The following is a 144,179-nucleotide window of genomic DNA, read 5'->3' as shown; positions in this document are numbered from 1 at the left end:
TTCAAGCTGCCAACTGTTTAATTTTTGGTCCTCCGTTCTCCACAATATTCCTGCACTCGTGATCAGCTCAGTCACTCCCTGTCCTCCATTTTTGATGCCCCTATCCCCAGTAAAATCTTTACTCTCTCCCATCCTGTTCAGCCCCCCTGGTATGGCCTCACTCTTCATTTGCTCATGTCCAAGAGGCACCAGACCTGAGCATATCTGGCTCACAACTGGCTTAGCCATCCATCGACACATGGCTGGACAACATCGGAAATGGGAAAAAATTGACATCTTTTTCTTAAAGCTACTAACCATCATGCTCTGCAGGCTGTGCTGCGTATTTTGCTGAGTGTGCGGCTATTTTGCTGAATTGTAAACTGTTAACCTTTGACTAGTAATTGACCCTTGTCACCCTCCTTGCTAGATGGAGCAGCTATATGATAAAAGAGGAACAATGACCCAAAAAGCAGAGCAATAACATAAGAGCATAAGAACATAAGAAATAGGAGCAGGAGTAGGCCATACGGCCCCTTGAGCCTGCTTTGCCATTCAATCAGATCATGACTGACCTTCAACCTCAACTCCACGATAATCCAAAGATAGCAATAAGACCAGGACCATGGCTAGATAGCTAGACAGTGCTACCTTGAGAAGGAGCTTGTGGTTAAATGAGTAATGTTAAAACAAATGGACCCTCTTGAATTCTTCGAAAAACAACCTTGCAAATGGGTATCGAGGTTAAATGAGTAATGGTAAAACAAGCTGACCATCTGAAATTCTTTGAAAAACAACTTTGTTAACCTATGAGTGTTGTTCCATATATGGGTTTCCTGTCTTTTGAGCTAAAAGCAGAGGGATCAGCGAAGACCACCAGCTGTTGAAAGAACACCTAGCTCTCCTAAGATGACACCATAGTTAGAAGAACACCTGACTAGCAGAAGACCACCTCACTTGAGAAAACTTGAAACGACTACGTCGCCAACTTAATTACAACCTCTACTCAGAGATCAAATGGGATAATATTGTTTTGATCTTTGTTGTCTAAATATTTGATACCTTTACATGTTTGATATTAATAAATGAAACATTGATTACCAATTGATGTCACCTCCGAATCTGTTGGAACATCAAGCACTATTGGGTCTTGCTCTCCTCTGCTAATAACACTCACAACCCGAGAATCATCTCGGACAGCGAAGATAACCCCCCAGCTTCTTTTTTCCACTGTCTCCTTAAACTCTTACCCCCTGTCCCCTCCATTCACTTCCAACAACATGTGGGAGAATCTCATGAACTTCTTTGTCACTAAGATTGAAACCATCCATTCAGCTACCACAGCTGCTTCCCCCCTTCCCCATGCCCACCAAGCCTATTCTCCCACCTTAACCCTGAACCTGTATCTTTCTCTGCTTTGTTTCCTATCTCACATGCTCTCCAAGCTCCTCTTGTCCATGTAACCCATTTCCTTCTCACTTGACCCCATTCCACTAAAATGCTGTTCTTATTTTTATATTTCCATTAGAAATTGGGAGGTCTAGCCTGATTGTAGAATTTCAGCATGAATTACGAATCAATACCGCATCAAGACAGTTCTATAACATAAAGATTCTGAGGTAAATTATTTTTAAATGAACGTAAGATTTGTAGGAGCTGCCTCGTTCAGTATGGTTCCATTGCCTTTCATTTGGTTTCACATTTGTATACTATATTAATGCTAATCTAATGCAGACATACTTTGTTTTCTGATTCAGTAACTACATCGCTCCATTCAGTAGTGTCGGTACTGATGAATGGTCTTTATTCTTTTCTTCCCTTGCTAATTTTGTTCCCTTCACCTGAAGGCATTGAACTCTTACTGGATCAGTTCCATAGGCTCTCTGATATCTTGCCTAAATGGCATCACTCATAAGCGAGCACTGACAGCCAATGTTAGTAGTTATCACAGCCGAGCGTAATTCTGTTCGCATCTGATGCTCATACATGCACACTTCCAGCAACGGTCATTGGATAACGATGAGGAACAGGAAACCTCCCTAAGTCAGCGGTACTGAGGCCAATTGTAGTATCCTTACCACACTGGCTGAGATCAGTTAAATCAGCACAGATCAAGGATTGATCCCGGAACTTTCCTGGCCTGTGTGGCTCGGCCACTCACTGGATTAACTAATGGAGCCACTGATGATCCCATCTAGTGTTCATTCTAAAATGTTAAGATTAAAATAAGCTATTTTGAAGTGTAAAGTGGGGAGAAATTTGATTAAAGAAAAGGGGAAAACATTTAGAGATGAAACATTTCACGAAAACTCAAGAGGAAAACAGACGCCTAGAATTTCCTCGGTGGTTCTTCTGACCTCCTGCCCTAACTGGCAGAAGCCCCGGAAAAACGGCATAAACAACTGACTGGGAATTGTGTCGATCTTCCACTGAAATTACGGCTAGAGATCAGGAAATGCCCGCTGAAAATCTAGCCCAGAGTCGTTAAACCGAAGCAGGGATTAACACTGGGTGGATTCGGTGATGTATTACCTTAAAACCACGAGAGTAGATTCTCAACTCGGCATCCTGGCGTAAAACTGGCGTTGGGGTTTAGCCACCTGTCATAGAAACCATTGATTTCAATGGAAATGAAAAACAGGCAGATTCTGCAATGGCCAGTTATATGCCTGGGCGACAAGTTGAAAATCTACCCCAGTGTATCTTTTTCTGGGGATGTACTGACCTGTTCAAATCATTCGCAAAGTGATACAACTGCATCTAATGGCTCGCAGGGTCATATTGGGCCTCTAACCGCATCTTTGCTCTTCTTCCTGTTTTCTCCTTGTAACCAGGGCCACAGATCTGCAGTCAAATTCCACTTTTATTGTGTAAGATTCCAGAATTTTCTGGTCATTTTACCATTGTTTTTAGGGATCGTGTTCTACAAAATCCATCCATTTTTCCCAGTGGCCAGGTATTCTTAAGAGCAATATCTTAGAGAACTATAGCAAGAGCGACAAGAATTTTTTTTAAAAACATGTTTTTAATACATAATTTGCTATTAGAAATTCATCTGAGTTTAAAATTTGACACATTCGTGTCGGACTATCTCTAATCTGTTCATTTCTTCAGTTCGGTTGTGAAAGTGAATAATGTAGGGCTCGTCACTCGGGATAATCGGACTGCTTCTTTCCTCCAAAGGCTGTTCTGGGATCGTTTCATAAGCCGGAATCTGCAAATCAGAGGGTCTGTTTTCAGAATTGCGGGTAACAAATAGGTTCTACAAATCTATTTCTTCTGTTAAATTCAACATTAAATTTTAATCAAAAAGTAAATATTATACAACAGGACAAATCTACATTTTACAAAGTACCTGTGCAATTCAGTACAGAAAACAATAGAGTCATAGAGTCATAGAGTTATACAGCACGGATAGAGGCCCTTCGGCCCATCGTGTCCGCGCCGGCCATCAGCCCTGTCTACTCTAATCCCATATTCCAGCATTTGGTCCGTAGCCTTGTATGCTATGGCATTTCAAGTGCTCATCCAAATGCTTCTTGAATGTTGTGAGGGTTCCTGCCTCACCAACCCTTTCAGGCAGTGAGTTCCAGACTCCAACCACCCTCTGGGTGAAAAAGTTCTTTCTCAAATCCCCTCTAAACCTCCCGCCTTTTACCTTGAATCTATGTCCCCTTGTTATAGTACCCTCAACGAAGGGAAAAAGCTCCTTAGTATCCATCCTATCTGTGCCCCTCATAATTTTGTACACCTCAATCATGTCCCCCCTCAGCCTCCTCTGCTCCAAGGAAAACAAACCCAATCTTCCCAGTCTCTCTTCATAGCTGAAGCGCTCCAGCCCTGGAAACATCCTGGTGAATCTCCTCTGCACCCTCTCCAAAGCGATCACATCCTTCCTGTAGTGTGGCGACCAGAACTGCACACAGTACTCCAGCTGTGGCCTAACCAGTGTTTTATACAGCTCCATCATAACCTCCTTGCTCTTATATTCGATGCCTCGGCTAATAAAGGCAAGTATCCCATATGCCTTCTTTACCACCTTATCTACCTGTTCCGCCCCTTCAGGGATCTGTGAACTTGCACACCAAGATCCCTCTGACCCTCTGTCTTGCCTAGGGTCCTCCCATTCATTGTGTATTCCCTTGCCTTGTTAGTCCCTCCAAAGTGCATCACCTCACACTTTTCCGGGTTAAATTCCATTTGCCACTGTTCCGCCCATCTGACCAACCCATCTATATCGTCCTGCAGACTGAGGCTATCCTCCTCGCTATTTACCACCCTACCAATTTTTGTATCATCAGCGAACTTACTGATCATACCTTTTACATTCATATCCAAGTCATTAATGTAGACCACAAACAGCAAGAGACCCAGCACCAATCCCTGTGGTACCCCACTGGCCACAGGCTTCCAGTCACAAAAACAACCTTCGACCATCACCCTCTGCCTTCTGCCACTAAGCCAGTTTTGTATCCAAAGTGCCAAGGCACCCTGGATTCCATGGGCTCGTACCTTCTTGACCAGTCTCCTGTGCGGGACTTTATCGAAGGCCTTACTGAAATCCATGTATACCACATCCACTGCGTTACCCTCATCCACACGCCTAGTCACCCCCTCAAAAAATTCAATCAAATTAGTCAGACATGATCTTCCCTTGACAAAGCCATGTTGACTATCCCTGATTAATCCTTGCTTCTCCAAGTGGAGACTAATTTTGTCCTTCAGAATTTTTTCCAATAATTTTCCTACCACTGATGTTAGGCTCACTGGCCTGTAGTTCCCCGGTTTTTCCCTACTCCCCTTCTTGAATAATGGTATTACATTAGCGGTTCTCCAGTCCTCTGGCACATCCCCTGTGGCCAGAGAGGTTCTGAATATATGTGTCAGAGCCCCCGCAATCTCCTCCTTTGCCTCACACAGTAGCCTGGGATACATTTCGTCCGGGCCTGGGGATTTATCCATTTTTAGGCCTGCTAAAACCGCCAATACCTCCTCCCGCTCGATGTTAATATGTTCGAGTATATCACAGTCCCCCTGCCGTATTTCTATGTCTACATCGTCCTTCTCCATAGTGAAAACAGATGCAAAAAATTCATTCAGAACCCCTCCTACATCTGCCGGCTCCACACACAGATTGCCATTTTTGTCCCTAATGGGCCCTATTTTTTCCCTAGTCATCCTCTTACCCTTAATATACTTATAAAGAAAGTAGCTTTCCATACATTTTTCTACTATTACTTACGAGTTTCCACTTAATTCTGCTAGTTACATCAGTGCAATCCGAGCAGAATCGGCCGAACTAGTGCAACAGACCGGGGAATTTTAAACGGGTGTTACGGCCAAAACCACTAACCCACGTGTTTTTCTGTGATCCTTTACGCTGGTTCAAGATTCAATTTGCCCGAATCAGGCTCCGCCCACAAAACCGGCCAGGCTCCCAGGTCGAAATAGTGAGATTCCACCGATTGTGCTAGTTCAGGAAGGCTCTTCAAATTGCGTTCATTTTCTTAGGCCCACAGGGACTACGAGGCACGTTTAAACATTTTCATATCAAAAAATATTTAATTTATTAAGAAACTGACTATCGTACACCAATGAAACTATTAAGTGGTTCAGTACAGTTTTTTAAAGTCATTTTCAGTGATTTTAAATCAGGACACCATTATTAAAAATGCTTATTTTTTGGTGATAAATCCGTTTTCAGCTGTAAAACCGCACCAGGTTACCACTCTTAAATACATCAAGGAATATTTTTTAATGGAAAGAAAAGAAAAAGAAACAACTATGTTCTATTACGCTGCCCAATTGCTCTGGTTCATGGAAGACTTTACGTTTGCATATTAATTTGAACAGAAACTTGAAGTGTAATATAACCCGCGCAATTTTGAGTGCATTTTGGGTGCAATTTCCTGATTATGCCCAAAACTGAAATTTTACCCCATGATGTCTGATAAATATACATGGTCATAATTTGCACATTCTCCCTCAGTTCTACTTGGTGCTTCTTTCAGGAGTGTGTCTAAATCGGGCCATATGAGAGCAGAGGAGGACTCATTGGCAAAACCATACCTCTGGACTGTCCATGTTGTTACCCAATTTTCCTTCCTCCCAATTGAGTCCAAAATGGAAACTCTACCTCCTCCATGTCTAAACACACTCTCGCCCTTTTAAAATCTGTTTGCGAGGTGAGTAGGGAGCCTATCCCTGAGACCTTCTCCATTCTCCCTCAGTTTGTACCACACAGCGCTTGGAGCTGACCCATAAATTGCTTCAGCCCTCCGAGTTTCTTGAGATTTGGGGAGCTGCCATCCTCTTGCACTCAGTGTTGTTTTAAAGTTCTTTTTTCCCCACCAACTCTCTGGTCTCTACTCTCCAGTGTTTAAGCTACCTGACTCTCCATTCTTCAGATCTCTGTACTGCCCAAGCAATCCTACTCTCCAGACCACGCAGAGCTGATTTGTCTGCTTATAACATCCATCAGAGATATCAGACAAACGAGATATCTACAGATAAATCATTTGTAAGTGATTACTTTGTATAATCAATTTATTTTTTGAGGGAGAATAAACTAGTTGGGGGTGATGGCATTATCCACCTGCCTTTGCATTTTGCTTGGGGAAAGTCATCACAGTAGTGACTGAAACATGTCTGAAATATATTACTGGTACTGATGTATGATATATTAGATGCTCAAGGAGGGACTGGACAGTCATTTATTCCATGAATGAGAATGATCCGGAATAAATCAAAAAATGACTATTATGACAATTTATGAATAATGAGGACAAACAAATTGGTGGTTGTTTAATAACAGATGGGAGCTGCCTCTTCTTTCAAGACACCATTGCCTTCATCAATTTTCACTTAACACCGATGAAGATTTAATTAGGTTGTCACTGACCCATGTAAATTGAAACTTTAGAACCTTGAATTTATTTTTAATTTGAAGATCAGAGTTCAGCCACGACTATGGGAATTATTCTGCAAGATAATCACTAATACATAAAATGACAATACTGGGTTCTAATTCTCAATTGGGGCCAATAGTGATCATTACAAAAAAGAAATGAATATAATTTTTTTCCTGAATCGTGTAGTGTCAAGGGACCTACTTTGTGGTGAGGACTTCATTCATAAAATATGGAGATTTGCAGTGAAATCCCAGTAATAGTCAATTGCAAGAACAAGACAGTGATGCCTATCATACCAACCCTTGCTCCAAGACACCTGAAATCAACTATTTCAGATCCCAAAAGGGATTAAACATGCATAACGATATCTTTGTCAGATTTATGGGTATGTTTTCCAGTATTTGCACTTTTTTTTCTTTTTAGGAGGGCTTCTGTGAACTTTAGAAATCTTTGTTCTCTTCTGCTAAATGAAACAGCACTTTTTATTTGGAGACCATTCAGACAAGTACCCGATTTAGCTTTAGTCTGCGATACACATTGATTTTACAGCGTGCACACAGCTAGCTGTACAGCCGCAGAAATACATCCCTTTCTAAACGTGCTGATTCAAACACGGACTCCCTCACACTCACTGCTGAAGATCGCCTCTTTAGCCGGGGGGCATCTCGGATCTTTATTAGCTTCTTTTCTCGATTCGGAGGGGATCGGTCGTTAAGACGTAAAACTTTCTCTACAGTGATGTTGGGCGCACGTCCCATTAACTCATTGGACGTGAACGGGTTGGCCGTCTTCAGTAAGTGCTGCATGAAGAGGCTTCGTTTCTGCAACTTTCCCAAATGTAAAATGAGCACTTTGTTCGCCTGATGTAACAATCGTTGGTTCTGTGACTCCCACGTTCGAACATCTCGTGTAACAGAACCGTCGTTCCAACAACTAGACTTTGCCAAATGGCATGGTGGTTTTGCCAACATGCACTAATACAGGGTGTTACAGTGAAAAGAACTTGCATTTATATACCCCGTCAAACCTAATATACATGACTGAAGTTACACTTAATATAATCCAAAGACATTTGTCTATTAATCTAGCTGTCTATATATAGAAAGAGCCCCTTTAAAAATGCAAAACCGAGTGCATCTATCTACCCTGCTATAAACCATACAAAACCATTTTTTATAAACGATTCCATCTATGTGCAGATTAATCTGTGCGATTATTTGCGACGAAAAACGACAATCAAACGTTCCCATTCAAAATCAAACTTAAAACGACCATTTGTCTAGCTACCAGTAACTGTATTTAACTATATTTTTCGGTATTTGTAATTTAGTTTTTTCGCAAATGGATGTTTCTAGGAGGTCCGGCCAGAGAATTTAGAATTTTTATATTAAAAATTGAGTATTCTGGTTAATTTTAGAACATAGTTGATAGACTTTTAATTTGGGGGAAAATATTTTTTTCAATTTATATGAGGTTGATTACTATCTACCTTTAAAGCAATCATTCGGCGTTATAAGGACGGAGATCTTTTTTGTCAATTTGCCAGAAATGAGCAGGAACATAACTTATTGTAGTCATAAAATAATCAATATAAAATCAAGTACTAAGTTTATTGCACATTTTTTTTAAAAATTACTAAGAAACTAAAAACTATAAATGATTTAACCATGCACCAAAAAGAAAACAAACAATAAAATTAAGACTTTGAGAACACCACAAAACTATTACTTAAGAGAATTGCTACCTATTCCTTATCAAACCTTAACTTAAGTAATAGGGCTGGATTTTCCACCCATTGACTAGGTTGTGTTCCTCAGTCCCACCATTCTCACTACTCTATGTTCTGTTTCTATTTTTAAACCATTTTTTATCTAGTCACATCAACAACAACAACTTGCATTTATATAATGCCTTTAATGTAGTAAAATGTCCCAAGGTGCTTCACAGGAGTGTTATCAAACAAAATTTGACACCGACTTACATAAGGAGATATTAGAACAGGCTTAGTCAAAGATGTAGGTTTAAGGAGCGTCTTAAAGGAGGAGAGAGAGGAAGAGTGGTGGAGAGGATTTGGAGGGAAATTTCAGAGCCTAGGCAGATGAAGGCAGGGCTGCCAAATGAAAATCATTTCGATAGAAGAAATAAACCACACCAAGGGTCAGAGTCTCTTAAAATCTGATGACTGTCAAGTTCCCTCTCTCAATGAATACACAACAGAGCTAGACCAGTCAGCCAGTCTTCACTCATAGAGTTCCTTTGTATTTCTGTCTTGAAACTTGCACAGGGGAATAGGTCAACCTTGCAGGTATCCTAGAGTTAAAACCAATTCATCACTTTGGAAAAGATAGACTTTATTTGGAGTGAGGTTCTGAGCAAGATTACTGGAACAGCATTCCATTAGTTGGTCCAAATACCACATGGTTCAAAATAGGATGAGGACCGATTTTCCAGTAGGATTCTCCTGGGTTAGCTGGAGTGATGTTGCTGTGACGCATTTGTCTTCTAAATGCTCCTGGCACAGATTTATTTTTTGATGACTGTTGAATCTGTCTGTGGTGATACTTCTGCATATATTGTAGCCAGTCTTGCACTAGGATCCTCTGTTAGGCTTTTGAGAGCTTGGATAATAACTGATGCTTCAGACAACTGAATCAGGTCAACATGATGTCAGAGTTTCGTCATCGTTTCTGCAGCTCGGAAACACTTTTTTTTGCCATTCTGTCTGTATAGACCTGAACTTGCTTCTCATTGAAAACCTCCAGGATACTTTCACCCTCTGTCTCCCTGACCCCCTTCCTGAGGGCTTCTCAAGAGCAGGTATGGCATTCTCTATGGGTATTCTCATGGAGGAGGAGGAGGAGGAGCAGCACAGGTCAGGCAGCATTTATGAAGGATGGACCCCTTCAAATATTACCCTCCCCCCAATTGAATATACAGGCAACACAGGTGATATGAGGGCCTCACTAAGGAGATGTGTATATGAGTGTACTTCACTAAAGAGGCAATAGGGCAGCTCTGCATGTTACCTGCTGCAGGAGGACCTTCAGCAATGCTCATCTGCCCCCATTGCTTTCTCTGTGGCTTTGAAGGTGACCACCGCATTCAACTTTTATAGCGCTGTCTATTTTCAGGTAGACACAGGAAATATCTCTGTAATATCAGCCAGGCTGCAGCATAGGCATGCACTTTACAGAGGAGCTGCAAATTCATCACCTTTGACATTGCAGCAAGGGAGATTTTACGGTCCAATGTTACGGTCTTGTTGGCTTTCTCGAAGTCCAGGGTGCAATCAATAGCCTGCAGTGAGAAGGAAGACCATGTTATTTTGCATGTTCCCACAGAACACCCCCTCAACAGAAAGGGCTCCCACTCCCCCAGTGTACAGACTGTGTGTGACAACATGCAGTGGGTTCTACACATCAATGCCAGGTATGCTGGCCCTCCCTAAACTCTGCAGGGAAGAAATTCACATCAACGGACAGCTTTTGGGTGACGAAGCTTACCCGCTGCTCCCATGGATAATGGGGGGTGATTTTAACCCTACCGTGTCACTTTTGCCCTGGTGGCATGCGTGACATTCACAGAATGTTTTCAGTCACACACACCCTGGTGTCTCCTGGTGTCAATTTGCTCGAGGGGGGCTTGCAAGTCTGAGTCTGTGAAATTATGGGATCTTTTGTGCCTGAGTACCATCCTTGTTTGGCTGTGTATGCCAGCTGCTCCTGTGGTGGGCATTATTGGAAAGTATCAGAAAAAGATTGATGAGGCATACAGTGAAGATAAGTCGGAGTCAACTGAGCGGGCCAAGCACCCCTTCCTTCCCTAGTCTTTCCTCAGTCTACTGCTGCAGTGTTCAGTCCAAACTGGCTTTTTAAAGTATGTGTGCGAATTTCCAGCTACCCCAGCAGATTACACCCGTTTTACACAGGATTTACACCAATGATGCCTCTATTGGATTTGCAAATAAGCCAAGAAACCCAAGAAACGTATATAAATACCTGTCCAGTCTAAATGTTTTCCATTGGCGTAAAATCAGTGCAAATCACAAAGGAAATTCACCACCCGCAGTGTAAATCCACAGGCAGGCCTTCATGCGACTGCAGACCAAGTCGAGTGAGACTCAATGGAGGGGGAAGTTGCTTCTCATGGGCACTGCTATTGTAGTGCAAATGCGTCCTAAATGTGCCCTTGAGGGCCCTTTTTAAAAAAGTTTCAGCAATGCTTTTTTTTCCGCAGTAAATCCCTTGCCTTCTAAAGCGCACCGTGTCAGCTGCTCGCAGGAGTAACCGCCAGTAACCCTTCGCTTTAGTGCTGCTCGCATTGTGCCAACAGTGAATGGAGTCTAGAGCTCAGTGACCGATAGTTACCCCGCTTTAGAAACTCTGAAGCGAAAGAGTTCCGAAGTTCCAGGTAATCCTCGCAGTCCTGCTTTTATATAAATGTTGTAAACACCTTGCAATTTTAACAAATTGCTAATTTATCTCGAAAACTTTTAAGAAATGTGTCTTTAGAAAATGCTTGTCTGAAAAATTCTAATACCGGATGCAACACTTCACAGTGAAATTAGGAGAGAGAGAGACATCGGCCTGCTCTTCACAATGTGCAGAATTCTGCGACTTTTCAAAAAATGGGCTGTTCAGATTATTTGACATTAAAAAATCCAGTGAACTGTAGATCATTCGAAAAAAAAAACAACCCCTTAATGATAGAGAGAACAACGAAATCAAAGCGATCTTCAACACAAACAGCCTTTAGACAAAATAATAGGACTATTTTAATATGATGGAAAAATCTGAATATTAATTTGGAACGGATACATTACTACCTCTGTATATTTTTTCCTGGCATTATATAAAAGGATTGATTAGCTTTCAAGTAAGAATAAAAGGTAGCCTATCGTTCCTCTTCTGTACAGCATGTGTGACTTTCAAACTATTTCTTTTTGTCGGCTGCATTGGTGATTAGCATACTCTCCATCAGGAGGGTTAGGAGCTTGCTCGGGAATTAGGTCAGATTCACTCTGCCTTGAAAAGTCGATACTGCATTCGATTTGTCTCCCTGTGGGAGGGTACAACATCGCCTGTTCCCTCGTATGATTTTACATCAGTTGTGTTTGTCCTTTCATCACTGTGGGACATTCAGGTTTACGGATCTTTCCTATAGGCTGTTAACCAAAACAAAGGGAACCGGGGGGAAGTCAGTGGAATGGCTAAGCACATTTCTCAGAGACTCAGACCTTTTTACTGAAGGAGAACTTTGTTTTCACTTTTCACAAGGAGTTTGGCACCGGCTGTATTTGTTAAACGAATAACATTGGGGGGAAAAAAAGCTTTTAGACTTGCGGACTGAAATGATTAAGATGAAATGTTTAGAAATAACTTACTAATGAAATTATTCGTATATTTTTGGAACTTTAGAAATGAATAACTGAAAACTTAACAGGTAATGGAATCACTTTGCACAGATCTTACCACAAACGTGTCTATTTTCACAAGTCTGTACCCAATTACCTATAAATGTTCAATAGTAACAACATAAGTAAGGCAATATAAAGTTGAAAAAAAATCTGGAATAAGAAAAAAACTAGTATCAGTAATGGTGGCCATGAAACTACTGGATTGTGGTAAAAACCCATCTGGTTCACTAATGTCCTTTAGGGAAGGAAACCTGCCGTCCTTACCCGGTCTGGCCTATATGTGACTCCAGACCCACAGCAATGTGGTTGATTCTTAATTGCCCTCTGAAATGGCCTAGCAAGCCACTCAGTTGTTCAAGAAGGCGGCTCACCACCACCTTCTCAAGGGCAATTAAGGATGGGCAATAAATGCTGGCCCTGCCAGCGACGCCCACATCCCATGAACGAATAAAAAAAAATAATGTTTAAAGCAGTTAAACAGTAAAGCACTGGTAAGCTCGTATCAATAGCACAGAAGAGGTTCTGAAGATAAAGGCAGCTTTATGAAAGTGACCTGGTGACACACAGTTGAAGGGTTCATCTAGACTGCGAATTTAACATCCAATAGAAGGGAAAATCACTTTGCAGCAAAGTTAAAGTTGAGTTGGAATCCTGAGATGGAGTTCGAGATTCTAGAAAGAAAGACTTGCATTTACATGGCGCCTTTCACAATCTCAGGTCATCCCAAAGTGCTTTGCAGCCAATGAAATACTGTGAAGTCACTGTTGTAATGTAGGAAATGTGGCACAGCAAGGTCCCACAAACAGCAATGTGATAATAAGCAGATAATCTGTTTTAGGTGATGTTGGTTGAGGGATAAATATTGTCCAGGATACCGGGGAGAATTCCACCGCTCTTCTTCAAAATAGTGCCATGGGATCTTTTACGTTCACCCGAGAGGGCAGACAGGGCCTTGGTTTAGCGTCTCATCTGAAAAAAAGGAGGAAAGCCCTGTGAGACTTTTTTGCAAGAGCAAGTTTCACATCTTGTGACATTGCATGGAGCACTGACTGGCTGCATGGCTGGAGACAGTATTATGGTTACCAGTCTCAGACCAGTAGAAGCAGCATAAATGCACCAGAAGTGTGGTGTGACTCCCTTCACCATATGATGAGTTCCTAAACTGGGCCAAGGACGTCACATATTCCCAGAGCCAGGATAAATCAGCTTGTTTAGAGGCACCAGAACACTGACTCTGAGTGGCACTGGAAGAATCCTGGGTGTAGATTGCATTGTACACATCCTTTGGGTATGGCGCATGGCTGAGAGCAAGGGTATAGGCAGACACAGCCACTGTACACAAATATACACGTTTCATCCCCAAAGGCAGCAATGGGTGAACCCACAATGCACCCACGGGATCTGAGTGGAAAACTCCTGCCACTCTGCTGCTTGATGATCTTCTCGCTGCTGATTTATTGTAGGACCAGACTTGCTGCAGGCTTCAAGTGGAAATTACTGGCCTCATTAAACATCAGGAATTTCCACCCACAGCACAGAGAGTGCACTTCTGCAGCAAAGCAGTGGTGTCAAGTAAGAGCTGCAGCTGGGACCAGCAGTGTGAAAGCCATCAAAGATAGAAAATGAAATGGGAGGAGTGTGCTGGAGAGGGAAAGTGGCTGTGTGAGCTGGGGATGAAAAGTGCCTTTGTGAATGGGGGAGAGGGAGGTTGTTAAAGACTTGCACTTAAATAGCACCATTCCATCCTCAGGTATCCCAAAGCACTTCACAGCCAATGAGACCTCCCTGCTCTTGTTTAAAGAAGTGCCACGGGAATCTTTTATACCCAGTTGAACAGGAAGAAAAGACCTTGGTTTAGCAAGTCACCTGAAAGGGAGCATCAGTGCTGCACTGAAGCATCAACTGAGATTATATGAAGTGGGGGTTGCCTCAGTGAAGGGGAGTCACTGTTCGGCTAGCTTTGGTGGAAGTGATAGCCTGGCTGGTTTGTCGAATATGGATAATTCTAAATGTCACTTATCTAACTTTTTTTTTAAGAGCACAAACCTATCAACTGTCAAATACAAAAACTTATCCCCGGAGGCAGCAATGGGTGAACTCACAATACACCCATGGGATCTGACTTTAAAACCCCTCCATTGCTTGATGATCTTCTCACTGCTTAACCAAATGGAGCATTTTAATGTAAAAACTCAAAATTTTCCAGAGCAGTTTGGAGTTTCGCAGACTCTATACTGCCTGATATGCATGCCATGTTTTTGTTTCTCAGGTTTGATAGTAAACTGAGTCAAATACATAATTATACTAATTCACAAAGAAAATACATAAGCGTGACAGTAAATGTGATGTAATTAGATTACTAAAAGCTCAATAGATTTCATGTCATTTTGTCAAATCCAAATAAAGTCCAGCTTCTTACAAGACTTTAAGCAGATACCAAACAGTGCTATTCATTTTAGTGCGTTTAATTTTAAACAAAAATCGGTTTTACAGGTTTGAATGCGAACTAAGCCACTTTTGTTCCCACGACAGCACATTCTCTCGAATGCATCTTTTCCTGGAAAAACAAAAAAAAAGAAATCAGAAACCAAGTGAAAATCCACCGCTGAAAAAGGGGGGAGGCTTGATAAATCCCAGAGGAAGTTGAAGCTGATCGGTCCTTAAACATCATCCGATCGCTGAACGCCAAGGAAATCACTCCATATCCACTCCTCCCTTCCACCAACAAAAAAAAATCCTGTTACTTGGCGAGTTTAAAAGGGGTTCTCCGAGGTAACTCGCGGTCAGAATTGCCTTAGCAGATGGAGCATCAGCTTGCAGCCACCCTTTAAACACAGCGGCCAGCGCTGTCAGTTTGCTAGTGGTGCTGAAAGTGACTTGCAGCGATGTGGTCGCTCATCTTCGTGCTGCTGTCGTCCTTAGCTAAAAACTTTGGCCACTGCGACCTGGGCGTTTGGGAGGGGAGGGAAACTGATGTTATTTACTATGTGATGAACGGCACATATTGTGCGAAGAGGGCTGGCGTGCTGGCCGGTGCAAAGCAACCGATTATTGACCAGATTTCCGACGGCGTCGAGATGGTTAAATCCATGTTGCAGCACAATGGCAAAGTGCTGGAGTGCTCGCTCACCAGCGATCGCATCGCGGTCCAGTCCTTCGTGCACTCTTGCAGGCTCAGGTCGAGCCATCAGCCCGGCAGAGGCGTCTTGCAAGGGGGCGCGTCGACTCGCCTTCGAGACTGGTGGGAGACGGCAAGAGCCGAGTGCCAGTCGTTCCTGCGCCGAAAAGAGACGGCGACCCAAGGAAACGTCGCTGCCGGCCGGCCGTCTCCGAGCACCGGTCCGGGGGATCGATCAGACGGAGGGTCGATTCTTCGCAGGAGCAAGAGGGGCTTCACCTACCCCGGGACCCTGTGGTGCGGGGTTGGGAACAACGCCGACAGCTACGAGCATCTGGGTAACTGGACATAAGAGACTTTTTAATAACTGTGCTGCTTCATTCACACGTTTTAATCCAGAACGGTACTAAAAGTAGTTTGATAGCAAAACAGATTCTAAAGGGTTAAACTCTCATCTTTTAAAACGACAGTTTGCAACTATATAAGCGTTACAGCGAAAACCCACTGTCAATCTGAAGTCTCCAGCGTGAAATAATTATGAGCGCAACTCACACTTAAAATTCCGCGATCTCTTGCGCTCATTTGAGTTGATTCCGTCCAGATTAAGCTTTATCCGGGCGGGAAACTCCTATGTTTAAAACTGTTTTCAGAAAGTGTTGTTTGCAGATCTCACAGTAATGCTGGTACCATTCGCCCATCGTGCCTTGTCTCTTAATCACTTGTGTTGAGCTGCAGTGAATTTTAACAACGTGGAATTGTATTTCCCCCCCCCCTCCCCAGGCGAGTTTTCAGAAACAGACAAATGCTGTCGGGAGCACGACCATTGTCTTCATGTGATCCACCCTTTCGCGTATTCCTACGGCCACAGGAACTTCAGGCTGCACACACTGAGCCACTGTGACTGCGATAACGAGTAGGTAGCGGCCCCTTCTGTTCATTGGGGAATTCCAACAGTGTGTCTTTGGGAGGGGGTTTAAGTAGAGGAATAAGTGAATGTGATCCCAGGAAAGGAAGTGCTACCCTTTGACAAGGAACTGGTGAAAAAAATGCAAGGGCAATCGCTAGGGTCTCTAGGGTCTTATAGTTTGGGGGTAAGAGGTGGGGTACGGGATGAAACGTTGGAGGAAATAATTGGAGCTTGAAAAAATAATAAAAGAAAATATAATCAAGGAGTAAGTTAAAAAGGGAAATAAACAGCAGAAGCTAAAACTCGAGGCAACAGGTCAAGTGACATTTTGACATTTTGATTTCCCTCCTCTTTCTGTGCTCTCTCTCACTCTCTCCCCCCCCCCCCCCCCCCCTTCTCCTTGCAGGTTAAAGCAGTGCTTAAGAAAAGTCAATGACACGGCTTCCCGGGTTGTCGGACAAGCATTCTTCAATGTGTTAGAAGTGCCCTGCTTTGACTTGGTCTATGAGGAACAGTGTGTTGAACGCTATTGGTACGGCTGGTGAGTTCACATTTGACTGTAACAATGTTGTAAATGAAGCAGACCGAGTCAGTGAACAGTCTACACACTGGAAATAGCTGGTACTTGGCTCTCATTTCACATGACCCATGGAGTCGACTTCACAGAGACGGGTCGTCAATTTAAAGAATGGCTGTATTCAGTGCGACAGACAGAAACGTATCTCACAAAACTCTTGGTTTTGCAAACGGCCTTTAATCTATAAAGGGTAATAGAGTGTGAGGCAAGATTTCCTCTGTACTATATGTGTGACAAAATTGAAACCCTATTCTTTATAAACAAGTTTAAGATTTTGTTCTGCATTGGCACAGAAGAATTCTGCCCATATCATAAATGCAAATTTGTTCATTTATTCTAAATTAAGGTATAATCCTTAAGAGTACGCTTTTCTGTGCAACACGATTCATAATTAGACATCTTGTATAACATAAACCATAGCACATATTAACATAGAATCAGACTTTGAGCATTTGGTTGCATGAAAGGAATGAAAGCCCCATATTGTAGACAATTATACTTTCACATTTACCACGCTCAGAGAAGATAGATAGCCCATACCGAAGCATTTATTGGTTATTATGGGAAGAGTTTTGGTAGGACTTCATTTTGAAATTCCACTCGCTACCAACCAAACAATAACTTAAGATCTGGTTCATTCAGACCACAGCCAGTTAATATGGCACTTTATTAATTCAAGATTCAATTGGATTGTCAATACTGGTTTGTGGCTGTAAAAGGGGTTTTGCTAATTTATACCCCAACAAATTAATTTTTCAACTAACGATTTTCATGTGTCTGCAGGTCAGATACTGATTGAACTATACAGATGGTGGGGGGATGCTGTGGAAGATTACTGTGTAGTGAATAAAATCATTTGGTGTATAAAAGGTTTCAATTATTTTCTGATCATATTTGAAAGGTGCAAGAAGTACGATCGTGTTCTCGTTGCTGTACCCAGATATTCCATGCTCTATGATTATGGAGGAGATTTGATCGATGAGACAGCATTGGGGCTTAATCCTGAATCAGACACCCCAACAACCTTGTCTCAGATAAGCGGCACCCCATCATTTACAGCCACCCCAGGAACCCCCAAACCAGAGGCAACAAGTCAACAGTCGACGCTTGGCCAAGTGCTTAATGCAGCAGAAGACCTCCTTAAAGTCATGGCAACTGTCACTCAGAGCTCTGCCCATGGCAATGTGCCTGGCACTGCAAGCAGCACTGCGAACGAGAAGACCGGCATTTCATCGGACAAAGCCAAGAAGAAGAAAAAGAAAGGAAGGAAAGGCAAAAAGAGAAGGAAGGGGAAAGGAAAGAAGAAAAATCACAAAACTAAACTCAGTTCCAAGAACAGCAAGGCAACTAATATATTACCAATCCTTGAAAAGAAAATTCATAACAAGGAGGACTATTTCACTGAGATTGAGAAGACGGGAAATAATAATGAATTTAGCCAACGTTTCTTTGACAATTCTTTGGATTTAGTAATAAACAGAGATATATTTAATGATGTGATGAATGATGAATCTTACAGAGTGGACACCTTCACTCAGCTTCATCAGATGTTTTCCGAGGCTGTGACCAAACCCAATCGCAGATTTCAACGTTACAGAGCTGAAGGCTTTACACCCCTAGCAGTTACACAGATCCCTAAATCTGAATTTTATAGAGAATATCTGACTGCCAAATCGCTGCGCAAGCCAGATGATGCACATCAGTCATGCAGAGAAGAAACATTCACTCTACCACCTACGAAGCAAAGTCCCAATTTTCGCTCCAACAAAGAAGAAACTTCTGTTTTAACAGTGGTTATGTCTGGACAATACAGAGAGGAGGCATCTACTCCCTCAATTATCCATAAAAAGCTTAATGAAGTGGCGATAAACGCTAAGCTGAAAGCAAACCAACCAGTCCCTACATCAGATAGAAAGAACAAGAAACAAAGGCGTAAAAGAAGGGGCAGAAGGAGGCAGCGACAAAAACCTCAACAAGAAAGCAAGCAGATTTTACAGACAGCTCCTAGCAAGATTGTTCACAGTGTATTCGTTAACTAGCATTACAATTTAATCTCCGTGTGCCTGCATATTAAAGTATGTACGTGCCAAATGCATATATGTGCCAAATCACGAATTATACTGTAATTCATAAAGACTTTGTGATTGGTGAAAGAATGCATGACGTTACAACTGTATCATGGAGATCGGTGAGCTTCCTGAAATAGACTCAAAGTATGAAGTATACACTGAGGTTTCTTACTCTTGATTTTTGATTCATTTGTTGGTTCATGATTTGTATAGAATGGACCCAACTACACCATAGAAAGGAGCCATTATAAAGTCTAATAAATATAATACATTTTAGCCACATTAAACTCTTTGTTGCTGAGTGCATTTTCTCTAGTCGAAGCACATTTTAATATATTCAGCTGCCGAATCCTATTAAACTGGATTCGCACTCTTTCTTGTCACGATTCACCTCTTTCCCTAAAAAATTAATTTCAACAAATGACAAAGTATGGGGCACTGCCTTACACGAAAGAAAAAGAAAAAAACTGAAGCTTGTAACTAAATGCCATTCGGGGCTCCTATCTTGCAGTAAATAAAGACAATATCAACTCCAAACTTTGGCAGAGATCTTACTTTCTATCCCGGTAACAATTGTGACTACACTTCAAAAGTAATCCATTAGCTTTGAAGGTTTTTGCGTCGTCCTAAAAATGTGATAAGACGTTTTAAGCGCTTTCTCAGTTGGTAAGTAGCACAGCGTAACATTTTTTGTACTCAAGACGTGAAGCCACGTTTTTATTTCAGTTATGACTTTGATAGATTCCTCACAATGGACATCTTTTCGGAATAGGTACTGAGGCAACCACAGTGAATACGCACGCTTTCCAAAAATTTATGTGAGAAGTTTGGTGACCCAGCTAGATATACCAGAATCATTTCAAGAAACCAAACAATAAAATACCAGTTTGTTACCAATTTTGATGGATATTTTCTGGCAGAAAGCATCTACCTCGTTTTTGCGGCTGAAGTTCGTCTGGGAGCTTTCTGATTGGTGTTATGCAGATTTATATTTCTAATCAGCTGATCAGCTCCATTAGACGTTATCACAGTCTCCCTCCTCCAGCCCAGTAGAAAAGGAAAAAAAAGTAAGTTATACCTTACCTCCATAAACCCTGCCAGCAAATTCTCCACTTCAACCTCATCTGTCCCATTCCCTGGGTGTCCTGATCTTTCACAAGCCTCAGCTCTTGGTTACCATTGGCTCCCCTCCCTTGGACCTTCCCTCCTTGACCTTCACTTCCTGACAAATTCTTGGCCTTTTTCTGCCACTTGTTAATCACCCTGCTTCAGATCCATCCTCCTACTTATGAGCCACCTCTGTCCCCCCACAAGACTTGCCCTTGCCTATCATTCATTTCCTGTTCTGCCTCTCAGCCATCCTCCCCAGGCTTTCACCCCACTGCCTGGGAGAAATGTCATGGGTGATGTACATGTAAAAAACTGTGTCCATTAATCTATTGCTAAAGCCTCCCTCAAGCCTTTTTTCTGAGATCTGATTCATCTGTGCTAACCATATGCCTACTAATCTCTTTGGTCCCTAGTGTTTTTCAAATTGATTGGTCTCATTGTAAAAAACCCAGAGATTTTTGCCTTCATTTCATGTTTTTTTTAAATAGGCAAGGTCAAAGTGCAAGGTACATTTCAAAATGGAGGACGGGAAGCAGTTGGTATCGTAATAGGGCAATGACTTGTGATTACAAATCAACTAAGATAATGTTACTGTAATGGGTATTATGGCTTGTTTGAAATGTCATTGTATGCAGAGCAACAGAATTGTAGTTTCTTGCCATGATCAGCTCTGAAGCCTAGTATTGGAGATTGTGCAAGGGAAGCCTGCAATTTCCTGCTGCAACCACTTTTTCTTTCAAGGTGTAAAAACTGTGAACATTTTGATTGTCTGATTGTTGCAAAGAAGTTGTTTGATCGTCAAAGGAAAAGATACCCTTATAGTCCAGAGAGCTTCTCACGATCTTCAGCCTTCTATTCACCATTTTTATGATCAGTCTGGAATAGAAATTATGTGATTCTGATGTTTCCATGTATATCAGAGTGTTATGCACATTCATTTCATTAATGTGTTCTGAAATACATTCAAAACATTATGACTGAAATCTTATTGACTTGATAAATCCTATAAAATATAGTGCAAATTTCTTAGAATTTGTAATGCCAGGCCAATTTCAGGGGTGCTACAGTTAGCTTCAGTACCCCTGGGTTAGGGAGGGAAAAATTAGGTGAGGGATCCCACTTTAGATCTCAATCTAATAATTTATGAGGGAAGTGTATGTGTATGAATGTCAGGTGAAGATAGGATCAGACTAATTTGTGATGCTCCCACAGTCAAGTATACTGACACGACTTAGCGCCATATAAGGAGTGGCCACTTGGTTGAGATTACAGAGAGTGACTGGTCCTTATGGAAATACATCCCAGAAAGGTGTCAACACTTTAGGAGAGGAGAAAAAAGGAAAAAAATTGTTTTTAAAAAAAAAAGAGAAAAAAGTTCCTTATGAAAAAAGGAGGGAAGAAGCACCAAAATGTGATTTAACACTGAGACAAAGGATGGTCAACGGGCATTTATGAGTCGCATGTGGGTCTTCTGGAGCTAAGTGTAACTCTTTGTTTGAACAGTTCATTTCGCTGCCCAGCCCACAAATTCAGTCCTGATGTGAGAGGTACAAATAACAGAGAGACACAACAAAACAGCTAGCCTTCCATTCATTCTGATCCAGCTAACCCATATATTTTGAATAATTAACAATTCACTATTTAATGCTGGGTGTGCTGTCCTCAGCTGTGTTGCACCACACGGTGTCTTTTTCTAAAAATTAAAGCTTACTTACTTACCCCTATGCAATTTTTTAAAAGCACACTGGTTAACAGATTGGGTTAAGCAGATTAATGAATGTGCTAAAGGAGCACAGACAGGAATTTAATCTGAACATTTTAATGTGCGCTAAAGTAGCATACAGGGAAGATTCAATTGCTTTATGGTTTAACAACAGCTTCTAACATAAAGTAACTAATATTAATGAAGTTGAAGAACATTAACAGTGAAGTGGTTAAATAATGCTTATTATAGCTCGACAAAGTATAATAGCTTTCTCATGCTCTTTTACAGAAAAATTCCATCGTTACAAGCAAGAAATTACTAAATGACATTGTGATATTCTGAAGGCCTGAGTGACTCATGAATATCTTGCTGATTTGCAATTGAGCAATGATTTAGTTTAGCCTAAGGCAGAATCAATCAAAAGGAAAGTTGTCTGAAGAAAAAGTTGAAAAGTCAATTGTCACTATAAACTGGAAGAGTTGATAAATGCTAAAAAGCTGTCACAGATTTTTTGAATCATAGAATCTACATAGTGAGGTGAAATGGTGCTTAAAATGGTGGATTTTGCAGTTAGATCCCAATAGCTAGATAGGGTTTTACAGAGAGATCAATAATCTTAACTCCAATCTTGAGTATTTATCCTCAAGAATCTCTCTATTATAATAGACCTGTGAGGTGTAGGCATAAACCTTATAGTTCTATTAAGTGAGGAAAAAATCTAAAATGTTATCTTAAAGCAGTAGTAAGATTCTCCAACAGGCCTTATGAACTTTTTATAATTAATTTATTGCACAAGGTAAAGATATGAATTATTAATAAAACAGATTGAATTTTTATTTACATCATGGAAAGTCCATCCCTCACCCAGTGACTCTACATAGAGCGCATTCTTCCAAACATAAATTATTATAGTTTAAAATGTAGTGTGGATACCTGTCTTTCATTCACTTACTTTTTGTTTCTTTGCCAAATTTCTCCCCTCTCTTTCCCCCCTCTCCTGAAAACATTAACATAAGAGTCAATTGCACCTCAGTACTTCACCCAAATGGCCAATATTCATGTATAAGCCTTGATGAGTTACTAGACTATTTCTTCACTGTGGGGCATCACAGTTGAGCCATAATCCTGTCCTCACCTGACATCCACACATGTGCTTCTAGCAGGGTTGTCTGGATAACTTTGGCTGATATTTTTCCCTCTCTAATTCAGGTGTGCTGAGGCCATTTGTAGTTTTTCTACTTTTGCCTCAATTGAGATAATTTAACTCAACACAAACCAGGTATTACCCGGATTCTTCCCTTAATGTATATATAGCCCAGTTCTTACTGACTTGAGTGGCCGAGCCATTGGTGGGGGGAGCACCTTGCATTTAGAATGAGTCTGAAGCAATATCCCTATGCAGGTAATGGACCCGGTTCTCAGGAATGAGGATTTGCAAAGAAATGCTGTGCTTTGATTTGAATATTGAAATGCTGTGCTTTGATTTGAATATTGAAATGCTGTGCTTGAATGGCCTCTATGTTTATCTAATCTCAACTGTATCCTTTTGTGGATGAGGCAAAGGGGAGTGAATGTTCAAGTGGGCAAGTGACAGCTACATTTATTCTGTGAATTTTGCCACCAAATGAGGCAGTAAGGAAAAAAATCTGGTTAAACAAGACTGCGAAACACACACTGACATCCCAACAGTATTGGAATGTCAGCAGTTATGCTCATTCTTTACAGGCACTTAAAGTGAACAATCAGTTATTGTTAATTTTTAATTCCCATTATATTCCAAACAACATTTTGAAATATGTCGGCATAAATGTTGCAGTAATTTGTTTAATCCACCCCCTAGAAAATTATGACTTTAACCCTTCCTGTGCTACTGTGAGGCAGGCAGTGTGTTCAGTAGTCTGGCTGAGAAATGATAGAACTCATCACATAAAGGAATCAAGTTTCATCCAAAGCCAACATTTCTTTTCCTACCATGAACAAACCAAATTAGGATGCTGTTTAACAAAATCCACCTCAGGAACTGATTTGCCCCAGTGCCTATTTGATCCTTGCTGGTGAGAAGAGGCATAAAATGACTGAAGAACAGGGTCTTCAACTGGTTATGCATATAGAACACAGTATGCTTAATAATAACTGGTAACAATGACACATATCAGCAACTGCAACAGCACTTTACCTTCCATCCATCTATTCATCTTCATCTATTGCTCCACAGGTTTTGTCTTGTTTACCCAACTTACCCCTTCTCTTCCCACAGCCCAGTCCCACTAATATTAGATTCTTTGGGGCTGATCGCCGGTTCTATTTAAATAAGGCCTGGGCATCAATATGGCTCCGGCCTCTTCGCTGCTGGAATGGGTGGGCAGCCTGTGCGCTTGGTTAATACACCGTTTAAAAAGTTAAAATCTACATGGGACTATGAATTTGATAGATTGTCAGGTTGCCCAGATCATTTTCATGCACCTATAAGTATGGTGATTTCCATAAGTAGCACTCTAGCCTTGGAGTCAGAAGGTTGTGGATGCAAATCCCACTCGAGAGACTTGAGCACATAATCTAGGTTGACACTTCAGTGCAGTACTGAGGGAGTGCTGCACCATTGGAGGTGCCGTCTTTTGGATGAGATGCTAAATCAGATATCTGACCTCTCTGGTGGATGTAAAAGATCCCATGGCACTATTTGAAAAAGAGCAGGAGAGACCAATTTCCTGGCCAATATTTATCCCTCAACCGTTATCACTAGAACAGGCTATTTGGTCATTATCTTGTTGCTGTTTGTGGGTCCTTGCTGTCTGCAAATTGGCTGCCGCATTTCCTACATTACATCAGTAGCTACACTTCAAAAAGTACTTAATTGGCTGTGAAGCACTTTGGGATGTCCTGAGGTTGTGAAAGGCGCTATATAAACGTTTCTTACTTTTTATAAGTAAAATTCTGTCCACCAGTAAACAAGAGAAAGCAAAGCTGTCATTTAAACTCTGATAGAGCTAGGGTATTAACTCTCCATGCCAGTCCTACAAATAAAACATACAATGTAACATATAGTTGGGTTCAGATTGTTTTCCCGACACCAATAATGTGAAATTCCTCCACTTATGATAATACAGTTTGAGTTATGAAAAGTTAGGCAAGTTGTGGTAATTCAGGTGGTGAACTTATCAATTGCAGTTCTGCCTCAGGCTAATGCTGGTTATCAGACTTTTGGTTTGTGAGAATTCTACTCTTTATCAAATAGGGAAAGAGTTTTGAGTTTCCAGGAGTGACAATTGATCTGAAAGGTGTCAGGTAATTTCTTCCTCTTAGTCTTTGCAATTAAATTGGCGAAACATGGGCAATGACATAAGCATAAAGGAGGGATATCTGTTGTGTATTACAGCCCTGCATTCGCAATTAATTCCAGCGATTTCTTACTATACAGGGTGGGTGGGGAAAAAAACTTATCATCTATTGACGATCATGGAAACTTATCACTTATAGACAGCCCTTTGTGTAACTGGATTCAACTACTGCTGAGGAGATCCATTCTCCAAACTTCTCAGCTGCAAATGACCTTGAATGTTTTGCACCAATATTCTCTTTCTAAGGTATCACACATAAATTCTTGGACCATGTACCTCTTTGGAGTTTAAAACCTGTTCATAATATACCATGGTTTATGCACAACTCACTGAAATGATTAAGAGCGCTCAACTCAAACTTCAATTTAATATACTGAACATTTCCCCGCTAACTGCTTTAGAGAAATCATTATTTAGCAGTTTTTTGTCATCAGAGGTCATGTTTGCTAAAACAAGAAATTATAAATGCCAGTACAATATGATGCAATTAAAGTTGATTTTAAAATTCCTTTCCCCTCCCTGCTCCTTCTCCTTTTCTGATGGCATTGACTCCTTGCTCTGTTGTAGTTGCACAGGTGCAGGCTATTCTCTACTTAGAGTCATAGAGTCATACAGCACGGATAGAGGCCCTTCGGCCCATCGTGTCCGCGCCGGCCATGGTTACTTGAGTCATGTATGGTTACTTGACTCAAGTAACCATACATGACACTTAACATGGCAGCTAGCTATTCAACTACAGAGCACATTACAGCGAAACTCAATCCTGTCCTTATCCAATGTCTACATGTGCATTTCCAGTAGAAGTAGAAATCAGGAGTGGGAAGACCAGGTACTCCCCACCCCCACCCACCCATCCAGGGGCACTGAGGCCAACTGTAGTGCTTAGATCAGCAAACTCAGTGCACTCAAACTTGGCACCTTCCTGCTGTATATGGCTGAGTTTCTCACTAGATAAGCAGTTTTGATGTTGATTAATTATGTGGATTAATGTAATTTATCACTCTGTTGTGAAACAAAATACTCCACTACATCAAATTTTAAGTGAAATCACTGGGTGGGGGAAATGGGAATGATTAGCACATAGTATTTTGACAAAAAATATTAAAAATTAGTCATCCAATGACTCAGGAAGTTTATCCAGTGACCAGGAAGATCCCAGCTTGATGTTAGGCGCCCAGCCAGGCTATAGCATTGGTTTCTACTCCCTCAGGTTAGGAAGGAGAAATCAGCTGAGTTCACACTCCTGAACATTACTGACTAACCTCCCTGAAAGTCTGATTGTGGGGATAGAGCAGGATTGGATTGAATTGAACTGGGACATTGGCAGGATATTTAACAAATAGCCTGCTGACACTCCAAGATTCACATGAATAATGGCCACTTGGGTGACATATTGAAGAGCACCTATAGAACTGTACCCCAGCAAGGAATTGACATTATGAAGATGGGACAAAATTGGAGAGGAAAAGAGAGAGCACAGGCCATATTGAATAGTGAATCATTTTGCTTCTCATTTAGGATCCAGGAATTAATCCTACGACCTATCGCTGGGATGGCCCATGCACATCCTGAATTAGCTCCCATTTGCACAAAAGTAATTACTTCAGCTGATCTGGATACTGATGCAGGTGCCTGAGTGAGGAAAAACCATTACCACGATTTCAGCTGAGGTGGCAATTTAAAAAAAAAATGGGTGTAAGAATTATTTAAGTGAAGGATAACTCCAAGCTTAGAAGTACATTATGTGTCAGCAGTGGCTCAGTGGGTAGCACACTCGCCTCGGAGTCATGAAGGTTGTGGGTACAAGCCCCACGCCAGAGACTTGAGCACATAATCCAGGCTGACACTCCAGTGCTGAAGGAGTGCCAGTGTCTGAGGTGCCATCTGAGACATTAAACCGAGGCACCATTTGCCCTCTCAGGTGGATGTAAAAGATCCCATGGCACTATTCGAAGAAGAGCAGGGGTGTTCTCCTGGAGTCCTGGCCAACATTTATCTCTCAATCAACATTAAAATAGATTATCTGGTCAATATTGCATTGTTGTTTGTGGGACCTTGCTGTGTGCAAATTGGCTGTCGTGTTTCCTACAAGTGACTACACTTCAAAAGTCCTTCATTGGCTGTAAAGCGCTGTGGGATGTCTTGAGGTCGTGAAAAGCACTGTATAAATGCAAGTCTTTCTTTTACATAAACTTTTCAAACTATATGTGGGGGGAGTACAGAGTAGTTAAAGTACTCCTTATTCATTTTCCTTTGAGCATACAAGATCCAGATTTGGGGAGTAAAAAGCTGGTCACCTTGAGAGATGTTCTGAACAAGTGAAAAACATTCACTTTTATATTTTTTAAAAACCATATAAAATGAAAGTGATTTTGTACTTGGAATCACCACAGTAGCGTTCTGTAAATTAAAAAAAGCTTGGAACCCGCAACTTTGAATGGTACAACATATAATTAAATGCATGTTGGCTTTCATGCTGTACTCAAACATTTAATTTTGAAGTTCTGTGAACTGAGATCACTGTCAACCTTAGAACTTCTTTGGGAATTCACTCATTAAAATATTGAAACATGAATGTCTTGTTGTATTTGCTTTATTCATGGAAAGATGCAATGGACATCAAGAATGGCAAGCATGATAATATGGTTTAAATTTCCTTGTATTGCAAATACAACTTAATGCACATTTATGAAACCATAAAACTTTAAATTATTGAAATAATATTGAGTGCAAGGAGAACACCATTATTTTCCATGTAATATGTTTCCCACCATATGTAGTCAGTGGGAAGAGGCAGTTTTACCAATAAAAATAACTAGTAACAACGAGATTTAAGATACTAGTAGTTATATAGGTTTGAACAGGTTTTTCTTCAGTGTAAAATGGAATAGAATTACATATTTCAAAGCATAATACAGTCCCCAGTGTGCATAAAACTGGCTTCAATGCACAGCCCAAGCTTGCTCACATTCAACCTAATTACAACTCTTTAAATTCAGATGCTTTTGCGGTTAGGTTAACCATGCCATAGCGGATTTACTCAAATTGCATACTGCTACATTTGTGCCTGCTTGTTGCTAGTTTCAATAAGCAAGATTTGAATTAACAGTACTTTTATTTGTAACAAGAGCTTTAGATATTTTAGTTAACTAGGTGAAGATTGTACTGAAAATGTCAACTCTCCTCTTCAAGGTGACATAATTCAAGATTGTGTAAAATTATTCCGCAATGCAAAACGATTAAATACAAAATGAAGTTCTTAAGGATCAATCATTTTGGATAGAGCATATTCTTCCTACCTGATTGCAATCACTCCCTTGTCACCCTATCTAACTCCAATAATTTCAATGCCTTTAGATAAGACAAACTCAGTTTCAGAGGCTTAGGCAAATCTAACCTATTTTAGTGTTTGGGCTACTGTAAATTCGAATGATTAGAAAAGTTTTGTTTACAGTTATTTGGGTAAATACTTAAGACATTGCATTTGATTAAATGCTTATTAATGTACCACAAGCACACCCTAAGTATGTCTCATGAGTAAATCATAACTGTAAATTACCACTTTCAAATTGAAAACTTAACTTCTGGCTGTGGAAGTAACTTCCTTGACTAGCTTTTTAACTAATAACAACGCAAGGATTCAACCAGATGTTTGGACAATGCACCAGTTCTAAACTTTTGTGTTACTCCATTTTGAAACTTTATGGTGTGGACTCAGTATTTCCAATCCAGGTATGGTGCAGATTCAAAGAAAAAGTCCAATTTCAGGAATAAAATACAGGTAATATAAGAAAGACTACAGTAACTTCCACTAATGTTTTGCCATGAGCAACACAAACATTTAATACAAACTGGTTACAATCTCCATTAAATTTAATATCTTGGAAAATACAGTACCGTAAATACTCAAGAATTTATTTCTTGAAGGCCAATTATTTCAGAGGCATATGTTTCTAATAGGGTTTTAAATTGCATTATTGACGTAGATGTGACATGAGGGAGTAATTTAATATACACAAGGTTTGCTATTTTGCAGTAACACAATGAAAAATATAGAGCACACAAGATGGAGTCTGTTATAAGGGAACAATATATGAAGGCATTCAGGTTTCAAGAATGGTATATCTATGCCATTTTAACTGCATCATTCCTCACAAGTGGAGTGTGTGGGGTGGTTTTCTGCTAGTAGCAGAAGCCACAGGATAGCCACTCTTGATTGGGTTAGATGAGTTGAGCTGAAACGCTATCGTACCATGTGATTTGGATCACAGCAGCATTAAATTTCATTTCACTACGTGTTTTAGTGAATCAGCAGACCCTGTATAAATTACTACAACAAACTGTTGCAGATCAAATGACATCGTACAATGGCACTGCAGCTCAGATAACTTGGTACAATCACTTCCATCTGTCAAAGCACCTGCTGCTGCCATCAAGAAAAAATGAAAATGGAATAAACCCACCCTTATATATATTAACATATGTTATCAGAGTTCAGATATTGATAAACTGACCCAACTTCTTAGTCCTTGAGATTATGCAAATCTCTCATTGTATTACCACTTTATGCTATCCTTTACATACTGAATGGCATCGAAATACAAATACAGAAGTACAGCTATTTACGTTTGAATCATTTAGTACTTCAAGTACTTATTAGATAACTGAAATATATCATTCTGATTTGATAAATTACAAAATAACCAGAATGTGAGAAGGTGTCTTGAAAAGTAAATGCTTTTTTATTTAAAGGGGAAAAAGATCTTATTAAATCAAATACAATTTAAACTGACTTTTCCCACCAGAACATATAAGCACCACATGCTGGTGACTGTTTTGTTGTTTGTCAAGTTTCACCATAAGCATAAAAAAAAAGTTTGCATATACCTACTTATGTACACCATTATAGTATATGAAACATTTGTATTTGTCAAGCACGTAGGGTAACCAGTATGCTTTACAGGATTATCCATTACTTAACAGTTACAAATGTTCTGAAATTCCAGCTTAGAAATTAAAATTAGGCCGTCTGTAAACTGCCATTTTTTGCACATGTGCAAGTCTCAATCGGGTATGGATATGCGCTCACTGTTTCAGCCATTTGGCATAGTACACACGCCCACTGGCCTATTCATTCCAACATTCCAGTGATTTCCCTTAGGCTCCTGAAAGTATCAAACTTCCTGTTGTATGGGCAATACTGAGTGTCACGGACATTCTGAAAATAGCCAATACATAGCTAAGAAAAAAAAAAATCCCTAGCCAATCTGTAGCTGTTTGGTATAGGGAAACACTGAAATTAGCAGACCCAGCTAAGGTGGGATCAAAGTTCAAACGCTGTTCATTTTGTCGTCCTCTACCGATCCATTTCATCTAGCAAAGGGGTGGCATCACCAGCGATGGACATTGGGGTGCCTTCAATCATGGGACTTGGTGAAGGCCGAGGAGTCATTTTTGCTTTCTGCTTTCGTCTCTCCTGTTCTTTTTCCTGTAGCCACTGTTCGGCTATTTTGCCCCAGTCAACTGCAGTATGAGCAGTTGAAGTCCTGAGTCAAAGGGTGAGAAACAACGTTAGTGTTCTTGAATCCATGCTTTTGCCATATTAAATTTTGCTTACAACTGTATACCATCCAAAAATACATCAATATTCCAATCACGACAAGAACACCTCCCGGATTGGATGCCTGAGATTGGGACATCACTGCATGGGATTGGCAGGCGCAAACCTGTATCTTATCCATTCTGCCTGGGCTTCAGGCATCACTTTTGATAATTATCTGCCATTTTAAGATTGTTACTGTAACTGGTTAAAATGTTTTATTTCCCATTTTGATACTCAAGACAATTCAAATTTGTTAAGGTACATGGGGCATATTTTCATCTTGGTGCTCCCAGCGCAAAGCTTGGTACGCCAGGAGTACATATTGGAAGTCCAGCGCACACCTTCCCTCATGAGTTTCCATCCTTTAAATGCGGTCTCATTAAACAAATTCCTGATACATGCTCCTAGTGCACAAAGTTTTGCGATGGGATTGCTGAAAACGAAAATGTACCTCTCAATTTTAAACCATTCTTTCAAGCTATATCAAATCCTTTTAACATTTTGAACACTTTGATCAGATTACCTCTCAATCTTCTATACTCAAAGCAATACATGCCCTCTAAGTCCCAATATCATTTTGGTGAATCTGTGCTGCACCCCCAAGGCCAATATATCCTTCCTGAGGTGCAGTGCCCAAAACTGAACGCAGTGTTCCAGATGGGGTCTGACCAAGGCTGTACAAAACTGAAGCATAGCTTCCTCCACTTTGTATTCCAGTCCCTTGAGATAAAGGCCAACATTCCATTAGCCTTTTTGGTGGCTTTTTGTACCTGTCTACTAGCTTTTAATGATTTGTCCATTTGGATACCCAAATCTCTTTGTTCCTCTACAGTTCCTAGTTTCTCATCATTTAGAAATTACTGTGATTTATCTTTCTTGGGGTCAAAGTGGATGACCTCACACATGCCAATAATGAACCGCATTTGCCCACTCACTTAATCTTTCCATGTCACTTTGCAACTTCCTGCTCCCATCTGCATTACTTACTGTCCCTCCTAACTTAGTGTTAATCAACACTCCAAAGATACTCACTTTGGCTGTGACCTTTGACGGGTTGTAGTCGGTGGTGCGACAGAAGCTTGGGGTGTCGCATTTCCATGATACTGAGGTGTTGTAATTGGTTGCTGACTGGGTGTTGTGTACGAATAGCTTGGAGTCATCAACGGCGTTGCTACTGGCTGCTGTGCAGGAGTTGCAAAAACCTGGAAAAGAATAAAGGCTGCTAAATCAGCTTCAACTAAAAGCAGAAAATAGGCAGCTAATTTAAAAGAGATTACAGGGATTACACTATTCTTGTTATATTTTAACCATGGAAAGGTACCTGCTGCTCCAACACTTAGTACTACAGGAATATAAAAAGCTTAGACAGCCACAGGCTTAATTTTCTGCATTTCTTTTTAGGATCTCTTTGTCCCTTAAAGAGTTGGGTTAAAATTAAACCACAGAAAACATTACATAATCATTTAAGATTTTAATGTAATTTGTCCTTCGAATGGATTAAAATATTGTAATACAACAAAGTAGGGAACAATCCAATGAGTATTTGAATAGGTTATGGTATGAGGATATAGACATGTTTCCAATTGAGTATATCAGCATTTTGGAGGTAATGCTAGAGTTGGATGTAGCAAATTATTTCTTGTGGGCTGAGCTGGTATTTGCTGGCTAACATCCGATAGAAAATCCATTGTCCCATATGTAGCAGTTGACCAAGTTCCGTGATGCCTCATTCACCTCATTCATGTAAAGACTTGAATTTGCTTGAGGTTTTGTCTTCTGGGAAGTTGCTACTTTGTTAGATAGGGGATTGGGTAGGCAAACTCTGGGGTATCTTCAGTGAACTGCAAACTTCTCTCTACTTTATGAACCAGCCGAGAGGAATGTGATAGATGGGCATGTTTAGATCTCCAAAGTGCCATGCTGGTATGTGGATGCACAGCATCTAGTACAAATAGAGGCAATGCGGCAGTATATTCAATTTTACTGAGACTATTCTCCTAAGCAGTGATATGACAGATTATTTACCTGTCCAAAGATGCCAAGGAGCAGGGGGAAAAGTTAATCTTGTGCATAGTTGAGAGTTTGGCTGTTAATTATTGGTAGGTATTTCCAACCTGTCATAGATCACGTGAAGAGGGAAGTTTCCCATTTGTGTGGTGGGTGTTTTGGATAATGGACATACTCGGTCTAAGGAGTAGTTAAGTTGTATTTGGGACATGAAGGCAACATTTTGGACATGAAAAATGCTTAGAAATAAGCACCATTGTGCTAGGGTTTAAAAAGTTGACATTAGAAATCTTAAGGGAGACAGCAACGAACGTACGTGATAGGCACTGCTTCCTCCATAGCCATACTGACTGGATCCCCACTGTGCTGGCGTAGCATTTGGATTCTGACCCTGTCCGGTTACAGCTGCTATGGCATTGAACATTTGCGTTGTCATGTTCTGTGGGAGAGCATTAACTGCTCGCGTAAGATCTAGCACAGAAGGAAAAATGATTACTTTGTAAACTACTGCACATGCCAATTAAATATTGATTAAGAGAAAATCCCATTTCATTAGAAGCACACCTGAATCATAAAATAACACAGACACAGTTCTATTTTAACTGCACTGAAAGCTTGCCAGATTGAAGGCAGATTTACTATGCAATATACCATGGCTCCGTTAATATTAATTACTGGAAATGTAATTCATGTACATTACAACAGGATGAATGAAAAGCACAATATGTAACCACATTCTTTCCACAGATATACATGTCAGAACAAATCAAGCCCTACCATAAAACATTCGGGATTGGGGACATTTTTCGGTTTGGTCTATTTTAATATCCTAATATCTCACTTTACCTCCTTTGGGTGCAAGTTTGGGGTTCAAGGCTACCAAGATTATAAATCTCTACAAAAACAAACCCATACAATTCATTCCGTCCCTCAGGAAAAGTGTTTATCAGCTGAACATTATACAGGATTAACAAGATGGTCTTGGGAATGACAGACCATCACTCTGGAGTATGGGAAGCTAGGAAGATACGAAATGATGTCCAACCTAATCATCCCCCATCACCCCAGTACTTGTTTACTAAAACCACATTAGTTAAAACTGAAAAATCCTAAACAAAGGTTCTGCTCCTGCTGGCTACTGAACTACTCCACTGAATTGTTAACTAGGAAATATAAGAGGCCAAGTGATAACAATGTTAAAGGAGCTAGGAGCGAGCGAAGGGCACCAAAAGTCAGACTTAGAATCACAAAAGTTGCACAATGAATAAAAATTTTCACTGTAACTATCTGCTTTAGTACATTATAATTTCTCATTTCCTTTCATTAACATCTCCATGATGAGTCATGATGTGGAGATGCCGGTGATGGACTGGGGTGGACAAATGTAAGGAATCTTACAACACCAGGTTATAGTCCAACAATTTTATTTTAAAATCACAAGCTTTCGGAGATTATCCCCTTCGTCAGGTGAGTGAGTGAATAAGAGGTTCTCAAATCGCATATCTTATATTAGGCTGAGACACCATCACACCAATCAAAAGGTGTCGTTGGTGTTCAGACAGGTTAGCCACGGAAAACAGTATGCTGAATACACATTGTGTCAAATTACACAGACAGAGAGAAAGAGACCCAAAAGGCAGAGAGAGAGAGAGAGAATATTAAAAACAGATAACTTTTCTTCCCCCCCTTGCTGGTGGGGTTACGTGTAGCGTGACATGAACCCAAGATCCCGGTTGAGGCCGTTCTCATGGGTGCGGAACTTGGCTATCAATTTCTGCTCGATGATTTTGCGTTGTCGTGCGTCTCGAAGGCCGCCTTGGAGAACGCTTACCCGAAGATCGGTGGCTGAATGTCCTTGACTGCTAAAGTGTTCCCCGACTGGGAGGGAACCCTCCTGTCTGGCGATTGTTGCGCGGTGTCCGTTCATCCGTTGTCGCAGTGTCTGCATGGTCTCGCCAATGTACCATGCTCCGGGGCATCCTTTCCTGCAACGTATGAGGTAGACAACATTGGCCGAGTCACAGGAGTATGAACCATGAACTCCTGTGACTCAGCCAACGTTGCCTACCTCATACGTTGCAGGAAAGGATGCCCCGGAGCATGATACATTGGCGAGGCCATGCAGACACTGCGACAACGGATGAACGGACACCGCGCAACAATCGCCAGACAGGAGGGTTCCCTCCCAGTCGGGGAACACTTTAGCAGTCAAGGACATTCAGCCACCGATCTTCGGGTAAACGTTTTCCAAGGCGGCCTTCGAGACGCACGACAACGCAAAATCGTCGAGCAGAAATTGATAGCCAAGTTCCGCACCCATGAGGACGGCCTCAACCGGGATCTTGGGTTCATGTCACGCTACACGTAACCCCACCAGCAAGGGGGGGGGAAAAGTTATCTGTTTTTAATATTCTCTCTCTGCCTTTTGGGTCTCTTTCTCTCTGTCTGTGTAATTTGACACAATGTGTATTCAGCATACTGGGACCTACTGTTTTCCGTGGCTAACCAGTCTGAACACCAACGACACCTTTTAATTGGTGTGATGGTGTCCCAGCCTAATATAAGATATGCGATTTGAGAACCTCTTATTCACTCACTCACCTGACGAAAGGGATAATCTCCGAAAGCTTGTGATTTTAAAATAAAATTGTTGGACTATAACCTGGTGTTGTAAGATTCCTTACATTTGTCCATGATGAGTGCCATCTAGTTTTATTTAAGTGTTAATAAGAGTATAGCACTGTATTTTATAAATCAGGGACAGAAGGTAACTGATATTTTTAACGCAGGAAAAATGAGCATTTCCATATATGTACCTGCCAAATTAATATTAGCTGGTGTTGCATCCATAGAGGCTGGTGTTCTGCTGGATCTGCTTGTACTTGAAGGCGTGATACCTGGAAACAGTAATCTGTATTCATTTGGATATTCATAGTGTAAGTTTGTTTGCACAATCTCCAACACAGAAAAAAGCATAAATACCAGTGTATATTTTGTGGCAAAATGTATTCTATCCAAGAGTTGATTCGAATTATTAAAAGTCAACTACACCTGCATTTTTCTTACCAATTCATTTCAGCCTATTATAGAGCAGGCAGGCGTTCTGTATCTGTTATCTTCACTGGCATCCATAGTTAGACTAGTCTTACCTGGCACAGGATCCTGGAAGTGATCTTTAAACCATCTAAATAGTCCATTCACAGTTGGGAAAACTTGCCCTCTGTAGCGGTATCCTTCTGGTGTCACTGTAACAAACTCAACCCTGTAAGACAACATGGTATTTAGAGTGTAGACAGAAAACACTGTAGTCGGCACATGAAATTATTTTGTTAAACTATTTTTACAGTTGCCAAATGAACTTCCAGGTTTTTAACCCACTACTATTGCAGGCGCCCTTTGATAACATTTCTTCTCCACAAATGTATCTCTACAGTAGATTTTCTACCTTTCCTGAAAGAACTGCAGATTAATTCCTCAAATCCTAACCCTCAAGCACAAAGAACCCAATTTTCAACAGCAGCTGAGTTGCAGTTTTAAATTTATTTCAAAGTCTCACAACTCTCGTAAATTCACATCTTAGGTCTCCAGGCTTTAATTAACCAACTTTGAAAGAAATAAAGATTTTCTAAAAAAAAGAATATTTTCCTGACCTAAAATTAACCATTTACATCACATATTAAATTAAAACACCCAAATGAATCGTGGCAAACCCTTTCTAATCGCCTATTGTGAGCACAGTACCAGAATACTGCCGGTTTCAGTTAAGGACTGCAAATACAAACCTGAGTCTGTACCTTAGGAGGAAATAAAAGAATGCAACATGTAATTCACAGTAATGAGTCACATGCTTTGTTAGCTCAAGGCTTCCAGAAATGCTGCTGTCCCCACTGCAACCCCACGAGGGTGAGACCACTGGCTTTACTTATCTTCCGTTATTCAATCATGAATATCACAATTATATCCATAATAAATACTCAACAGGGACCAGGGAGAGGAGAGACCTTTCAACAAGAACTACACTGGGCTTACTAAGAATGTTAGCTGTATATATCTGGATTAACCAGAAGCAGGGTTATAATTAGAGGTTTCTGGAACAGTTTATCTATAGAAAATAGAGTAACATTCTGGTGATACTAACCTAGGTTTAACACGAGGTTGGTAGCCTAACAAAAATTTTCCTGGCAGTTCCTTTGATGCTGAAACAAAATAGGGAATAAAAGAGGGCTTATCCCGTTTGGATTTTGATAGGAGCTCTTCCATTTTCTAGAAAGAAAAACAATTAATACCACATTTAATATTTTCATATAGTCACACAGAACATGAAGGTACAGTATAAGCCAAAAAAGTAATGACCATTTAAAAGGAATTTTTTTAAAAAAAAGATTAATTTGACAGTTTAATAGGGAAAAAAAAACTGTGTTTATGCAATAAAAAGTTACACCCAAAACATTAACAGGACTTCTGCCTTTAAGATGCTAGCTGACCTGCTGCATATGTACAGCGTTTAGCTTTTTTTTTGACTGATGGCATTTAGGCATAATTCTTAGCCACTGGCACCATTGATCTATTATTATTGTAGTACCGTGGAACCTCAAATATTTGCTACAATAGAAGGGACCTTCTCCTGGTGGCTAATTAAAATTAACAGATAATCAAGATTGCTGGCTTTACCTCCTTCAATGACACTAAATGCAGGCAGTTTGACTCCCATTGGTTTTCTATCTGACTTGATCTGAAATTGCTGCTCAGTTCAGTTACTTTAAGAAATAACTCTTATCAAACGTTTGACATAAAGTGGAACCTTCCACATCAATCACCCTGCCAACTCAACCACTTTAACAAGTGCTCTTCAAAATCCAGGTAAACAGCTAACTTACATTGAACCACTGCTTTAGTTGAATCCCAGACGCCCATTATTTCACAAGCAACCCACTGATGATCAGTTTTGGCTTAACTCCATTATAAACACTACTGCATTAAAATTTACACTTGAATTTTAAAAAAATTATTTGTAGCCACAACAGAAGATGACTGTCCAACAGAACAATTATCTTATACATTTGCTCATCAGCAGCAACCTAGGAAGGCTCATCTGATCATCCCAGTGCGCTGCCGTTGATACCCAGATTTCTCCTGCTATCACATCTTGATCCAAAGCCATAACTTTCTCGGATCTGGTTTCCGGATAATGAGAACTGTACTGCACATTAAAAGCACTAATCAAGTTAAACTTGCGTGCATGTTACATCCGTCATATCGGTGAGCCAAACAGCACTGGTCCATTTGTATATGAGCATGAGTAGGGAACAAAGATATAGCAGGCACTCACACTGTGAGGAGGAGGTGACAGCTCAAGGCACAAGCACCCACACACATACATACAAAGAGCGGGATTTAGTGGCTTCCACTTCTGCCAGTGCTTGTGTCTGAATTTAGATGATAAAACAATCGGTGAATTTAAATTGCAAGAAGAATGCAAAGCAATATAGGAAGCCACCTAAAGCATTTTATAAAAATTGAAAATTGTGTTATGCAGACTGCAGATGCAAATAACAAAATGACCACCTATGGCTGAGGATGGATTATTATGGACAAAACTGTGGCAGATGGAGTTCAATGTGGGGAAGTCCACTTTAGATCAAAAAGACAAATCGTAATATTTTCTTTATAGCGCAAGACTAGAAACTGTGGAGCAGCGAAGGGATTTTGGTATCCAGGTACAAAAATGAGTAAAAGCAAGGGATCAGTTACAAAAAGTATTAATCAAAAAGGCTAGTGGAAATCCACTGAGTTCCTCCCTTCGACTTATTTTTAGGTTCCCTTGTATTGCTGATATTTTGTCCTCTTCTTTTACTGTGAAAATGGGTATAAAGTACTCATTTAATGTTGGTCTTTATCTCAAGGGGGCTGGAATACAAAGGGAAAGAAGTTATGCTTCAGTTGTACAGAACCTTGGTCAGACCCTATCTGAAGTACTGCATTGAGTTTTGGGCATCGTACCTCAGGAAGGATATATTGGTCCCGAGGGGGTACAGTGTAGATTCATTACAACGATATCAGGGATTAAAGGGTTAAATTATGAGAACAGGTTGCGTAAACTTGGCTTGTATTCCCAGCCATTTGGAAGGTTGAGGGGTGATCTAAAAGAGGTATTTAAAGTAATGAGAGTAGATACAGAAAAAATTCCTCTGGTAGGTGAATTTAGACAAGGACGTGCAATTTAAAATTAGAGCTAGGCCATTCAGTTCATGAGGGTTGTGGAAATCTGGAATTCTCTCCCCCAAAAGGATGTAGATGCTGGGTCAAATGAAATTTGCAAGACCGAGATCTATTTTTTAAAATATTAGGTAAGGTTATCAAGGGAAATGGATCAAAAGGTGGATAAATGGAGTTGTGGTACAGATAAGCCATGATCTAATTGAAAGGCAGAATAGGCTTGAGGGGCTGAATGGCCGACTCCTGTTCGTATAAGCGTGACTTTGTGTAGAGCTTGAAAAAACTCCATTGTGTAACAGCAGAAATCTTGACCTCTTGCTTCTCATCTAATACATTATCTGCAGTTACAATTAAATTAATGGCAATTACAAGGCGAGGCTCAGCGCATCATTTCTCTTCCCCTTCCTCTAATGTTTCTTCCTGTTTTATACCATTTATTCCCAGGCTACAGCCAATGCCCGTTATGAATGCAAGTCTGCAATCGATACCTTCCTGGGTTCAGTGGTGTCAGTCACTCCTGTAAATAATGTGTATATCTTATTTTTTTGGGAGTTGACACTCACTGTCACATATCTGCTTGTATAACAGCATAACCCAACATGTAACAATAGCATCCCTGTGCAATCTGGATTGTTTGTGTCTTTTGTACACATATCTCTTCAATTTCTCTGATGGCAGATTAAGATAATACTGGAAGAAGTGAAGTTTCATTGAATTTGTAAACTGATTTATTCCAAATTGATATACATACACAGTTGCAGGTATGATTAGAATCACTTAATTCAAATTGGTACAATGTATATCCATGTAATGATATGAAATAAAGGACAGGCAACGCTACCCCCAATTCAGTGGGTCATCTCACTTGACAGAATTACTCCTTTGCATTCTGCCGTACCACCCAAGGCAAAACTTCTTTCCCTGCAGTCTCCTATCCATTTAAAAAAAACGATCACTTTGCTGCCTGAATTTTTGGTGTGTGTTTCTTGTTTAACCCCTTTAAAACAATCTTTAAGTTAAAAGCACATTTTAAAGTAACTCATATTCTAGATCGTTCCCATGAAATACGGTCAACCCCACCCCCCCCCAGTAACGTGACAACTTCCTGTAACCAACCACCAGGAGGTGCCGATGACTGTCCGGGCCTCTCCACGAGTCTCCCATCCCGATGGCAGAAACCAGTCTTGTTGTAGCATACTTCTTTGATGGGCATTAGAATAATTTAGTGTAAAATGTTCAGATTATTGAGACATAACACAAACTGGTTGAGTAAAGGTTAAAATTAACAGTTAAAAAGCAAAATTGTGTTTCTATTCTCTCACTCAAGTCCGTATTAATAAACTCATTAGAATTGTTCACAGTGAAACCATTATTGAGTTAGCCAAGTTCACATGCTGTGCACGTACCTTGCGGTCTCCACCATTACATTCGTGGTAGTATTTGTGGTATAGCAGGTCACGTGCAAAAGATGCCATTGGTTGCACATAGCGAGCAGTTATTTCATCAAGGTCTTCAAATTCCTGGATAATGAAATTGCAGACTAAAACTAAGAAACTGGTAATGCATTTTTTAGTAAGATACAGAAAAAAAAATACAATGTACATATCTTTACATACCGATCACTATAAATCACAAGCATTTGCAGAACCACTTTAAAGAAAAACTGTAACATACATTGTATGCAAAGGTGTTTCATGCTCTGCATTGTTGAAGTATGCATCAAATAGCATCTCAACCCAAGTGCAAAATTTGTCTACGAGAAAAACAGAATCTTGAAAGTGCATGTGAAATACATTATTTCACATTCGTGAAAATTCATAGTAAATTATCGCTAAACAGTAATCAGTGTCAAATCTATACTTTAATTGTAGATAAACGTAGAAACAAAGAAAATAGGAGCAAGAGTAGGCCATTTGGCCCTTCGAGTCTGCTCCGCCATTCAAAATGATCATGGCTGATCGTCTAACTCAGTACCCTGTTCCCGCTTTTTCCCCATACCCCTTGATCCCTTTACATTAAGAAATATATCTATCTCCTTCTTGAATACATCTAAACAGGTACAATTTTCATTGCAGAGAAAAATAATAAAAAACTGCAGTTACTTTGAGGACACCATGTGATGCCTATTCTGAGTAGCAGAGGGCTACATGATCTAAGTTACGAGCGACAGAACTTCCACATATTTCACTAGATACAAATTCACTGTATCTTCCTAAAATGTATACTTACAATGAAGTACATTAACCCTACCTCGTTGTTGATCCAAAGAGACTGTCCCAAACTGAAGGCATTTTCTTTGCCTTCTTCTCTCACATCTATATGTTGATAGATCCCATCTGTCACTTTCCAAGTTACAGTGAGGTGATTTGCTCCTTTGCTGCTGGGTCTGATGATAACATCTCCTTGGTCCATGGTTTCCATCATCTTCTCAGCCTGCTTGAAGTTGATATTATGGAATGACGGGTGCACTATTACTCGCTTGATGTACGCTATGGAAGAGTTATCAAGTAAATAAATAATAAAACATGATCCATTTTTTGAAAAATGCAAGCATTTCAGTTTTTCTACACTACCATCAACTTATATCTGCAATTTCATAACAGTTTGTAAAACTAGAAAGTTTTCTCAAGTTGAATGATTTCTTAAGATGTTACTCAATTGATAGACTTATTTGAAGGCTGTTTTTATTTCTAAGGTCTTTCTTGGAGATTTTGTTACATTTCAAAAGGCAAGATAACTAGCCTGGAGAGTTGAAGCTTACAGCAAATTAACTGATCAACTGAAAACTGAGCTCAAAAGGTTTTCAATATAAAGAATTCAAATTTTAGTCTGCGAATGTTAGAAAGAGTGACTTACTAGTGCGCTGCTGTTTCTTCTTCGCTTCATCTTCTAGTTTTTGGTCTGCTGACTCAGAATCAAAGTCATAATATGTGTCCTTGGGCAACTTCCATTCGTTGTTCTTGTCCATTAGATCGGACGTTCGACACGTGAGGTCCACACTAAATTTTTCAATGTCTATCTTCATTATTCTGCAGTGCACAGTCATACCAATCTACAAGGGAACATCAGTGGTCAATTACATATCCAGTCAGATATCTACCAACATTGGAAACGGTTTGTAATAAAACAATCTCTACCTTGACTCTTTCTTCGGGGTGTTTAACATTTTTGTCACTGAGGAATTTTGTTGGAATGAAACCTGTAACGTTGTTGTCTAGCCTTGTTTTCACTCCTATGGCCTGGCCAGGACAGGCACCACTGTCAAAATGATTCCAAACCTGTGGGGAGGGGAAAATACCAGCTTTTAAGAGTTACTTCAATTATTTACTAATTTTGAGTTTTTCTGCTTAAAGAATGTGAGGGACAATGATGTGGAAGAAAGTAACATTTGCCATGCTCACATCCATTTGTACTACTATGCACTCCTTCAAAGTAACACAGACATGAGGTGAGGAGAAAAATTATCTTTTTCTTTTGAACCTTACTCTGTAAATAGATCTCTTTGGTGATAAAGCTGCTTTACAAAAACAATACAATGAATTTAGTCAATTTTGTATTAGATTCAACATGTAAATGCTAAAATAAAATGCTGAATTATAAAACATCATTTTTATATAAAAATATGCTTTAGAATTCAGCATTTTATCTTAGCATGTGTATATGCATCCCAAATTTTAAAACAGTGCAATACCTCACTAAGTTCTGGAAAGTTGTCTTGTTGGCAGAAAGGACACTGCCAGAGACCAGTTTCATCATTCCTGATAGCTTGATCATAACTTTCACCCTGAGGCCGCCTGTGAGCAATTCCTGTCACATTGCACGTAATCAATTTACCTAAACAGAAAAAAAAAATAGAAGTTAAAATCACAGGAAATGCAGCAAACTTGCAGAATTAAAAAATGTTTAATGTTATTTTTCTAATTCTATGTATTAGGGACCAGTGAGAAAAACCGTACCAATGTAAAAGGTCTCCGGAGTTTCTTTCGTTAGCATGTTGAAAACCTCCTCTGAGTTTGGTGCACGGCACGGTACACGTAAATCTTTATACCTGCAGCTCAGCTCAGCTCGAATATCATACAGTGTGATACCTTTGTTACCATAGCCCTGTTAATGATAAGTTAGAATACATCAATCAAGTGCAAACTAGACACTGAAAATTATTTGTTCTATTAGTTGATTAGTAGTTGCTGAAAGCAATGTCCATAACAATTCACAAAAAATTAAAACTTCTGCTGAATTTTAATCATCTGTGACAAATATGCACATTTGTGAGTACAGACTGCATCCTTGAACTGACACACACTTTGAATTATTCACAGGACAATTCACAGAAGGTTCCTTTTCTAACATGTTAGCTTATTAATAATTTTTGCAAAGTCAGCGTGTGCTTTTGACTACAGTATTCTGAGACGCAGGTGTAAAATCACAAAATGTTAAATGGGACTTACAAAGTGAGATTCGGAGAAAAATACCTCAAAATACATGTTTCTTGAAGAAGAATGGAGTTACTTTATAAAGTAGCTCCCACAAATAATTTTACGTAGTCTGAGCAGCCTCGTTATTTAAACTTTTTTTAAATTCATGGCAAGGCCAGCATTTATTGCCGATCCCTTATTGCCCTGGAGAAGGTGGTGGTGAGCTGCCTTCTTGAACCGCTGCAGTCCATGTGGTGAAGGTTCTCCCACAGTGTTGTTAGGTAGGGAGTTCCAGGATTTTGACACAGCGACGATATATTTCCAAGTCGGGATGGTGTGTGACTTGGAGGGGAACGTGCAGGGGCTGTTGTTTCCATGTGCCTGCTGCTCTTGTCCTCTAGGTGGTAGAGGTCGCAGGTTTGGGAGGTGCTGTCGAAGAAGCCTTGGCGAGTTGCTGCAGTGCATCCTGTGGATGGTATACACACTGCAGCCACAGTGCGCCGGTGGTGAAGGGAGTGAATGTTTAGGGTGCCAATCAAGCGGGCTGCTTTGTCCTGGATGGTATCGAGCTTCTTGAGTGTTGTTGGAGCTGCACTCATCCAGGCAAGTGGAGAGTATTCCATCACACTCCTGACTTGTGCCTTGTAGATGGTGGAAAGGCTTTGGGGAGTCAGGTGGTGAGTCACTCGCTGCAGAATATCCAGCTTCTGACCTGCTCTTGCAGCCACAGTATTTATATGGCTGGTCCAGTTAAGTTTCTGGTCAATGGTGACCCCCAGGATGTTGATGGTAGGGGATTTGGCGATGGTAATGCCGTTGAATGTCAAGGGGAGATGGTTAGACTCTCTCTTGTTGGAGATGGTCATTGCCTGGCACTTGTCTGGCGCGTATGTTACTTGCCACTCATCAGCCCAAGCGTGGATGTTGTCCAGGTCTTGCTGCATGCGGGCTCGGACTGCTTCATTATTTGAGGGGTTGCGAATGGAACTGAACACTGTGCAATGATCAGCGAACATCCCCATTTCTGACTTTATGATGGAGGGAAGGTCATTGATGAAGCAGCTGAAGATGGTTGGGCCTAGGACACTGCCCTGAGGAACGCCTGCAGCAATGCCCTGGGGCTGAGATGATTGGCCTCCAACAACCACTACCATCTTCCTTTGTGCTAGGTATGACTCCAGCCACTGGAGAGTTTTCCCCCTGATTCCCATTGACTTCAATTTTACTAGGGCTCCTTGGTGCCACACTCGGTCAAATGCTGCCTTGATGTCAAGGGCAGTCACTCTCACCTCACCTCTGGAATTCAGCTCTTTTGTCCATGTTTGGACCAAGGCTGTAATGAGGTCTGGAGCCGAGTGGTCCTGGCGGAACCCAAACCGAGCATCGGTGAGCAGGTTATTGGTGAGTAAGTGCCGCTTGATAGCACTGTCGACGACACCTTCCATCATTTTGCTGATGATTGAGAGTAGACTGATGGGGCGGTAATTGGCCGGACTGGATCTGTCCTGCTTTTTGTGGACAGGACATACCTGGGCAATTTTCCACATTGTCGGGAAGGTGCAAGTGTTGTAGCTGCACTGAAACAGTTTGGCTGGAGGCACGGCTAGTTCTGGAGTACAAGTTTTCAGCACTATAGCCGGGATGTTGTTGGCGCCTATGGCCTTTGCTGTATCCAGTGCACTCAGCTATTTCTTGATATCACGTGGAGTGAATCGAATTGGCTGAAGACTGGCTTCTGTGATGGCGGGGATATTGGGAGGAGGCCGAGATCGATCATCCACTCGGCACTTCTGGCTGAAGAAGGTTGCAAATGCTTCAGCCATGTCTTTTCCCCCACATGCTGGACTCCGCCATCATTGAGGATGGGGATGTTTCCAGAGCCTCCAAACTAATGGTATTAGTGGGTATATGCTATACAAAGCAATAGGTTCATAATTTGATCCTGGCTTGATCATCTGATCTGATCTTAGTCAGTGTTACTCCTTGGCCTAAACAGGGTGGGGGGGTAATAAATGATGTGCAAAAACAGACAAAAAATAGACTTGGCAGGCCTGGACAGGATTGTGCTCAGCTGAGAAGTCCTCCCCAAACAGCTTGATGACACTGACTGTCAACTCACACACGATGAATGACCAATTGGGTTATGTTCCAGAAGGCTGCTACTGCCGTTGAAGTTACACCAAGTTAGCATTGTCAAGATAGAAGAAAGAAAACAAAAGGGAAAATACCACTGTACCAAGCGTAGAGACAAGAGCTTTTCGAAGGTTCATTACACAAACCGTTCAGGTACAAGAAGGATTAAAAAAAAATTGTCTGGCAATTCCAGAGACCAACCAGTGAACATTGAACAGTGGAATGCAGCAAACTGGTCATTACACCGCTCGCAGAATAGCGTGACTGTGCTGAAACTGACAAAAATGTTTCCTTGTTTTGTGTTAAATTATTTCTGACAAATAATTCTGAATTAAATATTCAATTGAAAAGCCACTTTTGAAAACACCAACCTGCCTCTCCAGTTCTTCTGCAAATGCATCAAGGTCAAGATCCTTTAGTCGTTCAGGATTTTCCAAAATTTCTTCAAGTGCTCCAGCTGGGTTGGCGTCCTCTGCCGATTCATCATATTCAAGAGCATCCACAGCCATTTTTCTGGCCCACTCGTAAGTTTCAGGATGAACTCTTGAGCCATCCAGGACCTCAATGTAGGAATCAGTGCTGCAGATATTACACAGGGCAAATTTTACATCAGCAGGCAAACATCGCTTTGTAGGCAAAGACAAATGGAAATAAATGTTCCTTCCTTGTCAAATTTAGTTTTCTTTATATGCATAACATTTTCTTTTAAACATGTTGGGCATAAATTTTATATCCTACCCACTTTAAGTAATTTAAAAAAGTCAGCCAGAAGAACTAAACATAAGCCTTCCAATATATGTCTGCCCCCCGCCCCCCCACACCTTTAATGAGATGTGGGAGGTTGTGGAGGGTGGAGGAGTTTGCTCAACAATGATTAACCAAGCCAACTACAGAAATAATTGGAGCAATACTTGAGTTTCATCAACATTACTCAAAATAGACAAATTAGAATGACTTAAATAATATTTATTAATAATTAAGTTTCATTCTTCTTTCAAATTCATAATTACTTGGTTATCTAAAATGATTGAAAATTTCATATCATACAAAATATATTTCTTTTTTCTCACTACCAATTCTTTTTTGTTTCAATACATGAAAACAAGGCTGTTTTTGTCACTTAGTTTGGTTAATAGGTGGGAGTACATAATAGTGGGTTGTGGCTACATCCAGCTTCTCATCATGAAAGATGGTGTACATATGACAATAACTGTTATACAAAAGACTTGCTGAGTACAACAATACACAACATGCCAACAATTAGGAGGGGATACTAGACGTACTTCAGGATTTGGCCAAATTATCACACATTTGCCAACATGTTTCAAAAATGCAGGCAACAGAAATATAGGGTTAGTCACTGAAACTGGGATGCAGAGTAAAAGATAATTCAGAGAAAATATAATTCTAGAATTGAATACTCAAGAGATAAAACTCAAGGAATAGCTTTTCTTAAGTATGAAGGAAAAAAAACTTGATATTGCATTTTATGCTCATTCCAATTATTCTTCCTATTGATGAATTAAGGAACACAATTTTTGTTTTGAGGTCATAACGATCACAAATAATTCAGACATTATTGCAATGGTAGACTGCAAGAGCAGTTAGGTAGCTGCAGACATCTGGCTCGCGACACTAATCTTGCTTACTTAGACAACTGCGATTGTCAAATTACTGGAAAACTATACACAATGACCAGTGTTAGGGAATTCAATAATGCACCAAGTTTCATGAACTGTACTCCTATATTAATAAGACTAACCTGTCCCCTAATGATGCAGTATCTATTTTAATAAATCCTGCACAATTGATGAAGACTTTTGGACCCATATGGCACATTGTGACTAACTGGGTCCTGTTTTCCAGGCGAGTGTTATTCTGTTTGAGGATCTGCATAAGAAAATAATGATCACCTGTTACTTATAGTCTATACGGAAGTCAAAAGCATAATTCTGCTGAAGTAGCATCCTACAAAATCAAATTATATACGTTGATTTACACTGCACTTTTTATTCTTCAAAATCAATTCAATTATCTGACTGTACAACACATCAGTAATTCTTATGAGGTAAAAAGGTTTGGAAAATCTTCATTTCCTTGAACAGTGAAATTTCCAGGAGAAACAAGAACTAAGCAACCCCCAAATAATTAAATGTGTAAATCAGATGTAGTATTATTACACAAATTACTGCTTTCAGTATTGTTATAATAACACATTAGTGTTTTTAGGCATAAGACCATCCACTCAGGTTCCTTTCTGTGATTCGCAAACAAATAGCCCTATATCTCCTTTTCGAACAGGAATTCGGCTAATCCTTTAAAAAAAATTGTAATGGCTTTCTGTTCCAGTACTGCTGCTGGTAATTTGTTGTACAATTCTGTCACCCTCTTATTAGAAAATATTTCAATTTCCTACTTTCTTTTGGCACTCTCCACTTTACTAAACTGTGACCCTCCTTGAATCCTGTGCCCAAAAGAACTTTTCTGGATCCAAATTCTCCATGACCATTAAATTTTTCAAGACCTCTATCAAGTCCTCTGTCATCCTCCTTCACCTCTCCAGAGAGAGTGGACAATTTTCCTTCTAATCTCATTTCATGAGTCAGCACTGATGCTCTTCTCTGGACTCCCTCTTTAAATTCTACATCTTTCCTGTGATACAGAAACTAAAATTGAACACAGTGCTTCAAATATGGCCCTACTAAGGCTAGATACAACTTCAACATCACCATCTTTAACTTATAAATTACACTCCTGATTATACATACCAACATTTTAATTGCTTTCTTGACTACCTATGGTTGCTGAACAGATGGTATTAATGATCTATTCACCAAAACTCCCAGATCTCTTACCTGCTTTGTTAGTGGGTTACCATATAACATGTAGTCTACAATCTAGCTTCCTATCCCAATCTCATGACTTTACAAATTATTGACCTTTGAAGTTTACCATTATAATGTTTTAGATAAAATTATGTGCTCTCAGTGTGAATGCTTAATTCAACAAAACATCAACATAAAAATCTAGTTATCATACAACTACTCATTGTGCAATTAAGTGCTCAAAACTTGGCATCTAATCAAATATTACATACTATGAAATCGTAAAGATCTGCACAATAGACACTTTGCTAGAATAGGAGCACTGGGATTGCTAGGTTAATTGAACTACATCGATTCAAGATGGTTTCTGCAGCACCTCCCGTCACTAAGTCTGATAAGTTTCTAAAAAGGAGTCTATCAGATGTGTATGTTCCAGAAACAGTTCTTTTACTAAAAATGTACACATATTGTACAATTTTTTTTCTTAGTGGAACTTCTGATTAACATTTTGACATTCACACCATCTTTCCCATCTCCTAAAAAAATTCCCCAATACAAGAAACGTGTTTAATTTAGTTTTAAGTCAAACCATAAAAACAGTAATGAAGAATCAACTTGTATCCCCAATTCTTGTCTTAAGTTATACACCTCATACAATTAGTTGCACTAACCACAATGTTTAGCATCAAGCTATACTTATGATAAAAACACATAATAGCCTTCAGTAGGAGTGATCTGGATAGGCTTCAAAAACTGAGGCTTTTTACTTTGTGTGGATATGATTGGAACCTTTAAAATAATGGAGTAGATGCTGTCCATCTGGATAGATTATTTGAGCTAGGTAGGCAGGGGAGAACTAAGGGGCATCCATATAATTTATAATAGCATGGAGGTGTAGGTTGCACCATGTCAGGATGGAACAGGCTGGATAGACCAGCTGTACTTTATGTATGGTTTGTAGGTCAACTGATCTTTAATAAACAAAGCATGCAAAATGCTAATGTTGTAAATGATTGTGGTTTATTTGCTGGTTGTCTAGGGACATAGGACTATTTTAAATATTTTTCTAATGTCTCCTTTTCCCCTCAATGCACTTCACCCCTCTGCCACCCAAATGTTGTAGCTGTTTAGGTAAAATTTTAAGCAGCCACATCTTTCTGTTATTAGAACTACAGTGCCTATTGCAATTGGCCAGAACATTACAAGAGGTTAAGCCCTAATCGGTGGTCTTCAGTTTACTTTCTTACCTTTTGTAGGTGTGATCCTTTACGAGGTCCTAGACCACAGACGTACTGAACCAGTGCCTGAGTATGTGGATGGGTTATTGCTCTGTTTACATCCACACCTACTTCATTCACTCGGTTTATGAACTCACAGTAAAGTGCATTCAATAATTCTTCTTTTATTACCTGTTCCTGAGGGATTAAAAAAAATGAAACACTTAAAGCACTTTAAAACCTCTTTCAATTCAGCCAGCTTACAGTGCGCAGAGGGTGTTGTGATCCACACAGATGTTTCTCTTTCAGTATTATAAAGAGAGAAAAGGTACAAGTAACTTAGGTACTTTACTCCAAAATTAATAAATCTTCAAAATTAGAGATCATGATTAATCGGTGTCAGAATCTAGCTTTATAAAGTCAACAGCATTTTTTTCACCTTCACCCTCACCCAGCCTTCTGATAGCATGGTGAGGCAAGACATAATATACAACACACACACCCCAATACAATGATAGACAGTCCTCAATTTAAATTACATTAAGTTGTATGAGTACTCACCAAAAGCCTGCATTACAATTTAAAATAGTGACTAAACTTTCAAAGTATAAGCAACAGAAAGGATATAAAAGCAATGGAAATGGGCCAATATAGATTCACTAGGATGTTACCAGGGCTGAGGTGTTTCAATTATGAAGAGAGACTTGAGAAGTGAGGGCTTTTTTCATTACAGCCAAGATGGTTACAGAGTGACCTGATCAAGGTCTCCAAGATTATGAAGGGTTGTAAGATAATTAGTGATAGATTGTTTCCATTGGTCAGCAAGATGGTAACAGGAAAGAACCAATTTAAGAGGATCTCAAAAAAATAATTTTTACTAAGATGGTGGTTAGAATATATAATTGGTTGAAATTGGAAATTAAAGGGTATTGGGAACGGGGAGAGTGGGATTAGTTTGAGATAGCTCATGGAGGAAAACATAGACTTGCTGGACTGAATGGCTTGTTGCTGTACTGGAATACTCATGATTTTACATTTAAGAGGTACTGAATATCTAAAAACTGAAAATACAATGCAAATCAAAACTCGACTCCATGGGGTAGATCTTGAAGTCAATAGAAATAAAAATCAGGGGAGATGTAAACCAGCCTGTCAACTCGCAATCACCCGTTTTACATTATTGCACAAAGTCAAGATCTAACCCCTTAAATTTATTACTGACAAGATAAAAGGCAGCAAACTTACTTTTCAGTACTTTTCTTTAAAAAAAAATTATGTGTATAAATGTGGAAGATCAAATAACAAGGTAGATTACCTGCAATGGATGGAATTTGAGACACACAATGTCATCATCTGAGCTGCAAACTTGAGCAAACTCTACAAGTGGATCTTGTACCCGGCGAGCCAATGATACTGCTTGACGTAGCAATGGTGGATAATCCCGAAAATCATTCTAGTGAATAAGAGAACAAAGTTAATGAAAGTTTTTTTTTAGTGGGAAGTACAAATCCCTCTACTTTATCTCCAGCCCCTCGATCTCACTAAATTACATCTGCAAGATGGCTCCCAGCCCTCTGCCAATGCCTTGCTTCAGTAGGTTGCTGAGACACACACAACAGGAACAAAAGTGTAACAAATGTCCCTCAGATTCCTTTCTCTCTGAGGGACATTTGGTATTTTCCTGGCACCTCAAAACACCAGCGCTGTGGAAATGGGGAGGAGGAAGAAAGAGGATTCCAACTCATGCCACCATCAGCTTTTAAATGAAGTTTACATTAATGTAATTTAATTTTGAACCACAAGAATGCATCAGTGCTATCAATGAATACTTTTATATTAATTTGAAATGCAATATGTACACAATATGCTTTCAGTACTTTTGTGATTCACAATATACAGCATGTGTATTTGGCTCAATTTTCTTCAAATACAATGTGTAAACTTTTCAGATACAGTAGTCTGTGTTTGTTTACAGTTTACAAAATTTGACACTGCATGAGCAGCACTCTCACCAAAAATTAATGACACTACTCAGTCAGACTGCAGACATTTGAAAAATATAGTTTAGATAATATATTTTATTGACATTTTCTAATTTTAATAATTTGTGATTTACTATTCTTTTGTCAACTGGGAACGCTTTCATAAAGAGTGTGTTTTTTGGCACTATTCCTTTATTATTGCAACAGGTTTTGTAATTCCCATATAATGATAGTGAGTATAGCTGGGGTAACACTGTCACCAAGTGATCAGCCAGTAGAAGGTAGTCTCTGGTTTGGAAGACCCAAAGTTCAATTTTTCCTTTCTGCTCAACATAGAATCATGGAAAGGTTACAGCACAGAAGGCGGCCATTCGGCCCATCGAGTCCGCACCGACTCTCTGCGAGAGCAATCCAGCTAGTCCCACTCCCTGCCCTTTCCCGTAGCCCTGCAAATCTTTTCCTTTCAAGTACTTATGCAACATGGAGCAACATTTGCAGCAGCTGAGGATTGACTAAGTTTGCTAACTGAAGCAAACCAAGTTCTCATGGGAGGCTCAGACCACCTGGAAAGCAAATGATAGCTCAACCACTTCAGCTACTTGGCTGCCCAGCTGTTAAGTCATCGTTTTGATATTTTTTGGTCTAAAATATTAACTTCAGCGAGATATACAACAAAGGACTGCTCTTTGATAATTGTTTCAAGTTGGGAATGAAAGCAGGAAGGGAAATAGAGGGAGAAGTGATGACATTCTGTGATTGTTTGAGGAACTTCATGAGGCTTGGGTAGAAGCACCAACTGAAGGATACAAAAGTAGATAAAAAATTTGCATTCTGGTGATTATGCTGCGTACTCCTAACCAACCAGTTCAGTTACTTCAATTGTGATACTTATGTTTACATATTTCTTACCTCTGACTTTTTACTATTCATGTAGAGAAGAGCTAGCTCATTGTCCATCAGCTGGACTCCGATGGGTGACATTTGGTGCTCCTGCTCTAATTCATTCACTATTCGTTTTATGTCTTCTACAACCATAAGTGCATCCCTAACAAGAAAAATATCTATATATTAAACGTCTGGTGTATGGTGTGCAAGTCTTGTTCAAAACATTATTTCTTGTAATGTTTTAATGTCAATATTCATAATTGACATAACTGAAACTGTCTATGTAAACATTTATTAAAGAATGGCCAGGGGAACTATAACCAGACCATAACCAATGCTTCTTTTATTGAGTGACTACGGATGGCCATGATGAACTTTCCACGGATCTGTTTCCTACCTAGGAAATGACTGGCCTCCCTAAGGCCCCCAATCAGCATATGGGTGTGGAAAACCATAAAGGCCACATTAATGTAGAAACACGTGAACAGTTACTTGACCATAAAAAAAGAAAAGCATGATGGGTATTTGACCAATGTTAACTCCTTGATTCCCATACATAGGGTAGTTACAATTTCACACACACACATGCATTGTATATAATAGGTAATTAAGTCTTCGACATGGGAACCCTGCTGCGTGGGGAATTGTAGTACGTGTGCTCAGCATATTAGGATACGTATTTACTGTACCACCAAACTGCCTCAAATTAAATCAAGATATTTTCACTGATATGAAGTACAGTAGGTTTCAATGTGGAAACAAAAAACTAAGAATCGAGCTATGTCTTGGCAAATTTTCTTGCAGCTACTGCAAAGTATATTTTTTATTTCAATAAAAAGTCTCAAGTTGGATCTCCATTAACTTTAAACTGTTCTCTGCTTCGCAATAATTCCTACACCAAGCTCGGGTGACTTTTGCAAAGATTTCACCGCATCACTGTTATGTTTTATGCTCTAAAACCCACTATTTGTTTTAGAAAAGGAATGTTATAAGACTCTAAGTCTAATATAAATATATTGATGTGTTGATTCTTAAGAGGTTTAAATGCACCAATAACTAAATATCAGTTTTTACAAAAATAATTGTATAAAACTGTAATAAATATAGCCTCAGCTATACATCACTAATTAACTAACCAAACTGAAGGTATTTGTTTGTTATGAACCCTGTAAAAGTAACGGTCACACTGCCACTCTTAATCCCTTAACTGCTAGTTTTTATATTACAGCAATGTTTTCTATCTGGAACTTGTCCATTACTTAATATCTCTTCACCGTCAGACAGAAAAACAACTACACTATGTCAATTTTCTCAACAAAGTGCCAAGGATAAATCAGGTGAAACCGGGGCCTTTAACTGGATGCAAAAGCTTTAAAATAAATCAATCAAAAAAGGGTCTGTTAAAATCTGATTTGATCCGATCGTAACAAATACAGGCATTCTGTTGATGCACCAGAGTGTTGTTCACCCATAATTCAAATTCAACTATATTACAGATAGTTAAAAATAATAGTCTGTCCAGCTTAGCTAATTACTAAATTAATGAAATTGGTTTCTCACCTATTTTCTCCACCAATAGCCACAACATGGGGCTTCTTGTTTAGCAGAAATTTTTTCAAAGTTTCAATATCATGAGCCTGTGGACAAAAAGGTACAGAATTGAGCTGTTGCAATTCAATTTACTTTTTTTCATGTCTATTTCTATTTTTCTTGTATTTATACCGACTTTTATCGTGACAACAATGGCAGCAGAAATGTTAAAAGGCAAATTGCAGAATCTAATAATTGTCATATTTGAAAAACAAAGAAACAGCAAAATAAAAGTAGAAAATATTGGAAATGCACAGGTCAGCCAGCACCTGTAAAGAGGTTATGACATTTCAAATATGTATCCTTTCTCAGAGCGGAGGGATAAAAGCTATTTAATAACTTTTTTTATTCTCGAGTTCTGATGAAGGGTACATTGACAAAATATTAGCCTGTCTTTTCTCTTTATAGATGCTGACTGATCTGTGCATTTTCAATTTTTTATTTCTGATTTAAAGCATTTTCTTTTTATTTGCAGTGTAGAATTGCAAAATCGTTTGACTTGATGGGAATAGTGACTAAGTGGCACAGTAATAGTTGATAATCATTTGGGCAAGGAAATAATTACATGCAGTCACTAAAGCCCATTGTACGCAGCCACCACAAGACATAACTAGAATGATCAAGTCTTATCCAGCTGTTTTTTGACAGGAAAGAAGAGTGCACAAGCATTGCACTGTGACAAAACAGTTGGTACAAAATTGATTTTCTTGTGTCAAATTAAATTGTAACCTTTAATTGCCATTGTGGTCATTACATAGCAACAGTTTCAAGCAGAAGATCATCAGTCCATCTAGCCCACCTATCTATAGTATTCCCTTGGTGCATTTTGAATAACCCTAAATCCCATTTGCTGATGGTTTTAGTGACCTGTCCACTAAAACACCCAACATCTTGCTTTTGCTCCAGTACCTCAAGTACCTCCTTATTTAGCACATAATTCACATCAACCTTCCCTCTGCCGAATCACATAATTTAATACATGGAATGTAAGGTAGAGTCTGCCAATTCTCTGCCCATTGATCAAGCTTATCAAAATCTTTTTGAATTTGTGCACATTGACATTCATCATTTGCTACTGCTCCCAATTTAGTATCATCTACAAATTTGGACACAATTCCTTCCTCTAAATCATTTATGAAAATTATAAACAATAGCAACCCCAACACTAGACCTTGTGGCACTCCACTGGCTGCCACCCAGATACCTGCCCATGCACGTCTACTTGTCCACTAACCAACCATTTACCAATCTATTTGAATACATTCCCATCTATCACATGTAGTAGCCTATTATGAGGGACAGTGTCAAATGCCTTTCTGAAATCCAGGTAGATAACATCCACTTTTTCTCCCCTCTCTACTGGGTCAGTCAGCTCTTCAAAGAAATCCAATAAATTAGTAAAATATGACCCACTGCACCCAAAACCATGTTGTCTCAGATTAGATCATGTTCCTCAAAATACTCCTTTATATTATACCTCATAATACTTTTCAAACACTTTTTCCTAACAGTGGAAGTAAGGCTTACAGGTTTATAATTTGATGGTTTATTCCTTGCACCTTTTTTTGAGATGGGAGTCACATTTGATATATTTACAATCCTCTTGGATTTGGCTCTTGGGGACTTGCAATCGTTCAAGCCAATTCCTTTAGAACCCTAGGATATAAATTGTCAGAACCAGGAGCCTTATCTACCTCGAGCTTTAAATACCTCCCAAATATGTCCTCTCATGATATTGAAATTTTACAGTCTACATTCACTTTTAAATTGCACCCTCAACTCTGGCATTTTTCAACCCCCCCCCCCCCCCCCACCAACCATTTCCTTTTTGAACACTGTTAATAAATAACAGTTAAGTACTTCAGCAATTTCTCGGTCAGATACCTCTTTCCCATTAGTGGGTAACCCCTTCTTGCACCCTGTTTACCCCTGACATACTTGAAGAAAGCTTGACTGTTCTGCTTTGTTTCCAGCTAGGTTTCCCTCTTTGCAGCCCTCATCAGTTTCTTAGAATTCCTCAGCCTATCTTTATAGATCTCCCTGTCTTCTTCCTTGTCTGAACATTTAAAAATTGTTTGCTTTCTCTTTCTCCATATACATGTCACAACTTTGTTACTAAGCCAAACTGGTCTTACTCTTATATTCTGTCCCTGACCTATTGCAGGGGTAGATTCCTTTTGCATCTTAAAAACTATTGGTGTTAAGCTTTAAGTTTCCAGCATCATTTCAAGTATTTTTACAGCTGGCACAATGCTTTTGATCATCAACAAGGGCTGAAAAGGCTTCTGCTATAAAGAACTATCACTTCAGAGGGTTGCTTAACATCAAAGTAGGGCATAGAAGAAAGATTCTAGGAGCACAATTGCTCTAAAAAGGAGCACATCCACAGTAGTTATTGTTGCTAGATATTATAGTCACTTTGGGAGATTTCTTTTTCACAATGCATTTTCTCCCTTTGAATTTCCCTGGACTGCGTGGGCGCCAAATTGGGCCGAGTAGCAGCTGTTGTTTTGGCGCGACATGGCCTCTCCGACATCCAAGATGGCGTCTTGGATGCGGACGCACATTTCCAGCGTGACATGCGCCAGATGCCATCTTGGTATAGGAGTTAACGCAGGCGCAGATAACGAACACTGGAATCATGTAAAGGAGGGAGAAAATGGCTTCAGTGTGCAATGTTGATTTAAAGTGATAGACATCATTTTGGGACTAACGCTCAACTCAACGCAGTCTTAACCCCGACCGTCTGAACGTGTCTTAGAGTGCCTGGAGGTCCCCCCCCACCAGCGCTATTTAAAGGGGCCATGCAGGATTTACAAGTTAATGGCTGGCTTATTGCTTCTGGCTGCAGAGTCATTTGCAACCGTTTTTGGAGATCTCCTACACTTGAACACTAGGACGCAGGGACATAGCCTAACATTTAGAGCCAGGTTGTACAGGAGTGAAGTTAGGAAATGCTTTGACAGTGCGAGACGTTTGGAACGCTCTTCTACAGACGGCAGTTGATGCTAGTTCACTTGAGATTGATAGATTTCTGTGAAGCAAAGGTATTAAGGGATATGGGGCTGAGGCGGGTATATGGAGTTAGGTCACAGGTCCACCATGATCTCAGTGAATGGCGGAACAGGCTCAATGGGCTAAATAGCACTGCCACTTGCTGCCTCTTGATGTGCGCCACCTTCTCCTGCAAGAAAGCGGGATGGGTTTCTGGGTGATGTGCCTGTCATGGTTGAATAGCTGCCAGATGGTGTGGCCTGTGAGTTGTGGGTGGGCAGCTTGCAACAGTGGTAATGTGTAAGGGTGAGAGTAAGCATCTGGCTGGAAGAGTTGAGTACTGATGGAAAGAGTTTATTGGTATGTGGGGGATGGGGGGTGTAGTGCATGGTGCAGTTGGTAGGAGATGCCACTTGACTGTTGACCTCACTCACCTTGACCACTCAGGTCAAAGCATAGAACTTCTTCCTGCACTGCATCCATGTTCATAATGCTGTGTGCCTGCCATTGACTTCGTCCCCCGCTGCCTTTTGGATATATGTCTGGAGGACCTCTTGGTCCCCCCCACGCCCTCCCCCCACTGTGGATATAGGATGTTCCTCCTTCTGTTCACCTCTTGCACCAAGTTCTCTAGTGCATTAGCAGAGAACCTTGGTGCACGTACTCTCGCAGGCCTGGTACCGGCAGATTGGTGAGGTCTGGCGTGCAGATTGAAGAATGTGAGATTTAGTCGTGTGCAACCTTTATTCAATGTTTTAACATAACTCATCAGTGTAAACATAGGGATGGGACCCTGCATCTGTGTTTTACGTGTGCAATGTCTGATCTCCGTTTAGACTCCGTGCAGACAGGAGACTGTTATTTTCAACAGATAACAGGTACCAGCTACATTTAAGAGATTTCAAAGAAACATCCTCCCTTTAAGAGATTGCGCTCCCTCTGGTGGTGGAAAGTGCAAATTGCATTGATTCCACATGCAAGGCCTGGAATGGAACGCTGATTGCAGTAAGTCCTCGGGTGGGCTGAGACTTGTGCCATTGGGCGCGGGGTAATAGCACATCATGCTACCTGTGCCCAAAAATGGCCCGATTCAATTTTTTCCCCCCCCATATCTTTTCCCCCAGAGCCTGGTGTAGGGTTCCAGTGTTGCTGCTCAGACCAAGTGGATTCAAGGAAGTGCACTTAAGGGCCAGCTGGACTTGCCCTTTCATTTTCTTCATTTGGGTGGAAACATTTAGCTTTAGACTGAGAATTCACAAGAAACGGTAGGTGCAAAATTGCACACAAGCACTCCAGTCAGTGTATCAACACACTAAAAGAATTGTGTAAAATATTTTATCAAAAACAAACTTATTACCTTCTTCTCCCTTTCTTCTTCTCGCCAAGCATTCCTTCGCTTCAAGAAATATGGCAGACGAAGGAAATCTGTCACTTCACCCTCTCCATTAACAAGAGAACAGAAGACTGGTGTATCCCTGACAAAATGGGAACATTACATAAAATATTACGAAATAGTATTTTTGATGATGCTACCACAGCTCCAATACACCTCTAATTTATTAAACTAAGATTTAATGTAAAACCAAAAAAATCTGGAATCTCAAGTTCTAAACTGTTTTAAGTATATCCTCACACAGAAACATCCAATTACAAATTTAACCTTCTATGTAGTTTAAAATGATCTACTTTGATTTGAAGTGTTTAACAAAGTTTATACAGAGCAAAAGGAAAACAGCTCTACTGAAATCTATTGAAAACCATGCTGCTATTGTGCATGTGTGCCAGGGAGGCAGAGGGGAAGAGAAGAAACAGACGAAAAGTGGGTTGGTCATATCAGTGAGCCAGACCATTCAGTTCACATTAAGGGAAAGAGAATCTGGAGGGATTGAGGCCACAGAGGGGGACTGGAACGCTTCACTCCATTCAAATCTGCAAACCTTCACTGTGTGGCCTTAACTAGTTGTGTGCACAAGGCAGCTTTGATTAAAGCTGGCTGGAAGTGCGTCAAATAGACAAATGGAAACTGTCTCTAGATTTCAGAATTACATTTTAAAACACCTTGAATTAGACTGCACAGCCTAACATTATGTATTTGACTAGCCATTCCATCACTTTTAACCCTCGACAAGTAAAACAGGCTGTGAGCAGCAGCAGCTTGGAGAGCTCTGGAGGTTCTCTACTCAAATTACTTTTATACAGCAACAATGTTTCAGATAGATCTACTAACCAATATGGTCGAGAGACAGAATATATTTCAACCGTACACATTCTGTGACATTCCACAGAAAAAAAACCTTCTCCAAAACACAGGTTTACTCAGTATTTTAAAGCAATAGTACAGTTTTTCATAGTATACTGATTCAATAAACATACTTCAATCTTTTAGCAGACCCCACCTTTCACCAAAATACACATGAAGCACACAACTGTGGCAAAGTCCATTTAAAATAATTGTATCCATGTTGTGTACTTGTGCTGCATTATACTGTAGTTTATGAACACGTATGAATCAGACTGAAATATTAAAAGAAACTACAGTATTTTGCAAGTTTGCTCTATTTGTTAATAAAATATGTGAAATGACTAAATATATATAGAGTCGTGTTGAACCACAAGGTTGTACCGCAAGTGGATTAATTCACAACATTCTTCTTCTTCTGTATATTCCATTACTATAATATGGGTAACACCTTTGTTTTGAAGCTAAGATTTTCTTGCAGTGAAAGGGTTTATTGCATGAAAACACAAATGGTGGTTTCCATGTCTCTCTCAGCAAAAATGACTGCTCACTGGGACATGTTAAAAGTGAAAATAAATGTTTCCTTGCACACATACCTTTCTCCTGAAAATGCCAGACCTAGCACTCGAACACCTTTACCCTGGCTTTCCTCCATAAAGTCGTCATCATCTTCTTCATTCTGTTGGTCAGGCCGATATGGTGCGACTTTCAGCCAGTTGTAAAGTTTGCGGCTACAACACTAACAAAATGATAGTTTGCAGAAAATTAGCACCTTCTAAAAATGACATTACATTTTTAAACATAAAGAGGGTGACAGGATACAAAACCGTGGTGTCCACATGACTATCAGTTTCAAGTTGGTCAATAGATTAAGCCCAGCTGATATTCAAACATTTAAATTCATCCATCTGATTTGTTTTTTGGAAGGGGAATTTGTGCGTCTTTATGAAATAATTCACCTGCATCAACCGTATCATTTTCCACTCCACTCATTTTATGCCCCAGAGAAACTGTAGATTTACTAACCATCTATACTGAAATGTGGGCAGTTTTGAGTTGTGGATGCTCACACTTTTAGAAATAGGTTGGTTCTGGCCAAGCTCATTTTATGCAGAATCGTTGACTTTTTCAGCCTGGTTGCTATTCAAACTCAAAAAGGTCCCAAAAGGTGTAGGAACAGTGCTTTAACTTTTGCCTTTCAGTTCCCGACCCCAAAACATTTTTTTTTAACCCTACTTCCCTTTGGAACTCTCTGTTGCTCCCTCCACTCACCATCAGACCTGCACATACTTCCAATATGACACCTTAATATGAGAAAAGGTTACTTTTGGGGTGGCATTTGTATAGGATGCGTCCAAATGATCCTCTGAACGATTGAAAAGCACTTCAGAAGTGCCTGATGTTTGCAATATTTGACTTACACTAGATATTTCACTAATTATCTATTTTAAATACATATTGCACCAGCATCAAAGAAAGGAAAGATTGATTTAAAGCAATCTATTTTGCAGTTTTTGAAACTGTGCACATGTGCACACAACTGCTTTTTTGGATTTTGCTGCTCATGTCTCTCATCCTGCGAATAAACTAAAATAATTAAAACACTTAATGAAGTCGCTGCCTTTTGAGGTTTAGTGTGCATCACCACTTGCTTGATGTGGAAGTATGAGAGAGAGAAAAAAAAGTTATGTGGCAATGTTATAGGGGAAATGCAAACCACTACAAAGTCCTAAATACAGACTACGATTCTGTCTTAAACAAAAGGGTTAACGCTCAGAGCAGAAACTATAACTTTTCATTAAATACCTTGCAAAGATAGTCCCTCGCCTCAATTAGCAGTTTGTTTTTCAGCTCCTTGCCCATCTGTGGGTAGAGGAACTGGTTCAGTGCCCGTTCGATTGCCATGCTGCGCTGTCTGTTCCATTCTTGCACTTGGTGGCTGAATTCATCTCGGTAATAAAATTGCTTGATTTCATCAAAATAAGTCTGGTCATTCCCATAACTAAAAGGTGAGAGAAGAAACCATAAATCAAACTGATTATCTGGTAAGATATCATATTGCATACCAGGAATACCAAGGAAAGGTTCTCTGCTTAAGCTTCAATAATAGAGGCAATCTGGAACATATTGGATCATTGGCTATCCTCAAAGAAAGCAGGTATTCAGGGAGCCACGAAAATACTTCGAGAATGAGATTACCAACACTCTCATGACTGTACTAACATCCCCAGGGAAAATCTAATTTAACTAGTCATACTACTGATAAGTAAATTAGATATGAGTGGGTTCCTCAGGTACCTTGCCAAAGTGGCCATTCGTCATCTGTTAACCTAGACACATAGACCTGGCAGAGCATTCATCCTGGCTGCGATCAGCTAACTCAACACAGATCAGAAATTGAACCTGGCCTGCATTGCTCAATTACAAGTTGCCTTTACCAAAGTAGCCATCAGGAAACCCACTTACATTTTGTAGCATTAACCAAGTCACTCTACAATTGCACTGCTTTAATAATGCTAAGGAGCTTGGGTAATCAGTAGGGATATACTGGTATAGAAGACGAGCTGTGTGAAATTACAGGAATTGCAACACTCCTCTCTTTATTGCAGGGGTTTGGGTTGCCCCCAATTTGTTAACTTATATTTACTGCATACTTGTTAATTTGCCCTCTACCAAACCTATTAGCGTTATTGTATGTGACATTTAAACACAACTGCAAAAAAATGATAATTTAATAAACAAATCGTTACAGGCTTATGGCTACTGCAATCTACAATTGGTTTTGCTTTGATCTTCGCTTTTGGGAAACCGAAATCCCTTTATTAAACACCCATTCAATCCTTAGCTGAAATTGTATAACTTAAATTTTCATTCCATGACATTGAGAGAAAGAGTGTTTAATGTGGGCGATCCATCTCGGCCTCCTCCCGATATCCCCACCATCACAGAAGCCAGTCTTCAGCCAATTCGATTCACTCCACGTGGTATCAAGAAACGGCTGAGTGCACTGGATACAGCAAAGGCTATGGGCCCAGACAACATCCTGGCTGTAGTGCCGAAGTCTTGTACTCTAGAACGAGCTGCGCCTCTAGCCAAGCTGTTCCAGTACAGCTGCAACACTGGCATCCACTTGACAATGTGCAAAATTGCCGAGGTATGTCCTGTCCACAAAAAGCAGGACAAATCCAACCCGGCCAATTACCGCCCCATCAGTCTACTCTCAATCATCAGCAAAATGATGGAAGGTGTCGTCGACAGTGCTATCAAGCGGCACTTACTCACCAATAACCTGCTCACCGATGCTCGGTTTGGGTTCCGCCAGGACCACTCGGCTCCAGACCTCATTACAGCCTTGGTCCAAACATGGACAAAAGAGCTGAATTCCAGAGGTGAGGTGAGAGTGACTGCCCTTGACATCAAGGCAGCATTTGACCGAGTGTGGCACCAAGGAGCCCTAGTAAAATTGAAGTCAATGGGAATCAGGGGGAAAACTCTCCAGTGGCTGGAGTCATACCTAGCACAAAGGAAGATGGTAGTGGTTGTTGGGGGCCAATCATCTCAGCCCCAGTGCATTACTGCAGGAGTTCCTCAGGGCAGTGTCCTAGGCCTAACCATCTTCAGCTGCTTCATCAATGACCTTCCCTCCATCATAAGGTCAGAAATGGGGATGTTCACTGATGATTGCACAATGTTCAGTTCCATTTGCAACCCCTCAAATAATGAAGCAGTCTGAGCCCGCATGCAGCAAGACCTGGACAACATCCAGGCTTGGGCTGATGAGTGGCAAGTAACATTCGCGCCAGACAAGTGGCAGACAATGACCATCTCCAACAAGAGAGTGTCTAACTACCTCCCCATGACATTCAACGGCATGACCATCACCGAATCCCTCACCATCAACATCCTGGGGGTCACCATTGACCAGAAACTTAACTGGACCAGCCATATAAATACTGTGGCTACAAGAGCAGGTCAGAGGTTGGGTATTCTGCAGCGAGTGACTTACCTCCTGACTCCCCAAAGCCTTTCCACCATCTACAAGGCACAAGTCAGGAGCGTGATGGAATACTCTCCACTTGCCTGGATGAGTGCAGCTCCAACAACACTCAAGAAGCTCGACACCATCCAGGACAAAGCAGCCCGCTTAAATGGCACTCCATCCACCACCCTAAACATTCACTCCTTCACCACCGGTGCACAGTGGCTGCAGTGTGTACCATCCACAGGATGCACTGCAGCAACTCGCCAAGGCTTCTTCGACAGCACCTCCCAAACCCGCGACCTCTACCACCTAGGACAAGAGCAGCAGGTACATGGGAACAACACCACCTGCACGTTCCCCTCCAAGTCACACACCAACCTGACTTGGAAATATATTGCCGTTCCTTCATCGTCGCTGGGTCAAAATCCTGGAACTCCCTTCCTAACAGCACTGTGGGAGAACCTTCACCACATGGACTGCAGCGGTTCAAGAAGGCGGCTCACCACCACCTTCTCAAGGGCAATTAGGGATGGGCAATAAATGCCGGCCTCGCCAGCGATGCCCAAATCCCATGAACGAATAACAAAAAAAAATTCTTCATTCTCTCATGCTACTCCCATCAGCTTTTTGACCAAGTTGGTTAGTTGAAGTTTTGATCTTGAAAAATTCTGCAATTCCACTCTGACTGGCTGAAGAGAAATACTGCTCCATGGTAGAGCTACTTTGTGGTCCTGAAGAATACTTCAGTCATCCATTCCTGCCCCTGTTAACTATTTCAGAGTCACACCTTCCAGTTTTTGTTTTTTGGGGGTGGGGGGGGGGGGGGTTGTGGAGAGGAGGAGCAAATGGACCGAGGGCTCTTTATTCTATACTCTAAGAGAAAATCTGCCAAGATATGGCATCCTACATTAAACTACCCAGACCCTGAACATGTGACACCGGCCTCGACAAGGATGAAGTGCCACAGTGTGATCAGCAGATCATAGAAAGGTTACAGCACGGAAGGAGGCCATTCGGCCCATCGAGTCCGCGCCGGCTCTATGCAAAAGCAATCTAGCTAGTCCCACTCCCCGCCCTTTACCTGTAGCAGAAATCTTTGAAAATATGCTATTAATAAATACCAATATATCTTTGCAAAAATCACTCACTGCTGTACCTCTATGGTGCTTCAGATGAACCTTGTCTTCAGCGTTCTCATTACATGCCATGAGGACTTCAATTTGCTATTGTGATAACTCACCCCTCAACTCCCTTCATATCAATACAAATTTCCATTGTTAACAAGCCATCTTCCTCAGCAAGGCACATCTTCAGGAACTGATCATCTCTCAATTCTTTCACTGGCTTGTTCTTTGCATATTTGAAAGAATAAGCGAAGTGCGCTTCATCAACATCCTGTAACAACAAAAATAGGCCCTGTGTTAAAATCTCATGACACTGCAAATTCTCATTTACATGTGCTGTACTGCTGTAATCAAGGCTGCTGAAAATTACTTAACTTAATCTTTATTGTATTTGCCTGATCTATATTTAAACACCGATCTGTACAGTATATGGTTCTGACATACTGCACCTCCAAATCTCAAAAAGAATACTTTTTGGAACTGTCACCTCTTAGGTTCTATATGATGGCTGTTGCTTTGAATTTTTATTGTACAGGTAAATTTCACATTACAGAAATGTATGTTATATATATATATTAACAATTAAACACTGCAATTTATTAACACAGTATCTCAAAGGAGCAGATAAGCATTTGAGTGCATTAATAGGAACCAACCACATGAGGTGAAGAAGTTAATTTATCTTGTACTTTGCAAATAAGTACTTCAATTCTATCAGACGGTTTTTAAACAGATTCAGTGCTGAAATAAAGGATGCTGGTATTGAAAAATACAAAATCAGACTACATGCACATTTTAATTTTAGAAATAAGTTCTCCTCTGTTGATATTGCTTTTACTTTAGGCTAATTCTATTTTAACTTTAGGTTAAACTCATGATGAGCTAGCATGAATCTTTCTTCTTACAGTTTCAGTGCTGGGCTTAGGGTGTGGGATAGTTATGCCCAACGTCACAACAAAAACTTATTAATTGCCTTAGCTTCCTTAATTTGACATGGTGTAAATGGCAGGGGGGGGTTGGGGATGGATTTTGCCTTTCTTGATTTCTAAAAATACATCAAATTTCAGGTTCTGTATATTACCTTTTTGCCTTTCTTTGTGGGAGTAATATTAATCTTGGCTCTCTCTTGGAAGGTCTGTCTTACAACTTGCTTGACCAATGGTTCTCGGGCAATCTGCATGGCCACCATGTATCGAGAACCTTCCAGTACAGCCTCAGGTGATGAAAATTGACTGAAAGATGCATACAGAGATTAGCAGACTGATACACATGGCTAACTTCATGTTTGTAAAAGTAACGTTCAAAGTTCACTGTTCTAATTTAGTGAAAACATTCATTTTTTCATGTGAGCTTTGAAATGGTATGCTAAACCTCAAAAAGTTGCTGACAAAGTTTTTAGGCACTGGAGCAAAAGTTCTAAAAATGTTACAAGTACTGTATATATCTAAAACCTAATAAGAATTCCAAGCAGTATACGTGCCAGTTTTTACTGCTAACCTGCAAACGTAATCTTTTGCCAGTTCCAACGGCTCAGCAGGAAACTGTTCTGTCTCGTGACGCTGGTAACTATCCCGCAGATTCTCACCAAACTGCTCAGGGGTCAGACCAAACTTCTTTGCAAGCCCATCTACAAAACAGGTATTTACAAAGCCAGCAAGCTGCATTATTACGTTGTGCACGCTATGTTGTACATTTTATATGATGTACTGCCACAATAATTTCTGTCTTGTAATTCAATTGAACTTAGACTAGTTGATCTCATGGTGTTCCATATAAGTTGTCAAGATCAAGTGTAGTCTTCAGGTGAAGAAGAGTTAGAAGCCAGGAACAACTGGACCAGGGTGTGAAGCCGTAATTCAGTCGCCACCTGAAAGTCATAGCATTCTGTCCTTTTTTTATATTTCCATTCTAAATTACTATGTCCACATTGATAGTGGAAACTGATAATGTAAACTTGTCATGCTGCGACTATACCCCCTCCCACTGGAGGAGTTGCAGCATTACTACTGACAGGAGGGCGTGATTACAGTATGACAAGCTTATATAGGCAGTTTCCATAATGAATGTGGATATAGGAATTTAGAATGAAAAAAGTTAACAGGAACTGTGCGCGGAGGTAAGTTTTTAATAAATTAATTACAAACTATAACTAGATGTATAGTGACTAAGTCAAATATAAGTCAAATACTTGAATTTAACTTCGACTCCACTGACTTTAGTGTTTAGTAATTATCTGAAGAGCCAGAGTTTAAACGTAGCATTAATTTACTTTATATTCCTTCCAGCATTTAACTTTCCCCATACTTTCACTCATACCAGCAACCATACTAGATACCTCTGCTTTCCAAACATATACCTTTAGTAATATATGGTGCAACTAGGCACATTCTGAATCCATAGGTTAGATAGTATGCAAAATGGTACTGGCATTGGTACTGTGGGGTTAAGGCACATTCATAGGCCAATGTAAAGAAGCTCTACACTGCATCAAACTTAACTTCTAGTGGACTGTTGGAGGACTGAAGTATAAAACTCAAGTTATATCCTAATTTAGCCTACATGTATAAATAATTTTTTTAATTCACAAGATACAGGATTAATCTTTGTCCAAATCTAGTGTGATGAGCATAGATCACATATACTTCACTCACATAAAAGATGGATAAACTTCAAGGAAATACCACAGCAATGCTGTAATAGTATGACAGTGCTGAAACAGGACTAATCACAGTATAGCTGTATCCAAAAGGTAAATTCTATTTTTATTTAATTGTCAGTAACCTGGTGGAAAATTGTCCCCCAGGTACCTAATAATCTGAAGTCACTTAAGTTTGGATAAAACCAGATTAATCATGTTGGAATGTTGAGATGACAATTTAATGTTTACATACAGACTGCATCTAGAAGTTATCAAGGAGGAAATTCTTATTTTGTAACCCAAATGTTACCCACAAATGCTATTCCATACCAGGTAGTTTTAGAAAAACAAAACAAATTTGCATATTATTTTAGCTTACGATTAAAAACAATCCCAGGCAAAAATCCAGGTTATCACTAGAGAGCTGAGGTAAACAAGCTCCAACTCTTTACCTAGACCAGCAGTCTGGCAGATAGTATACATGTCTCTGCGAGAAGCCTGCTTAAGTTCTGGCCCCTGATGTTCATCATCTTCAACCTCTTCATCCCGTTCCCCTGAAAAAAAGTATGAAGAAAATAGATAGCAATATGTAATCCAATCAAATGCAAAAAAATGGTGACCCACATCAATACTAAAGTAACTGTAAACAGAATAACATTCTGAAGTCTACCATAATTTTATCACTAATACATAGTATTTTCCAAAAATCAATCCATTATATATAATATCTGCCTACTAACTATTCTTTGCCATCGGACTTTAAGGTAAATGGGACTTTTTTTTTTAAACAGAATATAACACAAATTCATGTCAGATACCCTTTCATTGTTTAAAATCCTCAAAAACCCACACATTTGTCATTGCATGCAATTTCATCTTACAAACGCAGAACTGAAAATTTAAAAATATCAGTTTGTCCTCACCCTAACCAAACAACTTCTGTTTACGTTGGCTTGCTGGTTATCACTAACTGGTATATAAAATAACTATATTTTTAGGGTTTAAACTGATGCACTGCAGCTGATATAAGCAAAGAATAAACAGTCTAGGAATCTGGGACCATGAAACGAGGCGTTAATCCAGACAGGGGAAAGGATCAGTAAATAAGCTAAGATCACATATTTACTTTAGGTCACAATTTTGATCCCTTCAGGTTTTCACTATGTAATGAAAGCCCAAGAGCTATTATGGAAAATCCCCAAATAGAAGATTGCCAAGGAGACTCGTCACAGAAAGGGAGGGGTAGTACTTACATGCTTTATATCTAGAGCGCATTTCATCGCAGATGTACCTGAGCCATTCCTACTCCGGAGAGGGGAAAGTGGTCTCATGTAAATCTGCCCTTTTTGCACTTAGCACTGCACTTTATACTTTCATTTCAGTACTGCATCAGTATCCAAAAGTGAAAGGATGATGATCCGAGTGCAAATCAATGTATCTGTGCAGCTGATTTCCAGCTCTAGCTTTGATTCCAACAGGCTAGGCAACCACAAATACTAGTATTAAAATCTTTAAAGCACATTATTTAAACTAAAACTTTGAGAGTACTTTAAACTGAAAATACACCCCCCACCCCCAATCTCATCTGTAGCAATGTTCCTCATTACATACTGGTCTATCTGCCAAGGCATCAAGAAAATGATGTATTCTTGTATAACAGGGAAAGATATGAATAGCAAATTTTCTATCAAAATGGAGACATACTAACCTTCCTCTTCATCCTCTCCAACTTGCTGATTCTTCTTGTATTTCTTTTTACTTGGTTTTGATGCATTTTGCATTTTTGGAATATCACGACCATAATACAGCAAGAAGTGATTATAGACATCTCGCAACTCATCAGTCGACTGTACGTCCTTCAGTCTACACAAATGATAAAGAATTTCTATAGGACAAAGAAGCACTGAAGCAATTTACAGAAACAAATGGGGAAAAAATGTAAAGTTGTTTTCAGATTTTTTGCATGAAAAGGAAAAATATCCAACCCAGGATGAAGAAAAGCTAATGGACAGGTACAAAAAGCAATCAAAAAGGTTAATGGAATGTTGGCCATTATGTCAAAGGGGGCTGGAATACAAAGGGGGTGAAGTTATGCTTCAGTTGTATACAGCCTTGGTTAGACCCCACCTGGAGCACTGCGTTCAGTTCTGGGCACCGCATCACAAAAAGGCTATATTGGCCTTGGAGGAGGTGTGGTGCAGTGCAGATTCACCAGAACGATTGCAGGCTTAAATTATGAGGATAGGCTTGGCTTCCCTTGAGTATAGAAGATTGAGCGGTGATCTAATTGAGGTGTTTAAAATGATAAAAGAATTCGATAAGGGAAACTATTTCCTCTGGTGGGGGAACCCAGAACAAGGGGGCATAAATTTAAAATTAGAGCCAGGCCGTTCAGGAGTGAAATCAGGAAGCATTTCTCCACACATCGGGTAGCAGAAATCTAGAACTCTTTCCCCCCACAAAACGCTATGGATGCCAGGTAAATTGAAGCTTTCGACTGAGATCGATAGATTTTTGTTCGATGAGGGTATCAAGGGGATATGGAACAAAGGCGGGTAAATGGGATTGAGGTACAGAACAGCCATGATCAAATTGAATGGCAGAACAGGCTCAAGGGGTTGAATTGTTTACTCCTGTTTCCATGATAATGATCACATTACTACTCAATTTATTAAATTATTTCTTTCTGTGGTTTTCTGGTCAAGAGAGTGGGCAGGTGACCTATTCTCAGCCATTCTATAACCAGATGCTACAAGGTGAGGAATAGCGGCCCAGAGTGAGCCTTCACCTTTGGAAAGAAATGGCTGGTCTTTACTTGGCACTTTTCCATGACAATATGTCTGATCAGTAATTCACTGCATGTGAAACTGAGTTCCAACTTGTGACTTGTCATTCTCTGATGCTATAGTAAATTTCACAGAATTAACCCCATGTGTTCAATTCTACCAATTTCAAAATACATGTTTTGCAAATACCACCACCATCCTATTTAACAACCCAACATTTAAAGATTATATGAGCAAATAGACAAAAGCTCTTTAAATTGTAATTGGCTTTGCAGAAATGAGATTTAAAATTTAATATTCCACTTGATAACATCAGGAAATTACCTTTCAATGTCTGCAGTGTCAAGTGCCCTAACTCCGTCTGCCAGGGGTTTGTCTGGATCAGCAGAGATTTGTTCATACTGGTATGCCTGCATCTTCTGGAACAGTCGTGTAAGGTTTTCTTTTCGAGTCCTCAGCTGTGTCCACTGTAATGGACCATTGCAAAACGTGACTCAAGCAGAACTGCAGGAACATTTGTCAGTTAAAAAAAAGATTCCAACAGATCCAATAAGTGGGGAGAAAAACCCAAGCCAGTTTTTCTAATTTAGAGTTCACTAAAACTAATTCACTGGAATTTCTGTATCAACAACATCTTGGTAATATCTCAGTATGAAACCTGCAGTTTCAGAATAGGAGTACTTCAAGTTACAATATGACCAAGTTCTTGTAGTGTAACTGTGAACAGGATTAAAGCATAGTTATCAAAAGGTTAATTTCCCATCTCTTAACTTTCTTAAAAATTTGCTTGTTATGGCACAGAGGTAGACCTTTGTCTCCAGTTTCCAACTCCTAGAAAATGCTAGTAGTGCCCCCTAGTGTGTGTAAAAACGGTTTTAAAGTATTTTCCTGAACAAGGTACATAACCAACCTAACCAAACACAGTTTAAACAGAAACATGCAATCTAATGGGCCCCACTCTACACAAAGGATATTGAGGCTTTCAAGGGGTACAAGGCAGCTTCTAGGATGCTACCTAATATGGGGAAATATAAATACAAGACTTGAAAAATTGGAGCATTTTTCATTAGAATAATGCAGATTAGAGGGTGATATGATAGAAGCGTGTACAGTTTTGGTCTCCTTACTAGGGGGCACTACTAGCATTTTCTAGGAGTTGGAAACTGGAGACTAAGGTCTACCTCTGTTTGTGCCATAACAAGCAGATTTTTAAGAAAGGATATACTTGCCTTCGAGGGGGTGCAACGAAGGTTCACTAGATTGATTCCTGGGATGAGGGGGTTGTCCTATGAGGAGAGACTATGTAAAATGGGCCCACAGAAGACCGAGAGGTGACCTCATTCAAACATATAAAATTCTTAGAGGGCTTGACAAGGTAGATGCTGAGAGGCCGTTTCCCCTGACTGGTCGGTCTCAAGATAAGAGGTCGGCCATTTAGGACCGAGATGAGGAAAAATTTCTTCACTCAGAGTTGTGACTCTTTGGAATTCTCTACCCCAGAGGGCTGTGAATGCTCAGTCGGTGAGTATATTCAAGATTGAGATCAACAGATTTTTGGACACTAAGGGAATCAAGGGATATGGGGATAGGGCAGGAAAATGGAGTTGAGGTAGAAGATCAGCCATAATCTTACTGAATGGCGGAGCAGGCTCGAGGAGCTGTATGGCCTACTCCTGCTCCTATTTCTTATGTTCTTATATTCTTAGGCGGTTAAAATTATAGATAGGACAGGGTTGATAGAAGCAGACCTTTTCCAGTAGTTGCGAGGTCAGGTACAAGAGGCCACAGATACAAGATTAAATGTAAGAGTTGTAGAACACAGAGTTGTCGGACTGCGGAATTCACTTCCAGGGTTAGTGGTTGAGGCAGAAACTTCAAGATTAGACTGAATGGGCAGATGAAAGAAAAGGGAATAAAGGAATAGAGCGAGTAAATATGATTTATTTGGTCAAATGGTCCGTTTCCATGTTGTGACTTCTATGTATTTCAATGCATAGCCCACGTTACAGCCTTCATTGAAATGAAAATATGTTAGCTATCATTGTTTCATCAAAAAATAGCCACTTGTCTGAGTTTAAGAGCTTATATATCAGTTAATGGGGAAGCACATGGTATAGAATTTTCACATAATCCTAAATGTTATAATGGGAGATATATGTACATTTAGCAATTTCTCTTTTGGCTTTATGCAGTAAAGCAGGTGGCCATGAAGCATAAACTCCAAATGATTTGATAAAGGACAGGGAGAGCTTTTAATACCTAATGAAATTCATTCAAGTCACTGCAGCAGAACTTATCATGTTGATGGGAGTTCTAGAAAAGTGTCTTCTCCCCGGGCGCCTTCAACTAGCAATTTGGGTTAATGGAAATGCAAGTGTATAGCAATATCCTTTTATAGCTTTCAGCTAACAACCTATTAGAATGTATTTTCTTTTCAATGAAAAATATTTTCTAAAATTTACATTTTTCATAGCCGGTACTTGTTTTGTTTCAAATATTAACCTCCCTACCCTCTCATCCCATTGCCAGGCCTTCCACAGGTCATTGATGTTCAGTTCTGGCTCTACATACTCCTTTCTGTAGAATGCAATGAAAGGCACCTAAGAAAAGAAACACATTTTAATATCATACATAAATAAAATATCTATATTAAGAAAAATTTCAATTCACAAGCTGTTTTTAAAAAAAAACAGCATGAACAGATATTAACTAGTGCTACATCAGATTTTTCCCCATACCACCCCAAATGTGCAGTATATGCTTGGTCCTGGCCCAACCTTGGTTTCAGCAACTTTCTCTAAAAAGAGATGATATTCACGAATTGGATTCACATCAGTTTTTCTCTGTGCTGGCTACAGTGCAATCGTAGTCCTAATAATGCCAATCTTTTACTTACAAACATCAATGGTACAAGAGGCAATGAATCACACTCCCACTTGGATATTTGAGCACACATGTACATTGCTCTGTAACTCTTCTATATTGACGTTAGCTCAACGTTCACACCACGACACAAATGTTGCTGTTACCATAACAGCATTGTCAGTCTAACTGTGCCACAAGGCTTGAAGTTAGTCACCACTGGGATCGTTTTGCAAATTTGTATTCCCAGAGTGGGTCTGTGCCCGATAGGAGTTCACACTGAAAGTCAGGAGTTTCCATCCCCCAATCCTGAGGGGCCTAGTGCCCTCTGCCCAAATTCCCGATAAGCTCTCCTAATGGGTAAAGCTCTGACTGGGAACACAAATTTGCCACTATGATGCTTAACAATTCTATTGTTTTGTATTACTTCGTGTTCGTAAAATGTAGCAATGTAACATTTGTTGTAAGTAACTCAAACAATGCCATGACAAACAGCAGCAAATGGAAGTACCTCAAAGTGCTGGTTCCTCATAAAATTGAGTGCTTCTTTTATCTTCTGGATAGTAGTGGGACCTTTTCGGCTAAAGTTGCTAGCACCCTGGCCACGATCCAGGTAATCTAAGCTCTCCTGTGACAGTAAAAAGATGTTTTGGTAACAAGAGGTCCCAAAAACAAATTATGTTAATTTGACAAACTGACCTTTCATCAGAAGTGAAAGGAACTATTGAATATTGCTTCAACAGCAATATTTTCTAGAGTTTCTTTAAAAAGTTGATCTTAGAAACAAGTAAACAGTTATGCTTAAACTACAGCAATACAGATATGTTCTTTATGAACTGTGATGTCAAAGAAACACTTCTGAATCACACTTTTCCAGGCAGCTCCCTCAATGGCAATGAGTAGCTGGGTTAGACAGATCAGGAAGGCCCCAAAATGTCTCAAGTATGTGCAGCTGCAGCTCCCAGAGAAAGAGAGAGGGCGCGAGCAAGCGGGGGAGGGGGGGAGAGAGAGAGAGAGCGCGAGCAAGCAGGGGAGAAAGAGAGAGGGTGCGAGCAAGCGGGGGAGAAAGAGAGAGGGTGCGAGCAAGCGGGGGAGAAAGAGAGAGGGTGCGAGCAAGCGGGGGTGGTGGGGGGGGGGAGAGAGAGATAGGGCACGAGCAAACGGGGGAGAGAGGGCGCGAGCAAGCGGGGGAAGAGAGAGAGGGCGCGAGCAAGCAGGAGAAGGAGGTCATTTAACTCTTTGAAAGAGCTATCCAATTAGTCCCACACCCGTGCTCTTTCCCAATAGCCCTGCATACTTTTCCTTTTCAAATATATATCCATTTCCCTTTTGAAAGTTACTATTGAATCTGCTTCTACTACCCTTTCAGGCATTGCACCCAGATCATCACAACTTGCTGCATAAAAAAATTTCTCCTCATCTGTGCTCTAGTTCTTGTTCCAATTACCATAAATCTGTAGCCTATGGTTACCGACCCTCCTGCCAGTGAAACAGTAGTCTCTCCACGTAACGGACGTCCCTCATCCCTGGTACCATTCTAGTAAATTTCCTCTGCTCCCTCCCCAAAGTCTTAACATCCTTCCTAAAGTGTGGTACCCTGAATTAGACACGATTCTCCAGCTGAGGCTTAAGCAGTGATTTATAAAGATTTAGCATATCTTCCTTGCTTTTGTACTTTATGCTTCTATTTATAAAGTCCAGGATCCCGTATGCTTCTTTAACAGCTGTATCTCCTTATTTTGCCACCTTCAAAGATTTGTGTATCAATGCCTTCTGGACTGGGGTGTGGAGGGGGAAAGGAGAAAGAATTATCCTTCTCCACATTAATTTACCATCTAGGTCATGCTGAACATTAAGAACTTGAACATTTATATACTTAGATCAAACATTAAAAATATAGCAATAAGCCCCATTTTCCTCTTCAGCCCCCTGCTATGCCCCAGACTGGCATGGCCTACTGCAGTACTCTGCACCTGCCAGAGTAGGAGTCTCCCCAAACTTCCTACTTGACCCAGGTGGCCTCTGTTACAGGCCCTGCCCTCCCCCAAGGTGGGCTTTGCACTAGGATTAAGGGGTGAGGGGGTTGGAAACAGGAGCATAGATGCAGGCTGCTGGCACTGTAGCCTTCAAACTGCTGCTGGAGAGCAGCAGTCAAAAGATCATGAAGCTCAAAGATCGTGCTGGAAGTGGAATCCTACATATCAGCAGCATCCATGCATCTTCAGGGTCTTCTGGAACCTTCCAGGCCCTCTGGTATGAGGAGGGTTCCATTGCACGTGCAAAAGCCAAATCACTGGGGCATCTCTTTGTTTGGACACCATGCAGGCTGACTTATGGAAGTGAAGCAGAAGAGTCCTATTGCAGGCCCAGAAAGAGTCCTGCCCATTTTGGGAATCCTCTGGATATTCCGGGTCAGTGTTGTAGGGACAAGGACCTGAAAAAAAAGTCTCTGCTGCCTTTTCTCCTTGCTGCACCTGGGAATGGAGGAAAATACCCTCTAGTTTGTTCCACTGAAATGCTAGTATTAGGCATGTATTTATCTTCATTGTATTTTAAGCTAAGGAAGACCTTCATACAACCACCCAGAGCCTAGGTTATCTTAACAGCAATCTCAGCAACCTTATATAAATAAGTAGTAAATTGGCACACTGCACACTAACTATCGTTTACTAGCCATACCTTTACATAATATTTTTTTAAAAAAAGTACAAGGAAACATCTTTTGAATGCTTGGAAAATGGATCTGGACTCCAACCTGTAAAGAAATGGTAGGCGTTGAGAAAGCATTTCTGTAAATCCACTCGGCCTCTTCCTCTAGCTCATCATCTTCAGCTGGTTTGACTGGAATGGCACGAAGCTGTTGAAAGAAAATTTAATCAAGCTGTTTTAACCATTACTATACTTGGTTGCATTAACATGTTATAGCCATTCCATTAAATATTTACCATAGGACCAATTAGGATTATATGCTACAAAACTAGCAAGAAATGAACCTCAGGGACTTCTTAAAATTTGTTCTCCGGATGAGAGACACTCTGGTAAGGCTGCATTTTTTGCCCCTCCCCAGTTGGCCTGTGAGGTGGTGGTAGGCCTTCTTTGAACCACTGTAGTCCTTGTGGTGATGGTGCTAGGTAGGGACCATGAAGGAAGGGCAATATATGTCCAGGTCAGGATGCGTGCGACTTGGAGGGGAACTTGAAGGTGATGGAGTTCCCATTTCTATTCTTGTTCTTCTCGGTGGTACAGGTCACAGGGTAGGGGAAGTGCTATTGAAATAACCTTGGGGAGTTAAGCTGCTAGATCAATGCTTTAATTGTCGCAGTTAGCAGTGATAATGCCACTCGACATGATGGAGGATCAACTCATGGTGGAGATCAGACTGTCGTCACAAGGACTGTGCAGTAGTCACTTCTATCAAAGCTATCATGAACAGATGTGTCTGCAACAGGTAGATTGGAGAGAGCAAGGTCAAGCAGCTTACTTCCTTGTGTGGCTCTCTCACCACCTGACCAGTCTGACAGCAATATCCATCTGGACTCAGCCTGTAGTGAGGCACTCTTGCAGTGGGCATAAAAGATCCCAACTCAGAGTATATTCTGTGCCCTTGCTTCCCTCAAAACATGCCACTAGGTGATCTTCAATATGGAGGAACACTGATTGGTCAGTTGGTGATCCTTGACTTTGCTGGACCTGAAGCCATGAGACTTCATGGGGTCCAGGTTCAATGTTTAGTTCTCCCAGGACCACTCCCACCCAATGGTATCTCACTGTACCCCTCCTCTGGTGAATCTATCCAGCTGGTAGGACTGGACATACCCAGGTGTCCAGGATGTTGGCTGATAGATATAATTCTGAGCACAGCTATGTCAGGCTTGTTACTTAATTTGTCTGTGGAACAGCTTTCCCAATTTGAGCACCTGCTCCCAGATGTTAGTGACGGGAACTTAGTAGGGTCGATTGGATTGAGATTACCTTAGTCTTATCCTGATGAATCATTGTCAATAGGTCCATCCAATTGCCTAATTATTGAATTATGTAGCCATTTAAAAAAAAAACGGCTGGCTTGCTAGGCAACTTCAGAGGAGATTAAAAATTAATCTGTAGCTCTATTGGTAGAGCATTGGGATCAGACTCCTAACCTAGAGTCGAGGACCTGAAACTAACTCCACATTCAGACTTGCTGACATTCCCCGACTCAAGTTTTATTAAGTTATTAAATGGAAAATCAGGAGTGGCTATTGATAAATCCCAGCATGTATTATTGTATTATTTACAAAATTTATAAAAGAAGTCCAATTAAAAAAATAGCACATATTTAATACGACAAAATATTTTGGCAAAACAAGAATACATAATCCAGTGAGTGAATGATAACTTCAAAGAATTTAAATTTTGTGTTGCACACGGTTTAGGATTAGGACAAAACAGAGTTGCAGTATTCAACTCTCACAATGCAAGACTCAATTTACATAGAAACTAGACACTGCAGGTTTACAATGTAAAATACATTTTCCAGTGATTTACTCTGCTATTTGGTAAAAAAAATTAAAATAAAAACTAATGGCTCAAATAAATGAAATTTTAAACCGTTGAATCCTGTTTTCAAGCATCGCATAGGAGTTTCTCTTTGTTTATCAAGCATTCGGAGCAATGCATTTGTAACTCGATTTTCCCCTCTCCAGTCAAATTGATTAAATCTGAACTAAAGCTCATCCAAGGGACTATTCAAACAGGGCAGTGTATAAAATTACAGATGTGTAATGTGAACACATGCAGTGTTAGTCCATGTGTTCACAATGATAACGATGAGAAACACAGGTACATTATACGGTGTGGTTCTTGTGTTTCAGAAATCAACCAAAATTACCCACTTTTGAAGCTTTAAAAGCTTTCCTTTTCCTGAAACTTTTATAACCCCCCAAACTTAAAACAAAGTTAAAGCACTTGGCCCCTTTCCTTCAAAATGTTGCACTAACCTGGAATCTCTCCGGCATGTCTGTTACTCTGATCTCATTGTCCTGGTCTGTGAGGTGACTGCTCTCCAGCTCACTGGGCTCATAGATCTCAAAGATACTACGGCGGCTGACACGTTTTTTGGTGGTTTTCTTTGGGCGAACCCTCGTTTCTCCTTCTCCTAATTGCTCATCTTCAAACTCATATTCATCCTCCAGTTCCTCATCATACTCATTATATTTTTCAAACTCATCATAATCAAAATCTACTCCAAAGATCTCCTGAGCTTCTTGAAGAGCACTGCAATTAAAATTAAAATCACACTGTAGATAGATAGCAGTTTAAGATTGCCACTGGGTAAAACAATATGTTCGTTTTGCTCACAGTTGGGAATGCGAGACTGAAAGATAATCGAACTATCTAATCTTGGTGGCCATAAATGCTTTGCAACTACCATGAAACCCATTGTTCTTTCCAGAATAATTTCTCAATATAATGCTCCACAATCTCGATGGCTATATCATCACACTTGCAATGAAATCACTTATAGTTCATTATAAACTGCTTCAAAAACTTACTAGAAGCACAAGTTACTTTACCTTTAACCAGCCTGACCAAAAAAAAATTCCCTCTGCCTCGTCCCCTCCCGCTCTAATTTCGAGAGGCCTTCAAACCCTTACACTGGGCCTTCGGTTCCCTATCCTAGCCTTTCCGATTCCCTTCAATTTTCCTGTATTTGGTGCCCTTTCCTCCTCAACGTAAAGCGTTCAGATATCTTCCTGCATGCGAGGAGGTCTATATAAATGCAAGCTGTTGTTGGCTCAAAGAAGTGGCGTCCATATGCCAGATCCCTGCACTTATACTTTTAAGTTTGTTTCTTATGTTTCTTATCCACCATTCTTCTCTTGGGATTAGGGAATCAGATTTAGTTACGTAGATGCAAGAAGTCAGCGCACAGACAATGGCTTTTAGAATCCTTAAGCCACTTGTACACTGGCACTCAGTGCCAGTGTGAAAGTGGCTAAAGGGTCACATTGGAAGAGACTTGGACACCAGATTTTGAATTGTGGCAGTATCATTTTTAAAAGACTTAGCATTATAACTACAATACCAATTTAAATATAACTAACCTCTGCTTTCTGAAATATAGTTGCTATTTCTAAGCTTGTTTATACAATCTCCTTTCACTGAGGACTCAATACAAAATATCATATCCAAAGTACAAGGCTTCAAGGCTTGGGGAACGTTGCACACATTTTATTTAGACGCTAAAATGTTCCCATCTTGTTTCCCTTCATAATTTGTTACTTTTATTTGCTTGTATGACTCAGAAGAACAGTGCATTATTTTATATCTCGTGATACAACTGTGAACAAGAACTCAAAAGTAAAATACTGTGGATGCTGGAAATCTGAAATAAAAACAGAAAATGATGGAAATACTCAGCAAGTCAGGCAGCATCTGCAGAGAAAGAAACAGAGTTAATGTTACAGGTCAATGACCCTTCATCAGAACTGGCAGAAGTTGAAGATTAAACAGTTTTTATGCAAGTACAGAGCCAGAGAAAGGGGGAGGGGAGGAGGAAAGAAAAGGGAAGGTCTCTGATAGGGTGGAGGGCAGGAGTGATTAAATGACAAAAGGGATGATGGTGCAAGGCAAGGAGGGTGATAATGGAGCAAGTAAAGAAACTAAAGATGGGTCTAGAGGAGCTGTAAATGGCAATATCAAAACCATTACCAGCACTGGCTGTCCAGATAAAATGGGAGCAGTGGTTCTGATCTGTAGTTATTGAAATCAATGTTAAGTCCAGAAAGTTGTAAAAGTGCCTAATTAAAAGATGAGGTGCTGTTCCTCGAGCTTCATTGGAACAGTGTAAGAGGCCAAGGTCAGAAAGGTCAGAGTGGGAGTGGGACAGGGAATTAAAATGGCAAGCGACCGGCAAGTCAGGGTTACACTTGCGGACTGAGCGGAAGCACTGGTGTGGAAGGTGGCATTGTCAGAACACATGCGATGGAGATGGAGAAACCGGAAGAAGGGAAGAGAGTCCTTACAGGAAGCGGGGTGGGAGGAAGTGTAATCAAGGCAGCTGTGGGAATCAGTGGGCTTATAATGAATATTGGATGACAGCCAACAGGACTGCCCCAGGAGATCCATTGTTTCAGCCTGTTCTTGCCCCACGGAACTTATTTCCTTCCATCTTGACTCTTTTTTCTCCTCTTGTCCAGTCTCTTCTGACCTACATCTGCGAGTGACTCTTCCAACGCCCTCCGTCTCTTTAACAGTTTCTAGTTCCCCGGCCCTAACTGTCTTCTTTTCACCATGGACGTCCAGTCCCTCTACAACTCCATCCCCCATCAGGACGGCCTGCGGACCCTCCACTTCTTCCTTGAACTGAGGCCCAACCAGTCCCCATCTACCACCACCCTCTTCCGCCTGGCTGAGCTTGTTCTTACAGTGAACAACGTCTCCTTTGACTCCACTCACTTCCTCCAAATAAAAGGTGTTGGTACGGGAACCCGTATGGGTCCCAGCTATGCCTGCCTTTTTGTCGGATACGTGGAACATTCCTTGTTCCAGTCCTACTCAGATCCCCTCCCTCACATTTTTCTCCCAGTATATTGACGACTGTATCGCTGCGGCTTCCTGCTCTCGGCCCGAAATGGAAAATTTCAGCAATTTTGCTTCTAATTTCCACCCTTCCCTCGCCTTAACCTGGTCTATCTCCGACTATTCCCTTCCTCGATTTCTCTATCTCCATTTCTGGGGATAGGTTGTCAACCAATATCTATTATAAGCCCACAGGTTCCCACAGCTACCTTCCTCCCACCCCGCTTCTTGTAAGGACTCTATTCCCTTCTCCCAGTTTCTCTGTCTCTGTCGCATCTGTTCTGACGATGCCAACTTCCACACCATTGCTTCAGGTATGTCTTCCTTTTTCCTCAACTGAGGATTCCCCTCCATTGTTGTTGACAGTCCTATTTCCCGCTCTTTTGCCCTCAACACTTCCCCTCCTTCCCAGAACGATGAAAGGGTCACCCTTGACCTCATCTTTCACCCCACCAGCCTCCACATTCAACGTATCATCCTCTGCCACTTCCAGCGCGATCCCGCCACCAAACACATCCTTCCGTCTCCTCCCTTTCAGCATTCTGAAGGGACCACTCCCTCCGCGACACCCTGGTCCACTTTTCCGTCACCCCCAACACCTGTTCTCCTCCCCACGGCAGCTTCCCATGCGAGCGCAGGAGATGCAACACCTGCCCTTTCACCTCCTCCCTTCCCATCGTCCAAGACCGTAAACACTCCTTCCAGGTGAAACAGCGATTTACTTGTACTTCTTTCAATTTAGTATACTGTATTCGCTACTTACAATGCGGTCTCCTCTACATTGAAGATACCAAACGCAAATTGGGTGATTGCTTTGCTGAACACTCCTGCTCAGTCCGCAAGCGTGACCCTGACCTATCGGTCGCTTGCCATTTTAATTCCCGGTCCCGCTCCCACTCTGACCTCTCTATCCTTGGCCTCTTACACTATTCCATTGAAGCTCAGCAGAAGCTTGAGGAACAGCACCTCATATTTCGATAAGGCACTTTACAACCTTCTGGACTCAACACTGATTTCAATAACTTCAGATCATAACCGCTGCTCCCATTTTTTCAGACAGCAAGTTCTGGTAATGGTTCTGATATTGCCATTTACAGCTCCTCTATACCCATCTTTGGTTTCTTTACTCGTCCCATTACCACCCTCATTACCATCATCCCTTTTGTCATTTAATCACTCCTGCCTTCCACCATATCAGAGACCTTCCCTTTTATTCTTTCTTTCCTCCCCTCAGCTCTGTACTTGCTTAAAAACTGTTTAATCTTCAACTTCTGCCAGTTCTGATGAAGGGTCGTCGACTTGAAACGTTAACTCTGTTTCTCTCTCCACAGATGCTGCCTGACTTGCTGACTATTTCCAGCATTTTCTGTGAACAAGAACTTCCTGTTTACACTGAATTCTGTGAAACTGTTGCATAAAGCTTACCAGGTGTGAATAGGAAATCACTTTTAAATACACAATGTGCATGACAAAATGCATTAACTAAATGATGCTATACTAATTATGTGCAGATTATGTAGGATTTTTACATTTAATTTGAAACTGGACAAGGAACAAGCTTTAAAAACACATTTTTTCCCATGACATATAGAAAATGTTACTTTGCAGCAACTTTGCTTTGTTGTGCATTTTGGTGTTTAAACTTACCTAACAAGAAACAAAAGGATTATACGCTTAGCAATTTTCCTTCAGAGTTAGTTACCAAGTGCTGTCTTGATAAAACAATAGAGAATGCTGGGTGGCTTATAGTTCATTAATTGTATCGAGCATTTTACTTACGCATCTGTGTACCCTGGGAACTTTCTCTTCCATTTTGGTTTCTTGAGTGGCTGCCCATCATCATCAACAATAAAGTCATCAATATCTGCATTAAATGAGAAGTCAGTTCAAAAGTATCCAAATTTCTGTTCCTTGATTCTTGTAACACAGGTTTTGTTTATAGAGATGACAGTCTGATATACCTCAGGGTGTGCACCCAACTTTATTTCAGTGGCAACACTACAACTACAAGAGTATGATATTGTTGCTGTCACAGAGACATGGTTGAGGGAGGGGCAAGACTGGCAGCTCAATATTCCGGGGTACAGAATCTTCAGGCGAGACAGAGGGGGAGGTATAAGAGGAGGGGGGGTTGCAATATTAATTAAAGAATCAATTACTGCCATAAGGAGGGATGATATATTAGCAGGTTCCTCTAATGAGGCCATATGGGTGGAGCTTAAAAACAAAAAGGGGGCAAGCACTTTGATGGGAGTGTACTATAGGCCCCCAAACAGTCAGGGGGAGATAGAGGAACAGATATGTAGGCAAATCTCAGAAAATTGTGCAAATAATAGGGTAATAATAGTGGGGGATTTCAACTTCCCCAATATTAACTGGGATACTCAGAGTGTAAAAGGCTTAGAGGGTATAAAATTCTTAACGTGCATCCAGGAGAGCTTTTTGAGCCAGCATGTAGAAAGTCCTACAAGAGAGGGGGCGGTACTGGACCTAATTCTAGGGAATGTGGCCAGCCAAGTGGAAGAAGTGCTAGTAGGTGAGCACTTTGGTGACAGTGACCATAATTCGGTGAGATTTAAGGTGGTCATGGAAAAGGATAGGGAGGGGCCGGAAATAAAGGTTCTAAATTGGGGGAAGGCCGATTTTAATAGGATAAGGCAGGATCTGGCCAAAATGGACTGGGATCAGCTGCTTGTAGGAAAATCCGCATCGGAGCAATGGGAGTCTTTCAGAAGGGAGATTGAGACCATAAAATGGCAACATGTTCCCGTAAAGGTCAAGGGTGGTTCCAAGAACTCCAGGGAACCTTGGATGTCAGGGGATATACGAGAATGGATTAGGAAAAAAAGGAGGGCTTTTGGCAGATACAAAAGGCTAAAGACGGAGGAAGCCCTAGAGGAGTACAAAAAGTGCAGGGGGATACTTAAAAAGGAAATTAGGAGATCAAGGAGGGGCCATGAAATAACACTGGCGAGCAGAATAAAGGAAAATCCTAAGATGTTTTATAAGTATATTAAGGGTAAGAGGATGACTAGGGAAAAAATAGGGCCCATTAGGGACAAAAATGGCAATCTGTGTGTGGAGCCGGCAGATGTAGGAGGGGTTCTAAATGAATTTTTTGCATCTGTTTTCACTATGGAGAAGGACGATGTAGACAGAAATACGGCAGGGGGACCGTGATATACTCGAACATATTAACATCGAGCAGGAGGAGGTATTGGCGGTTTTAGCAGGCCTAAAAATGGATAAATCCCCAGGCCCGGACGAAATGTATCCCAGGCTACTGTGTGAGGCAAAGGAGGAGATTGCGGGGGCTCTGACACATATATTCAGAACCTCTCTGGCCACAGGGGATGTGCCAGAGGACTGGAGAACCGCTAATGTAGTACCATTATTCAAGAAGGGGAGTAGGGAAAAACCAGGGAACTACAGGCCAGTGAGCCTAACATCAGTGGTAGGAAAATTATTGGAAAAAATTCTGAAGGACAAAATTAGTCTCCACTTGGAGAAGCAAGGATTAATCAGGGATAGTCAACATGGCTTTGTCAAGGGAAGATCATGTCTGACTAATTTGATTGAATTTTTTGAGGGGGTGACGAGGCGTGTGGATGAAGGTAACGCAGTGGATGTAGTATACATGGATTTCAGTAAGGCCTTCGATAAAGTCCCGCACAGGAGACTGGTCAAGAAGGTACGAGCCCATGGAATCCAGGGTGCCTTGGCACTTTGGATACAAAACTGGCTTAGTGGCAGAAGGCAGAGGGTGATGGTCGAAGGTTGTTTTTGTGACTGGAAGCCTGTGGCCAGTGGGGTACCACAGGGATCGGTGCTGGGTCCCTTGCTGTTTGTGGTCTACATTAATGACTTGGATATGAATGTAAAAGGTATGATCAGTAAGTTCGCTGATGATACAAAAATTGGTAGGGTGGTAAATAGCGAGGAGGATAGCCTCAGTCTGCAGGACGATATAGATGGGTTGGTCAGATGGGCGGAACAGTGGCAAATGGAATTTAACCCGGAAAAGTGCGAGGTGATGCACTTTGGAGGGACTAACAAGGCAAGGGAATACACAATGAATGGGAGGACCCTAGGCAAGACAGAGGGTCAGAGGGATCTTGGTGTGCAAGTTCACAGATCCCTGAAGGTGGCGGAACAGGTAGATAACGTGGTAAAGAGGGCATGTGGGATACTTGCCTTTATTAGCCGAGGCATAGAATATAAGAGCAAGGAGGTTATGATGGAGCTGTATAAAACACTGGTTAGGCCACAGCTGGAGTACTGTGTGCAGTTCTGGTCGCCACACTACAGGAAGGATGTGATCGCTTTGGAGAGGGTGCAGAGGAGATTCACCAGGATGTTACCAGGGCTTGACCGCTTCAGCTATGAAGAGAGACTGGGAAGATTGGGTTTGTTTTCCTTGGAGCAGAGGAGGCGGAGGGGGGACATGATTGAGGTGTACAAAATTATGAGGGGCACAGATAGGATGGATACTAAGGAGCTTTTTCCCTTCGTTGAGGGTTCTATAACAAGGGGACATAGATTCAAGGTAAAAGGCGGGAGGTTTAGAGGGGATTTGAGAAAGAACTTTTTCACCCAGAGGGTGGTTGGAGTCTGGAACTCACTGCCTGAAAGGGTTGTGGAGGCAGGAACCCTCACAACATTCAAGAAGCATTTGGATGAGCATTTGAAATGCCATAGCATACAAGGCTACAGACCAAATGCTGGAATATGGGATTAGAGTAGACAGGGTTTGATGGCCGGCGCGGACACGATGGGCCGAAGGGCCTCTATCCGTGCTGTATAACTCTATGACTCTATGTTTTACATTTATGCAAAAGCAGAAAGAACACTTAAAATGTCCTGCAACAAAGCTTAAAGATGACCCATAGAGAGATTACATGCCAACAGAATCTAATCAGTAATAGCTCCAATAATAATGAAACAAACTTCAAAAATATTGCTTATGTTAAGAAATGTATTCAAATTCCAACATTTGTTTTGTCTGAGTCCTGAATCACTTCATGGAGTAAATTCACATGCTCAAAAATATGGTCACCATTACTGTGACTGCTCTTGGCTTCAACATTAACTTATCCATTACAGTACAACCAAGCAAAATTCAAGCTCAAATCAAAGGGTGCGGGGGGGGGGCGGGGGGAGGGGCGGGTGGAGAGGAGGAAAAATAACATACTAGCAAATTTTGTTGACCAGTACACAAGCAGTAGATAAAGAGAGAATCCATTGCAGGGGAAGCTCAGTCATTTTTTTTCTATCTGTTGGCTTATGAAACACAACCTCAATACAAACAAGGTTGTTTTCTGAACCAACTGGAGTATGGGTGTTAAATTTATTCAAAATTTCATATGAATTCAATGTCTAGTTCTACAGTAAATACAACATGCAAAGTGCGGATAGTGGCAATTTTTGAGTCTGCACAATTTACTCTTTGCAGCCATCCAGATTTAGGTGACAAGTCATGAGAAAATGGGACTCCTTAATTTCACAGTGCTACATCAGATTCTAGGGTCACTTTCTTTTCAGGCAGGATTAATATACCCTCATGTGGAACAAACCAAAATATGATTCGACCACGTAGCTGTATTGAAGTACAAGTCATTCAGTATTGAAAATGTAAAAGATAAAATTTAATTTTGTTTTTTTGAGAGCTTCCACAATTAACACAAGAAATCCGAATCTTTTGTTCATTCCCTAATGTCAACAGGCTTCCATTCTTAATATCTGCACGATGTCATAATTGTAGTAGGCCCAAACATACCTGACTCCTCCTCTTCCTCCTCCTCCTCCTCCTCAGGAGCTACTACTGGTGCTTCAACCTGCTCTCCTTCTTCCCCATCAAACTCTGGGAAAAGTTCATCAGCAATAGCCTCTTTCTCATGTCCCTTCTTTGCAATTTCTTCTTCCTCTTCATCATCATCATCGGATACTTTTTTCACACGCCTGAATTTTCGCTACAAAATAATGGGAGTTATTATTCAGCTTTTGAAATTGAATTGCTAAAGGAATATTTATTACTGATAATCTTTAGATCAGACAGAAGCAGGCTGCATAAAAGAGGCAGTCACACAGCAGTTGCTGGAAGATAGTCACCATCCTACTTAAAAATCAAGTACAGCAGTAAACCATAAAAATAAAAGGTCAATTATTTTTTAAACATCTATTTTTTGAATTGCACAGCTAACTTGAAGATGCTTAATTCTGCTACAATGATTACCACATAGATATGGAGAATGATTTGTAATTAACATGTCAAGAGAAGAATTTTCAGTTTAATTTTATTTTCTGTAAATATTGTACTTGTTTCAGGACTATGTGGGGAGATTTTATACGGTACAGTGAAACCTGTAAATTAGGGACTCCCAAGGGACTTGCATCAGGTGTCCTTTATTTGCAGGTGTCCCAATTTTCAAAATGGTCATTGTATGTATAATAAATTATTTGGGACTGTCAATGAGTGTCCTTTTTTGGCAGGTGTCCTTTTGTATAGGTTTCAGTGCATATAAAATTACTATGGGACTAGATTGTGTTCCTATTGATATATTATTTCAATTTGCTAAGATTGGGTAAGACCATGGATCATGTGGGTATAAGCTATGCAAGGGTAGGGTTCGATTAGCTGTTAGGTGGTTCTTCTTTTCCTAGAGGATAGTAGACCATTGAAACAAGTTGCCAGCTCGTGTGGTGAGTGCTGACTCTCTACAAACCTTCAAAAGAAAGCTGGACGTCTCCTGGCTGGGGTGGAGATCACGTCTTATAAAAAGGTAGGTGAAATACTAGGTAATATGATCATCTGGACGAGCTTTCAACCACCGAAGAGGTAAGGGGGTTGAAGAGGAATTCCCCCCCCCACTAATTAGCCTTGAGTTATTATCTGATATTTCGCCTCTCCCAGATCACATGGCTACTGGTGGGTAGGGTCTAATCAGGAGACTTCAGCATCACAACATTGTGGGGCAGACATGATGGGCCAGATGGTCTTCATCTGATCATCATTTCCATCTGTTCACATCATCCTACACTTACGAAATATAAATTTACAATTTTTTTTCTGAAGCAATTTCATTTATTTTAATTCTTTTTGTTATTGTCTAAAATTCCAAAGTACAGATCAAATTGCCAGAGGACAGCAGTCACTTACAACTTGGCCATTCAGATTGAGGCCTTAATGTTGAAGGGCAGTGATCATTTTTCTCCTGTAAATGTGTCTTATGGTGAGAAGATTGTGATGGGCAAGGTAGGTTTGGTTATTTGACTTTCTGGGTACTCAAAAGCTGATAGAGTGGTTCCAAGTGAGAAAAATATACATGGAAAGCCAAAAGCTGAGTCAGTTGGGACTGAACAAGGGAAAAACTGACAACACAGACAGCTGCAGAGGAGAGTGTACAACAGCGAGCCCTTGTGATCTCTAGGGCCAGATTGGTTATAATTCATTTAAAGACGATTCCACTGAATTAATGTTAAAACTTTACTGAAACCCCTAGTTATTTTGGGCTCATCAGACCTTATCTAAAAACTCACAATTGTAATTACAGAATTCAGCACGGCTCTCCTCTCAAGATTTTATTCCATTTATTTAAAATTTGACGCTTGTTAAATTTTGTGAAGGCAGCCAATTAAAACTCTGACATTTATTCAATGCCAGCTTGATGCAAAACAAATGCCAATTATTCATAATTCTTTGCTGAGTTGGTTTTTCAAGGTCTTAACTGAGATTTTCTGAGCTTCAGTTTCGCACAAATCACTTCAATTATACTGAAAAATTGCTTCAGTTTAGCACTGTGGTCACCAATATACTAATAGGAAGGTTTGCACCTAAGCTAATGGTTTAATTTTTGCTTGCGTGAAACTCTTAATTCATCACCTCAAATTGTACCCACCACTAACTGTGATAGACCTGTAATGTTCAATAGCTCCCCAACCCTTGCGTTGCATTGCTCTAAATACTCTTCTCTAACTGCACTAAAATCTGTAACTGTACCAATGGGAGCTGAACAAATATGAATTTCAAGTATACAATGATACAAAAAATTCAAAGGCTCACCATTATGCTTTGTTGAAATCCTGACGACAAACCTGGCTTAATATTTATTTCTTTTGAACATTTACAGTGTTTCAACATATTGTAACTGGAAGTAATAGTTTTTTTTCCTTTTGATAAACATAAAAATTCAACTACTTTTTGATTAGATATTAAGTTCGGGATTACCAAATAGCTTTCAGTTAAACCAAAAGAATTAGCTTTACCCTTTTGACTTTAACACCCAAGTTTTCCTCAATGAGGTCAAAATCATCATCTTCCAGCCTGTCGTCATAAGCTGCACATAGTGAGAAAACAATTAACATTTGTATCATATCATGGAATCTCTAAAATATTGTAATGTTTCTATTATTCATTGTGTTTTTGTTAAAAAATTACTATATGTTGTTTCAGCAGAATATTCACTAATATCTACTCAAATAGTTTGACATCACTGTCTTTTCCCATGCAAGAGTACATTTCACCACCTTGTGAAAATCCTGGTGTTGACTGCCTCCCTCTTCCAATAAAATGGTTATGTAATCAAGAATTTCTAGATTACAAGACAATATTTGCAGACATATTTCAAAAATGGAATCTTTACAGGAGACTTTAAAAAACTTATATACTTTAAAATTCTCCAAGGTGGTGTGAACTCTGTGTGAGCCAAGCAAACGTGTTACAAGTATTAACAAGAAAGAAAAATATCAATGTCTTAGCCTTGTAGTCTCTGAATTTCTACCATAGAAAAATAATTGATTTTAAAACTGACTTTTACGCTTTCTTTTCTTAGCGATAGCGTCTGAACCTCCAGAACCTTCACTCCCTGCATCGTCATCCTCCTCCTCATCGTCCTCTTCTAAATCATCATTAATGAAGTCCTTTAAATTTCCCTGCTCATCCTGGTCATCAGCATTTTCATCCTCCTCCTCCTCTGTAGGGGTGAACACAAGAACTATAAGCAACTTGAAAATGAAGTTAAGATTCATAGCTCCTCAAACTGGAGCTATAACTAGTTAAACCAAGTATGATTTAAAACTTAAGAGTCTGACATGATGACGAGCTCCTCTTCTGCCACCTTCACCTTTGTGCCCACTTTTTTGGGCAGGAGGCTCCTACCTGCACAGTGGGCCCTTTCTCCTGTCTTCAGGATTTCTGTTCCACCTCGACCCCTCTTGCTATCTTTTCATTGACAACTGCCGGCGTGACATCGGCCGCTGTCAGTTTTGCCACTCCTCTCACTCACTCAAATCTGTCTCCGTCTGAACTTGCAGCACTCCATTGTCTCAGGTACAACCCGAATATTATCAAACCTGCTGACAGGGAAGACACTGTTGTTGTATGGCGGAAGCACTCTAACTTGCGGAGGCCAAATGCCATCATCTCCAAGACTGACACTGACCTCATCTTTGGAGATCTTCCCTAACCATCTCCTTTTCACTATGGACATTCAGTCCCTCTACACCTCCAGCCCCACCAGGATGGCCTGCGATCCCTCCGCTTCTTCCTTGAACAGCAGCTTAACCAGTTTCCATTCACCACCCACCATTCTCCTCTGCCTGGCTGAACTTGTTCTCACACTGAAAAACTTTTCCTTAAAATCCAGACGACTTCTAAATAAATGGAGTCGCTATGGGAACATGTGAAGGTCCTAGCTGTGCCTGCCTTTTTGTAGTATATGTTGAGCATTCTTTGCTCCAGTTATACTCAGATCCCCTCCCTAACCTCTTCTTCCAATATACAGATGACTGTCGATGATGCTTCTTGTTGTTTCCACGAGCTGGAAAATTTCATTAATTTTGCTTCTAATTTCTACCCCTTCCTTACCTTTGACTTTTCCATTCCTTGACTTCTCTATCTCCATCTTTGGGGATAGATTGATATCTACTATAAGCCCACTGATTCCTTGATTATACTTTTTTCAACCACACTTCCTGAAAGGACTCCATTTCGTTTCCTCAGTTTCTCTGCCTCTGTCACATCTGCTCTGACAATGCCACCTTCCACAACAGAGGTTCCGAAACATCTTCTATTTTTCTCAGCTGAGATCATGGATGATCTGTATCTCAACTCTATTTACCCACCGTTGTTCCATATCTCTTAATACCATTACCAAATAAAATTGCATCAATCTCAGTCTTGAAAATTTCAATTGTCCCAACATCCACAGCCTTTTGGAGGTGCGATTTCCAGATTCCCACTACCCTTTGTGAAAAATGCTTCTTGATTTCACTATTAAATGGCTTAGCTCTAATTTTAAGATTATGCCCTCTTTTTCCGGATTCCCCCCTACTAGAGCAAATAGTTTCTCTCTGTCTACCCCATCGAATCCTCAATTAGATCACCCCTCAACCGTCTAAACTCAAGGAAATACAAGACAAGTTTATGCAACATGTCCTCATAAATTAATCCTTTAAGCCGTGATATTCTTCTGGTGAATCTGCGCTGTGCCCCTTCCAAGGCCAATATATCTTTCCTGAGGTTCAATGTCCAAAACTGAATGCAGTACTCCAGATGGGGTCTGACCAAGGCTTTGTACAAGTGAAGCATCACTGCCACGCTTTTGTATCCCAGCCCCCTTGAGATAAAGGCAAACATTATATGAGTACTTTGCAACAGTTTTTACAGTAGAGGAAGAGGACAAAATACCAGCAGTATAAGGGAACCGAGAAATAAGTCAAAGGGAGGAACTGAGTGGATTAGATACAAGTAAAAAAAATGGTAATGGAGAAACAGTACAATTATGAATTTTTGCCCTTCCAAAATTAGGCTATATTTAGAAAAAAACATTTTGAACTGTACGACTCTTCCATTGACTCGCTCCATCCCATCAAAGAAATATGCATTTTGATATGTATGTACTGTATCAGATCTCCCATGGGGGCTACGCACAATAATTCAGAGGAAATGTTAATTTATGAAGATAGGAGCAATATACGATGTAATGTGCAATTGCTAAGTGGCTTGTCCCTTTAAAGCCACAAGTTTTAATTTCTGTAACATTCTAATTTCAATTAGAGGCTAATTAGTTTTAGAGACATTCTAACTTTGAAGTCAAGGAGATATTTTCTGTTACTGGGGAAGTTTTCCCCAAATGATTGGCTTTTTATTTTACGTACGTTGTTTTAAATACTATAGCGAGACCCCTGAGATTAATCTGGTATTTTCTGTCGTTGAGATGTCTCTGTAGATATAAAATGATTGACTTTATTTATTTTTTGCATGCATGACAAGATGTGACACCTGAAGTATTATGGGCAAATCTTAGATACAAGATTTATTTATATCCTTGCAGATCTCCCATGGCATTGCTCATGGTAAGTTGGATGATATGCTGTTTTATAAGGACATGACTGTCCTACCGTGTAATGCTCAATGCATTATTCTGCTATTGTGGTGGAGCTGCGCCTTTTTAAAAGTGTAATCATTACCTAAACACGGCCTCAGACCAGAGTTGAATTGTTGCTTGATATGCTGCATGAACTTCATTACCTTTGAAGCAAGATTTGACAAGTGGACCACCTTCAGGTACAGAAGCCTGTACAACTGGACTAACAACTTAACGGCTACACAACTGGACTAACAACCCAGACATTGAGAGTTCAAATCCCACCAAGTTGTGAAATTTAATTGAATAAAGATGCCATGTACTCCTTGGAAAATAAGAGTCTAAGTGGGGTAGAGAAGTGAAGGGATCTGGGGGTACAGATACATAAATCACTAAAAGTAACGAAGCAGGTTAATAAGGCCATAAAAAAGCAAACAAAGCACTGGGATTCATTTCTAGAGATAAGGAATTGAAAAGCAGAGAAGTTATGTTAAACATGTATAGACCACACTTGGAGTACTGTGCACAGTTCTGGCCTCCATATTCCAAAAAGGATATAGAGGCATTGGAGAAGGTGTAAAAAAGACTTACAAGGATGATACCAGAACTGAGAGGTCATACCTATCAGGAAAGATTGAACAGGCTGGGGCTCTTTTCTCTAGAAAAGAGAAGGCTGAGGGGTGACCTGATAGAGGTCTTTAAGATTATGAAAGGGTTTGACAGGGGATACGTAGAGAAGATGTTTCCATTTGTGGGGGAGACCAAAACTAGGGCCCATAAATATAAGATAGTCACTAATAAATCCAATAGGGAATTCAGGAGAAACTTCTTTACCAGGAGAGTGGTTAGAATGTGGAACTCGCTACAGCAAGGAGTGGTTGAGACGAATAGTATAAATACATTTAAGGGAAACTAGATAGACACATTTGAGAAAGGAACAGAAGATTATGCTGATCGGGTTAGATGAAGAGGGGAGGGAGGAGGCTCATGTGAAGCATAAACACTGACATGGACCAGTTGGGCCGAATGGCCTATTTCTGTGCTGTACATTCTATGTAAAAATCCAGTAATTTATGGGTGGGCACCAGAAAAGTGACCACGAAAGCTAATGGTTTATCACAAAAACCCAAATGCTTCACCAATGTCCTCCAGGCAGGAACTTGTCGTCCCTATCCGGTATATTGTGTATATATGTCTGCCTGTCTATATATATACATAAAAAATTTCCCAAGTCGATATATCTAGCATTCTTGCCTCTAGGTTGTGGGTTCAAGCCCACTCCATGACCTGAGCATATAATCTCTGCTGCAGTACTGACAGAGTGCTGCATTGTCAGAGGTGCCATCTTTCAGATGAGATGTTAAACCAAAGCCCTAACTACCTGTTCACATTAAAGATTCCATGGCACTATTCAAAGTGGAGAAGCAGGGCAGTTCTCCTGGTTTCCTGGCCAACATTCAGAATTTAGTTTTGGGCACCGAACCTCAGGAAAGATATATTGGCCATGGAAGCGGTGCAGCGCAGATTCACCAGAATGATACAAGGATTTAAAGGGTTCATTTATGAGGACAGGTTGCATAAAATTGGCTTGCATTACCATGAGTTTAGAAGGTCAAGGTAATTAAAAAGATTAAGGGATTTAATAGAGCAGATACAGAGAAACTATTTCCTCTGGTGGGGGAATTAAGAGGCATCATCTTAAAATTAGAGCTGGGCCATTTAGGAGTGAAATCAGGAAGCAATTTTTCACACACAGAGCAGTGGAGATCTGGAACTTGCTGTCCAAAAGGCTGTGGATGCTGGGACAAATGAAATGTTCAAACTTGAGAGTAATAGGTTTTTGTTAGGTACGGGTATCAAGGGATACAGAGCAAAGGCAGGTAAATGGAGTTGAGGTACAGGTCAGCCATGATTTAACTGAATGGCAAAACAGGCTCAAGAAGCTGAATAGCCTATTTCTATGTGGTTATGTCTAGACTTCAACTAAATCTGGCACTCTGGTTAAACAGAATACAATTCCAAGCTCGTTTTTCTTTTTCTCCAAATCCACAAACAAGGATTTCAGAAAGATAGGCTACATATACTAAACTGTGAAAAATTGAGAGTATTTTTGGCACAGACATGTAACACTGCACATTGATGTCATGTGTCATCATCCAAAACCATTGTACGGATGTGTCACAAACAGAAAGAATCCAGGCCTTTGCATTTACATTTCCTTTCTTCCATCTTGCTACAGCTCAGTAAAACTTAATAGTGGTATACATATATTGGGAATTGGATTTCAGAACTGTCTGGTGCTCAATGCCCAGTAAAATCAGGAATTACGACAAGCTGCATTTAACTAGGACAAGTTACTATTTTATTATAAATTTCTTGGAGAAATTGTCCTTCAGGACTCTACCCCTGTATTCAACTAACCTTTACAGTAAGTGAAAGCATGTGTACTGTACATGGTAATATTCAAAAGATTACTCCCAGAACACTTACTGAAGTATGAGCTTAGCTCTATTGGTAGCACAATGGTCTCAAGTCAAAAGACTGTGGGTTTAAGCCCCACTATGAACTTGAGCACATAAAACAGGCTGACACTTCAGTGCAGTGCTGCACTGTCGGAGGTGCGTCTTTTGATTGTGATGTTAAGCTGAGGCCCCATATGTCCTTTCAGGTGGACATAATAAATCATTATTTGAAGAGTAGGGAGGTCAACATCCTCTCAGCCACCACCAAAAACAAATTCTGGTAATTCATTTGCTGTTTGTAGGACCTTGCATGCAAATTGGTCAATAAGTTTGTCTACACACCAGTAACAGCATTTCAAACGTTAGTCATCAGTTGTATAGCACATTGAGACATATGGAGGATTGATGTGCGATGTAAATTAGAGACTGGTTAAGGGATTATAATGGATATCATATGGGGAAAATTCATGTTAATGCTGCCTCATGGTTACACATACCATCATCATCTTCCATGAATTTCTTGGGCTTCTTCTGTACCACTGTTCCTTCTTCATTATACTCTTCCTCAGACTCCTCGGCTTCACTCTCCACAAAGTCAGACATGTTTGCAACCCCTACACAGTGAAAATAGGAAAAGATTTAAGTGAAACACTTAATACATACAGTAATTTAACACTGTAAACAAACATGCAATGGGCCATTCAAAGAGGATTGCTCACTAAATGCATGACAAATCTAAATGATAAAATATTTTATTAGATGATGAAACTATTGTTTGCTGTGAATAATAAGGCTTATATTTTGTAAGATTTTTTAAATACAACTTTAAAGTAATGAAAGCATCTATAAATATGTGCTTTTTTGATATTTTGAGGCAATGCGTCTGGTGGTGTAGGATCAAAATGAGGTCCACATATTAACAAGTGTATTTGCCTAAAGATCTCGCTTGCGTAACCCTAATAATAATTATATGTACACAAAGGGGTCGACTGAAAAATAAGCAGAGATCAGAATCAGTCGAATGGACATGGCCTGAAGTCTTTAAGCGGCCGTTTTTTATCCGATCCAACGCTGGGAGCATTTGCGGCCTAGTGTGGGTTTCAGAACCTCCATCAGATTGCGAAACGGGCAGAAACCACAGCAGCCAGAGACCCCGTGAAACAACGCGGATCACTGCGCTGGCGCCACGGGAACAGTTTACAGAAACAACCCACTTTGAAAAGAATAAAACGAAATCAGCACCTCACTAAAATACAAAGATAAGCGAAACCGCCCGATAATCCCGTCAAAAAAAACCCAAGTCGCAAAAGTGAGCCCAGCACCGACAGGTTTAAAAATGGCCGATCGTGTGCATCCACAAACCTCCCGCCCGGCACATTCATTCCATCAAATCGAGTTCCGGTGCCGGGAGAGGAAATACATATCACAAATAATAAATCTAAGACATCACCAGAAACCAAGCGCCACCTACATGTCAGATCTACCAAACCTCACTCATTTTACGTCGATGTATCTCATTCCTACAAATAAACACAGCTCGACCTGTTTAAATTACTCTATATTGTTTATTTTAACATTTCCATCGTGTTGACAGCTTTACCCACAAGCAGCACAAGTCACTTTATTGACTCCCATAAAATAGGCAGTTTAAAAGCGAGTTAAATGTATCAGTAGGGTGGCACAGACAGAAAAGGAATCCAGGTTTATTGAACTTGTAAGTATCACTAGACTGAACCAGAACTTCCCTCACTATGGATAGTGCTTGGCCTGACATTGGAGCTATTCACAGCAGCATAACGAAGATTGGGAACCCACATCCCATCACTTTGCCACAGCATATTGAAACTCGTGGCTGGATTGTGTCATTCTCCTCCTCCTCCATCACATCAAATGAGCAATTATAATCCAATACTTTAATATTACCAGTCAAACTATTGCATTAATTACTATCATATCAGCTTAAAAGTTAGTTAAAAGCTTTATAACATAACCAATTGATTATATATTTTAATGATATGGTATATTATATTATATTGTATTGTGCTAGAACAATGGAATTTAAAAGTTATACAGATTTCATTCAGAAAGACATAATATCCATAATGTATAGCGAGCAATGATTTCTTATAGAAATATTTTCTGCATATTATAATTGTTAATTAACAACAACAACTTGTATTTATATAGCACCTTTAATGAGGAAAAAGGTCCCAAGGAGCTTCATAGAAGCATAATCTGACAAAAATTGACACCGAGCCAAAGAACGAGATATTAGGAGGGGGTGACTAAAATTTTGATTAAAGAGGTGGATTTTAGGGAGGGTCTTAAAGGAAGAGGAGGTGGGTGGGCAGGGAGGTTTATGGAGGAGATTCCAGAGCACAGGGCCTGGACGGCTGAAGGCACTGCCACCAATGGTGGGGCAAATAGAGCGTGGGGAATGCACAAGAGATCAGAGTTGAAGGAACACACAGTTCTCAAAGGACTGGATGGAAAAGATTACAGTGATAGGGAGGAGCAAGGCCATGAAGGGATTTAAACATGAGGATGAGAATTTTAAGTTTGAGCCGTGCAGGGACCAGTAGCCAACGTAGGTCAGCAAACACAGGGGTGATGCGTGAGCGAGACTTGGTGCGGGATAGAATACAGGCAGATCAAGTACACCCTCATATTACTAAAGTGCATATTTAAAGCAAATATTCAAATATACATAAGATATATTAAAACAGACAATTTAAAACATATATGCAACATGAACAATTATAATTACAAATGTAACAAATTTTTACTAATTTACCAATTGTTTCAATAATCAACAGAATATATGGACCACAGTTCATGATGGCCTGCATAATGTGATTTTTATTCCATAAGTGAAGCAATAGTATAATTCATGAGTGACCTGTAGATTAATCTAAATTCTGTAATGCAGCTATCCTGGAATTATTATTTTTCTAATGCTTGTGTTATATATTTAATTTACACAAATGATTTCTAATTATGTGTATGTCATTCATTAGCTCATTGTGACTTCAACTCATAAGTAATAAAAAAGTGATTTTAATTCCATGGATCTGGAAGCATAGGAAAGTTCAAACATTATTTTTAAATGTATGCAAAAGGAGAGAAATAGAACAAGATGAAATAAATGAAACATCAACTGTTGGCACCTTGCTTTTGGATTACTTAAATACCGTGGAAGCTGCCAACGATGAGATTCTGCGGTCTGCAGATTTGTAAGTGACGGCCGAGGACAGCTTGGTCAGTGCACTTCCCAATTCCAGCTGTCCTGCAGCTGACGCTGTAGGTTTACCAGCTGACTCCCCGATTGACCTGATGGTCCTCCCCTCCTGCAGGTGGCGCTGTAGTCGGGCAGCGCGTTATTTGATGGGGGCTGGGGTTACTCTTGCTGCCCGGCCCCGGTTCTTGAGGCTGACGTTGGCAGTAACTGGGTCGCGGTTGACAAGGGACAAAAAACAAAATGAGCGTGCGGGTAAATCCGTTCTTGCTGCTGTTTCGTTGCATTATTTTTTCCTGTTTTTCGGTGTCCGGCCTCCTGGGTACGTCCGAGTTGAGTTATGTCACCTGCGGCTCCGTTATCAAATTATTAAACACGAAGCACAACGTCCGGCTGCACTCCCATGAGGTGAAGTACGGCTCGGGTAAGTGTGGGGATAGAGCTTCGGGTGTATGGAGGCGGCGACTATGAGCGTTTCCACCCAGCCTCAGGATTTGTGGTAACTGTCTTTAAAATCACTTCATGGACTCGTTTAGCGCCGTTTATTGTAGACCAGGGGGGGGGGGTAACGGCCGTCCCGTCCCGTCCCAACCAGTTCCTACTCTCCACCTCAGAGAGAGGTCTGTATAGAGAGTTGTCTGTGCCTACATTGCATGAGTGCAGCTTTCACAGGGAGGGCTGGGTGGGGTCTGCAGGTACTGTCTCCATCCAGTCCCCAGCAACTTACCGGAGGTAAAAAGAATAATACTAATGTTTTTTCAATTAATTCTGACCACGCTACTAACTGCTTGCACGCTTGGTAAGTGAATTAATCTCTACTTTGTAAGAGAGTTGATATTCATGAACTCTAGGATATACTAAAAGTGGACGAAAACGGATACTTTATAAATTGGTAACTGGTGTCACTGGGAAGCTAAAACCTGTGAACAGGAGGATCGAAAGCTCGTGAAACTGAACTCACAGCAGTTGGGATAAAATTGAATTAATATTTTAAATACATTGTGCACCCAAGAGCTAAAAATATATAGCTCTGATAATGCTAAGGTTTTCTATAACAGCCAGCACGTCAGAATCCTGTAGTTGCTATTCAGTATCACAAAATAAGGATGAGGAAGGACATTTGGCCCATCTTAGCTGATCCATCTAGTGACACTATGATCATCTCGTCAGGGTATCTCTTAACTGTCTTCATTCCTATATCTGGAAGTCCATTTCAAGTGTTGATCCGTTTTTTGTGAAGAAGAATTCCTGACATCAGTTAAGTTTGCCTTTCACCAGTTAGAACCTGTGCACCATTGCTTACCTTGAAGTAAGCACAATTTTTTTGCATGAAATTATAAAAGTTAAAATTCAGTAATATAAACAGCTGTCAGTTTACTAGTCTGAAGCTTGCTGTTCAAGGTTTGTTCTCAATGGCTCTGGTCCAACTAACAGATGCGTTCTATCTATGTTTCTCAGACAGCGAACGCAATTATTCGACTTATTAATTTTGACGTTTGTCAAACTCCTACTTTTTTGTTTGGTTTTCTAGGTATCTAATTCTGTACCACTTATTATCAAGTTATCACAGCTCTGCCCACAGAACAAGGTACCTGCTCAGCTGGGAGCAATGCGTAGTTCAGGGCGACTTAAAGGGAAGAGAGAATATAATTTTATAAATGAGTTGAAGGCTGCAGAAAAAATTAAATGTTATTGATTTTGAAATATTTATACTGCCACCAAGGATTCCTCAATTTGAGTATTTGTAGAATTATTTTTTTTTGAAAATCTCGCTATTTTTGACTAGTTCTCAAATGCTACTTTAGTCCTCAAAGAACTTCTGTTTTTTCCCTGGAGTACTTTCTAAACTGATATTCGAAGTAACTGCTGTGATGCCATTATGTTTCAGGAAGTGGCCAGCAGTCTGTGACTGGAGTAACTGAAGCAGATGACAGTAATAGTTACTGGAGGATACGTGGAAAAAGTGACATTGTGTGCCAGCGTGGAAATCCGGTAAAATGTGGTGAGACTATTCGATTGACCCACATCAACACGGGCCGTAACTTGCACAGCCATTACTTTACATCACCATTGTCAGGAAACCAGGTGAGTTGACTGAATTGGTATTTAAGATTTCTTTTTGGCACCCATGTCCTGTGTGTGTGCAACTTTAAAAAGAAATGTAAGTCCTACTAAATTAATACATATTTTTACAATATTAGTTTAGAAGTCTGTTGCTGAAACTTTCAACCAGAAACAAAATTAGTTTTTATAGCAACCCTGCAGAAACCACCTCATTTATATTGTGGAGTAGTTTCTGCATTAGCTGGTTCTAGTTGAAAACAACTGCAAAGTTTTGAGCTTGTGCATCCACAGTTGTTTCAAAGTCACTTTGGCTCTATAAATGGCTATCATATCTTAATGGCAAAAAAAGTCCAGAGACTAGCGAGTGTGCACTTGCTTTGCTTACCCATAAAGGTGGGGGCTGAGCTGAAAAGCCTGCTAGCAAACAAAATATATTTTGTCAGTTAAAACTGCTAGTTTGCTGCTAGTGGCAGAGCTGCCTTTTCTGGCAATATAAATCCTTGTCACGAAGATTGAAACCATCCATTCAGCTGCATCCACTACCCTTCCCATTGACCACCAAGTAAAACCTGTTCCCCAGGCTTCCACTTGCCCTAACTCTGAACACTGCCTCTCCCTAGTTTCTCTCCCATCTTCCCATATGCCCCCTCCAAGCTCATTTTATCCATAATATTACCTCTCGCACCCTTGATCCCATTCCCACTAAACTGCTGACCACTCAACTTTCCTTCCAGGCCCCCATGCTAACTGACATTGTTAAAGGTTCCCTCTCCTCGGGTACTGTCCCCATGCTTTCAAAATCGCTGTCATCACCCCCCCTCCTCAAAAAACACACCCTCAACTCCTCTTCCTTGTAAACTACCTCCCTACCTCTAACTTCCCATTCTTTTCCAAAGTGTTGTTGCTTCCCAAATCCATGCCCACTTTCCCCACAACTCCCTGTTTGAAACTCTGCAGTCAGATTTCGACCCCTGCCACAGCACTGAAACAACTCTGACTGACCATAGTGTATTATCCCTCCTTGTCCTCTCTGCAACCTTAGCCACAATCGACGACACCATCCTTCTCTTCTCCGTTTTCTATGTCTGTCAGACTGTCCTTACTTGGTTCCACTCTTACCCATCCGATTGTAGCCGGAGAATCTCCTGCTATGGCTTCTCCATGAGCCCTCAATTTTACCTTTGCAATTCCTCAAGGATCTATCCTTGGCCCTCTCCTGGTGCTCATCTACATCCTGCCCCTTGGCGTCGTCATCTGTAGACATCAGGTCAGCTTCCACATATATGCAGACGACACCCAGTTCTACCTCTTCACCACCTTTCTCAACCCCTCCACTCCCTCTGTTGACATACTACTTGTCCGACATACAGTCTTGGACTAGCCGTAATTTCCTCCAGCTATACATTGGGAAGACCGAAGACATCGTCTTCGGCACCTGCCACAAACTCTGTACCCGAGCCATCAAATCCATCCCGTTCCCAGGCCACAGTGTCAGACTGGCCCAGATGGTTTGCAACCTTGGCGCCTATTTGACCCAGAGCTGAACTTCTGAACCCATATCCTTCCCATTACACAGACTGCATACTTCCATCTCTGTAACATTGCCCATCTCTGTCCCACTTCATCCCGTCTGCTGCTGAAACTCTCACCCATGCCTTTGTCGGCTCCAGACTTGCCTATTCCATGCTGGCCTCCCATCTACTACTTTCTATAAACTTCAGTTCAGCATCAGCTGCCAGTATCCTATCCCACGCCAAGTCCTGCTCACCAATCACCCTTGACCTTGCTGGATCTGCATTGGCCTGCAGTCCCCTAAAAGCTCAAATCCCTTCATGGTCTTGACCCTCCTTATCTCTGTAAACTTCTCCATCCCTACAATCCCGCACCCAGCTTGAACTCTGTTCCTCTGACTCTTGCCTCTTGTGCATCTCCCTCGCTGCCCCCCGCACCCGCCCCCCCCCCTCCCAATTGACGGACCGTCTGCCGCCAAAGGCCCCACACAGGCATTCCCTTCCTAAGCCCCTCTACCGCTCCACCTCCTCTTTTAAGACTTAGCTTAAAATCCACTTCTTTGAGCAAACTTTAGGTCAGCGCTCCTAATATCTTATTGTTGGCTCTGCTTTTTAGATTGCACCTATGTGAAGTACCTTGAGATGTTTTTCTACATTAATGATGCAATATAAATGCAAGCTGTTGAATGCTACAAGTGAATGATTGCAACTGCAAAAAACATAAAATGAATCCCAGTATTTTCGTCAAACAAGTGATTGAGAGAATTTGACTGCTCAAGCATATGTCTACTCTAGCGGAAGTGAGACTTTTTTCTTACCAACTCTGCTTCTTTTCCAAGCTGTGGCCCATGTCAACATTCTTGCCAGCTGTAGTATAAATGCACCTTCTTCCTTCCCCAGTGGAGTATTCGGAAGTTTCCCTGGGGCTGATGTTGGTATCTCTTCACGGACTATCTGAATCAAGCTTCCAACACCTGGAGTTCCCCACCCTTCAGACTCCAGGTCACTTCCCCCCCACTCCCCTCCCCACAGTCAGCATAGTCCTGGCCCCTTATTGATTAACCTCATCACAACAAAAATTTCCGGCTTCCTGGAGGATGCTTAATCTCTGCAACTCTACCTTTGGTGAGCAATAATTTGGAGGCCGTTAGACGCCTAACTATATTCAGCCTCCCCTACCGCTGTGAGCATCTAGTCCTGCTTCCTCTATTTCCCCTCCACTTTCTATTTGCTCCCCCCTCCTTTTACCTCCAAGCTTGTCCCCAATTTGTGTTGAGTTGCTGTCTTAAGCAGTGGAAAGTAAACAAATGAACGGATGTTCTCATGAGAAATTTGTTGTATATGATTTTAAATGTCTTGGAGTTCATTGTTTTGTTGCTGCTTTCTAAAAGGTGAAAAAATGTTTTTTATTTGTTCTTGGAATGAGGTTGACCATAGCAAAGCTGCATTTATTGCCTACCCCCACTTACCCAAGAAGGTGAGTCTTTTCCTTGAACCGCTGCCGTCCTTGTCTTCTAGTGCTCCCACACTGGTGTGTAGGACAAGACTGAGTGACAATGAAAAGATGGCGATGAATGTCCTAGTCAGGATGGTGTGTTACTTGGAGGGGACCTTGGAGCTGATGGTATTCCCATGATGATCTTGTCCTTCTCAGTGGTAGAGATCACAGAGCAGAGCAGTGTTATCAAAATAACTGTTGTGAGTTGGTGCAGTGCATCCTTTACATCATACGTACTGCAGCCACAGTGTGCCAGTGATGGGTGTTGAATCCAGTGGCAGGGGTGCGATCAAGTGGACTGCTCTGTCTTGGATGGCATTGAGTAGTGTTGTTGCTGCATCCATCCAGGCAAGTGCTGAGTATTGTATCACTCCTGATTTGAGTGTTGCAGATGGTGCAAAGGCTTTGGAGGGTCAGGTAGTGACCCAGCCTCTGCCCTGCTCATGTAGCCATGGTGTTGATATGGTTGGTCCAGTTAAGCTTCTGGTTAATGGTGATCCCCAAGATGTTGATGATGGGGGCACTTGGCGATGGTGGCAACATTAAGGTCGAGGGAAGATGGTTGGGCTTTCTGTTGTTTGAGAGGGTCATTATCTGGCACTTAGATAGCATGAATGTTACCATCCAATCCAGCCAATTACCGTCCCATCAGTCTACTCTCAATCATCAGCAAAGTGATGGAAGGTGTCGTCGACAGTGCTATCGAGCGGCACTTACTCATCAATAACCTGCTCACCGAAGCTCAGTTTGGGTTCCGCAGGACCACTCGGCTTCAGACCTCATTACAGCATTGGTCCAAACATGGACAAAAGTGCTGAATTCCAGAGGTGAGGTGAGAGTGGCTGCCCTTGACATCAAGGCAGCATTTGACCAAGTGTGACACCAAGGATCCCTAGTAAAATTGAAGTCAATGGGAATCGGGGAAAACTGTCCAGTGGCTAGAGTCATACCTAGCACAAAGGAAGATGGTAGTGGTTGTTGGAGGCCAATCATCTCAGCCCCAGGGCATTGCTGCAGGAGTTCCACAGGGCAGTGTCCTAGGCCCAACCATCTTCAGCTGCTTCATCAATGACCTTCCCTCCATCATAAGGTCAGAAATGGGGATGTTCGCTGATGATTGCACAGTGTTCAGTTCCATTCGCAACCCCTCAGATAATGAAGCAGTCCGAGCCCACATGCAGCAAGACCTGGACAACATCCAGGCTTGGGCTGATAAGTGGCAAGTAACATTCGCGCCAGACAAGTGCCAGGCAATGACCATCTCCAACAAGAGAGAGTCTAACCACCTCCCCTTGACTTTCAACGGCATTACCATCGCCGAATCCCCGACCATCACCATTGACCAGAAACTTAACTGGACCAACCATATAAATACTGTGGCTACAAGAACAGGTCAGAGGCTGGGTAATCTGCAGCGAGTGACACACCTCCTGACTCCCCAAAGCCTTTCCACCATCTACAAGGCAAAAGTCTGGAGTGTGATGGAATACTCTCCACATGCCTGGATGAGTGCAGCTCCAACAACACTCAAGAAGCTCGACACCATCCAGGACAAAGCAGCCCGCTTGATTGGCACCCCATCCACCACCCTAAACATTCACTCCCTTCACCACCGGTGCACAGTGGCTGCAGTGTGTACCATCCACAGGATGCACTGCAGCAACTCCCAAACCCGCGACCTCTACCATCTAGAAGGACAAGAGCAGCAGGAACATGGGAACAACACCACCTGCACGTTCCCCTCCAAGTCGCACACCATCCCGACTTGGAAATATATTGCCATTCCTTCATCGTCGCTGGGTCAAAATCCTTGAACTCCCTTCCTAACAGCACTATGGGAGAACCGTCACCATACGGACTGCAGCGGTTCAAGAAGGCGGCTCACCACCACTTTCTCAAGGGCAATTAGGGATGGGCAATAAATGCGGCCTCGCCAGTGACGCCCACATCCCATGAATGAATAATAAAAAAGCCCAAGCCTGGATGTTTCCAGGTCCTGCTGTAGGCTCGAATAGATTGCTTCATTATCAGAGAAATTGTGAACGGAACTGAACACTGGAATTGTCAGTGAACAGCCCCATTCTTGAGCTTCTGACAGAGGGATGATAATTGGTGAAGCAGCCGAAGATGGTTGGGCTGCGGATGCTTCCTTGAGGACCTCCGACAACCACAACACCTTTTTGTGTCAGGTGTGAATCCAGCCACTGGAGGATTTTCCCTTTGACTCCCATTGACCTCAATTTTTCTAGGGCTCCATGGTGTCATACTCAGTCGAACGATGCCATGACATCAAGGGCAGAAACTCTCACTTTCTCTGACGTTTTTGCATCTGTCTATATCAAAGCTGTGATGAGGTCTGGAGCCAAATGGTTCTGGCAGAGTGTAAACTGAGTTTTGGTGAGTAGGTTATTGGTGAATAAGTGTCACTTGATGACGCTATTGCTTCCTTCCATCACTTTACTGATGAGTGGGAGAAGGCTGATAGGACAGTAATTGGCCGGGATAGAAATATCCTGTGTTTTGTGGATGGGTTATAGCTGGACAATCTTCCAAATTGTCGAGTCGATGCCAGTATCATAGCTATACTAGAACAACTTGGCTAGAGGAGTGGCTAGCTCTGATGCACAGGTTGTTCAACACTACAGCCAGGATGTTGTCAGGGCCAATAGCGTTTGATGTTTTCAGTGCACTCAGCCTCTTAATGCCACATGGAGTGAACCGAATTGGCTGGACACTGGCTTCTTTGATGAGTATCGTGAGGAAGCTAATGGGATCATCCACTCAGCAATTTTGGCTAAAGACACTTGCAAACACGTCAGCCTGGTCTCTTGCACTTATATGCTGGGCTCAACCATGGTTGAGGATGGGAATGCTCCTGGAGCCACCTGCTCTTCCCATTGCCTGGTTTTCCACCACCATTCTTGACTGGATGTGGCAGAACTAGAATACTTACTCTATTCCTTTCTTTGGTCATGTTCTTGACCCTGATTCTAATTGGTCCAGTTATAAGTTTCCAAAGGTGGCTTATCTCTAGTTTTCTTGGACTGATTATAGTTTGAAATGTGAAGTAATGCCTTCAGTACCGTATTGTTGTCTTCTGGCACTATAGTCAAATTAGTGGCTACATATCTTGCTGTCTGTAATGCAAGAGAAATTCCATTGTGATAGATTTTGTATATTTTGGCTTCTTTTGTGCTGGACAATTGTGTCAGCAGTGCTTTCTGTGGGTATGGGTGCAACATTTCAAAATATTGCATGATAATAGAGTTTACGTGCATTTAGACTTGCATTTATATCCACTTGGTGCTGCAATCTGGCTAATCACTGAGAACATTCATGTAGAAATTGAGTGAAGCTGCCCTAATATTGCTGCTGGTGTGTAATACATCAATCACAATATAGAATGGGAGGAAAATGCAGGCCTGGCTTTGATTTTTTTTTAATGCTGGTTTTGTTGGGTCATGAAATTTCCCTAAAAGTTATATTTAGTCAAAGCTGGGACCAATTTAAATTCCAGAATTAATAACATGCACACTGCCAGTTGGATCTCAGTAAATATTTGCTCTGATTTGATTCCCTAGATGGCAATATAAATAGGGCTTTAATAGTTTATTTCAGTTGTCTGAACATACATTAGACTTTCAAGAGGGGGCACCCTTGAGCTATAAATCTTGTTTTTCATTTGTTTGAGGTACACTTTAAAGTTATATAAATTGCAGGTGATGTTGTTGGGAGGGCAGTACACTGTTGTAATAAATTGAGAGTCAGCATGTGTCTGTGTTGTTAGATTTAATGTCCAGCACTTAAAACAACAATAACAACTTGCATTTATACACCATGTCTGGTTACTTTTGCCTCATGAAGCACTTTGGTATATTGTATTATAGGAAAGGGACTATGTAAGTGCATATTATTGTCTTGAGTCAGTTGAGTTTGGCAAATTTGCATGTGATATTTGACTATAAAGAAAGCTAAAGGCTACAGCTGACAACCCTGGCAATATGTACCTGCGTCATTCTTAGCCACTGGCATTTACAAACTACTCCTGCTATAGAGACATAAGGGATTTGCTTTTAAATACTGTAAAACACAGCCATGTTTGGTACATTTGGGAGAATGTGTATCTATGAGAGTGATTTCCCCCCCCCCCTTTGAATGTACTAAAATTAAATGAATGAGAACTTCTGGGGATTTTGATTTGATAGCCCATAGTTCTCCATGGGGTCAAAATTCCACTGCTCTCAAAATAAAGAGTTTCTTTTGTTCTAGTTCCAGATCAGCAGAAAATATTACTTTGGCACCTGATCTATTGTTGCTCTGCATAAAACAGATGTTACAAAGGCATAAATTTAATTACATTTTAGATATGTGGTTATTAATGGGATATATTGAGGTCATATGTGACATGATAAATATCTATACCAATGAGATTGATTCTAATTCATGACTCAGTAGTTTTTTGTGTCTGTCTCACTTATGGAGCTGGCCTTGACTTATTTTCTGAATATTCTGTTCCTGCTGCCAAGTGGCACTGTGCAAGAATTGAGCACTGCATGCAATGGACATAAACAAATTTCTATCTTCTACCCACCGACCGATCTATCAACCCACCCATCAACCGACTGGCTCACCTGTCGACCGGGCCACACGGCCCCGTCGACCGACCATGTTTCAGGTTATCACAAGTAAAGTTCCTGTATTCTAATGTTAAGGGTCCCCCCCCCCCCGCCGATGTATAAACACAAACAAGATATATTGGAGTTTGTAGTTAAGGGAAGTAAATTTTCCATAAGTTTGTTTTATTTCATAAAGATGAAACCACAAAGCCCCGTTGAGTCTTCAGACTTAGTATCTTTTGTAAACTTCTGATATCTTTTTCAAAATTTTGAGGGGTTACATTAGGATAACATTAGTAGATGTTATAGTCTAGTCTTATTGCAAACCACTGGCTAGTTATCAATTCATCACATTGATTTTGGAATTAGAGAGGATGTCTCGATATAATCTTTCCTGAGCTACTGCCATTGTTTGTATGCGCCTGTTAGTAGCCCAACTGAGAGAAGACAACTTCTCCAGTGAGATAAGCACTCTTGACCTCTGTTTGAAAGTCTGTTTTTCCAAATTGTTACTAGGCCCACATTGTGTTATCTCCTATATCATTGCCATATTTGTTTATAAAAATGATGTTAATTTACCCTTCAGAACCATGCTGGCTTTTATTATGTGTTATGATCTCTGCACATGGCAAAATAAATGGTTCTGTGGGATGGGTTGCAGCCTTGTATTTAACCCTTAGTCAGTTACCCTGACTGTTTAAATCCCAGCTGAGAACTCCTACCCATCACATTGATACATGGGTTTGATTACCTCTCCACTGAAAGCAATCAAAACCTGAAATAGATTGAGATACCTTAGGTAGTTTATTTACTGTAAAGACCTTTCATTGGCACTTTTATGTTGATTAAAAATTATGTTTGAAGTTTCTCGTGTAAATTTTTTGTTAAATAATTGGGGGTTGAATTGCATCTGTTTGTCATTGTACCTATGTTGCAAAGCAATCTACGTCAAACCAAATGTCATTGTAGTTCATTTGTGATATTCTTGGTTCTGAGTCAGAAGGTTGTGGGTTCAAGTCCCACTCCAGGACCTGAGCACAATGCAGGCTGGAACTTCAGTGCAATACTGAGGGAGTGCTGCATTTTTGTCTTTTAGATAAGATGTTAAACTTTTTAAAGAAGAGCAGGGAGTTCTCTCAGTGGCCTGGCCAACATTCATCCCTCAACTAACACCACCAACACAGATTAATTGGATATTCATCTCATGATTGTTTTTGGGATCCAGCTGTGCACAATTTGGCTGCCAAGCTTGCTGACAAAACAACAGTAACTCCATTTTAAAAGTAATTCATTGGCTACAAAACATTTCGGGATGTCCCGAGAACCTGAAATGTACTATATAAGTCCTTTTTTTTCTTGCTTACTCTTATGCTCCATAATCCAAAATGCTAATAATGAAGCCGCTGTTTAATTATATGTTGTTCAGCTTAATTTCTATTAGAGTTTGAAACATTTTCTGGCCATCAAACTAAGAACCCAGAGACTGAAATTCCACCTGGAAATGGTTAGCAACACAAGCGTTATTAATGAGCCAAACATTTAATGTATTTTTATTCCAAACCAGTACCTTGACCTTGAAGAAATCATTAAAACAATATAAGCTTTGTGCAGGGAAGTTTTTCTTCATTTTGCTTAGCACTTAAAAATGTTTCTATGGAACCCTTGAGGAAAGTTTTCATCTAATGCTTTGGAAGTGGTGATGAATTACCTTGCATTTACATTAACATGAACTTAATTATTTTTGGATTAGTTTAGCCTCAATCCTCACTGGCGAAGTTTCACACTGTAGTCGCAATCAGCTCCCAAAGCACTAAATAGTGACGTTCCCATGCCTAGAGGATATCTGGGTGTGCAGTTAATTTGAACTTTCATTAATTCTAAAAGAAATGCATTATTACATGAGGTGCAAATGTTCTCATCTTCAGGCATTGCCCATATTGCAGATAGGAAATCTCATTGATCACACAAGCAGAGTTGATCAGCAAAAGGCTTTTTAGTAGGGTTCATATTTGTTAGGGTGTCAGGCCAAAGCAATAATTTGTGAACTGTTTAGGTGGTTTGCCTCTGTGTATTGACTGACTTGAAAGCAAGCCTGTTGCAAACTTGCAGCTATTTGTATTGTCAGCAGAATGAGCTCAAACAAGCTGCGGGGCAATGTAAGTGGCAGCTACTAAAGCACATAAAAGGAAGAAAGTTGATGGCAGTTTCTGTTTACAGCTTCAAAATTCTGATTGCGTTCTTGTAAGTTACTTATGTCAGCTGGAAAAATATGCTGAACCTCATTGATTTTTCTACTCCCACTCAATGTAGGGTTACAGATTTTTTTTTATCTATTTAGTAGAGAATTTGATCTCAGATGGAAATAGAAATGCAGTCTAGTTTCAATTTTGGTCAGCATTTCTCACTTACATATTTATTTAGAGTTGAGTTTGATTTTAAGAAAGTTCATGAGCCAAATGATAAATTCCAGCATTCATGCCAAATGATAAATTCCAGCATTCATTTAAAATGACCTGTGTGAAACTTGAAAGGCAAAAATAAAACAATTCACTGTTCCTAAGGAAATTAGGGAAGAGGGGTGTTCTTCGTTAAGTACACCTCTTGATGTATCATGGGGAGCAACAGTCTCTTGGAGGTTACTTGATTGCATTGGGGAGGAATTTCCAAGAGTTTTTCCTAATTGGCCACAGATTTTACTTTTTTGCTTTTTCCTACTGCAGAAGTTGGCATTAGTGATTGGGATGGGTGGCACACTAGGCTGTTATGGTTAGCGATATGAGAACATCTCAAGGTGGTGAATTCACACCAGCTGTAAATCTCCAGCTTTGGATGAAAAATGTTGTACAGTAAATTAAATGCACTGTTTCCTAATACTCTTTTTTTTCATCATTTGGTTAGGCCTGTTATCTGTCTGAAATTCATATTTCAGCCTTTATAGTACAGTACACTGTGCATGAATATTTGGGTGTAAAAGTCATCACACCAATGCCCATATTCTGCACGAGACCAGGAACAGCTTTCCTAAGGTCAGCACTAGCTGTGCCAGTAGACAATATAATTCCATTCTGACTAATGTGCACTGAAATAATATGAATCTCAAAGGTACCCATTAATGGCATCCTTACTAAAACTAGACTGTGTTCAGGAGTTTCTCAACAAAGCAATCGCTGTCAGTTCGGATCACAAACATGTACCTATTGCCTTGCTATTCATATCATAAGTATTATATTGGTGGAATTTAATTAACAGCGTATGTCTTATGCTTTATTTAAATGTCCTGCTCACATGAATTGCGATGCAGCACAGGGATAATTTCCACTTGTAGCACAATTAACCTATACCAAAGAATACTATGCAGTGAGCATGTAAGACTATGACTCCAACTTAATAAGGTGGAAAAACTATTAAATGTTACAGTATTTGCTTTGGGACAGTCATAATTTCTATACAAGGAAATTAGCTAGGAGAATAATTCATTATAATGCCAAGCTGGAGAAGCATAACGAATAAATTATTCCCTGAACAAAAGCCTTTTTTCACATTTTTTCTACACATGCTATAAATTATATTTTTTGAAAAGTTGCTAAAAGAGGGAGCATATTCAGCTATACTTTACAGATCCTAAATGTTAAAAGGCTTATTGTTGCACTCCAGTGACATCATAAATAAGCTTAGAGAGTTATCGATGGGACATCCAAAATAACACTGGGAATGGACTCATATGATGCCACTGAAGGGTAGGCTTCAACACAAAATAGTCTCTTCTACCTGCCTCTGAGCAGCAACTTTAAAGAATGAAACATTAGAACTGAGGAAATTGGGGGTGGGGGATGAACTGAGAAGCATGGATATCTCTCCTAGTAACTTTTAGAATTGTGAAAATTCAGTAAGGTACATTTCTCTTTTAAATGTCATAGCAATACAGAGGAAACTAATATGAACAGGACAGATATATAACTGAAATTTGTATGATTCAGCAGACTAAGTTAAATGACTAAGGTAAAATGATGGGTATATCGCAATGATATGATTGATGCAATGAATCTGTTGCTGCTGATCAAGTCTGTTGTGGAACTTTTCAAAACAAATTCTTAAAATAGATCTGTAAATACTGAAAATATAGCAATGTGTAGTTTCCCAGAGGTTGTAAAATGGAGTTTTCTAAGCTGGCTGTTTGGTTTGAGCCTGCCTAAAATCTCAAACGGTTACGGGGAGCGGGCAGGAAATTGGACATGAATTTAGATTTGAGGTTAGGATCAGATCAGCCATGATCTTATTAAATGGCAGAGCAGGCTCGAAGGGCCGATTGGCCTACTCCTGCTCCTCTTTCTTATGTTCTTATAAACGGGGGTTTGTTGAATTGCAGTATTGGTAAGTAGCGGATACCAACCAATATTAAGCATTATTACTATAATTTTTTATTTTTTCCATGTACCTTTTACAGGTTGGAGTGAAACTTCAACACTAATGGGCTTAACGGTTCATCCGTGCTATCTCAATTTCTGGGCAAATAGTTTTTTTTCTCATCTTTTCTACTTTTTTTCCTATTTTGTTTTGAATTTAAGACTTTGCCTGACTTATGTTGAGTCTTGTAGCTGGTTTAATTTTGCTTAATTTTCTCAGATGTATCTTGGTGTTATTTATTTTTATTTTGGTTGTAACTTATTTGCAAATGTACGTAGCCACAACGGGCCTTTATTAAACTGTGCCTGCTTTGAAGAATTAAAGGATTGTATAGAAAATGGATGGCGTTATTCAGACTACACTAATTTATAATTTTGTTTAGATCTGGTGAATGGAGATTTTATTAATATTTTTCTTCATGTTATTTGAAAAAGGAGGTGAGTGCATTTGGTGAAGATGGAGAAGGAGATAACCTGGATAATTGGACTGTCGTGTGTAGTGGAACATACTGGGAACGAAATAATCCAGTAAGGTTCAAGCATACTGCTACAGAGGTCCTGCTCTCTATTACAGGAGAACAGTATGGGCGACCAATAAATGGCCAGCGTGAAGTTCATGGCATGCAGTATTCAAACCAGTACAATTCTTGGAAAGCAATGGAAGGAATCTTCATGAAACCTATGGAGGTGTCAAGGGCTGGAGTAGATGTACATTCTGAACTATAATTAAAAGAGAAGTGTCAATATTGTTGTGTGGTTTATTTTGCAATTGGATCCTGAACAAAATCTGAATCTCATAATCCACTTTTAAATATGGAAAATCTTTTTCAGTATTATGTGTACTTTGACTTAAACATACAAAATCTTGCACCTTAATGGTATGTTTTTGAAACATTGATCATCCTGAGGAGACAACTTAGTGTTTTGTGTGAAACCCTACTCCTTAACATAGGGTGGGTGCAGAAGTGTTTTAAAATTATTTTGAGTTGATCTGAACTGTATTTGTACAGGTTTATACTTCTAATGCAAGAACAAAATTTAGGGTGCGTTTAAATATGTTCTTTGACTGAAACATATCCAAGTAAGTAATCAAATTTTGAAATCAATCCAAAGGAATAATATAAGTAATATAAGCCTATACTATTTGGATCACTGAAAAGCAGTGCCAAAGATGAGAAAAACTTTAAAAAAAAATTGTATTAATTATACTACAGTTGTCATTTATTTGGAGCTCTGATTTAATTCAAAGTAAATTTGGAATCTTGAGTATAGGAAAAGTGGAGTTATTGAAATAAATATTGACTATGCAAAAAACAAGTAATAAACCCTGAAGCTCATGAATTTGCTTTCCTTGGTGGGCTGAGTTTAATATGATCTCAACTGTTTGTCCTCACATCCCACTCTATTTAGACAATGTGCCTCATTTCAAGTTGGGAATGGGAAAAATGATGGGCCAAATCCTTACAAAATGAAAAGTAATTTCTTTAAGCCAATTACAAAACTCAATTTTCCAGGAAGACGTATGATGGCAAATAACCTACAAGAGGAGGAAAAGTAGGGCGGTGGGGAGGGCGGTGGGAAGAGGGTAGTTTTAAAACAAAACATTAGGATTGGGATTACAACACCAAGCTTAATAGTTTTTTTTGAGTGACAAGCTGAGAACCAAGGGCTATCACCTTAAAGGACAGCTTCCCTTTTGGCAACCTTCCTTTAACCCGCCCCATCCTAAAGTGCATGTTATCAGTAATCTATTTACAGCATTCGTCGTTTCATTCTTCAAGACTCCTGACACTTTAAGATCTTAAAATATCAATTTTTGATGTGAACTGTTGGATTTTATATCCAGAAATATACCATCAGTATTTCTTTATTCCATTTGTGCATTGTTGCTACTCTACATATTTGCTGTTCCTGTTAAACGAGAGTGATGATGGAATAGATTTATGACAAAACTGTATTGTGAAATAATATGTTGGGACCAGAAAAGGAGAGAAATTATTGCAACTAGTTGGAGATGTAGTGAAGCTGGATTGTGATGGAAGTCAAGATTGTGGGAATGGATCAACCAACCATTAATTCACTTAACCCTATAATATACAATATATGATCAATCAGTGCTAAGAAAAACTGTCCTAAATTAATACATATATATGTATTAACAGATGCACATTGATTTTTATTATACTATTGAGTGAACTATAAGCAGATTGTCCAAATGTTACAGTATAAAATGTAATGTAAAACTTTTGGTTTGCCACATGACTTGAATGAATCCACCTTTTATTAGTGACCATTTAAATGAAATAAATTCTCTTTGTGGGAAGTTTCGTAAAAGGTGACTTACTTTTTCCATATTGTCATGGAGCTTTCCATTTATATAGCTGTTAAATTTGAAATGGCATTCTTTCTTTCCCCGTTAACAGTATTTTCTGTTCTTATTTGATTTTCAGCATTTGGAATTTTACTTTTTCTTTCTCTGCTAGAATTTGTGTATTTACTTAGCACAAAGGGTCACTTATTTCACTACAAACAAATCAAACCTGAAATTTAGAACTGTTGATTTTGTTTACAGTGTGCCAATAATGGATCAGTTGCAGTGAATACTAAAGATCGGCTTTGAACTTAAAACAGCAACACCCTCTCTCCTCCACCCTAGCCCTAAACTCTTCCTGTGTTTGTCCTTTTCCCATTGGGATTAGTTGGTACCTGAGTGAATGTTTCCATAAATCGCATGCCCAAGAATTGGCATCTAATGGGCCGAAATTTCTCGTAAGCTTAACAGCGCTCACCGTTATTAATGGGCAAATTGAAGAGCAAGTTCTGGCGACCGCACGTGTGTAGTCAAACGTGGAAATCCAGAACTTGTATTTGCTGGTTCACCGGTGATCTGAAAGCTTCGAGGAAAAGGGACTTCATCGACTGCAATCAATGGACCAGCACGAACGTGCTCTCTTGTCCAGCTGGAAACTAACTAATCTCACCACAAAAGAGGTATGCTGAGTTTTTTTTTAGTTCAAAACTAACTTTTAACAGTCTGGTAATCATTAATGACTGCCAAACAACTTTTCTGGCACTGAAATTAACTTTTAAAAATTTGGCATATGAATTCTTCTGATTTTAATAGTTTTTGGGCATTTAAAAAATGTTAAAATTAATTTTTTTAATAGCCTTATCGGGCACTTCGTGGTTTTTAGTCTGTGGTTGTCAGAGTTTCACTTCCTGGTTCTCACAGCATAGCTTGCTTCAAGCTGATTGGTTGAGGGGGCATAGAGATCCTTTCCCTGCTCTCGCAGCCCTGGAAAGAACACTGCTATTTTTTGAAATTGCACTTCAAGGAAGTTGTTGCCAAAAAGAACATGGTATCTTTGTGAATTTAAATCTAATGAGCAGCGAGCACTGTTGGTTTGCCGCTCAGAGCAATTTATGGGCCATTGTGTGCGGGATTTAATGAATGTAAGGTAAGTATCAAAATGTAGTACTATTGCATTAGTCTAAAACTGATTAACATGAAGTTTTACAATCTTTTGTTTTCTACCCCTTTTTAATAAGTTCTTTATTCAATGGACTGATTGTCTCTGCTGACTCTAGAACATTGTTATAATAGTTTAGGTACGCTCAATATATCACCGTAGGTGGGCTTTGATGGAATTAGATTCTACGTTTATTAGGAAATCATCTAAAATTTAGATATAATTGCATGTATTTTCAACGTAAAAATTAAGACCCTTAGCCTCGCACTTGAGGTTTAAACCCATTTGTTTCAATTTTAAGGTTGACATAATGAGATTCTTATACATTTTCCTCCTCCAATGTTATTGGAGAGTAAATGTCGTATAGCTGTGGTATTTACAATCAAACAGTTTTGGTTTCAATTTTGAAAAGTTTGCCCAAGCAATTATGAGTCATATGACCCCCCACCCCCCCACCTAAAGACTAGAGTTAGGTATACTCCAAATATTCCCCCCCCCCCCCCCCCTCCAATTTTTCTCCTTTCCTGAAGAGGCTGAGTCTTCCTAGGATACATGGGCACCAGCAACCCTCTGATACCTTGCGCAAGTGGCCATTCTTCTGTGGTCCAGTATTGAAACCCAATACTGGCCTATCTCAATGCCAACATATGGACAGTTTCTAACTGGAGTCAGATTTTAAGATCTGTGGGTGATTTTCCCCCCCCCCCCCCCCTCCCATCTTCGGAGGACTAGGCCATTTGTAGCACCCAGTTGTTATCCAGGATGAGACCAGCTAAGTTGGCACACAGCAGGAATCAAACCTGAGACCTGGTTTGCATGATGCATTACTATACCAGGTAGTGCTTTTATCTGCTAAGACATTAGGGGAACTGCCCAAATATTTTTTGTTCAATCGCGCCAATGCCTGTTGGAACTTTCCGGTTGAAGATTTGTGATACTAGACTAGGGTATAATGAGATCAAGTGACAGGAAGGAAAAAAAAATGGTATAGCATGTTATATTATTCATGGATAAACCTATGCCTAATTTCATTCATTTATTCAAATCCTTATATATCATGCACTAAAGTATCAGTCCTAAATTATTTTCATCCTATGTAAAATTATTCTTGTTCATATAAAATTTTGTTTGCCGTTGTTCCATCCACTTACATACTTTGTCGAACTCATTTTGTACTTCCTGAACTGCACCCTCAGATCCTAGTTTGGTACAGTCTAACGAAAAATACAAAATGTACATTAAAATTATTAAACATACCTGTACCATAGCACTTTCTATGTTTGCCTCGAGCAGTGTTTTCTGTATACCCAAGAAGCTTGAGTCTTGGGAGCTTAGAGCTTCCCAGAACCAACACTCTCTGGTGTAAGGACTCAATAAACTAACAGGTTACAGCTTCCAGAATTTATGATTCATATCTGACCAATCTACATGTGTAGAAATTGCTGTCTTAATCCTGCCCTCCATTCCTTGCTAGCTGTGGATGGAGAAGGAATGACAACTGAGACCCATAGGGAAGCTGTTAATGTAATCTGGATTTTTTTTGTATAAAATCATCAATGTCAAATATGAACTTTGGAATTTTATCAGGCAATTTTCATAGGAACTCAATATAAGTTACTGTATTTGAATGGTTACTTACTTAGCAAATATAGAATATTACATAGGTGACCAATAAAACTTAGCACATTGAAGTCTTGGTATTTTTATGTTTTGTGATTCTAAATAGTTAGAACAGCTGTAGTTTTATTAATTCCTGTGCAAACTCAAAAATGACACTGGTAAGAATGGCAACTTCTGAAAGGGCTATGATTCAAGTTTGGAGGGAGATTCTGAATACAAGTCCTTAATTTAAGTGGAGCTTTTTAGTAACACTAACTATTGTGCCAAAGATCTTTGAAAAAAAAATGCAAATAGTTTAATCTTTTCAGTTTTATATATCTTGGTCCTTACTAAAAACTTGCACCCTAAACACAACGGAAAGACTTTACTTCATATTGTACCTAAGGGCTAGTTTTGAGAGGAGTTATAATTTTGTATTTTTAACATCATGCTTTGTCTCTAACCATGAAGGAAACCTGGAAGGAGCTAAGGCAAAATATCAATGTTTAAAGCTGTGTTTTTAAAAAAAACTTGGTTAATTCAAGGTTCAAAAAACTGTTTTTGTGCTGTTTATATGATACTGGTCAGATAAATCTAGATTTTTACATCTATGACATTGCTAATTTGATACTGTAACTGGCAGTGGTGAGCTGGGTCTCGATGAAATCATCTATGAATAAGTTTTTTTTTAAACCACTCCCTGCTATACCTCTACATCCATGGCTGTTGACCTCAGTAAGAAAGCCCTTAACCGCAAAGAAGCATCTTGGGCAGGAAGCCCGAGCATCAGTTTGCTATTCCTCAACCGACATCTCCATCTTCAAGAAAAATGTCATGCAGCTTTGGTATAATGAAAAAGTGAGCAAAATGGCAATGGCTGTGTACAATGCCTTAAGTGGTTCCTTCCAGAGGGTGTGAATGTGTTTCCAACTTGGGTTTGTTCTACGCTTCATAGGCCCCACAAGCAATGTGTTCAAAAGTAAGGAGTACATTTACCTTTGCCTTCTTCCTAAAACCAGCACATTTCCTAATCTGCAGCCTATACTTGTAAAATAGGGGCTTGCAGGTCAATTATACCTAATTAAGTACTAAATTTCCTGATATACATTTCCGGCTGCTGAGACTCACTGTTGTCAAACACTTTTGTCTCATACCATTGATCATAGCCTTGAATTACAGTCACAGAGCATTTAAGAGGTGAAATACAGTTATTGCTGATCATCAAGGTCCAAATAACCTATTTAGAGGTCACTGGTCATTTTACTTCTTTTGAAGGTGGAGGAGCAGCCAAAGAACAGCAAGCAGATGCTGATGCTGAGGCTGACGTTAATGTAGTGCTTAAGGGGTTTCCTAGTGGCATCAGCAGCCATTGCCATGCATTATGATGTTTCTGTGGTCAGATACCACTTGAGCAGTAATAGAGTGCAAATTCTTTCTGTGCATGAAGGCTATAAATTTGACATGAAGCGAATGCACTGATGCCCATATGGGTGCAATTTACAATACCCTACACTTGAGGGAACTCTTGCCACCCAGTGAAAGCTGTGCAACTTGTCCAGCTGATGCCCCTTTCCACAGGAAAAATGATGGTGGTGCCCCTTGGAAACAGTGTCACTTACTCGATACAGGTGTGCACTGAAGATTGCAACAGATGTTGGTGGATTGAAAGGATGTGGCAGCATGAAAGCTTCACACTGTGGTTGCCTTCCCTTCTATGAGAAAAGCTGTCACTGTTCAAGATGTTTGCAGGTTATCCAGCGGATGGTACAACTCTGGCAGCCACTCATGCAAAGCAGAGGCATTAAAGCCTGATTGTCTGACATTCCCAGGTAAATTTGTGTTGTTCGTATATTTCTGGATTTTGGAGTTTTGCTGAAAGCACGCATAGCTCTTTGGGTGCCTTTGCATATAAAGATGAGGAAGACCTTATCTAAAGATGCAGAATACCCAAAAGGATTCTCATCCTTCTACTTTCCTAAGTTGCACCTTGGACAGCAGCTTTAATAGCCAAGACTGCAGGCATGTGTCTTTTAAAAATTCAGCAAAAAGTGGAGGCAAAATGAAAGTCAGAGAAATGCTTAGCTAAATAAAAACTCCTCAAAAATATTCAAACACAATCTAACAACCAGCCAGTCGTAAGCAAACCTCCCATATAGTCAAATTCATCCTTTTTTATGGGCAAGGAACAAATTGTGAGAAAAGCCTGACCTGATGTCAAGAAATTTGGCTTGCGACCTAATCATCATAAATTTACACATTACATGTTATGCAGGCCGCAGCAAGGCCTGCTATTTGCCGCCAAAATTTTACCTTGCCAAAGCGGGTGTGCCATGAATTGGGTGTCCACCTGATTTCCTGAACCCTGTCTGTTACCCCCAAGGCTATGTACCACCAGTGGAGCCTTGGAATATTCACTTTGTGCCCTTTTCCCTTCAATCCAGGCGAAGGAATACCTACATCTTGTTACAAGCTCCTGTCCCACTGAATTTTCAGTGTAATTGTTTTTGAGCGTCTGTTTTTTGGGGGCTGTGCCAGATTTTTTGATGTTGGTCAGCTTTTGCGATTTTGCTAGGTTATCCTGCATCATCTCACCTCCTTTAAAGCCACGCTGACTCCCCTTTTAGTCCATAATTCCCTCGGTGCTCCATTTATCCTTTAAGGTTCTCCTCTAATTTCTTGCCTATTACATGAACTGAAATTGTGAAGAAAGAACTTTCTGTGCTGTTTTATTAAAATGGCTTAATTTGTACTACTAGATCATTCAAACTTTTTAAAGGAAAACACAATTTTGAATTAAGAGGAGTAGACTGATTTTATGGAAACCTTTCACGTTGTGCTTTATATTCTCTGCCATCTTAATCTTGTTTTCTGTTTTAGTTCTCCTGACCAATTTCTTAACTTCCTTAACCTTATTCCACATTCATCTTGGTCCTCTGATCTATCTTTAGATTTATACTGAAGGAACGTTTTTATTCCCCTTATGCCTAACATTACTTGTTGGCCACACTGCTTTCCTCCTTCCTTTGCCATAGTGGAATATGGTTACTTTGTAATTTCAGTAATGTATTATTGAAAGTATTAAATTTATTCTCTGTACCCCCTGGTTCTAAGACTGTGTTCCAGTTTAGTGTTCTCGTTCCCCTCAAAATTCAACCTCCTAAAGTTGAGAGTCTCTACTGTACTCCTCCCTTTCTCCATTTAAACTCTAGTTTTAATTGTCATTTTTGTTTCCCAGCTGCTGCCTAAATAGATCCTCTTGTACCACCCCCTTGAGCCTTGCCTACCAGCAGCACATATTGGAAATTTGTGTGCAGCGCACATCTGAATTTCCAATGTGCACGACTGGGGGGCCTAGACTTCCTGCTGACAGCATAAGCTTGTTAAATTACTCAAAAGCATCAGTTCTGGTGTCGCACCTTCCCATGTGAGTTCCTTAATCATCTGAGACGTAGTAATCCTGTGACAAGCACAAAAATATTTTCACTTCTGTTACTTCCATTTCTTCCTGGTAAATCGAGGTCGGGCATCTTTCACATGCTCTTCTAATTTGAATATGAAATTCCAAGTCGAGCCTCTGCTTGATCTGGCAGTCTACAAAACAATTCCAGTAGTTAGCTTTTCCCCACAATGTTGCTTACCTCGATCACTGTTAAATCCGAAAGTAAAGTTGCTTACCTCAATCCAAAGTACATCTAATTGACGAAAGCACAAGTTAATTAAGGATAAAGGAAAATAATAATAGTACCTTGTCACCTGTGTCACAGGTCCTCATGACTCAAAGGGAGCAATCACCATTTTGGATTGAGGGTTATGTTTGTTTGGAGCGGAAGAGAAAGATAACATTGAAAACCAATTTGGTATATTACGGCGATTACGGTTGGAAAAAAAACTAATTTGCTTTACAGTTACTTAAATTGTTTGCTAGCCAAATGCTTTTATTATGTTATGTACTCAGTTATCAAGCATGAAAAGCAGTTAATTTATCATAATTTAGGTTAAAAGTATTTTTTGTTAAGAAATCCAATCTGCTGTTCATTGTGGCTTTAAACCTAAATGATTATTTGGAATTAATCTAAAAGACATCTGCCTTTATTGAAGGAGTAGAAAAATTTGAAAAACATGCTTTAATTGACCTAATTGTGATATTTGGGGAAAGTATGGATGTATAATTTGGCATTATGGCCTGCTGTAGATGAATTTTAGCACACAGGGTACTGTCCTAGCAATAGTAAACATCAAGTTTCAAAGATAATATCAATTTGTATAAACAGCAATATGTTTCAGCCAACACTTTTTGATAAATGTAATGTTTGTAGATCTCAGCATATGTTTGTGAAGTAATGAATCACTGGATTGTGTTAATGCTGTTGGCTGAGTTCCACAGATGTTACTTTGCATGCTTCAGGTTACAAAATTTGCTCTTTCTGTATTACAATTTCAACTAATTAGAAACTGTCAGGAAAAAAAATGTCCTGTGTTGAAAACACCAATCCAACAGTGATTTAAGGGGCGGTGCCATCTGAATTTCTGGTTTCTAAGATAGAAGTGGAAAACTTTATGTATTGCCGACGCTGGTGTTCTGATTGAGCAGTGAAACAATTGAAACCAGTTTTAGCAATCTCAAAAGCAGAGCTGTCATTTTTGCCTCATTTGCATGGGATCATCTAAACATAAGCAGTGGTCCAGTGCAATGGAAGTCCACCCAATTTTCTGATCAAGTCCATTTGGATTTCTCAATCCAGGTTTATACCTGTTTATTGATGGAATGTTACAAGCTGGATAAAAAGCATACTCTCACTGTTGGACCAGGATGGCCTACTCTGTACCAGAGTCCATCCTGTACCATCTTAGAGAAATGTGGCCAGACGATCAGTCCTCTACAACACAAGAGTTAATAGAACTTAATCCAAGTCCTGATGTTTATGATAGAAACATAACAGCTACTGCAGCTCTACCCCACGTTCTGCATTAACCTAATAGCTCTGGATAAAACAGTAAGATTTAATAATGCAGTTGGCTATCATGTCTGTCACAATGTGACAGTTCATCGATTATTTATCTCCTCCAGCCCTACAACCCTCCGACATTTCTGCGTTCCTCTAATTCTGGCCTCTTACGCATCCCTGATTCTCATCGCTCCACCATTGGTGGCCGTGCCTCAAGCTGCCTTGGCCCAAAGCTCCGGAATTCCCTCCCTAAACCTCTCTGCTTGTCTTACTCTCCTCCTTTTAAGGCGCTTCTTAAAACCTACCAATTTGACCAAGTCACCTGCCCTAATAACTGCTTATGTGACTTGGTGTCAAATTTTGTTTGATAACGTTCCTGTGAAGTGCCTTGGTACATTTCACCATGTTAAAGGCGCTATATAAATGCAAGTTATTGTCATCGTTATCCTTTCTGGGGTTTCAATCGAGGGAAATCAGGAATTGGCTGATTACCAGCACTTTAATTTGTTTGGTTTTTATGTTAGGTGACAGTTTTTTATTTTGATCAGCTTAAAAAGTCAATACTTTTTTAAGTGCTGATTCATACAAAACCAAATGAAGTGAATTTCGCAATTATTTGAACCGTGATTCAGAGTGACACAAAACAACCTGTGTTCTTAGCAATGTACTTTTATTCTTGTGGTTCACCCATCTTCTGATACTGTTTTATGCAGTGTCTAATTAGTGATTACATCCAGCTCTCTAATGAAACGCCATAAATGCGGTGGAAGGCTTTAGGCCAAATTTGACCTGTTGGTAACCTCCTTTTGTCTTTGTTTCAGCAAAAGGAAAAAAAACTAAAGGAGGCAAATTCTGGTCAGTATAAATGTTTTATGGTGGTGGGAATTGTGTGCACCAAGGCTAGAAAATCATGAGTTCCTCAACTCGCTTGCACTTTGCCCAATCAGTGCTGTGCCTGGTAGTGGAGTCCTTCTGGCTGCAGTGGCTGCTGAAGAATCCTCACAACCCAATTTAAGAGAGAGGTCCGAAAACTGGTATTAGGCCCCTCATTTACAAATGTAAGGACCCTAATGCCTGTTTTAGGCGGCTGCAAGGGGTGCCTGAAAAATGGCCCTACCTAATATTGGGTCAATCGTCTTTCAGGCATCCTTGGGGCGCAGGACATTGTTACCCTAAAATTGCCCTTCATTGCACCTGTATTACACCCATAAAAAAGGTTCAATGAGGTCCAATTTCTATCTTATAATTTCTGGCCCAGTTCCGTTCTTTTTATTACATCCTAACTTACATTTCAAGCAGAGCAGACTTGAGATGTTGCAATTTTAAGAAGCACATACGGTGACAGGCATGTACCCAACCTCCAGGCCATCCTGTGTGTGAGTAAATAAATGTGGGATCATGCAGCTAGGTTGTATTAGAAGAACTTGCAATGTGCATCATCTTTAAGATATCAATATGACACCAGTTTCAGATGTAAATTGCAGCTTGTATTTGTCCCATGCTGCAATATGGCAATGCGTGGTAAGTATTGAAAGGGCTGTAAACCTGTATGAACGCTTTGGATGGGACAGCAGTAAAAAGAGTAACAGGTTGTGAGGCAACACTTTGTAGCAGACATATTTGGAGTAGTTATTTGACATAGGAAACAGTTCAGGAGCTTAACCGTGGCAGCTATCTTCAAGTCAACAATCATTTTGTGTATCTGGAGCCAGGTCCTTTAGGTGCATTTAAAGATAAGCTCACGAGGTTGAAAGGAATCGAAGGGTATGCTGATAGGGTGAGATGAAGTAGGGAGGGAGGAGGCTCATGTGGAGCATAAACGCCAGCAGAGGCCAGTTGAGCCAAATGGCCTGTTTCTGTGCTCGATGTAACTTGATGATGTTCACCCTGTCAGCTATCTGCTGCCAGTCTTGTTGGACCAATCTATTCAGTGGAGGGTGCTTTTAGTACCAAGGACAACAGTCCTTGCTTCATGCAGTGACAGTCCTAACAAAGCATTAGCAAATCTGGAAGTGTGTGCTGAGAAGTTCCCCTTGTCCAGGAATTTTATAGCTCAAAACCCCTTTCTCTGTGTTAGGGCAAGAATATAACTACTTACATGGTGGCTGGAGCCCTTTAATTGACTGTTAGATGTAAAGCTCGGGTGAACACTCGACTAGGCATCCTGCTATGCAGGTGGGAGCTCACATTTAATAGTCAAAATGGACAAATCACAAATAATGGGAGTAAACAGCCGTGCAAGTGCAGTCAACAGAAACTAGTGATGCACTATTTACCCTTATTTTGCATTAAAACCATAATTTCCAAGCTTGAATATCAAATCCAATGAAGCTTCTCTTGTAGATGCCATTTGCCAAACAGTCATCCAACATTACAGTCCAGCAGTGACTGTTATGCTTGCTTGATGTGTCTAGACAAGTCTTCCTTTTAACCGAAGGAGAGAAAATGCATCAATGGTTCATTATGAAATTACTGCACAAGTAAAAGTACAATGGGCTCTACTGAAAATAGAGCACTGGTAGTAACTTTACCGGACATAATGGAGGAGTCCATTGATACTTGATGACGCAAAATGGTCCATTGATAGAGAGGGAGGAAGGTTCCTTGGCCAGAAATAGACCTTCCAGCTGAGGTTGGGATGATTACCATCAGTGTCCATGGACCATAATTGTACTCGTGTAAGGAGATAAAACAGGACATTGGCCATATGGACCTGGGTGGTGGTAGAGCATGACTGGAGATGTTTATGGCTTTGAATTTCCGCTTTGAGTGCAATCGACATTTGGGAACACATTGTGCCCGAAAATTGCTCCGGCTGGGTTTTATTGTGAGTTTCTGCTAAAATGCATTAACATAATCATAAACCTAAAATCTTCTTTGAATCAACGCAATCCAGCTGCTTAACAGAGCGTAATCGTTTTTGTTTGGCAATAAAAAATATTCATTGATGTTTTTAAGATGTATTTAAAAGTGGTAACCTGGTGCAGTTTTATTAATGCAGCTGAAAAAGGGTTTATTAGAAACAATAAGCATTTTTAGCAAGAGTATCTAGTTCTCCACCTGTGAGTAACCTGATTTTAAATCACTGAAAATGACTTTTAAGAAACTATACTGAAGCATTTGCTACTTTCATTGGTATATACTAGTTTCTTAGTAAATTAATTTTTAATATTTATATACATTTAGACCATGCTTACTAGTGCTTTTGCGCCTAAAAAAAAAGCTAGCTTAATTTTAAAACCCTCCTCAAACGGTCGCAGGTGGCGCAATTGGCAGAAACTTGCATTTCTCGTTATTTTGATCGGGGGGAGTGGCCAGTTTTGTGGGCGGGGATGGCTTCAGCACAATTTTTTTTTCAGCCAGCGCAAAACTTTGCAGAAACTCGAATTACACTAGGCATAAATTACAGCCAGTATAAATAGAAATTCCACAATGTTTTGCATTGATTCGGCCGGATTGTGCTGAAAAATCCAGCGCAATCTAACAAAAACTCTGGGCTGATATACTCACGTTGTACGGTGGGATATAAGAAGCACACAGGTTAGCTGAATCATGGGGAAAGGGAATAGGAGGAGACAGAGGAGAGTGCAAGAAATCACAGAGTTTCACCCAGAAATTGAGCATACAAAGCCACTTCCCTGGTTCCCACCACCTGCGACAGGAAGGTTTACATCGCTATTAAGGGCCACACTGTCTCCAGAGGCACTCATGGAACATGAGTTGGAATGAACAGTCTCACCTGAAACATTAAACTACCTTTTATAAAGGCTGATAATCTTGGTATTTCCAATGACTTGGGGGTGAAATTGGACATGGGCGGGAACATAAAACAGGCACGGTGTTCACCTCCATTGTCTTCAATAGAACAGAATATTGAGTGTGTCCACCTGTTTGGAATCAAGTTAGCATTGCTGACTAATGGACAAATGTACAAAAAAACCCCGTTCATAATTTACATTGTCCAGAATGTCTAGAGTCGGAGAGGGCAGAACGTTAAACCCAAATCTGATACTGAGTGATCTGAGCATAAGTAAGTTGAAGTGGAATTTGACAAATGTTCTTCAGTGTGAAAGCTTTTATAAAATCTCTTCCAAATTTGCTTCACACCACATCAGTTGGCAATCTGCAGATGAAACCGAGATTGAATGTAGTACTGATTCCTCTTGTTGAGTGCCTGAGAAATTAGAACAAATATAATTACAATTATGTATAAGTTGGTTCTAATTTGCTATTTCCAACTATTCAGCTGAGAAAAACCACCAGTGTAATAAATATGGTGTCTCTCAGGTTTTGGTAACAGTGTTATGTTTTTTGTCTCCAGAATTTTTTTGCAGAAATTCTTGCTCTAACAATAGTTGGCAATCAAAATTGGGTATTATTTTATATTTATTTTAAAATGCACTTCCCTTTTCTGAAGGTGCTATGGTAGAGTTAACCAAGTACTGGCAGTCTTCTGGTACCTCAACCAAGTGGTAATTTTTCATGTGTGAGCCTAGACGGTGAGTGTTACCACTTTTTAAAAAAAAAATAAAAAGTCACTCAAATGACTTCCTGGGAGCAACTCTTAATAAGAAAGGCAAAAAAAAGCACCAGTCATTTTCAAAACTTGTAGTGAACTCCTATTTAGCCTACTCTTGATTTTCTTTTTTTAATGTATTTATCAGAAGTGGGTTAATGTGTCAGTTATAAATTTCACACTGCAATTTCGAACTATAAATGTTTGTTTAGAATGATTAATTTGAGTTTCAATGAACAGTGCCGTGAGGTTGCAGTCACAGTGTTGCTCCTGACCATGCATTCAGCAATCTGAATGATTAATGATGAGCTTTTGATTTATGAGGTGTTTATAACATTTTTTCCCAGATGGTTAAATTGGTGACATGGGGCATTCTGTCAAATGATACCATGGGGTTGCAGTCTTAGAAGTTCTGCTAACAGAGCTCCAAGTGACAAATTCAGCAATCAATATATTATCATAAATCAGAATTTATTTCAATGAATTTGATTGTAACAGTAAAATGTTATATTTCAATGCAAAAAAAGTCAATGATTGCTTTTTTCAATTATTGATTTGCATGCCACCCATTATTAATTTGCATAATCCAAACTATTATTGTCATGATATCATGGCGAACAGAGCAATAGTATTAGCTAATCACTTTGTCCAGCTGTATAATTACAATGGTGAGATAGTGTAGAACTTTATAGTTTATAGTGACTTTATGCTGTTCACATTCTGTGTAGAATTTTTTAAAATATATTAAGAAGTCTAGGTGAAGATCGAAATCTCACAGTACAGAACACCACCAAGGCTGTGAAAAGAGTGGGAGAAAGAAATAGTGGATAGGTAACATCACGCTTGGAGTAGGAAGGGAGGGCTGACAGAGGTAAGGAGGCCCTGGAAAAGAATGAGTCAAAGTCTTGATTTAAACACAATGAGGATGTAGAAACACAGGAGAGTTTATAGGACTATTTGGAGCTTACGAGGAGCGAGAGAAAATGTTTGATGGTATAATGACTATAGTAGTATCAATAAAATAGAAAAAGACAGGAAAGATTGTGATGGAGAGAGAAAAGTTGTAGTTTAGATGTGACAATAGGATCACCAATCAGATGACAAGCTCCTTCTTGAATAGATAGATGAACAGTTAACGGATTAAAATCAGGAATGGAAAGTGTAAATAAAACTGGGTACTACAGTAAAATTACCCTTGTATCTTCTAAGAATTACCGTAAAAAAATAACAAGCCTCTGGAGAAACGAGCAAGGTGGCCTTTGCACTTTAAAAAAAAATGGACGTATGACTGTTTCTTTATTTCAGTGTATTATAAGGTGTTGATATCTTTCCTCAGTTGGATAGAAACAAAAACAAACTGTAATGACAAGTAACTTTTCAAATTGCACAAAATAAAAGATATAACAAAGATGGGATAAGCAATGGGATAGAGAGAGGACTGGTATAGCCTGTTGAGTGTTTTCATGGATTGTCTAGTGTAAATTATCTATAATCAGACACTGCTTACTATAAGGAACACAGCAGTCAATCATATAATGAGAAACAGAAGAAAAAACATTATTTTACAGATTTATATTTCAAAAATCTGAGTCATCCCAAAATGTCATTCATGTTAAAGGAAGGAGAACGTTATTTACAGTGTTTCAAAGAAAGTCTGTACTTCACTGAAACCAAACTGCAGAGACAAATGTTCACAAGACACATGAATTTAATGGCTCGCTGGACTTTAGGAGAATGTTGTTATGCCATAGGCGCGAATCTAAAATGGTGTCAGTTTGGCTCAGCTGGTAATACTTTTCCTTCTGGCTCAAATAATTATAGATTCAAGCTCCGCATCAAGACTTTAACACACTTGAATGCCAGCTTATATTATGTAATACTGAGGGGGAGTTGTACTGTCAGAAATACCGTGCTCTCAATGAGATGACGGCGACGAAAACTACAATGACAACAATACTTGCAGAGAGTAGTTAACACAGAAGAATGTCCCAAGGCGCTTCACAGGGACACAATCAGATAAAAATGGACATTACGTCTTTATTATTGTACTCCGACCCTATTTATAAAACCACAATTCTTTTGGTCTTTTTTATGGCGTTATCTACCTTCCACTAAAGGAATTATGAATTTGAATCTCTAGATCTCTCTGTTCATCCATGCCCAAATTTTTCCAGTCTTTCCTCATGTTTTGGTCCTCTGAGGATCAGCCATGTGGTTCTTCTCAGAACAGTTTCCAGTACATGAACGTCTCCCTTTTGTCTCACTGACTACAAATTGTCACAGTACTCAAGGTCCAGTTTGATTAGAGCCCTATATAGATTTAGCATGACTTTCTGTGATAAATTAAGGTATTGTCTGCTTGAACACTTGCACAGGTGGATGTTCAAAAAAAAATGGGACGATGGTGGGGTTGGTATTATGGAAGGATGAGAACAAAGTGCAGTAATTTTACTGTTGGGGAGCTTTGCTCACAAGAAGTGCATAATAGCAATTCATAGAGGTGCTCCTCACAATGTTATGTCCTGTCAGGAGCATGCATTTATAAAATCGGACATCAAGTGGGTGGAAAGACATTGTTTATCTAAATATGGTCTTTTTTTAAGTATTTGTTTATTTTATAACTTTTACTTTTTTTACTGATGAACAACAACTGTATATATTGCATGTCTAACCTAAAAAATATCCCCAAGTGTCTCGGTATTTCACCTGATGTATGCACACCCTAACACATCAAATGTGACAATAATGGAAGTCCTTCACTTATTCTCCCCTCCCCCAAATAACCAGTATTGCTGTACTAATCAGCTTTGCATCATTGCAACACATTGAGCAGCAATTGCATGAAATCACATCATGGCAATCATCCACCACGTGGGCAATGGGGGGGTGACGGTCTTCGCCAGTTGCATGAAGTGGGCTCATAGTGAATCGGTGGCCTGCTTTAAACCACGCCCGATTTTTATTTTACATTGAAGTCAATAGATAAGAAAATCGATGCGGTATAAAACGGGCCAACGATTCGTGCTATGAGCCCATTTCACGTTACTGGTGAAGACCAGTTTCACCCCCATAGTTTGTTCCAGTTTGCTATATTTTACACCACTTTGCAAAAACACAACACAAACAGAATGAATATTAGAACTCAATAGTTTATTGAGAAACTGCAGAGTAAATCGTACATATAGAACGGAAAGAAAAGTTCTGATTAATCTGAGATGATTTTAACTGAACAAACCATGAAGAGAAACCGATTAGCCTTGGTAGATTACAAAAATAAACTAGTTAATATAAGACTGAAGACGAAGATAAGTACACAATCATAATGTGGTATAAGCTGTATATTATGGAGAAACAAAGATAATTTTAAGACATTCTTTTGATTTGATAGATACAATTACCAGTAGATGGCGCTACAGTATTGCAGCTGTATAACTTTCATCTTATCTCCACACTTAAAAAAAATGAGCACCTTTCATGACCTCGGGATGTCCCAAAGCAATTCATAACCAATGAAGTACTTTTAAAGTGTAGACACTGTCGTAATGCATTCTCTCACTACTGCACATTAGTGTCGGCCTAGACTTGCTCAAATCTCTGGAGTGGGGCTTGAACCCATGACCGTCTGACCAATAGGCTAGTGTGTAACCACTGAACCAAAGATTACTCTCCTAAGTTGTCACTTCCTCAGCCTTCCCAGTATTTGAAAGGATAGTTTACATTCCTTGCCATACACACCCCAAGCTCATCTTTTAACGTCTTGATACATTTCTCTTCTCCAATTAGAAGATTTTATAATATTTTCACCATTGTTCTAACAAGTTCTGTTGATTTGTAATACATAACTGGGGGAAGGGTTTATACTTGAAACGTCAACTTCGATTCTCTCCACTGATGCCGCCTGACCCACTGAGTGTTTCCAGCATTTTCTGTTTTTGTTTCATTATTTTGAACACTTCTAACAAATAGTTTCTTAATCGTCTTTGTTCTAATGAAAAGTGCCCCAGTTTCTCCAATCTTTCCCCATAACTAAAGCCTCTCACCCCTGGTATCAACTTAGTTCAACTTTCCTACTCTCTCTTGGTGGTCTTAACATCCTTCCAAAATTAAGGCACCCAAAACTGGACACTGGACAAAGCTGGACACATTATTCCAACTATGGCCTAACCAATGATTTGTATGGGTTTAACATTACGTCTTTTCTACTCTATACCTCTGTTTATAAAACTTATGCTTTTTTTATAGCCTTATCTACTTTTTAAAGATTTGTGTATCTGAACCCTTAAGTCTCTTTGTCCTATAATCCTTGTAAACTTTTACCATTTAGTGTATATGTCCCCTCCCTATTCTTCCTCCAACAAGGTCACAAGATAATTATGGACGACGAAGGCATCTTAGTTCATCCACCCAGAAAGACCCTAATACCTGCCCACAACCCATTGTAGTACCCAATTGCTTCTTAAATGATTCCAGGGTTTTTGACTCCATTACTCTATCTGGATGTTTATTCCATACGTTATTTAAGCAAAGAATAATTACCTGATATCAGTTCTACAATGACCTTTTACTTGTCTAAACTGTGTCCCCGCCCCCCCCCCCCCCCAGTTCTACTCTCTCAGTTTAATATATCACCACATTCTCCTGCACTAAATTTCACTTGATATCTGACTCTGCGTACTTAAAATGGGACACCCTTGGGCTCTGCAGTGTGTTCCTTAAACTGGGACTAACTTTAAATTGATGGATCCTGTTGAAAACTGAGCACTGTGAAATGTAAACTTTAAATGCTTTTCTAAAGAGGTGTCAAAGACTTGATTTGTAGCCAAAGATCATGGTTAGCTGAGAAGGAGGGCAGAACATTTATCCTCGGTAGGCCTAGAGGGAAGCAGAAAGGTTTGATCTCTTGATTCCCTTCTGTTCTAATGCTACGGTATGAGCATAGATATCGATTGTTTTCTTCCCATTTTGCACTATTGACCTGAATGTTATCGATACATGTTTTTCCCATCCATATTTACTGTCAAAATACAAAACCCCTTTGTTACATGAAAGTATTTTTTTCTGTTTAGCATAGCAACTTTGGCTATGGTATCCTCGGTTGCTGTACTAACACTCTTTGGTGCCTGAATACATTTTCTGTGATAAAGCAAATGAGGATTTTACCCTCTTGCCTCTCCATTACCATTGATTGAAGATAATTGGCCACAAAGTGGGGGAGGGGGGGGGGAGGAGGAGAATGAGGAGAAATGCTTTTACTCAGCAAGTTGTTATGATCTGGAATGCATTGCCTGAACGGGTATTGGAAGCAGATTCAATAGTAACTTTCAAAAGGGAATTTTGACCTGTGCGTCAATCCACCCCTGATTGGAAGAGTCCGCTTCACTAAAGAGGCAATAGGAGAGCTCCACCACCTACTGCATGAGGACCTGCAGCTCTTCTGTTGCACTGCTTGATCCGTGGCTATAAAGATGATGACTGCACTCAGCTTTTAAAGCACCGTGTCATGTCAGGCAGTTACAGAGGATCTCTATAATATCAGCCCGCACAGACATGTACTCATCAGGTGACTGATGTGCTTTTCAGGAGAGCTGGGGAATTAATCACTTTTGATATCACAGCAAGGCAGCAGTGTGAATATATACTTGAAAAGGAAAAATTTGCAGGGGAGTGGGACTAATTGGATAACTGAGAGCCGGCACAGACTCGATGGACCGAATGGCCTCCTTCTGTGCTGTATGATTCTATGATTGCATTGTTTGCACTTCTACGCAAATAATTGTGTAACCGGGTTTGTGGATTGCTTTGAAACTCCTTAGAGAATTCACTGTGAAAAGTCAGGTAGGTTGCATCGCATTAGCTTCATTCAATTTCGGGAAGACACCTGCTTCCCTGACGTTTGTTTCAAAGCCTTCCACTCTGGTTTATCTGAGTTAACATTATCCAAACGCATAGCTGGTAAGAGGTACAAGTATATGTTCCTCTTTATTACCTTTTTTCAGGGCAGCAATTGAATTCTCCATCTGCCTCTATATGATCTATAACCACAATGATTGCCTAATGCTGCTTTACAATAAATGTATCATTGAATTTATGCCTGTATTGGTGTAAATCCAACACCATCTTCATAGGAATGTTGTTAGATTGCAAATTAGCACACTTACACAGGCATGGGTTAGACCCACAGAAACTGAGTTTGTTATGAATTTTTAATTTCCTACAAAACTAATCTTTATAGTTTCTCTGAGTGAAATTGTCCATTTAATGCTGATGTATGCGAAATGTTTTTTTTGTTACTTTGAACCCTGCATTCACTTTGCATAGATCCCTTACAACAACAATGACAACTTGCATTTATGTAGCATCTTCAACATAGGAAAATGCCTCAAGGCGCTTCACAGGAGCTTAATCAGACAAAAATTAACACCGAAGACAATGGCTTTGGTCTTGTCAATTTTGATTTAAGGAAACTGTTGCTTGTCCAAGACTGGATCTCAGACTAACAGTCTGACAACACAGAGACAGTGGTGGGGTTGAGAAGGGTGGCGGTGAGGTAGATCTGGCTGTCATATAGAAGCTAACGTCATGTCTTGGGATGATGTCGCCCAGGGACAGCATGTAGATGAGCAATAGGAGGAGGGCAAGGATAGATTCTTGGGGGACTCCAGAGGTAATGGTGTTGACAACAGAAGGAGTCTTCCATCCCATCAGCCTGGGCTGGAATCAAATCCAGGTCCCAGAGGTAAAAGGACATTAGGCCACCTCAATACATCATGAAATCTTCCCTGTTTACCTATAACTTACATAGAATTACATAGAATGTACAGCACAGAAACAGGCCATTCGGCCCAACAGGTCCATGCCCGTTTTTTTTTCCACATGAGCCTCCTCCCTCCATACTTCATCTAACCCTATCAGTATTTCCTTCTATTCCTTTTGCCTTCATGTGTTTATCTAGTTTCCCCTTAAATGCATCTGTGCCAGTCGCCTCAACTACTCCTTGCGGTGGTGAGTTCCACGTTCTAATAACTCACTGGGTAAAGTTTCTCCTGAATTCCCTATTGGATTTAAGGCCCCTAGTTCTGGTCTCCCCCGCAAGTGGAAACATCTTCTCTACGTCTACCATTTCATAATCTAAAAGACTTCGATCAGGTCACCCCCACAGTCTTATTTCTAGAGAAAAGAGCCCCAGCCTGCTCAACCTTTCCTGATAGTTATAATCTCTCAGTTCTGGTATCATCCCAGTAAATCTTTTTTGCACCTTCTCAAGTTATCCAATATTATTACAAAGTCACTAATACTCACACAGACATAACTAGCTAAGTAGTTTGTTCATTATTCCTCACTCACAAACTAACCATGATAGTCAACCTTTGTTCCTGTAATGGGCCGGGGGAGGGGCGAAAGAATCGTCAATTAATCATTTGCATGGTCTTCTAAGGCACTACAATTTAAAGGTAGTAATCCTGTTGAGGGCTTCATATACTCAATACTCAGTTTATGCACTTTATGACTGCTATTTGCACACTAAACTTCATCTAGTTAAAATCACCAACAAATCTGGAATTGAAAAGAGCAGAAAATGCTGGAAATACACAATAGGTCCATCAACATCTGTAAAGAGAAAAAAAATAAGTTGAAGCTTCCATGCAGATTCTTCATGAGAAGCTGAAAGGTTTGCCTGTCTTTTTTCTCTTTCCAATGATGGCAGGCTTGCTGTGTATTTCCAGCATTTTCAGTTTTTATTCCTAAATTGGCTTTAATTTTTAGCCATCAGAGAAATCTGAAGATACATTTGAACCATAGTAGAAATCTATATGTAGCAGGTGAAGGGTTAATTTCATCCCATGTATTTATTATAAATATAATCTTCTACTAATAATTTGAAGTTTATTTGCACTAGCAAAATTTGAATTAAGCAAAATGAATAACACTGCAAAATGGAAATTTAGTGCTAAAAATTGCATTATTAGATAATTTGAATTAAGTGACTTTGAGTTAAGGAAGAAAGAACTTGGATTTATACAGCATTTTTCACAATCTCAGGATGTCCCAAAGTGCTTTACAGCCAATTAAGTACTTTTGAAGTGGAGTCACTGTTGTAATGTAGGAAACGTGGCAGCCAATTTGTGCTCAGCAAGGTCCCACAAACAGCAATGTGATAGTGACCAGTTTGGCCAATAATCTGTTTTTTTAGGTATTGGTTGAAGGATAAATATTGGCCAGAACACCAGGGATAACTCCGCTGCTCTTCTTCGAAATAGTGCCATGAGATCTTTTAGTTCCACCTTAGAGGGCAGACGAGGTCTTGATTTAACGTCTCATCTGAAAGTCGGCACTCCCTTAGTACTGCACTGGAATGTCAGCCTAGATTTTGTGCTCAAGTCTCTGGAGTGGGACTTGAACCCACAAGCTTCTGATTCAGAGGCGAGAGTGCTACCCACTGAGCCATGGCTGACTGTAATTAATATTATGGCCATGTTTTACTGCAAGACCTGAGGTAAGCAGTTAATAGGTATACAGAAAGCAGTCATTCATCTCGTACAATCCAATCAATACATTTCATAAAGACACGTTTCATACACATTCACACTAGAAAACTGTAGGAGCAAATTTAAAGTAAAATGTAAATCTGTAACAAAAACAGAAAATGCTGGAAATACACAAATCAATCAGCATCTATAAGGAGAAAAGACACATTAATGTTTTGGATCAGAACATTGATAGCAGTTGCCTCAAATGGAACTTCCCCTTTTTACGTGAAAGTATGATTTTTTTTCCATTTGGCACTGTAAAGTACAGCTGAAATATTCCCAATTGATACATTAAGAAAGTACTTTCTGATGCTTGAACATATTTTGTGTGAAAACAAATGGTGTTTTTTTTCCCTTGTTACTCATGATTGCATTTATCCCACTCGTTTATCATAATTTGTAGATTTCTTTGATGACAATCAACAGAAAATGCTTGTCAAATATTCAGATGCATATCGTTAATTAGCTTCATGCAATTCAAATAAAGCATCTGCTTCTGTGGCATTTACATTTCAAAGTCTATTCCTCTCTCGATGTTAGCCCATCAACTTAATCTCAGGTAACATTATTTAAAGTTTCACAAATCTGGAATAGCATATCGAGGCCAGTTTCCTATGTTGCATTCTCAAAAAAAATCTCTACTCAATAATGGCCATAAAATAAACATTTACAATTATTCCATTCCTCTTAGAAGAGACTTCATTGCACCCACACTATGAACAATGGGGTCGTTCTGACACCAACTCACAATGCTAAATTTTATATAATCTATGGTCTGGTACACAAATAGCACAAAATCATATTCAAAGCTCGAATCACTCCCTAGTTTTTCACAGCTTATTTTCCAGATTTTCTGTTGTAGCCATATTTTGCCTACAGTGAAATACCTGAAATTTCTGATGCTGTTTTGTAAAAGCACACACCAATGTAGAAGTTGGCATTATTATGAGGAAAGACTGGAGAGACTTGAGCTTTTCAACGTGGAAAGGAAGAGTCTGAGAGGTGATGTCTTATATATCTCCATAACAGGACAAGTTAATCTAGAATACTACATTAAATTAAACTGTGGGAGTAGGACAAAGGGTCACAGGTTCAAACTAGTGAAAGGTACCTTTAGGACTTATCAGTTCTCCACACAGAGAGGGATCAACACTTAGATTGGACTTGTGGAATCATTTTAAAAACAATTAGATGCAGCAATGGGGGAATGCAGAGTTGTTTTGGATGGATGAACTAAGATGGGCCAAATGTTGCTGCTTCATTGTAAGTATCTTGTGAAACAAGCTACCTATTCTTCACTGATGATGTTGGGACTCTGTGGAGCAGCTTTGGCACCACCATAGTTAGGCCATATTAAGTCTTAAACATTCACTAAAAGGAGATTACAGAATACACCCAAATGCTTTGCCTATTGTTGATACCACGGCCTCAATTTTCCTCTGCCACCTTTGCCCAGGTGCAGCATGCTCAAAGTGTGCTGCATCAATCCTGACGACCACACTTGAATTTGGTGGTAAGATCATTAGCACGGCCCCCCCTGCACGCATGGGGCAGGTCTACTCTCTGGAAAGACTTGCACCTAGAAACAGGGTGGGAATACAAATGCAGCTGCAGGCCTTGAGACCTACAGCTGTGGGCATTTTGGCTGCTGTTGGAAGACCCATAGGAAGGCTGGAAGAGAAAGGTGGGACTGACCTTCTTATGCATGCTTTGCTTTGTTAGATAAGGAATTCCAGGACTTTGACTCAGCGACAATGAAGGAATGGCGATATATGTCCAAGTTGGCATGGTCTGTCACTTGGTGATGGTGTTCCCATGCACCTGCCGCCCTTGTCCTTCTGGGTGATGGAGGTCGCAGGTTTGGGAGGGAATGGATGGCCTTTCTGATCAAGCGGACTGCTTTGTCCTGGATGGTGTCAAGCTTCTTGAGTGTTGTTGCAGCTGCACCCATTCAGGCAAGTGTGGAATTTAACCAGCTAAAACCATGCAGTGTACCAATGAAGACACAGCCTGCTGCTTGCCTAGGTAGGACCACCCTACTCATTACAGCATTGGCTTGCAGGGCTATCTGGAGCAGAGTGGGAAGAATTCAAGCCTTTAGTGACAGATCTACCTCTCCAAGTCTGATTAATAAGCCAATCAGTCTGTGGTCAGTCATCAACAGTACCCTGGAGTACAGTGAACCTGCTATCTGATTACTGAGCTGCCATGGAGGATTGATTTCATTCCAATATTCAAGCAACAGGTGGGACATCTTGGAGTCAGCTTGACCCCAAAGAAAGTCTGCTCAGCTTCCTCTCCCCAAGGAGGGTAGTTGGTCACTGGACAATTTGAGTTTTATCTATGTAGACAGCAGGTACCAGGAACTCCACATGAACAGCATGGTGAACAGTACACCTCATTATAATATTTGTGAATACATTGGCTACTACAACAACTTGCACTAATATAGAGTCATAGAGTCATACAGCACGGATAGAGGCCCTTCGGCCCATCGTGTCCGCGCCGGCCATCAGCCCTGTCTACTCTAATCCCATATTCCAGCATTTGGTCCATAGCCTTGTATGCTATGGCATTTCAAGTGCTCATCCAAATGCTTCTTGAATGTTGTGAAGGTTCCTGCCTCCACAACCCTTTCAGGCAGTGAGTTCCAGACTCCAACCACCCTCTGGGTGAAAAAGTTCTTTCTCAAATCCCCTCTAAACCTCCTGCCTTTTACCTTGAATCTATGTCCCCTTGTTATAGAACCCTCAACAAAGGGAAAAAGCTCCTTAGTATCCATCCTATCTGTGCCCCTCATAATTTTGTACACCTCAATCATGTCCCCCCTCGGCCTCCTCTGCTCCAAGGAAAACAAACCCAATCTTCCCAGTCTCTCTTCATAGCTGAAGCGCTCCAGCCCTGGTAACATCCTGGTGAATCTCCTCTGCACCCTCTCCAAAGCGATCACATCCTTCCTGTAGTGTGGCGACCAGAACTGCACACAGTACTCCAGCTGTGGCCTAACCAGTGTTTTATACAGCTCCATCATAACCTCCTTGCTCTTATATTCTATGCCTCGGCTAATAAAGGCAAGTATCCCATATGCCTTCTTTACCATGTTATCTACCTGTTCCGCCGCCTTCAGGGATCTGTGAACTTGCACACCAAGATCCCTCTGACCCTCTGTCTTGCCTAGGGTCCTCCCATTCATTGTGTATTCCCTTGCCTTGTTAGTCCCTCCAAAGTGCATCACCTCGCACTTTTCCGGGTTAAATTCCATCTGCCACTGTTCCGCCCATCTGACCAACCCATCTATATCGTCCTGCAGACTGAGGCTATCCTCCTCGCTATTTACCACCCTACCAATTTTTGTATCATCAGCGAACTTACTGATCATACCTTTTACATTCATATCCAAGTCATTAATGTAGACCACAAACAGCAAGGGACCCAGCACCGATCCCTGTGGTACCCCACTGGCCACAGGCTTCCAGTCACAAAAACAACCTTCGACCATCACCCTCTGCCTTCTGCCACTAAGCCAGTTTTGTATCCAAAGTGCCAAGGCACCCTGGATTCCATGGGCTCGTACCTTCTTGACTAGTCTCCTGTGGGGGACTTTATCGAAGGCCTACTGAAATCCATGTATACCACATCCACTGCGTTACCCTCATCCACACGCCTCGTCACCCCCTCAAAAAATTCAATCAAATTAGTCAGACATGATCTTCCCTTGACAAAGCCATGTTGACTATCCCTGATTAATCCTTGCTTCTCCAAGTGGAGACTAATTTTGTCCTTCAGAATTTTTTCCAATAATTTTCCTACCACTGATGTTAGGCTCACTGGCCTGTAGTTCCCCGGTTTTTCCCTACTCCCCTTCTTGAATAATATAGCACCTTTAGTGTAGAGAAAATGTCTGAAAGCACTTCATAGGAAAAAATGAATGTTAAGCCAAAAGAAGAGATATTTGGAGGGATGACCAAAAGCTTGGTCGGAGAGGTAGGTTTTAAGGAGAGTCTTAAAAAAGTAGAGAGAGGCAGAGGGTTCTGGAAGGGAATTCCAACTACAAGTAGTTCTGGTCAGTGATCAAAGCCACACCTGGGACCATTTGTATCTGGGTCGATAGGCTACTTGATACCCATAGAACATCAGATAATGGTCATTGACCATTCTACACATTTTCTATAAGCAAGGGCATAAATCCTTTCCTGGGAAAGGAACAACCTGATTTCAGGCTTCTCACCATTCGAGTTGGTAGAACTATGCCACACCAGGTTGTTGTGATTGAAAGAGTTAAGTATAAGGAAAAGTGGAAGGCATGACACCCATAAACCCAGTTGTGACAGGCCTCCAGCTTTGCCACACACTACTGTGCGTCTTCCCATGATGTCAATGGTGACCTCTTCCATAGGAGTAAGTGTTTGTAGAATGGCAGAACCTTCTGTGCTGATTGCCTCTTTCCTGTTGTGTACAAAGATCCCCTGCAAGAGGCTGGAAGGGGGTAAATATATGCTCTGGCAAGGGCTTTCAACCCTTGCTATGTATGAGCCAGTATACCAAAGTGTGCATGATGACAGGAAGAAGCAGCAACTGTAGCCAAGAGGGAGAAGTAGTTGTGAGAGCAGTAGCAGTTTTTGAGGGTGTGAGTCAAAGTAGAAAGGAGGTGCAATGAAATCTTTCTTGCTGAGTTATGGATAACCATGGAAGTGAGGAAAGGAAGGATTGATTGTTCAGAGGTAAAGGTTGGGTCCTGCAAGACTATACAGAAAGAATGAGACACATAAAGGCAAGTCTTACCTTGGCATCCTGGTAAGATCATTAAATTACTTTCTGCACTGCAACCAGGTCCAGGAGAAAATACCCTTTCACAAACTTGCCTTGGCACCCTAAGGGAAGAGGACCTCCCCATCTCTCTTGAACTTGCTCCACTAGCATCTCCGTGACTATATCTGAAAACCTCGGCACCCTGCTCAAACTCTTTTTGCCCCCAGACACCTTCCTGAAGATCCTCACTGCTTTGGCCACAAAAATAACCTCTTCTTTAAGCTGCTGCATGCATTTAATAACTTGTAGCAGCTCCTAATTTTCCTCTTCCTAATTGACGAGTTGCCTATGGGAAGCATATTTCATGCTAGCAGCTCATTGCATGTAAATGAAGGGGACCCAGAAAATGGAGCTGTCTCCTCTGGGTGGCCATTGCTCTCAGATCCTCCCACCCACCCCCCTTTACTTTCTGCTGTTTAATTCTAGGAGACCAAAATTGACTTAAATATCTGTTAATAAATGCCTCAGTAAATTTTTTACTATGGTATATAATTACTCTGAAATCTTGAAAGTGACAGTTTAACCTTGAAAATAATTAAACAACATCTTATTTTTTCTGCTTTTAGTGTCTGTAATGATCTTCATTGGTTTAGTAAGTGATAAGGTACAAAGTGAGCAAATCCCATTTGACTGCAATCAGAAAAAGCCCCAGTGAATTTAGCTAAAAGCCTCTCCAAATACACCTGCTTTCATCAGTCACCTGAGGCTTACTTTGACTATAGAATGATATACTGCTTATACTTATGGGCATGTATTGTAGAAAACAGAACTTTGACTCCATTAGCAGGCCAGAGTTCCTATATGTGATGTACAATGGTAAAAGCTAATAGCACACGGTACTATGATGTAAGCTCTGACCTTTCTTCCAGTCCGAGTCATCGCACAATGTGGGGATTTATATTTATTCTGACTTACATCAGCACCTTTGCTACGAAAAAGAAAACTGTTTTTTTGGGTCCTTTAAGCTTTCAATAAAGGAGCAACCATATTGTAGCTGTCTGATTCAGATTTTTTGTCATGATGTGTATTTCACGATTCGTTAATTTAATGAAAAAGTAGATGTGAATATAAAGCTGGAAAATGGACTGCTATTGTGATTCTCAATGAATATCACATGTAAGAAAGTAAGATGATATGGGCCTGATTATATATTTTTGCTCCTGTAATTGGCACAACAACCTGCCTTTATATAGCACCTTTAACATAGAAAAAAAACTATGGCGTTTCACTGAGGCGTAAAGAGAAAGGGAATGCTGAGCCAAAGAAGCAGGTATTAGGAGGGGTGACCAAAAGCTTGGTCAGAGAGGTGGAGAGATTCAAACAGGGAGTTGTGGAAAAGATGGACATGGATTTGGGAGGTGACAACATGTTCAAGGCCCCCGCCAACCTCATTACCCTAGCACTGCCTATTCTGCATCCATTGCAGGGACAGGCCCTGCTCTGTTTCCCAGGAAGCCCCAGAAATCTCAGGGCAATGTAGACGGGCAGAGACCAAGAGACAAAGTAACAGATCTCCACCCAATTTTACCTGAACTTCGTGCTAAGGAATGGGTGTTCCCTGATGGAGGGAGGTGGGGTGGCAAAAGTCAAGACAATCTGCACCAATATCTTTTGGACTGGTTTATGTAGGTCTGTTTGAAGAGCTCTAATTTAACTCCCCAAGCCATGGTGGATTGAGGGCAGGTGGGAGGTGAAAATCACAGCTTTTTGGATCGTGACAGCAACCTGGCTCCAACGCCCCCACTTCCGGGTTTAAAGTGGGCGTGTTTGGATGCCTGCGAGGAACCTACTCACTGAAGTTGCGTTCCCAATTAGTGCCAGCAGGCGGGTCACTAGTGGGACAATTAACGTCATTAGGAGACGTCAAGTGGCTTTTATTTAATTGAATTTAACCTAACTTCAAATTTAACGTCTCCAGCACGGGTTTCCCGGGGCTTCTGAATCTCGCCAGTGAAAAGGAGGCGAGATGGGCCACATCATCAGGCCGTGCTGGAGACGTTAAATTTGAAGTTAGGTTAAATTCAATTAAATAAAAGCCACTTGACGTCTCCTAATGACGTTAATTGTCCCACTAGTGACCCGCCTGCTGGCACTAATTGGGAACGCAACTTCAGTGAGTAGGTTCCTCGCAGGCATCCAAACACGCCCACTTTAAACCCGGAAGTGGGGGCGTTGGAGCCAGGTTGCTGTCACGAGCCAGTGCCTTTATTGCACTGCTTGTGGGCAGGAGGAGCAGGCGTATTTCCCCCAGGCCCAACAAGCTTACCTGCCACGATCGGACCTACCCCCCCCCCACCCGATGTCCAAGACCCCTCCCTACTTCCGATCATCAACTCTTCTCCCTGCCGCGATCACCTGCCCTGCCACCTCCCCACCCCCCCACCATGATCTCCTTCACAGCCTCGGCGTTCCCCCCCCCCCCCCTCCCCAATGTCTTCCACAGCCTGTCAATCAGGCTGGCTGCTGGGTGGGAAACCTGGAAGTAAAATTTTTAACCTTCAATTAGGTCACAATTGCAGATTCCCACCTGCCAACTTCTGGGTTTCCCATCCAATTACCTTCCTCCCCGCTCTCTTCCCGCCTCCATGTGAAAATCATGCCCATGGGACAGGTAAAACAGGTAGATGTGGAGTGGAAGTTTGGGCAGAGATCCATTTCAGTGAATCCTACTCATATTGGGGTTGGATCTTGCTGTGCACATAGCCAGCCCATAAAGGCCAAAATGTTAGGACTCTTCTGTGCTTAAGGTTTTTAAGAGGTGGAAGAATGAACGAAGGTGTGCAGTGGAGGTGCGCTTGCACCAAAGGCAGCCTTGTCACACCCATCATTACCCATGCAGTGCTGCTTGCAGGAACCTAGGCAAGTCTACTTGGGACTGTCTGAAGTTCACTAGGGAGACAATGATGGAGTTGCGACATCTACTGCAAGCTAACCTGCAGACAGTCACAACTACAAGAACAGCACTGCTTAACAAGACCGGCTGTGACAGTATTGTACCCCCTGCTATAGGATGATCTGCAAAACAACATATGGATGGCTCTTCCTGCGGATGTGAAGTGCAGTTTTCCACACCAGGAACTTCCATGCTGCTCGATCCATCCAAGCCACCCCAGGGCGTCTGCCATACAGGCAGTGGGCAGTGCACATATGCAAGTGATGAACACTATATCTACAAGAGGCAACATCACTTTCTCTGAGGCATCAGGTGGACAGGGTATAGAGCTTTTACTGGGTGGCAGGGTTTCCTCAAGTTTTTTTAAAATTATTCGTTCATGGGATGTGGGCGTCGCTGGCGAGGCCAGCATTTATTGCCCATCCCTAATTGCCCTTGAGAAGGTGGTGGTGAGCCACCTTCTTGTACCGCTGCAGTCTGTGTGGTGAAGGTTCTCCCACAGTGCTGTTAGGAAGGGAGTTCCAGGATTTTGACCCAGTGACGATGAAGGAACGGCGATATATTTCCAAGTCGGGATGGTGTGTGACTTGGAGGGGAACGTGCAGGTGGTATTGTTCCCATGTGCCTGCTGCCCTTGTCCTTCTAGGTGGTAGAGGTCGTGGGTTTGGGAGGTGCTGTCAAAGAAGCCTTGGCGAGTTGCTGCAGTGCATCCTGTGGATGGTACACACTGCAGCCACGGTGTGCTGGTGATGAAGGGAGTGAATGTTTAGGGTGGTGGATGGGGTGCCAATCAAGCGGGCTGCTTTGTCCTGGACGGTGTTGAGCTTCTTGAGTGTTGTTGGAGCTGCACTCATCCAGGCAAGTGGAGAGTATTCTATCACACTCCTGACTTGTGCCTTGCAGATGGTGGAAAGGCTTTGGGGAGTCAGGAGGTAAGTCACTCGCCGCAGAATACCCAGCCTCTGACCTGCTCTTGTCGCCACAGTATTTATGTGGCTGGTCCAGTTAAGTTTCTGGTCAATGGTGACCCCCAGGATGTTGATGGTGGGGGATTCGGTGACAGTCATGGATTCTTCTAACATCAACTCCATAGCCTCATGGACACAAAGGGTCTGCACTCAGTTACTGTACAGGTGCTATCTGACCATAGAAACACCATCATGCCCATCAATTAACCAGGAAGCAGCCTACATGCCTTCACTATAGCAGGTCACTGTGGCTGCATTATTTCAAGGAAAAGAAAAAACTTGCATTTATGTTGTACCATTTACGACCTCAGAATATCCCAAACAACTTCACAAGCAATGAAGTACGTTTGAAGTATAGTCACTGTTGTAATGTAGGAAACGCGACAGCCAATTTGTGCACTGCAAGGGAATAACCTTGCGCTAAAATCGCAGAAAGAGGAATTTTGGAAAAATGCATTAAATGCTCTGCCTATCATCCTACAGCATAAGCTGCAAAAGTTTAAATTTATTATAATGCAGATCTTTAAGCTATGGGAGAAATGATTTCCTCAGATCCTGACAAAAGTACAAGTGATTGTTTCTGCAAGCCTCTGACCTAATTGTAAGTAGAAACATAAAATTATTGTTTTTTGGTATAGGTCATTACTAAAAGGTCAATTCATTCTGCAAGAAAATGTATCTCGAATTTATTCCACCACTGGATATATGATATAAGAATAATTTTAATTAGCTGCCAAAAGTATCTGGACGAATTATTTTCTGTTGTTCAACTGAATAAAAAATGAAGCAGAAAATAAATATCCTTTGCAATATAAAGCAATAGGCCCATTCATTTTGTTATTCAGTGCCTCATAAAGATGTATTGCACTCTTGCAGATGAAAGAATCATTCTTTGTCACCTGACATTTAGAGAAACAGCATGGTACTTGGGTTGTAACTGTAAATACAGCATGCATTTCTTTTTTTAATCATTAACCCCTGCTGTTATTTTTGGGTTGTGTATTTATTCTAAATATTGAATTTTCAGCGCTTCTTTTCACTTACTTTTAACGATTCTTCACTGAACCTGTTACTTGGGTACTATTGTGTAACCAAAAGGGCAGTTAAACAG

The 144,179-nt window shown here is 40.5% G+C and overlaps 2 protein-coding genes across 2 annotated transcripts; one reads left to right on the top strand and one right to left on the bottom strand.

The window, feature by feature from the left end:
• Positions 1–27,707: 27,707 nt before the first annotated feature.
• Positions 27,708–95,354, bottom strand: supt6h (SPT6 homolog, histone chaperone and transcription elongation factor). The gene is made up of 37 exons (XM_068008227.1): positions 95,255–95,354; positions 94,510–94,626; positions 88,995–89,156; positions 88,450–88,520; positions 85,964–86,156; positions 81,967–82,051; positions 77,604–77,880; positions 75,383–75,484; positions 73,139–73,255; positions 72,276–72,365; positions 70,090–70,232; positions 68,688–68,842; positions 67,432–67,533; positions 65,839–65,968; positions 65,423–65,573; positions 64,458–64,612; positions 61,042–61,237; positions 59,832–59,974; positions 58,354–58,471; positions 53,973–54,049; positions 52,437–52,572; positions 50,861–50,998; positions 49,576–49,743; positions 47,266–47,393; positions 45,875–46,082; positions 42,912–43,059; positions 42,647–42,789; positions 42,093–42,233; positions 41,812–42,007; positions 41,206–41,444; positions 40,362–40,475; positions 36,878–37,002; positions 35,889–36,001; positions 35,556–35,636; positions 33,056–33,210; positions 31,765–31,934; positions 27,708–30,676 (listed from the first exon to the last, which is right to left on the bottom strand). The coding sequence occupies exons 2-37, from the start codon at positions 94,613–94,615 to the stop codon at positions 30,487–30,489; spliced, it is 5,166 nt and encodes a 1,721-aa protein (XP_067864328.1). The 5' UTR covers positions 94,616–94,626; positions 95,255–95,354; the 3' UTR covers positions 27,708–30,486.
• Positions 95,355–97,421: 2,067 nt separating this feature from the next.
• Positions 97,422–113,498, top strand: sdf2 (stromal cell-derived factor 2). The gene is made up of 3 exons (XM_068008229.1): positions 97,422–97,671; positions 99,136–99,332; positions 111,775–113,498. The coding sequence occupies exons 1-3, from the start codon at positions 97,491–97,493 to the stop codon at positions 112,063–112,065; spliced, it is 669 nt and encodes a 222-aa protein (XP_067864330.1). The 5' UTR covers positions 97,422–97,490; the 3' UTR covers positions 112,066–113,498.
• The last annotated feature ends 30,681 nt before the right edge of the window (positions 113,499–144,179 follow it).

The sequence above is a fragment of the Heptranchias perlo genome, chromosome 28 (assembly GCF_035084215.1).
Source record: "Heptranchias perlo isolate sHepPer1 chromosome 28, sHepPer1.hap1, whole genome shotgun sequence".
Taxonomy (NCBI): domain Eukaryota; kingdom Metazoa; phylum Chordata; class Chondrichthyes; order Hexanchiformes; family Hexanchidae; genus Heptranchias; species Heptranchias perlo.
Note: the sequence above shows the minus strand (reverse complement) of the source record. Positions and strands in the feature narration are given on the sequence as shown.

Excerpts from the sequence above, each read along its gene's own strand:
- supt6h (XM_068008227.1), bottom strand. The coding sequence starts at position 94,615 with ATGTCTGACTTTGTGGAGAGTGAAGCCGAGGAGTCTGAGGAAGAGTAT. Across the intron at positions 73,256-75,382 it reads CGCCTACCATTTCTTTACAG|GAGAGCTTAGATTACCTGGA; the intron begins GTTGGAGTCCAG and ends TTACTGTCACAG. Across the intron at positions 70,233-72,275 it reads CCTGGCAATGGGATGAGAGG|TGGACACAGCTGAGGACTCG; the intron begins GTAGGGAGGTTA and ends GGTCCATTACAG.
- sdf2 (XM_068008229.1), top strand. The coding sequence starts at position 97,491 with ATGAGCGTGCGGGTAAATCCGTTCTTGCTGCTGTTTCGTTGCATTATT. Across the intron at positions 97,672-99,135 it reads TGAGGTGAAGTACGGCTCGG|GAAGTGGCCAGCAGTCTGTG; the intron begins GTAAGTGTGGGG and ends ATTATGTTTCAG. Across the intron at positions 99,333-111,774 it reads CACCATTGTCAGGAAACCAG|GAGGTGAGTGCATTTGGTGA; the intron begins GTGAGTTGACTG and ends TATTTGAAAAAG.